Below are 138,174 nucleotides of genomic sequence, written 5' to 3'. Positions count from 1 at the left end.
TGCAATATGTGCCAGGCACAGTGGACACATTCTATTATGATGGCCAAGCAAGATAGGATGTCTGCTTCCAGGGAGGTCACAGTCCAGTGGGGAAAAGAGTAGTGAGAACTGTGATAAGAGAAATATATGGTACAGGAAGGTCTGCCTTGGGAACCTCTAGTCACGAGTCTGTCTGAGAGTGTCACGGTCAACCTGATACCGAAGGCTAGGCGGGAGAACAGACAGAGAAGCCTTAACCCATTGTGTCCCATCATTCCAGAGGCAGAGCACCTATAAAAATTAAATATAGTATAAATACATGTATGATTTTATATATTACATATTGTATGTTGTATTATATTGCATATTATATTATAATAATATTAGTTAATATGATGACTATATGATCTCTAGATTATGATTTCCAACCTATTTTCATGTACTATGTCAATTTCACTGAAATATTTACAGAATGGAAAACCGGGGACTTAATGGGTTAAAGGCAACAGAAGCATCATGGGGAAGGCTTGGCACATCAAGGAGCTGCAGAGATTTCAGGATGGCAGGAACCATGGGAATAAGGCTGGGCTGATGAGTCAGCAGGGCTGGATCACAGAGCACCTTAGACTCTGTAGTAGAGGCACATGCTGCAGGATGCTGAGGAAGTAGGAAAGGATTAGGTCTGCATTTTGCTGAGACCTTTCTGACCGCAGCTTGGTAAGTAGTAAGACCAAAGGGAAGAAGAACAGTTAGGAGGATGTTGCATTACTGACTTCTTGTTTCATTTTTTCCTCTCCCCCCAGATATTTGGGTTAACTCGTGCCTTCCAGAAATTATCACCACTAATGATCCCTTTTTTGACACTCAAACTTCACCCAACACACCAGAGTTTAGTGTCAGCGATGGCATCCACTCAGAGTCGTCCCCTTACTCCACGACACCTGCTCTTACTACTGCTCCTGCTCCAGCTACCACTTCTATTCCACGGAGGAAAAAGGTGATTTGCATCACAGAACTGTTTACAGAAACTAGCCCCCTGACCACGGAGACAGAACCAACTGTTGACAGAGAAACAGCATTCAAGAGCGAAGCTGCTGGGTTTGGAGGTAACCACTTCTTGTGTCTGTGTCATGTGTGTGTGTGTGTGTTTATGTGTAACAGGCAATACATAGAATCCAGCCACCTCCAGATTGGGCACTTAGCATCTGCCATATACAAATAAAAAATTAATGCAAACCAAACTTTCATAAAGTCATAGAACTTGAGAGCTACAAAGAACCTTAATGAGTAAGCTATAAATTAGGAGTTTAAAGGAGCCTCACTGTTGAAAACTCAAGATTTTTAAAAATAAATTATTCCCGGTCATGGTGGCGCATGCTTGTAAATCCCCACACTTGGGAGGCGGAGACAGGAGGATCGCACAGGTTCGAAGCCAGCCACACTGGCTTAAGAGACCCTGTTTCCAAATAAGAAAGTATAAAAATAGGTCTGGGAGTGTAGCCCGGAGGTAGAAGGGTTTCCAGGAATCCCAGTACCACCAAAAATAAAAAAATTTAAAAAATAAATAAATAATCTAGATGGGCATGGTGGCACATGCTTGTAATCCCAGTACTTAGGAGGCTGAGACAGGAAGATCACTGGTTTATGGCCAGCCTCAGCTGCTTAGTAAGGCCCTCCACAACTTAGTGAGACCCTGTCTCAAAATAAAGAATAAAAAATAGGGCGGATACTGGGTGTGATGGCTCACGCTTGTAATCCCAGCATTTGGGAGACTGAGATAGGAGGATTGTCATAGTGAGGCACAATGCAACTTGGTGAGACACTGTTTCAAAAATAAAGAATAAGCCAGGTGTGGTGGTGCACACTTGTAATCCCAGCATTTGGGAGGCTGAGACAGGAGGATTGCAATTTGAGGACAGCCTCAGCTACTACTTAGTGAGGCCCTTTGCAATCCAGTGAGACCCTGTTTCCAAATAAAGAATAAAAAATAGGACTGGGGGTGTAGTTCAGAGGTAGAATATCCCTGGGTTCCATCTACAGTACCACAAAAAAAATTTAAAAATAAAGAATAAAAAATAGGTCTGGGGATGTAGCTTGAAGGTAAAATGTCCTTGGATTCAATACCCAGTATCATGTAATAATAATAATAATAATAATAATAATAATAATAATGTTATTATTATTATAAATTATCTTACTACATATACAAAAATATATACCTTAACTGCTGATGACTCTTCCTGACATCTCCTTCTCAGGTAGACTTTTTTAGTAGATCGAGTCACAAGACCACAGAAAATAAACTATTTTTCATATTGTAACTACATAGAATAGAATGTGAAAGGCAAGGCTGAAGATTCCATAGGCAAGAAGCTAAGAAGCCGACAAGGGCCCGATGTCATAAATAGAGTCACCAGGCATGGAGGCACACACTTGTCATCCCAGTCCTTGGGAGACTATTGCAGGTTCTAGGACAACCTCAGCAATTTAGTGAGGCTCTCAGCAACCTAGTGAGACCCTGCATTCCAAAGAAGAAATAAAATCAGTCTGAGAGTATAGCTTGGAGGTAGAATGCCTCTGGGTTCAATTCTCAGTACCACAAAAAATAAACACACAGACAAAGACAGTGACCGCCTATTGTCTCTATCGTGTGGAAAGTTGGATGCTAACTGCAGTCTGTGCCCTGTGAGTGGAGGACCCACAAGCCCTGTCCTTTCCTCCAGGCGTCCCCACGGCCCTGCTGGTGCTGGCTCTCCTCTTCTTTGGCGCTGCGGCTGGCCTGGCAGTCTGCTACATCAAAAGGTGAGGTTGTGGGCACATTGCTGGTCTCGTCATCTTTGTCATATCCCTATCTGTGTTGTTCTAGGGTTGCTAGTGGCATTTTGTGAAGATGGCACTCCTCTTAGGCTATCAATTTTCTCCCTCATCTCACCTCGTCTCCTTATCACCTAATCTTTCCTACTGTCTCAGCACAGGCACGCCAGCCAGACCGTCGATATCAGTTGGCAGGTGCCCCTTTGAAAATCAACACATCAAAAGGAAAGATAAAAATCTAGGGGAAATTTATATGCTATATTTGATTTCTGTTTCCTTGTTTTTGATGGAAAATTGGGAGACCAGCTGAAAGTTGGGCCTGCGAGCATACTGTCTAATTTAAATGAATCCATGAAGGTGGGATTGTGTTCATGTATTTGAACACGGACATTTTAACATCACCCTGAAATAAAGGCTCTCAGTGGACTGTGCCAACGTACACCACAGCTGAGAGAGCATTTCTATTGTGATGCGTGTTACATAGAAGCCTCTCACTTCCATTTTATGTTACACTTACAGGTATGTGAAGGCCTTCCCTTTTACAAACAAGAATCAGCAGAAGGAAATGATTGAAACCAAAGTAGTAAAGGAGGAGAAGGCTGATGATGGCAACACTAATGAAGAACCCAAGAAAACCGATAAAAGCTCCGAGGAGCCCAAGAGTCCACCCAAAACCACAGTGCGATGCCTAGAGGCTGAAGTTTAGATGAGAAAGACGTGAGAAGCCAGACCTCGGGCTAGTTTCTCTCCTGGTGGGGAAACTAAAAGGGCTGAAGAACCAAAGAAGAAAGTCCCCCTTTGGTTCCAGGGAATCTGCTCAAGGCTGCCTTTGGGCTGTGGAATTCTCCAAAGGGAGCCCTCTTCTCACTGTACTCCTTTCTGGATCCTATCCTCCTACCTCCAAAAGCTTCCCACAGCCTTTCTAGCCTGGCTATGTCCTAATAATATCCTAGCAGGAGAAAGGAGCTTTGCAAAGCATAAGGACCTAGATGTGCGCATCAGTATGCATTTGTAAACAGGCTTTCAGGCTGGTGGAGACTTAGGTGAGTCACAGAGACCAGGCAGGCTCCACAGTCCAGACTGCCCTCTGTGGCTCTGAAAGGATGACACTTACACCACCTGGCAGCATGTCCTTCTGAGCCAGGCACAAATCAAAGAAGGAAAGGTTCAGCAATGAAGGCCATGGAGATACCCGTGACTCGAGACCTAATTCCTGGGAAGCCAAAATAAATAAAGCAATAGATGGAAGCCAGAACACTGACCACCATTGTTAGCAGAGACTCTAAACACAGACAAGGCCAGGTGTTCTTCTCTGGGTAAACTAATTGGAATCACTTTTTAGAACATGCACACACTTTCTTTTTTTTTTTTTTCTCTCTCTCTCTCTACTGCTACTAATATTTGCTCTAGAATAGACTTTTATAAGAAAAAAAGTCTACCTTTATAGATTTCTATTTTTATCTGAGTTACAGAAATTATTCTTGAGGGAAATTACTATGTTAAAAAGTAATAAAATTCAACACTAGTTGAATTCAAAAAATCAAGAATAGTTGCCAAATATCTACTGCAGGTTGAATATCTCCTATCTGAAATGCTTGGGAGCAGAAAGGTTTTGGATTGGGAATATTTGCATATAGGTAATAGGATAAGATAACGAGTAGTGGGCTTTGAATCTAAATAGAAATTCACTTATGTGTCTGACATCTCTTATATACATGGGCTGAAGGCAGTTTTACACTATATTGTTCATAAGTTTGTGCATAAAAATGTTTCATGGTATAGCATTTTCACTTTGGAATGTCATGTTGGTGTTCAAAAAGTTTTAGATTTTGGAACATTTCAGATTTTGGATTTTTGGATTAGGGATACTCAACCTGTCTATGTTGGGTGCTGTTACATATTACATCCTGTTATTAAATATTATTCATCAAAATTACATATAATCAAGTGCTGTGTAAAGCTTGTTTTTTTTTGTTTTGATAGCCCTACCTAGCTTATCTACTCATTTTCTCAAATATGGCAACCATTATAACCTTAATTTATTATTAACATGCCTAAAAAGTACATTATTACCTCTACGAACCAAAGCATATTTTTAAATGCTATTAACAAATGTATCACCAGCTCTTTTTTTTATTTTTAGCAAGAAGAACCTGGGAGGTACAGAAATATTTGTGCAAAAAATAAAATTAAAGCATTTAGAAAACTTCATTGCTCTCTTATTTACATAGTTGTAGTGTGTGTTTCATGCAAAATTAAGGGGCAAAAATCATAATAGGTTGTTAAAATTCAAACATATGTAAACCCAACAAGAGATAGTTATCAGGTGAGGCTATCTTAAGTCAAGGTCTTTTTTTGTGTGTGTGTGTGTGTGGTACTGGGGATTGAACTCAGGGTCATTCTGCCTCCAAGCTACACCCCCAGCCCTATATTTTATTCTTTATTTTTAAATAGGGTCTTACTGAGTTGCGGAGGACCTGAATAAGTAGCTAAGGCCAGCCTCTAACCTCGATCCTCCTGTTTCAGCCTCCCAAGTACTGGGATTACAAGCATGCACAACCACGCCCAGGAAAGGTCTTATTTTGAGTTGATCAAGCACACACACATTAGTCCCTTACTTGAGACTCAGGTCCTACATCCCAATCAGTTTCAGAGTTCTCGGGGGAGCTGGAGAGTAAGGATAGCTCATTTTTCTAAGTTCCATGACCTGCTCTCTTGTCTCCCCCCTTAGTCTGCTAATTATCTTCCTTCTCTCACGAGAGACCCAGCAACCCCACAGTCCTTTTAACCCAGAGGACTTAAACTGTGCAGAGTCTCTTTGGTTGGTCTACAACCAAACTTAGTTTGATCATCAAGAATGAAAAATCAAAAGATTTCATATGTCTACATTTCTAGATTCCCTTGGAAAAAAGTGGGAAGATCTGGAGGTAGAAAACCCATATTTCCTCAGAGCAAATATTACCTGTGCAGAGTAATGGCTGTCCCCTGAAAGCAATGAGCTCTCTCGTTTCACCCACAGTCTCCATCACCCTATTGCACCCTCATGCCAAAGCAAAGGTGCCATTTCAAACTATGGATCTTGTAACACTGTTACCTTTTTCCATGTCCAGTCCGACATTCATTTATATATAACCTATATACCTGTAGATTTATGAGTTTGAAACTCTGATTTACTCGTCCTTTAGCAGATCTGTGTCAAGTTCTCAGAGAGGAAAGAAGAAAAAGGAGGAGAGCCTAAGTAGTGGTCTCTGTGTTGCTGAAAACTTATCAGTTTCCACACATGCCCCATCTTATGGGCATCTACTCTCTATCAGGATGCTATTGTCTGTCTGTTATGTTCGACAGGAATATGCCTTACCCAGGAGTAAGAAATGAGAGAGGAGAAACCTCCACCACCACGTACACAAATAGCTGCCCCCCCCCCGAGCCGCAATTACACAACCACAACTTCAACCAAGAGTGGATCTAAAATATCTGGGAAATAATTGTGTCTGTACCAAATACATGTAGATTCTTTTTCTTGTCTTTATTTTCCTTAAAATATAGCATAACAACTATTGACATAGGCTTTGCATTGCATTAAGTAGTAAAAGTAATCTAGAGATGATTTAAAGTATAGGGAACAATGTGCATTTGTTATATGCAAATATTATGCCATTTTATGTAAGACTCAGGCATCTGGGGATGTTGTTATCTGAGATATGAGAGGGATCCTGGACTCAATCCCCTGAAGGTATTAATAACTTTCACCACTCAGAAGCCCAAATGTAATGTGTAGGCACATTGATAAAAATGTAACTTCCCTCATTCTGCAAAGGGAAGAGAAGGGGAAGGGAAGAAAGCGGAAAGGAGAGAGAGGATTTGTTTATTGAGCAGTTACTAAGTGACAGTGATTTCATAAATTGTAGGGTTCAGTCTCCACACCTTTTCTGAGAGGTAAGGATTACTACTGCCATTTTATTTAATTAGAAAATTGGAGTTTTATTTTTATTTTGTGAAATTGGGGATTGAACCCAGGGACATTCTACCTCCGAGCTATACCCAGCCCTACTTTATTTTTTATTTTGAAACAGGGTTTCACTAAGTTGCAGAAGTCCTCATTGAGTTACTGAGGCTGGCCTCCTGTCTTAGCCTACCAAGTACTGGGATTACAAATATGCACCACTACACCTGGCTGAAAATTGAAATTTTAGAGGAGTCAAATCACTTTCTGAAGTCTTAAGTCTAATTTTTTTTTTTTTTCGGCACTGGGGATGGAATCCAGGGGCATTCTGCCTCTGAGCTATATACCCCAGCCCTATTTTTAAAATTATTTTTTTTTGAAATGGGGTCTCACTGAGTTTCAATGGCCTCACTTAGTAGTTGAGGCTGGTCACAAACCTGGATTCTCCTGTCTCAACCTCCCAAATGCTGGGATTACAAGCATGCACCACCACATCTGTCTGAAATCACAAGTCTAATTAAATGGTAAATACAGTACTTAGGAAGCTCAGATAGGAGGATCACAGGTTTGTGGCCAGCCTCAGCTACTTAGTGAGGCCCTCTACAACTTAGTGAGACCCTGTTTCAAAATAAAGAATAAAAACTAGGTCTGGGGATATAGCTCAGAGGTAGAATCCCCCTGGGTTCCATCCCCAGTACTGAAAAAAAAAGAAAAAAAGGACAGGATTGGATCCCAGGTCAAGATTACTACAACGCCCTTGCTCCTTCCTTTCCTTAATCCACAATACTATGCTTGCAAAATGACTCTATAATGATGGATGGAAATTATTCCTACAGGCAAGCTTGGAATCAGCTACTTGCCAAAAACAACAGGGTACCAACTTTAGGGACTCTTTCTTCAATCCATTGGTAATGGCAAGGACAAAAATAAATAAATAATTTTAAAACCCCACTGAGAATAGCCCCCTTCATTGATGCAGATGCCAACCTCAACAAAGACCTTCCTGACCCAGCTCATATGGTCAGAAAATGTAAGACTCCGAAGGATCCAAGATAAGCTTCTCTGAACTCTTTTATCACACACACACACACACACACACACACACACACACACACACACTATATATATATATATACACATATATATATATATATATGAATATATATGAAACCTAATGTCACCAATGGCTAGAGGTGGAGCCTGGTCTACAAGTCTCCTTCTTCCTAGCCAAAATTATCTTTATTTTCCACTAGAATAAAAAGAGGCAACTGGAAGAATACAAGAAACCACCCCAGTTCAGACCTACAATCCAACCTGTCAAAGCTAGTCTTCAAAAGAGACAGGTCTCAGAGAGCCATATGATGATATTTCTAGAGGGTACAAAGGATCTGTGACCAGAAATGCCCCTTCTTCAAGCCTGCCTCCTTGACTAAATTTAATTATATCCATTCCATTGACCAAAGATACTTGGTCCCTGTAAAACTGCATGTTTTGGAGCTGGGCATGGTAGCACACACCTGTAATCTCAGTACTTTGGGAGGCTGAGACAGGAGGATTGTGGATTCATGGACAGCTCAGCAAGACAGCTAGACTCTCAGAAACTTAGCAAGACCTTGTTAAAAAAAAAAAACAGAACCAGCGGGGGGGGGGGGGCAGGGGGGTATAGCTGGAAAGTAGGATGCCCCTGGGTTCAATCCCCAGTACCACAAATACAAATAAATAAATAAATAAATAAATAAATAAATACTAGATAGATGATAGATTAGATAGATAGATAGATAGAAATTGAATGGTATGAAGGCCAGGCCACTATCAAATATTAACATACTAATATGGATCCAATAAAAACAACCTAATGTCTAAAGATAGAAAACTGTGTATGTTGCATTGCAGATTCAGATCCCATTCTTGAAGGCCCTGGCACCGGCCTAGTCACCAAGCAGACTCTGATCCTGGCCTCGCTGGCTCCAGCACCGGCTTTCCCTCATGGCAGGCTCAGATCCCAGCCTCGCTGGCCCCAGTACTGGCCTCACCCCTCGGCAGGCTCCAATCCTGGCCTCAGAGGCCCCAGCACCAGCCTTGGCTCACGGCGGCATACACAGAGAAATATCACAGAAAATAAAAAATCAAATACTTTCCCCAATATGCAAAAACTAGGAAGAAGTGGGTAATAGGAGGAAATCTAGTTGAAGAAAGGGCCCTGTGGAGGAGCAATTAAGGTGACCAATCAGAGGGGATGGGATGGGGGAAGATGGAATCTCTTTAAAGCATATGATGTACTTAAACAAATAAAACAAAGTTAATTACTAAATCAAGCATGGGATCAAGGGAGGGGGAGGGAATGGGATGGGGATTGAATAAAGGTTAATTGGATGATGTGTGCTTGTATATCCTCACAAGTCTTGTATTTCATTGAGATGTTTGGCTACAATGCACCAATAAAAATATATTAAATAATAAAAAAATTTTAAAATAAAATATGTGATTAAACCTGCCAGATTAAAAAAAAAATAGAAAACTGTAGTAAAGCGGGTGACTTGAGGCCCGGCACAATGCTTGTATGTAGTTGGAATTTATAAATGCCCATTAGATTGAACAGAATTGACTGATACTGATTTCCAGACTGAAGAATCTTACATTTGTTTTCCTCTTGACACTCACCAAGTCCCCAAAGCAAAACCAATTGCACTAGGGAAGAATAGGTTTGTAAGGATAATAATAATAATAATAATAATAATAATAATAATAATATGCAAGGAAATAAATTCTTAGTAAAAAAAAAAGTCACTCCACTAAAAATAAAATGTTTTAAGCTGCCCAACATGAGAACAATTATTTGTCAGTTCAATCTTCTAGCTAAAAGTAAATAAAATTTAGTTGTTTGTCACCATAATAGTTTATATATGGGCACAGGTAGAACCAAAGAGCATCTTTACTAAAGTTAGATGGTAATACTCTTCTCTCTCTGTGTTCCCCAGAAAAGGCTTAAATTTCCAAACAGTACTAATGTATTGAAGATGTCCCCCTTTAGTATCTAGAAGACCAGTTACTTTTTTTAAATTAACCTTTTATTTTAGAATAGTTTTAAGTTTACAAGATAAAAATCATCAAAGAACTACAAAGAGTTTCCATAAATCTACAACCAGTTTCCCCAATAATCAGCATCTTATATTAGTATATTACCTTGTCAAATTAATGAACAAATATTGACACATTATTATTAACTGCAATTTGTACTTTATTCTGATTTCCTTAGTATTTTACCTAATATCCTTTTACTATTCTAGAAAACTAACCAGGACAGCACATTACATTTAATGTGTCTTTAGGTAATTCTCGCTGTGACAATTTCTCAGACTTTTCTTGTTCTTGATAACTTTACCAGTTTTGGGACTACTGGTCAGGTACTGTGCACAATGTCCCTCACTGATATCACTCTGATATTTTCTATTTATTCAATCATTTATTTATATCTGCATTGACTCAAGAATATTTATTCCCTACTTAGATTATTATCCAGTACTGTTGTGTTTATTTTGTTGCTTGACTCATTCCACTGTCAACCACTGGGAGCCCTTTCATTTTGCTGCTATGTTGCTTTGATGTGCTCCTACCCTTGAGATTTTATTGGGCACTGCCTTAATTTGTGGCACAGATGCTCTAGTCTCATCTTTTCTATTTCATGGCCAAGTTCTGAGATCTGGGTGTGTGTGTGTGTGTGTGTGTGTGTGTGTGTGTGTGTTTTACTAGGGATTAAACCCTGGGGACAGTCTACTCCTAGATACATCCCCAGCCTTTTTTTTTTTTTTTTTTTTTTTTGAGACAAGATCTTGCTAAGTTGCTGAGGGCCTAAGTTTCTGAGACTGGCCTCAGACCTGCGATCCTCCTGTTTCAGTCTCCAAATTCTGTTGATTAGAGGTGTGTGCCATCATGCCTGGCCCTTTTTTTAAAAAATATGTTTATTTGGAAACAGGGTCTCTTAAGCCAGTGTGTCTGACTTCGAACCTGTGTTATCCTCCTGTCTCTGCCTCCCAAGTGCGGGGATTACAAGTGTGCGCAGCCACGCCTGGCTGTGCCTGGCCCTTTTTTTAAGAGATCAGTACTAGAAGCACAGATCTTCGCACTAGACACGTTCTTGCTACTGACATGTCATTGCTTCTAGGCATTTACTCAGCAAACCAGGCAACAGCAAAATTTTCAATTTTACAAATCAATGATTCTCCTTGAAATCTGGGGAGCAATACAATACAAGGTTTCTTTTCAACTTTTAAATTTTATTTAGGTAAAGACTCTGAAGCCAGGCGTGGTGGCACACACTTGTAATCCCAGCATTTGAGAAGCTGAGACAGGAAGATTACGGTTTGCAGATAGCCTCAGCTACTACTTAGTGAGGACCTTTGCAACTCGGTGAGACCCTGTTTCAAAATAAAGAATAAAAAAATAGGGCTGGGAATGTAGCTTAGAGGTAGAATGCCCCTGGGTTCCATCCCCAGTACTGCAAAGGAAAAAAAACTTCTGAAAATTATGTTTCTATCTAACATCACTATCATTTTTGAAAATTAACAAAGAGGAAGGATATGACATTAGAAAAAAATTCATTAAATAAGTCCAGTTTTATGGAAAACTCACTACACAAACTCATTGATTTTGCTCATTGTCGGGGCCCACTCGGCTGGACCGAGATGGCACCCAGGCTTGTTGCCAGCGTGGATTCAAGATGGCGCCTAGGCTTGCAGCCAAGTCTTGAGACTCACAAGATGGACGTCTCCTTGAGCATGCGCAGTGTGCCATGCTACGTGCCTGCAGAATGATCAGTGACGCAGCACCTCGTGCTACCACCAGCCTGCCTATTAGAAAGTCAGAAGTGTGCTTGCCCTAGCTGTGGGAAGCTTGGGGTTGGTAGGGAATAGAGGGAGGGATTTTGATGCTGATATATATTGTGCTTGCTGTACGCATAAAGAAGGAAGAAGAAGGAAGAAGAAGAGACATATTATTGAGACATATTAAGGATCCATTAAAGAAGAATTCATATTTCAGCTGAAGAGGTATCTGTGTCGTTCTCTAAGCCCCTGTGGGTCGGAGTCTTAGGGGACGATAAGTGGCGCCGAAACCCGGGAAAAACAACGTAGCAAAAAGTTCACAGGTAAGCGACAAAATAAGATAAGGCTCGCGGATAAGCGAGGGACAGCTGTGAAAGTTCTAAGGTAATTGCGACGATAGGCTCGCAGGTGATTGCGACGATAGGGGTGTAGGAGTTTGTGACAAAGTAAAACTTATCATGGGGTCTAAGGTTGCTACCATGAAGGTCAAAGAGGCTCTTTGTAACATTCTGTCTAAGGGAGGAGTGAAAGTGAAAGCAGCCACTTTAGAAAATTTTCTTAGCACAGTTAAAGCGATAGCTCCATGGTTTTTGGAAGAAGGATATGTTAATATTTCTCAGTGGAAACATCTTGGTCAGGATCTTCTTAAGGCCGATGCCGAAGGGGCTCTCCCACCTGGGACATTGGCTATCTGGAGTTTAATTAAAGCATGCCTGGCAGATAAAACAGGAAGGTATAGTCAAGTTCTGGCTGAAGGCTCTAATGCTTTAGAGGAAGCAAAAGAAGAGATTTCAGAGCAAGGTCAACAGACAGATTCTCACAGGGACGAGGAGTCCTCTGAAAGCAACTCCTCCGATTCTTCCGAGGAACAAGAGACATGGCCTGTTCCACCAGAAAGAGATAAGGAGGAAGAAGCCTTGTTAGAATCTTGGCGCAGGTTCCAAATGTCTTATAACAGTAAAAAGAAACATCCTGAACCTTCCGCTCCTCCCCCTCCCTCTCATAGCCCGCCGCCATATCTTACTGAGAAAGGAAAGTCTGATAGGCAGAAGACATCTGAGGCTAGTCCGTGGGCAGAGATTTTGCCTACACCAGGAGCATTTCCTGTGTTTCTTGACCAGAATCAGCAAAGGTATCATGAGCCATTAGATTGGAAGGTTGTTCAAAGATTAAAAGAAGCTGTGTCCACATATAGAGTGCAGGCTTCATTTACCTTGTCACTGGTAGAATCCTTTGAAAGATACTCCATGACTCCAAGTGATTGGACAAATTTGTGCAGGGCTGTACTGTCTGGTGGAGCCTATTTTAAGATTATCAGAAAAAACTGCTCTTATGTATTCTTACCACAGATCTCACACCAACTGGAGTGTTGTGGCAAGAGGGTCCCATAATGTGGGTACACCTCCCTCATTCTCCCAAAAAAGTGTTGCCATGGTATCCAGCCTGTGTTGCACAAATAATTATTAAGGCATTAAAGGCAACTCTGACTGCATTTGGGATGCAGCCTGATCTTATCATCACTCCATATACTAAAGAACAGCTTGCCACTCTAGCTGCCACCAATTCTGACTGGGCCATTGTCCATGTAATGGCCACAGGACAATTCGATAATCATTATCCACAACATCCATGGCTCAGGTTTGTTTTGGCTCATCCTATTATTTTTCCTAAAATCACTCGATCTGCACCGATTGCTGGAGCGCCAAATATTTTTACAGATGGATCCAAAGGAGGTATGGGAGTGATATTCAAAGAAGGCTCAGATCCACAAACTTTTCTTTTTCCCCATTCATCAGCACAGGCAGTAGAGATTTTGACAGTGATTCAAGTATTTATGTTCTATGATTCCACTCCATTCAATTTAATTTCAGATAGCTTATATGTGGTACAGGCACTTAATAGCCTTGAATGTGTAGGACATATTAAGGGACAATCTACTATTCTTTTATTATTGGCTAAGTTACAACAATATATTTGGAACCGAAAATGTTCCTTCTATGCAACCCACATACGAGCTCATTCAGGACTTCCTGGACCGCTTGCTGAAGGCAATGCTATTGCAGATTTTCATACTCGAACTGTACTTATTTTTTCAAATGAAGACAAAGTGTTACAGGCTCAAGAATTTCACAATAAATTTCATGTAAATTCCCAAACGCTGAGACTAAAATTTAAAATCACTAAAGAACAAGCTCGACGCATTGTATTGCAATGCAAAAACTGTTTGACATTACTGCCACAGCCTACTACGGGAGTAAATCCTCGAGGTTTGCGACCTCTTCACCTATGGCAAATGGATGTCACGCATGTTCTTGAATTTGGCTCTCTTAAATATGTACATGTTTCCGTGGATACATGTTCCAGAGTTATCTTTGCCTCTGCTCATACTGGAGAAAAGGCCCAACATGTAATTTCCCATTGTTTGCAAGCTTTTGCTGCCTGGGGCATCCCTCACCAAATTAAAACTGATAATGGACCTGCTTATGTTTCTCAAAGATTTTCTCATTTTTGTGCCCAAATGGCTATACAATTAAATCATGGATTACCATATAATCCACAGGGCCAAGGCATAGTAGAACGAGCCCATGCCACTATTAAGTCTGCTTTAATAAAACAAAAAGGGGGAATAAGGGCTCAATGGACCACACCAAAAGATAAACTAAATCTTATATTATTTATTCTAAATTTTTTAACGTTGGATGCCAATGGACGAACAGCAGCAGAAAGACATTACAGGCCTCATGAGCACTATGCAGGGCAAGCATTGTGGAAAGATATTTTTACAGGAGCATGGAATGGTCCGGATACAGTGCTAACGTGGGCTCGAGGGTCGGTGTGTGTTTTCCCAAAGGACAAAGACTCACCAATTTGGGTTCCTGAAAGATTGGTGCGCCATGTACAGGAACCAATGGAAGATGCCAAGCAACAAATGGATATGGCTAACTCTGTTGGTAATGTTCAACATTGGAATGGATGAAAAAGATCTTTGGGGAATTATTTCTGCTTTCCCTCTTCCTTTACCTGTATCTACCACTGCCACCATTTTTCCTCGGTTCTTTATGACCAATAGTTCCTTAAATTTGCCATGGATTCCCTTTGATGAAGAAATTAGGCCTTATGCATTTTTTAATATAACTTTAAGTGGCAGTTTATGTTTTTATGCTAATAAAATTTTGAATGATACTTATGATAGTCCTAATCCATGTGTGCAGTTATATAATCAGACTATGGGAAAATTTCAGCCATTTAATGATTCCAGTCCCGTAGGAAATGTTACTGTTTTAGAAGGATATGCTCCTTTAGCATTTTCTAGATATGAACATCCCGAAAATAAAACAGCTCCTTTGCAACCACGGTGGGCTCCAAAATGTTATAGCCCATGTAGCTGGCCATTTAAATGGACTGATTGCCAAGACTCCAAGGTAGTCTGGGCCTCTTCAGGCTGTGATTTAAGTTTTTCTCCAGGCATATCTACTATGCGCAATCATACTTGGGCAGGATATAATTATTCATATCAAAATCCTATACAGTATAAGCCGCCCAATCCTTTTAATATTTGGCTTCTCTGTGGGATAGCAGGAGGCTGTACTGATATAACAGCTATGTCTATGATTTTAGGGGGAACTGTAAAAAATTGCAGCTATTCTCAGAATTTTTCCGATACTTTTGAGGATAGCGTCAAAGTAAATTGTTCAATGGGACCACAACTCCTGTTTGGACCCACTCCTGTTTGTGTAACTACTCCATTTTTTTGGCTTGTTTCTAATAGTTCCTTAGTTAATGATAGTCTAGGTTGTTTTATTGATACCTGTTTTCTAACTTTCTGCTGGAATGCTTCTATGCACCCTTGGGCAGTAGTAATGCGACTGCCTATAGCAGTTCCTTGGCCAGTAAAGGTGGATGTAAATTCCCTTCCAGTTTTGCTGAACCGAGAAAAGAGAGATTTTGGAATTTCTGCTCTTATTGCTGTAATTGTGGCCTCTGTGACTGCGGCAGTTACAGCTGCTGCCGCTTTGGCGACGTCTATAAATACTGCAGCCACTATGAATGCCCTATCCTCACATGCGGCTACTGCCATGGCTCAGCAAGCTCAAATAAATGGACAACTTAAAGCTGGCATATTAATGGTAAATCAAAGAGTAGACCTGTTACAAGAACAGGTTGACATTCTAGGGCAAATGGCGATGGTACCATGTATTCATAAATTATCTGGATTATGTATAACGTATGTGCAGTATCAGAATTTCTCCCATGCAGATAATTTGTCTCGGCAATTAAGCAAGATGCTTCTAGGGACTTGGAGCCGTGAATTTGAACACACCATGATTGAGTTTCGAGCGTCCATCGTTGCAATTAATTCTACCTGTGTAGAAGTCGCCACAGTACAACAATGGATGGACTTGATACATGGAACATTGGGTTTCTTAAAAGATTGGGGTGGCATGGCATTCTGGGCATTCTTGCTGGTGGTAGCATGCTGTTTCCTGGTTGGATATATCAGGCAAACTCGACAACGCACACTGCAACAACAGCGCATATTGGTGCAAGCTATGGCAGCCCTTGAAGCTGGCTCATCTCCCCATGTATGGCTCAGTATGCTGGATCGGTAGTCAGTGACGGGTAAGATCGTCCCCGGGACCATATCAACCTAAGACAGGGAAACAATCATGCTATTGTTCTCCCAATGACGGGTAAGAATGGTCCTTGAGGGTCGACAACCTAAGACAGGCACGATCCTGAGCCTTATTTTAATAAAACAAAAAGGGGGAGATGTTGGGGCCCACTCGGCTGGACCGAGATGGCACCCAGGCTTGTTGCCAGTGTGGATTCAAGATGGCACCTAGGCTTGCAGCCAAGTCTTGAGACTCACAAGATGGACGTCTCCTTGAGCATGCGCAGTGTGCCATGCTACGTGCCGGCAGAATGATCAGTGACGCAGCACCTCGTGCTACCACCAGCCTGCCTATTAGAAAGTCAGAAGTGTGCATGCCCTAGCTGTGGGAAGCTTGGGGTTGGTAGGGAATAGAGGGAGGGATTTTGATGCTGATATATATTGTGCTTGCTGTACGCATAAAGAAGGAAGAAGGAAGAAGAGACATATTATTGAGACATATTAAGGATCCATTAAAGAAGAATTCATATTTCAGCTGAAGAGGTGTCTGTGTCATTCTCTAAGTCCCTGTGGGTCAGAGTCTTAGGGGACGATAGCTCATTTCTTTTCTGGCCCAATAAAGACGTATTTTTTAATAGTTTTATTGGTACATTGTAATTATATATCATAGTGAGGTTTAAAGTCATTAAACAAACATGCACACATGTCTTGGTATGATTCCTTTCAGGTCCCACCCTCCTCATACATAGCAGTGAAGTTGGTAGTGACAACTTCATACCTACATTTGAACTGATTGTTTCATCATTTCTTCCTTTTCCCCTCCCCATTTCCCTCTCCCATCCCCTTCCACTAGTCTACTGACCTCTCTCTCCAATTATCTAAAGTTCCTTTTGTTTCCTATTTTCTCTCTAGCAGGAAAGCCAGAGAAAGAGTGTGAAGCTGGGCGTGGTGGCGTACTCTTGTAATCCCAGTGCTTGGGAGGCTGAGACAGGAGGATCGCACAGGCTCAAAGCCAGCCTCAGCTACTTAGTGAGGCTCTCAGCAACTTAGTGAGACCCTGTTTCCAAATAAATTATAAAATAGGTCTGGAGGAGGGGTATCCTGGAGGTAGAAAACCCCTGGATTCCACCTCCCAGTACCACCCCCCCAAAAAAAAAAAGTAAAAAAATGTAAAAATAAAAAGTGTGAAGGCGGGCATGGTGGCGCACGCTAGTAATCCCAGCATTCAGGAGGCTGAGACTGGAGGATCGTGGTTGGCGGACAGCCTCAGCTACTTAGTGAGGCCCTCTGCAACTCAGTGAGACTCGGTTTCAAAATAAAGAATAAAAAATCGGGCAGAGGGTGCAGCTTGGAGGTTGAATGCCTCTGGGTTCCATCCCCAGACTCGCAAAAAAAAAAAAAAAAAAAAAAAAAGTGTGAAAGATGAAAGCCATAGTATTTTAGACCTCATCTCAAAGTAACACCCCATTACTCTTGCTATATTCTATTCATTAGAAACAAGCCGTTATATGCCCAGCTCACTCTTAAGGAGAGGAAATTATACAAAGACACGAGTACCAGGGACACAAGGAGCTTCAGGAACCATTTTAAAGGTCGCCTGCTACCACATTAATAAATGCTTCTCATTCTTTCCTTTGCAGTTTATTCATATAGCCATGTTAGCATATGCCACAGTTTATAATTAATTGTGTATATTTTTTTCTTTTTTATTCTTAGCACTTGTGAAGTATACGCAAAAGTAGGACCTACTAAGAAAGTTCTCAATGTCATTGAATGAGTGAATGTGTAGTTTTTGAGATTTAGTAAGCTGCAAGTCATACCTTTTACCAACTATCTACCTCTATATTAAGTACCCAGATCATTCAATAAAAGGCCAACTGTTCCTGCTTGCCTAAATTTTGTTCTTCTTGACAGCTTTCTCTTGGTGCAGAATGCGACTGTAAACAAGCCGGCGGAATGCACAAAGGCTATTGTGCTTGCCCTCTGCTAAGTGAGCCATTGTCTCACCTCTATGAGTCATACATTTATTTTAAAAGGGGAACTATAGTGTGTTTTGGATTATGATCAACTCGTAGAAAGCTGAGCTCTCTCAACAATTATGAGCCTAATAAATAGTGGGAAAAATTGGTTCTATGTTCTCTAGATGTTTATGTTAGTCTTTGAAGTATGTGCTTTCTTGGTCATTTGAAATTCTGCATTAAGCACTATCAGTTTTTGGAAACTAGAGCCCTTTTCAGGCACTTCTGGATTTTTTTTTTAACTACTCCACTTCTCATGTTTGGGTTTTGCTTCAACTAAGTTGACATTCTTCTGCAAACAAAAGACCTAGCTGAGTGTTCCACTGTGCTATGTCAATATTGTAAATAAAAAATAGTAATAACAAAGACTCAGATGTTATAAAACCACAGTATCATAAAATCTTCATTAGCAGGTTTTTTAAAAGAACCTATTAAAGCATAGTATCAAGTTAAAGAATATAACAGAAATTTCTTCATAACAGAGGATCAGTGAAGAGATATTTGTCTTTGAAGATCCAACATGAAAATATGTGTGGGTGGTAAGTCTATAAAAAGAAGGGTAAGATGAGGCCAGTTGGAGGCCTCAGAGACAATGTCAATTCATCATGGGTACTGACTGGTTTTTGGTTTTTTGTGGTACTGGGGATTGAACCCAGAGACATTTTCCTGGAACAACACCCCCAGCCTGTCTTAATTTCTTATTTGGAAACAGGGTCTGGCTAGATTGATGAGAGTTTCACTACTTCCTGAGGCTATCCTCCAACCTGTCTCGGCCTCCCAGGTAATGAAATTCCAGGCATGCGCCATCACGCCCGGCTTACTGATTGGTCTTGAGCAGAGGCAAGAGGCAAATATAATTCCAGCCTGGATTAAAACAACACTTTGTCTTCAAAGGATTGTGCCCCACATCTGAGATGCATGTGCTAGTGAATCAAAGCACTAGATGCTCAGTCAAAACGACACAGTAATGATTCAGTGGGTAAGCCGGGTGGTCTACACCCACACTGAAAAAGTCATGTGGTGTTAGAGCTGGGGAAAACTTCAGGTGAAGATTCCTATCCTTGCTCCCACTTCAGAATGCCCCCATTCTAATTCTCCCTTATGGGAAAAAGACTCGCAAACCTGATGGATAAAGAGCAGGCGTACACATCACACTGGTAGGTAGAATTACTCTGCCCTAAAGCTCAGCACCTAATCATGGCTCCGAGTTCTCTGATTCCTGTCTCAACTACTTCCATTTTATATATCTGGTTAGGGAAGGAGACCTGTAGTCCCTGTTGATTGCCCTACTTAGGCTTCCAGGTTTAAGCCACATGCTCAAAATAGGCTCTATGGAGAATTCTTCACTGGGGGATACTGGCTGATAATAATAAGGGATGGGTGAAGGCAGAGGTAACTGTCCCCGTTATAATATCCAAACTTAACTTATTGTCCTTTCCCAGACTGATGGCTTGGGAACATTAATGTAATCTTCATTTCTCTGAATCTATTAAAGCATAAGCCTTCTTCCTGGGTAGGGGAAACAACCTTCCAGGTTTATCTAGAAGCATGTGACACTGATGTGCTCCCAAGCAAGTGTGGTTACTTTTCATACAGTACTAAGTTTTCCCCACTGCTCTTGGTCTAATTCTACTCCAGTGGGTACTATCATGTCTTCCACCAGACACAGCAACCACTTCTGCTTGTTTTTGTTTGTTTGTTTGTTTGTTTGTTTGTTCCATTTCCTACCAACCGCCATGACTGTTCACTCTAGATATCACCACATCTACCAGGTCCACTGTTTCTACAAAGCACTGCCTCTGTATCCTCTGGGCCACTGACTATGCCAGACTCTACTGCTGCTTTTCTAGCAATATCCAAGATGGTGTCTACCAAGTAACAGCGCTACTTCTCCAAATGATGCCTGTCTTCTGGAGACTGCTGCCTTTCCCTCCAGTGGCCACAGAATTCTCCAGGCACTGGCATCTCTGCAGGTGAGGCTGCTGACACCGGCACTGATGCACTAGGATCCCCAAACCACTTTGATATGGAAATCGTTGACTTCTGGTGCCATTACTATGGTACATTCATTCCTATGGGGGATATTCTACATAGGTATGAAAATATGGGGATAGAATATCAAAGAGAGACAATTGGCAATGGAGATTTGCATCATCCAAATATACATGATAATTAAAGTTATGAATGATGAGCTTCCCCAGTGTTTAAAAATAAACGCAGAGGGCTGAGGACAAAGCTTGAGTAGAAGCTGCCAGAAAGAAGGAATCGGTAAGATATAGACACCTCAAAGTGCAGCATTCTGGAAAATCATGAAGCTTTAGCTCTGGGTGGCCAGTTGCTCCTCTGTATTCTATGCTGATACAATTAAAAGCTGTAGTATATTGTGAGGAAAAGTACTCTAGGGAATCTGGACTCGAACCCAATTTAGTTATCCTGCTTTGTAGTCCTTGGGTGAATCACTTCCCCTCTTTGGTTCTCAGTTTCCTCATCTATAAAGGAAAAATGTCAGACCAGATGACTATTAGACATTTTTTTCAACTTTATGAGTTTCTGACTTACATACAGGAAGTTAAAAAATGTTTATAGTCCATAGCCACTCATGGTCTTCCTCCGATATTCCCACGGTTCTTTCACAGATGTTTAGTGACCTTACAAGAGGCAGAAGGCATTGGACATGGACATACCTTCCTAGCAAAAAATAAGCCATTTCCAAAGACAAATTTCTCTGGGTTTAATTACAAGACTGGGTTTACTATTTTTTATTAAACCCTTCACATTTTCAATAGCTGGAAAATACTTATGTAACTATGAAAAATCTGAATACCATTACAAGATTCATTATGAAAGGATCCTTCCTATAAAAAGATTTAAAGGTTTCTTCTTCCATAATTCTTACTATTTATATTTATGGGTTTCTACAAATATTTTTACTACACTTTTTATTTTTTACTACACTTTTTTATATGTAGAAAGTAAATATTTCCTTATTCCTCGTGCAAAGTAACTTTTTTTTTCTTTTCGGTACTGGGGCATTCTACTTCCAAGCTGCATCCCCAGCCCTATGTTTTATTCTTTATTTGGAAACAGGGCCTCACTGAGTCTCAGCCTCCCAAATGCTGGGATTAAAAGCATGCACCACCACACCCAGCTTCAAAGTAATTTTATAATTCCTATTTCATTGAGGATTTCCAATTACTTGCTTTTAATAGTTTTTATTACTGTTTTACTTGGTTTTACATTCTAGTTATTATTCTTGTGCAAAGCTAAGATAAAACCTGGTATACTAAGAAGAAGTTGTCATTAAAAATGCTAATTTATTTATTTATTTATTTTATTACTTTTTTTTTGGTGGTACTGGGGTTCCTGGAAGCCCTCCTTCCTCCGGGCTACACTCCCAGACCTATTTTATATTTTTGAAACAGGGTCTCTTACGCCAGCACGGCTGGCTTCAAACCTGCGCGATCCTCCTGTCTCCGCCTCCCAAGCGCGGGGATTATAAGCCACCACGCCTGGCTTAAAAATGCTAATTTAGTGGTAATTTAAAATATCTTAGGGGGACTTCCGGGAAGATGGCGACAGAGAAAAGCGGGGCTTAAGAGCCCCGGTAACAACAAATCTCCATTACCACAAAATCAGCGCCTTTCATAGCCAGAAAACACCATCACCAGTGAAACAAAAAATCACCAGGCTCCAGAGAAAAAGCGGACGGAGAACAGAGCCACAGAGGAGATAATCGGCCTCACGCCCGAGGACGCGGCAGACGCGGCAGCAGCGCCACACTGCCGGCAGCACCGGCGAATTCACCGGACGACTACAGCAAGCCGAGGTGAGCCGCTGCGGAACAGCCAGGCAGGATTTCTCCACGCAGAGAGCATCTAAAGCTCCCAGTGGCCGAGCTCAGCACACGCTGCAGGGATTCAGAGTGGAAATCAAAACCAAGAAGAAAAACACCAGCCCCACAGCCAAGGGCGTAGCAGCGGCGCCATATTGCCACCGGCGGCAGTAGCACTGAATTCAGCGAGGCCAGTACAGCTACATCTGCGTACTCAAGAACAGTGAGTCAAATTGTGGGCCACAGAGGAGAAATCCCAGTACTGTACTCCCTGGGACTTGACCCAGTGGGGGAGGGGCGGTGGCAGAGATATCACACCATAGGAGAACGTGCAACCTGGCACTCCCCACAGTCTAAAGCAGCCTCTATCGACTCTCTGGGTCGGAGACTCTGTGATAAAACCCAGTAAAGGAGTAGTGGGGTCTGAGATACTACTGACTCGAGATCCAGAACACCTTAAGTGAAGTCATAGTGACCCAAGGGAAGAACCCAGAGAAGGCACAAACTTCTGAAATCATGGGAAAGAGGAATAATACTGGAGCAATAAATGCCCACAACCCCACAACATCAGAACCCGATAAAACTGAAAATCAGAGATTTCTAGAAGATCAAATCAGGAAAATAACTGTAGAAATAATAGAGGTGCTTCAAAAAGAACTCAGAGAGAGCCAAAAAGAGATAAAGGATGCAATTAATGAAGTAAAGGCCTCAATTCAAAGCACAAACAACCGATTAGAACACATGGAGAACAGAATCTCACTCTTAGAAGATGAGCAAACCAAAAATAAACGCATAGTTTCTAATCTAGAAAAAAATATCTGACAGCAGGAATCTGATATTGAAGAAATATGGGCCCATTTTAAGAGAGCTAACCTAAGAATAATTGGAATAGAGGAGGGAAAAGAAAGTGAAACCAAAGGGATCAACAATCTCTTCAAGGAAGTAATAGCAGAAAATTTTCCAGACATAGAGCAAGAGGTCGATACACAGGTCCAGGAAACTTATAGAACTCCCTTCAGACAGGATCAGAGAAGAGGATCCCCACGCCACATAATTGTCAAAATGACCAATGTGGAAGCCAAGCAGAGAATCTTAAAGGCAACAAAAGCAAAGGGCCAAGTGACATTCAGAGGCAAACCAATTAGAATCACTCCAGACTTCCCAATCCAAGTCATGAGAGCCATAAGGGCTTGGAGTAACATATTCCAAACTCTGAAAGAAAACAACTTCCAGCCAAAAATTTCCTACCCAGCAAAACTTTCTATCAAATTAGATGGAGAAATAAGAAGCTTCCATGACAAACAGAAACTGAAGGAATTTATGTCTTCAAAACCAGCGCTAGAGAAAATACTCAAAGAGATTAACTACAAAGAAGAAATAGGTAACACATTCCAGAACTAGAGAAACAAGATTTTCCATCCAACAGACAACTAAGATTGGTTATCTGTGGAGATTCATTATTTATGTTAGTCTTTTACTTATCTCTAAAGGGTATTGTTTGCCTTTATTGTTGTTAATTTCTAGGATTTCTAGTTGGAATATTAATATACCTTCAGATATAGTATTTGGAAATATTTTATCCCATTCTATTAGTAACTGTTAACTCTGTTTACATTGTCTTTGGATATACAATATTTTTTTTTTATTTTTTAGGGAGTTTGTATACTCCTCTGTTGCCTGTGCCATTGAAATCATAACAAAGAAATCACTGCCAATTTCAATGTTGTGAGGTTTAATGACCCAGATTTTCTCCTAAAAGTTTATAGTCTTAAGATTTATATTTAGGTCTATTATCTATTTTGAGTTAATATTTGTATATGGGACTAGGTAAGGGTCCAATTTTATTCTTTTCCATGTAATTATTATTTTTTAACAATATTTAGTTAAAAGATTAATATTTCCACCACCAAATGTTCGTGGAAACCTTGTCAAAAATAACTTGACAATATAGGGAAGAATTTAGGTCTAGGCTTTTATTTAACTCCAATGGTTTCTATATCTGCCTTTAGAATAGTACTACACTGTTTCAATTATTGTAGCTTTATATGGTTTCAAATCAGAAAATATATATCTTCTAGCTTTGTTCTTTTTTAAGATCGTTTTGGGTACCTAGAGTCCATATTCCATATTAGGATAGATTTTTTTTCTGAAAAATAAATATATAAATATATGATAGTTTCACCTAAAAAATAGAAAAAAAATATTCTCTGGTAAGAAAGAAAGCAAAAAGAAATATTGAAATGTTATCTTTAAGTCACCAAAAGCTTGGTATCAGACAAATGAAACTGTTATGTGAGATTATCATTTTTAATTTTGGATAAATTGCCATAATACTAGATGTCAACTACTAAGCCAAGCATGGGAGGGAGGGATAGGGAGAGAATGGGGTGGGGATTGGGTGGGGGCTGACTGGGAAAAGTGTGCATGTATGTCTACAAAAGTATGTATCCTACTATAATGTATGAATACAGTGCACCAATAAAAAAAAATCTAAAAAAAAAGATTTTTTCCCTTTGTTTACTAAGTCAATACTTGTTCTATTTTGTATGTCACTTCTCAGTTTTTTCAACATAAAAATACTAAAAAAAACTTTCAAATGAAAAAATAAATAAATAAAATAAAATATCTTAGTCTTGTAGTATCTTCCTTAGGCCAATCTTCATCATGCTCACTATAAGAAGGTGTAGTACTGGCCTCATTTTATGAAATTGTATGCAGTTTGCACAGAATGAGTTTCCTGACTATCAGACTCAGATTAGACTGAAATATAAAACCTTTTAAAATATAACTAGGAAGCTGGATGTGGTGGCACACACCTGTAATCCTAGTACTTGGGAGACTGAGACAGAAGGGTCACAGGTTCGAGGCCAGCCTCGGCAGTTTAGAAAAACTCATAGCAATATAGTAAAATTCTGTTTTAAAAATAAAAATGAGCTGGGCATGGTGGCGCACGCTTGTAATCCCCGCACTTGGGAGACAGAGACAGTAGAATTGCGTAGGTTTGAAGCCCCTTGCTGGTTTAAAAGACCCTGTTTCCAAATAAAAAATATAAAAAATAGGTCTGGGACTGTAGCCCAGAGAAGGGTTTCTAGGAACCCCAGTACTGTGGGGAGCCATTAAGGCTTTTCCCTAGACTGGTGTCTCTGACTCAGCTGACTGTCCTTCGCCCAGAGTCAACAAGGTTTGGGGTTATGGAAAGTTAAAAAAGGTCTGAGAGAAGATCAGGTGGTGATGACATGAGGGTACTGATTGACCTATCTGTAATGATGTGTTTTGTATTGGTCTTTATTGTATTCTGGTGGTGGTAGCACAAGGATGTTGATTGACTTGTAGCTGTGTATAAATACCTCTGGTTAAAAAAGGTCGGTGCAATAAAGACGAGATTGACCCAGAAGCTGTGTTGGCCAGGAGTGTCCGTGCAATAGAGAATACTGACCCAGGCATAGTCGTCGACCGGTAGGAAATATTGACCCACGAACAGGGGTCGACCAGTAGAGATAGTAGGCTGGTGGCTCCCCCGCATTAGAATTTAAAATTCTCCATCCTCACGCCTCACTTCAGAACCAGTACTCTTGCCGGCTTGCTCTGGCACAGTAACACACACACACACACACACACACACACACACACACACACACACAGCTGGGCGTGGTGGCGCATGCTTGTAATCCCAGCATTTGGGAAGCTGAGACAGGAGGATCACGGTGTGCGAACAGCCTTAGCTACTTAGTGAGGCCCTTTGCAACTCAGTGAGACCCTGTTTCAAAATAAAGAATAAAAAATAGTGCTGGAGGTGTAGCTCAGAGGTAGAATGCCCCTGGGTTCCATCCCTAGTACTGGGAAGAAAAAAAAAGGGTGGGGGAGCTGAGTGTGGTATGTAGCTCAGAGATAGAAGACCTCTGGGTTCAATCCCCAGTGCCAAAACAAAAAACGGGATACATCCTTTTTAAACTTTATTGATAATTGATATATAATAAACCACACATAATTAAAGTATACAGTTTGATAGGTTTTGATATTGCATACACACCTATAAAAACATGGCTGACAGTCATGAAAACAAACATATCAATCACCCCCTAAAATATCCTCCTGCTTCTCTGTAACACCATCCTAACACCGTCTCCAAAGCACTAATTTCCTTACTGTTCTGACCCCACTCCAGTTTCTAGGCAGCCACTCATCTGCTTTTGTCACTAAAGATTAGCTTGGATTTTCTAGAATCCTAGACAAATAGATTTACACAGTATCATTTGGGGTTTCTTGTTATTGCTTTGTTTTTTGGTGTTTGTGTTTCTGGACTTTGGTGGTGTTGATCTAGCTTCTTTCACTCCAAATAATTGTTTTAGATTCACCCATATGGTTGAGTGCATCAGTAATTTCTTTCTTTCTTATTGCTGAGTAGTATTCCAACAATAAGATATACTATAATTGTTTTCCACTCACCTGTTGATGCATTTCTGGTTTGTTTCCAGTTTGGGAATATTAAAAATAATTATATGAATATTTATGTACAGGTCCCTGTGTAGACATATAGTTTTGTTTATCTTAGGTAAATCCTTGAAATAGAAGGCTCATTATATGGTATGTGTATGTTTAGCCTTTTAAGAAATGACCAAACTATCTTCCAAAATGATGATATCATTTTACATTCCCTACATATGAAAATTCCAGTTGTTCAACATCCTTGTCAACATTTAGTATAATCAGCCCTTTTAATTTTAGCCTTTCGAGTGGCTGCACATATTTTCATGTGTTTATTTGGCCATCCATAAATCTTTTGCCTATTATTAAAAGTTGGATGGTCTTCTTATTGAGTTTAAGAATTTTTTTATATATTCTAGTTAGACATTCTTTTGCAAATACTTTTCCCAAGTCTGTGGCTTGCCTTTTCATTTTCTTAAGTCGTTTGAAAGCAGAAGTGTTGAATATTAATGAATTATAATTTGTAATTTTTTTCTTTTATCACTTGTATTTTTTGTGCCATGCTTAAGAAATCTTTGCCATATCCATGGTTACTAAGATTTTCAAGCCTTGTTTTCTTCTAGAAGTTTTGTGATTTCAGTTCCTATCTTTAGTTCTATGACTCATTTAGCCAATTTCTATATAACATGAGGAAAGAATCTAGATTCCTTTATTTGGCACATGTAATCCAATTTTTCTGGCTTCATTTGTTGAAAAGATTATCCTTTCCCTATTGAATTGTTTTGGCACATTTGTGGAAAGTCAACTGACCACATATGTGTCATAGGTCTATCTCTGGGTTCTCCATTAAAGTCCTTTACTCCTTGTTTATCTTTATATTCAGGCCACACTGCATTGATCACTGTAGCTCTTACAAAAAGTCTCCAAAACAGGCAATATAAGTTCCCACATTTTGTTTGTTTTGATCAAAGTCCTGACTACGTTATAGTCTTTGCATTTCCATATAAATTTTAGAGTTCACATGGTAATTCCCACAAAATAGTCTGTGAAGATTTTTATTGAAATCATCTTGAATCTACAGATCAATTTAGACAGAGATGACATCTTAAAAATGTGACTTTTCTGATCCATGAACATGATATAGCTGTATTCACTTAGGTCTTCCTTAATTTCTCAGCAACGTTTTTGTTTGTTTGTTTGTTTGTTTGTTTGTTTGTTTTTGTGGTACTAAGGATTGAACCCAGGGGCATTCTACCTCCAAGCTACACCCCAAGAACTACTTTTTATTCTTTATTTTTGAAACAGGGTCTCACTAAGTTGCAGAGAGCCTCACTAATTAGCTGAGGCTGGCTGAGAACCTATGATCCTCCTGTCTCATCCTCCCAAGTACTAAGATTACAAGTGTGTGCCACCACTCAGGGTTCAGAAAAGTTTTGTAGTTTTCAGAATGTATTTCACATCTTGGCCAATTTATCCCTAAGTATGTCATATTTTTGTTTAATTTCAATTTCCAATTGTTTACTTCTAGTATATAGAAACACAGCAGTTTTATGTATTGACTTTATTTCCTGCAATTTCTACACAATCACTTATTAGGCCGGGCGTGGTGGTGCACACTTGTAATCCCCGCGCTTGGGAGGCGGAGACAGGAAGATCACACAGGTTCAAAGCCAGCCTCACTGGCTTAAGAGACCCTGTTTCCAAATAAAAAATATTAAAAAATAGGTCTGGGAGTATAGCCCGGAGGTAGAAGGGCTTCCAGGAACCCCAGTACCACCAAAAAAAAAAGAAAGAAAGAAAGAAAGAAAGAAAGAAAGAAAGAAAGAAAGAAAGAAAGAAAGAAAGAAAGATCACTTATTAGTTCCAGTAGCTTATTTTGTAGAAGTCAATACTATTTGTGTGTGTGTGTGTGTGTGCGTGCATGTGTGCATGTGTGTAAGCGTGTGTGTGTGTGGTACTGGGGTTCCTGGAAGCCCTTCTACCTCCGGGCTATGCTCCCAGACCTATTTTACACTTTTTTATTTGGAAACAGGGTCTCTTAAGCCAGTACGGCTGGCTTCGAACCTGCGCGATACTCCTGTCTCTGCCTCCCAAGCACCAGGATTACAAGCATGTGCCACCACGCCCAGCGGAATCCATAGTATTTTTATGCAATAAACACAGTGTTGCATCCTCTTTTCTAACCTGACTGCCTTTTATCTCGTAGTCTTGTTTTATTGAACTGACTAGAACACCAACAATGTTTAATTAATGACAATTTTTACAGAGTAATATTTCTGACTCCCATACCCAGTTCGGCTGAACTATAGGACCCTGTTGAATTTAATTAGATATTTTTGAAATTTACTAGGTTGTTATTTTAAGCACTTCTCTGGTGTTCACATATTTATCAAATGTTCAAAGTTTGAACTACTGCATGTTAGGCACCATGCTGGTTGTCAGGGAGACAGTGGTACACATGGAGATATGGCCATGGCATGATGTCTTAGCATCTTACTGAGGCAGTTTAAAACAAAGAGTTAAAAGCACAAGGTCAGAGTTCAGTGGGCTAGGGTTTAAGTCTGGCTCCGCTCCTTGTGTGACCTTGGAAAATTTAACTTACTTGTCCAAGCCTATTTCTTCACCTGTAAAATGAAGGCATTCACACCTACCTAACAGGATTGTTACAAGGATTAAATGAATAACTTTCAAGTCCTTAGAACAGGGTTTGTCATAGAGTAATGTCAATAAAGATTATTTAGTATCAGAGGACAGGTTAGTTCTTCAACTAGTAAATCTATAAGTGACTGGTGAAAGGCAGGTCCCAGGGTCGAAATATGAAGTTAATTTAGCAATTTAATTTAGCTAAGCATACAGACAGTAGTGTCAGCCATACCTAAAGAAGACTGACAGTAATGTCAGTCTTGCTCAGTTGTACTGGTTATGTAACTGAGCAAACTATCGTTTTGTACAAACAAAACCTCTGTGTTCTCAACAACCAAACATAACAGAAAAGGATCATTGGCACATATCCTTTTTTCGTGTATATGTTTTTCAAAATTGGAATCATAACATACATTCTCTTTTATAATTTGACTTTAACAGTTTCTCATGCCATTTAATATATTCTCTAACATCATTTCCTAATTTGTCCATCATATACAGTATTAGCCAATTTCCCATTTGATCTGCTTCCAAGTTTTCACTATTACAATGAAGATCCCTCTTCATCGGTCTTTTCTCCTGATCAGGATTATTTCCTAAGAATACGTTCTCAGAAGTGAAAATATCGAGTCAAAGTGCTAGTAAATTTTAGGTTTTCATGTACCTTCACAAATTGCCTTCTAAGAGAAACTATTTGAATCTGTACTACCACCAATATTGTTTGAAACCATCATTTCTCAGCATTTTAAGCAAACTCTTTTAAAAAGACCAATGGCTGTAAAATGCCTTCCTACAGTATTTGGAACACAACAGACACTTAATGGAAAGCAATTATTGGCTAAAACGTCTTGAAAAGTCCTAATGTCGCCAACACGTGTGTACAACAATAATTTTAACTACCATTTATCAAAGTTTATCATTTGGATCCCGTACTAGATACGTCCCACACATTCTTTTTTTATGTGTAACATCCCATAGTCGGCCTCATTTCACAATAAAGAAACCAGAGGATCTTCGTGTAGCTATGATCAGAGGAGAGGTTGGAGGCTAAGTTCAGTGATGGATGAAACCCAACCCTCCACCAAATCCGGGCTCGCGGTGCGGCCTCTGCCACCAGCTGGACGCTCGGCAGATGGTGGAGACCGCAGGCTCTGGAGGTGACGCCAGGAGAGGCGGGAGCCGGCCAGGCCAGGCGGTCCGAGGCACCCAATGGAGTCCCTCCCTGGAGAGGCCGCGACACCCGCGCTTTCAGAAGGTCTCCGGCGCTCTGGCCTCTTTGGTCCCCTGGTAGGGCGGGGCGGGGCGTGAATGGGGCGGAGCGGTGAGGAGGAAGCGTGGAACGCCGTCTCCAGGCAACGGGGGCGGGGCCCTGCGTCACTGACGTGCGACGCGGTCGCCCACGGCGCCGCCGGGTCGGAGCGGTGGGCTGAGGCGGCGGCCCCGCGGTGGAGAGCGCGATGCCTTGAACCTGGGGTGAGCCCCGCAGCGCGGTCCGCTCCTGTGCCCTCCCGAGCTGCTCCACGACCCTCGAGCTGGGAGTGTAAGCCCCGGCCAGGCCTTGACTGCCGACCCGGACTTCGTGGGGGCGAGGCTGGGCCAGCCGCCCTGCCCAGGCCTCGGTGTAGGGCGCGGGAGGCCCTTGTCAGGACTTAACGCGGCGATTTCCAGTGGCCTGGGTGGAGGTGGCTTGGCCCGCTTTGGGACTAATTCTGGGCAAGCAGGAGAGAGATTTTCCCTCCTCGAAGTCAAAACCGTTTTTTGAATATTGCCGCCGGCGCAGGCTGCGGGACACCGGATTTAGCTGTTGGTTCCAAGTGCAGGTGCGGCCGGAGGAGCTGAGGCTGCGGCGGGAGCCTGCGGAGGGCGGCCCGCGGGCGCCGGGCAGAGCCCTCGCCTGGGGCCTCGGAGTGGCCGAGCGGGTCTGCTCTGCGTAGCCCCCTCCTCCAGGCTCCGCAAGCTGGCTACTTACCTTGAGACCCGACTGGGTGGGTGGGGGGGGTGCTTGCTAATAATAATGGTATTTACACAGAAGGACCAGGCGCCTTCAGTGTTCGTTTTTAAAACGATTTCTTCAGCTATTTGTCTCATATTATAGAATGTGGATTTAATTGTTGACATTTAGGCCCAGCTTCCTCCTTAAATGGCAAGCACTTGCATCTTCTGACCCTGTCCTATTTCATTGCGCCCAGCATTCATTTCTTTCGTCTGGCATATTTATAAAGCTGCAGTAACACGTCCAGTTGTTTATAATTCTTACATCTTCAGCACAAAGTTTATTGTTTCCACTCCCCTCCGCCCATTCTTTTCCTATAAAAGGAGCTTCATTCATTTAGAATTTGGCCTGGAGCATGAGCTGCCAATGATCCTGAATTAGTCGCCACTATTTCGAAATCATTCCTCTAAGAAGTGATGCCTTCTGAATTCACAACTCAAAAATACTATTTTTTTCTCTTTTCATGTTGCCTGACTTAGGATATTTTCCTCTAGAATATGGTCATAGGCTTCAAAAGTATGTAAAGAACCGAGCATGGTGGCGCACGCTTCTAATCCCAGTATTTGAGAGGCTGAGACGGGAGGATCTGGATTCGTGACCAGCCTCAGCTACTTAGTGATGCCCTTTGCAACTTACTGAGACCTGTTTCAAAATAAAGAATAAAAAATAGGACAGGGGGTGTAACTCTAAGGTAGAAGGCCCCTGGGTCCCATCCCCAATACTGCAAAACAAAACAAAAAAAAAGTTAATTCTTTGTCATTTGATATAAGTGAACATTATATTCATTCTCTCGGATTTTATCTAATACACACTCCCCATTCTCTTTCTAAAATGGGCAGGAAAGGTCAAAAGAGAATTCTTACAAGTCTATTTTTTCTGGATGAGGAAATATTTAGTAAAAACATTGGTGCTTTAGAAAGCCACTAATTCCAGTGCTCTATTATTATGTAGGCTATATATTTATGTATATATCTATATCTATCTATATATAGATAGATATAGATATAGATATTTTTCCCTCCCCTGATAAGATTTTTAATTCCATAACAGGCCTTCCAGATTCTAGTGACTGTGACTGGCCTGTTTTACTATGAGTCTATAACTGTGTTAATTCCTATCTGGAAAAAAAAACAGCTGATGGCTGCTTATAGATGTAGATTTTTTTTTCCCCCCCAGAACTGGGAGTTGAACTCAGGGGTATTCACTCCCAGCCATATATATATATATTTTTTTTTTTTACTATTTTTTATTTTGAAATAGGGTCTCACTAAGTTGCAGAGGGCCTCACTAAGTAGCTGAGGCTTGCGGGGAACCAGTGATCCTTCTGTCTCAGCCTCCCAAGTACTGGGATTGCAAGTGTGCACCACCATGCCTGGCTTAGATGTAGAATTTGAGTAATCAGTGAGTAATAAAGTAAATGGTATTCTTAGATAACCAGTTGTATTTAGGATTTATTGCTGAGGTGAAAGTTGAAAATAGTTGATGATAATTTCAATTGTAAATGTCTTTTGTAAATGTTCATACAAAATTTGATGGAGAACAGGTTTCAGAGAGGTTTTCTAAATGCTACAGTGCTTATGTACTAGGCAGCTTGTTGCATTTTCAGGCTTTTCAACTTTGTAATCTTTTTATGAATAAATTGTGGTTTAAATTTTCAGGGAGTTTTTGTGGGTTTTTTGGTTTGGTTTGGAAAGAGATTTTTGGTGTCAACTCACCATAATGTTTCTGTTGTATTTTTGTCAGGAATATTTGAACTGCAACAATTCATTTGTTAGAAAAAGAAGTGACCAACTGTATGTACCACCCACTAGAGAATGGGGCATTTTTGGAATCCTTGATGTTTTCGTGAGTTTCAAAATAACAGTTCTTTATTTAAAAAATCCTTCAAATCCTTCAAATGTGTTTTTTTGAAAGCACATTTCTATCTGGCTAGAAAGGACTTTGTTAAAGGTGGCACAGTAGTTTGAGAGCTGCTAGTTATTTGAGAAATTTTGATAACAGTTTTGTCTTTTGCTGAATTTAGTGTCAGTGGTTTGCAAATTATTTTCTTGTGCAATAATACTGTTCTATGATTAGAGGGATATATTTTGTTAATTATAGATAGTGAATGTTTCCCAGTTCATATAAACATTAGTGATAAAAGTTTTATCACTAATTTAAAAAAATGTAAAAAAGTTTTTACATTTTTTCATATATATTCTTTACTTCTACATCTCTCCAAGTTAGATGACTCAACAAATTAGCAGAGTCAAAAATACTAAGTTAAGCTGGGCATGGTGGCGCATGCTTGTAATCCCTGTGCTTGGGAGGCTGAGACAGGAGGATCGTGCAGGTTCGAAGCCAGCCTCACCTACTTAATAAGGCTCTCAGCAACTAGCGAGACCCTGTTTCCAAATAAAATATAAAATAGGTCTGGGAGTATAGCCCGGAGGTAGAAAGCCTTTGGGTTCCACCCCCAGTACCACCAAAAAAAGAAAAAAAATACTAAGTTAATAATAAAATCTTTCAATATTTACTGCATTCATTCAGAAAACATAGTGCCTATGTATCTTCCAGAAGAGAGAGCACAGCTACTATACTGAAGAAGCTCATGGAGGGAGGATGGGCAGGTGACTTAACTGATGGTATCTGCTATGAGAAAAATATGTATAATACTGAAAAAGGACACTGTGAAGGCTGTGGTGGTGACTGAAGGATGGCCTCAACATATTGTTTTTGTGAACATGTACTTTGAGTTGTTTTATATTCCATACAAATAGCCGAGTTGAAGCCAGGTGCAGTGGCACATGCTTGTAATTCCAGTACTTGGGAGGCCGAGACAGGAGGATCGCAGGTTTGAAGACAGCCTCAGCAAGCTGTGAGACTCTCATCAACCTAGTAAGACTGTTACCAAATAAAAAATTAAAATAGGGCTGGGGTAGCCCAGAGGTAGAATGCCTCTGGGTTCCACTCCCAGTACCACAAATAGCCGAGTTGTATTTTTATGCTAGTGATAGGTGTTAATATTTATCATTATCTTATTGTTTTCAAATAAACTGTAAAGTTAGGGTTCTTTCTCCTAAACCAGGTTGAGAACCACTGTTGCAGACTTTCTTGGGTAGTCTCTAAGCAGTGTTGCATTTTTATCCAAGGACTCAGTGATGAAGTTTCCCTGATACCAAATGTAATTATAGGAAAACAAGTTAATATTGCTGCCTCACATTGTAAACCTTATTATTCAGTGTTAGGGCACCAGATGGAAACAAAGAGGAATTTTTTTTTTACACAAATAAGCAAATTAGGTTTCCTTGTAAATATGGTTTGGGTAAGCAGTACCAGGTAGCAAAATATGCCACTTTGGCATATAGTTGCAGGCACTATAAAATGTAGAAATAAAAGAAATGCACTCTGACTCCTCCCCCACCCCGAAAGCAGGAGATAAACCCCCAGTGTGAAAGGTACCCTCCCTGTACCAGGGGAAAGAAGATCTCCTTAGGCATCAGAGATGGGCAATTACGCCTGAGAGAAATCTGTGCGACTAAACCTTCTTAAAGGAACTCTAATTTTCCCACTTTTCCACATTTTACTGCACTAGCTCAGACCCCTTTGTATTTTCTTATTTTCACAATTTTCTACTCTTTGTTCAACTTAGCATCTAAACTTTGGCCTTAACTAATTTGGGTCTTCATTTTTCTTGTGAGGACTCATGTGTACATGTGAAAATTACTAAGCAAAAATTTCCATTAGTCTATCCTAAGAGAATTTAATTCTTAGGCTTAGCTGAAGACCATAAGAAGATTGAGGGGTAGAAATCTGACCTCCCCACACACACTGATTATCATTATGTTTATATTAAGTATTGAGGCTATATTTCAAGACTTTAGTTATTTCTTTGTTAAATAATGTAAATATAACTCAGAGTTTCAGTCTGGTTGGTTAGAATCTTGCTGCATTTTGAGTAAGTTGGTACAAAAAAGTTAAATTTTACTTGGAGAGTAAAATACTGGTCGCCTATTCACCTCAGCAAAAATCTTCTCTAATTGCACATTAGATGAACTTGTAATCTTTAAACACTTCCATACTTCATTGAAAGATGTTCATACACATTACAATAGCTCTTTCTATTTCTGGACATTTTGGTAATTGAATCTGAATCTGCTTCTAATTTATATATTTGGCCATTCTGTTTTCTTTAACTGTATATTATAAATTTTAAATCCTCTTCCATGTGACAGTTTCTCAAATATTTGAACAAACCAGTCTTGTTGCTCCATGTTACCAAGCTGTGCTTATATGGAATAAATATCTTTATTTCTTTTTTTAGGCTCATAACATCTTGAATATGTTCTAATTTATTAATAACTTTTAAAAGTATGACTATTGCTTGGTGTGATGGTGCACACTTGTAATCCCAGTACACACAGGAGGATGTGGGTTTGCATCTAGCCTCAGCTGCTTAGTGAGGACCTCCACAACTTACTGAGACCCTGTTTCCAGATAAAGAATAAAAAATCAGGCTGGGAGTATAGCTCAGAGTTAGAATACCCTAAAGGTTCAATCCCCAGTACCACAGGAAAAAAAAATTTAAACAAAAGTATGACTACTTAGAGCTTAATACAGACATTTAGTGTTGGCAAACCATTACAGAGCACATTGGGGCTAGCAAGAGTTTAGGATTATCATGTTTGGTGTCTGTATTATAGTGTTCACTTATTTATTTTATTTTATTTTTTGGTTGTACTGGAGATTGAATCCAGGGGCATTCTACTTCTGAGCTACACTCGCCCCCTCTTTTATTTTAACTTTGACTTTATTTTGAAACAAGTCCTCACTAGATTGTTTAGAATCTCATTATATTTCTGAGGCTATCCTTGAACCTGTGATCTTCCTGTCTCAGCCTCCCAAGTACTAGGCATGTGCCACCTTGCTTGGCTCTGTTGACTTATTTAAAAACCTTACCCTTTTGTATTTTAACTACCTTTAAGCACATTATAGCTAGATGCTTTTGTGCAGTTGAATTTTCAAAACATTCAGGAGTTAACATTTTCCCATATTAAATATAATTTAGTTTCAACAAGTCAATATCTGCTTTAAGCTTTATTCAGTGTATATTTTTCACACATTCCAATTGGGTTATTCACACATTGGGCAGGCATGCAGTCTTGTCTTCAGGTAATCAATTAAAAATGTCAAACAGCCCATCTTTTGGTGTTATTCTTTCTTTCCCTCTGCCTCTGCTTTAGTCACTCCAGCCTTTCTTCGTTACTTCCAAGGCACCATGATCCAGGTACTTTCTGTCACCTGGTCCTGGAATGTCCTCTCACCATGGGCCTGCCCCTCTTCTCTCACTAATTCTGACTGGTCTTCTGAACTCCAGTGTTTGCTTAGCAACTTCCCCCAACACAAGGTCGGCCTCCTTCTTCAGGCTTTTATAGCACCCTGTGCTTATGTGACTTTGTACTTCTCGTTTTGTAAATTATATGCTTACTTGTGTGATTGCTGTATCTTACCCACCGTATTGTATGCTGTGTGGTCACAAGAACCATATTTCTTTTGCTCGCTGTTAAATCCCTAGAGCATAAGCACCAGACACATAGTACTTGTTTAGTTTTTATGTGTGTGTGGTACTGGAGATAGAACTCAGGGGCATTTTATTTCAGAGCTACACCTTCAGCCCATCTAATCTTATCTAAATATTTATTTTTAAAATGGTCTCTAGCCGGGCGTGGTGGCCCAAGCTTGTGATCCCCGAGCTTGGGAGGTGGAGACAGGAGGATCACGCAGGTTCAAAGCCAGCCTCGCTGGCATAAGAGACCCCCAAATAAAAATATAAAAAATAGGTGTCTGGGAGTGTAGCCTGGAGGTAGAAGGGTTTCCAGGAACCCCAGTACCACTAAAACAAACAATAAATTCAACATAAAAAATAAATAAAATGGTCTCTAAGTTGGTGAGGTTCTTAATCATTGCTGAGGCTAGCCTTGAACCTGTTATTCCTGTCTTAGCCTCCCAAATACTGGTATTACAGTGTGCACCACCGTGCCTGATTATTAAATTCAACTTTTAGAAAGACCGTATGAGATGGTGGATCTCTAGATCTAGTCTGCAGTTATTTGCTCTTGATAATGTTTGGATTTGAACAGAAAAATAAATATGTAGTTTTAACAGATATATATAGTGAATGTCAGGGTGAAGTTACTGTCTTTCCAGGAAAGAACTTTGATTCTAATATCCTACTTTTCAGGTTATAAGTATTTTTGTAAGTTTTTAATTTCTGTTAAGTTTTATAGATATTCTCATTGTTATCTATTTTTGGATACAGATCTTGCTTAAAGAGAAGTGTGCAACACCATGCTGCATATTTCTAGTCTGTAACAATCAGAAATTGCTGATGGTGAATGAATGCCCTAGATAACTCCTTTAAGCTAACATCTTTAAATGTTTCTCTTTGTATACAGTTGCTATAAACCTTGGCTATATCTTAAATATGTAATTTTACCTTTAGAGTTTTGTGGGGGGACCCAGTAGCCTACATCTTCTTCAACAACTTTTTTTTTTCATTTATTATTGCCAGATAGACCCAGATTAAAATTAGTGATCCTAGAGTTTTTCTTTTTCATTTTTAGTATAATTGTGCATTTCTTAGGTAACTAAAATAATAAACTTCAAATGTAGTGCATTAAATTTTAATACCAAAAGCAAAATTTGCATATTTATGCTTACTTATTTTATATCTTAGTTATGCTTTATATTTAAAGCTATAACTATTTTTAGACTATATGATAAAGCAAGTTTCCTAACAAAACTTTTTCTGTGAAGTTGTTACTATTCCACCTGCTTTATATGATAAGGGTATTAATTTGAGTAAAATAAAATGATAGCTTTTCATGGTTAAATAAAATAAAATTTTTGAGGGGGATCAAATTTTTAAAAATTATAATGCCTTTTTCATTTTTTATTATTTATTTAAACAGAAAAATCACTACTAGCTTTGTGACTTTGGGCAAGTTATTTTAACCTTTCTATGCCTGTTTCCTCACCTCTTCTGTTTCTATAAAATGGTTATTCATTCAAATAACCATCTATAAAATGATTATTCTAGGGATTTAAATAGCTAAATCTATGAGTGCATTTAAAGTGCTTAGAAGGATGTGTTACACAGTAGAAATGATCAACAGATATGAGCTACTTTTACTATGGCTAATAGTAGTATTCGTATTGAATAGGGATTATCACATGTAACTACATGTGATATTAATTATATCACCATAGGCAAATGCTAGAATTCAGCCTAATTTTTACCAGATTCTCAATGCTGGTATTCTGGTAAAGCATTATTTACCAAAGGAAAAGAACTATCTAGAATAAACACACCCATCTCTTTTCTAGCCACAGTATATAGAATTATATCATTCAAGAGTTTAGAGAAAAACCAGGCATGGCGGCGCTCGCTTGTAATCCTAGCATTCAGGAGACTGAGACAGGAGGGTCACGGTTTGGAGACAGCCTCAGCTACTTAGTGAGGCTCTTTGCAACTCAGTGAGACCCTTTTTCAAAATAAAGAATAAAAAATAGGGCTAGGGGTGTAACTCAGAGGTAGAATGCCCCTGGGTTCCATCCCCAATACCATAAAAATAAAAATAAATCATTGCTCTAATTGATAGATTATTAGTGATCCATCCTATTAAATAAAATTCATATTCAGAAAACAAATTATATAAATTCTAAATTTAAAAAATTTAAAGCTTCACTGGGTGTGATGGTGCACACTTGTAATCCCCGCACTTGGGAGGCAGAGACAGGGTGGTGCACGCTTGTAATCCCCGCACTTGGGAGGCAGAGACAGGAGGATCGTGCTGGTTCGAAGCCAGCCTCGCTGGCTTAAGAGACCCTGTTTCCAAATAAAAATATAAAAATAGGTCTGGGAGTGTAGCCCGGAGAAGGGTTTCCAGGAACCCCAGTACCACACACACACACACACAAAAAAAAAAAAAAAACCTTAAAGCTTCTTTTAGAAATTTTCCTAAAAAGAAAATGTGAGGTGGTTACATTACCATAAAAATTTAATTTTATTTACATTTTTCAAACTAAAAATCTATTTATGTATTTGAAATTAAAATAAGTTGTACATTTTTATGTAAAATAATTTAATAGCAAAATATTTTAGCTGATATATAATTATATCATGAGCTAGTCTATCATAGTGGTTAAGAATGTGAACACTAGAATAAGAAAAAGCAAAAATTCAAAATTCACTTCCATTAAGACACTTAGTTTCGAGCCAGGCATGGTGGCACATACTTGTAATCTCAGCATTCAGGAGGCTGAAACTAGAGGATCATGGTTCACGGACAGCCTCAGCTACTTAGTGAGGCCCTTTGCAACTCAGAAAGACCCAGTTTCAAAAATAAAGAAAATAAAAAATAGGGCAGGGGATGTAGCTCAGAGGTCAAATGCCCCAGACCTGCAAAAAAAAAAAAAAAAAGACAGTTTCATTTTTTTTATTCATAAAACAGGAATATAATAACATCTACCTCTTAGAACGTTGTAAGAAATAAATGGTATAGTCTGTGGAAAATACTTAGATTCTAACATGATAACTAGTCAGGAAATATCTTTAGGGAAATTAAGGTAAACTATTAAATATAATCATTTGACTGCCCCTGTGTATAAGAATTAGAAGTTTATAACCCACCTAATAACATACGTGAATTCTGTTTTCTGTTTTAACTATGTGATTTCGAAAAAAATAGAAATATAAACCTTTACTTTAAAAATATAATCATTTAAGCCAAACATAGTAGCACACATCTGTAATCCCAGTACTTTGGAGGTTGAGATAAGCAGACCATAGGGTTGGGGGGGTGTGTAGCTCAGGGTATATATAGCCCCTGAATTCAATCACCAGTTCAAAAAAAATGTAGATGGATATAGTTAGATGATATATCTACTGAACTCTCAAGGTATCTCTAGTTTTTATTTTTATTTATTTTTTGAAGGGTGGGTATATTGCTAATTTTATATTATATGTAAGAGTAACTTCTATATGTATATATGTATTTGACAGAAACAATGTGAAGGAACACTTTCTGGATTCTAAAAGACATCATTTCATCATGGGACAGCAGATTTCGGATCAGACGCAGTTGGTTATTAGCAAGTTACCAGAAAAAGTAGCAAAACATGCCACATTGGTTCGAGAAAGTAGCTCCTTAACTTATGAAGAATTTCTTGGAAGAGTAGCTGAACTTAATGATGTGTAAGGCTTGTTCTTTTTTCATTCTCTTTTTTTCTCCTTGTATGTATGCCCCATATGTCATGGCTCTGTAAAAGGTAACCAAAAGTATTAATATTTTCATCAGAGTTAACAAAAACTTATTGAGTGCCTTTTATAGGTAAACTATATGCTTTAAAATATGTAATGAGACTGGCCAGGTGTGATGGTACACACTGTAATCCCAGTATTTGGGAGGCTGAGACAGGAGGATTGCGGGTTCATAGCCAGCCTTGGCAACATAGTAAGACCCTCATCAACCTATCAATGCCTTGTTTGAAAACAAAAATAAAAGTGGGGCTGGGGTGTATCTGAGAGGTAGAATGCCTCTGAGTTTACTCTCCGGTACCACATATTTATATACATGTGTATACACACACACACACACACACACACACACACACACACACACACACAGAAGTGTAATAAGAATACAAGAAATGGAAAGAACTTAAAATGAAATTTGGAACACAGTCCACAAGTATATTGAAGCAATTCTAGAATATAATAAAAATTCAACATCTCAGCATTTATATCATGTTTAAAAGTACATAAGTACTAAAGGGGTGCACAACTGAAAAGAATTTGCATGCATTTAAGCTCTCTAAAGAAATACTACAGCCAGGCGTGGTGGTGCATACTTGTAATCCCAGCATTTAGGAGGCTGAGACTGGAGGATTGTTTCACGGACAGCCTCAGCTACTTAGTGAGGCCCTTTGCAATTCAGTGAGACTCTATTTCAAAATAAAAAATAGTGCTGGGGGTGTAGCTCGGAGATAGAATGCCCCTGGTTCCATCCCCAGTACTATAAGAAAGAAAGAAAGAAAGAAAGAAAGAAAGAAAGAAAGAAAGAAAGAAAGAAGAAAGGAGGGAGGGAGGGAGGAAAGAATTACTAGGATAGTCAAAAGTAACCCTGTGAAGGTTTCTGTACATTAAGCAGTTCTACTGGGTGTTTGTTTTTTTAACCATATTTTTTTTTACAAGAGGCATAGATATAGAGTAATAGATAATTTCATCACTCAATAAGATTTCACTTAAGTTTTTTTTTTTTTTTTTTTTTTTTTTTTTTGGTGGTACTGGGGTTCTTGGAAGCCCATCTATTTCTGGGCTACACTCCCAGACCTATTTAATTTTGGAAACAGGGTCTCCTAAGCCAGCGCGGCTGGCTTCGAACCTGTGCGATCCTCCTGTCTCTGCCTCCCAAGCGCGGGGATTACAAGCGTGCGCCACCACGCCCGGCCCACTTAAGTATTTTCTAATTAGCAATATCTTTAAATCACTGCTTGATTCTTTTTGTCTAAAATGAATTATAAATTTCTTGCCTTAACAAACTTACCTTCTTGAACTTAACCTTTTACTATAAATTTGTTCTTTTCTATCAATGTTTAAATTTATTCATTTAGAAGCTCTTAAATTACACAGAGCTCTTTGTCCTTGAGTGGCCCCAGACTGGATTTGCTTCTTTTTTTTTTTTTTTTTTTTTTTTTTGCAGGTCTGGAGCCCAGGGGCACTTGATCGCCAAGCTACACCCCCTGCCCTATTTTTTATTCTATATTTTTTGAAACAGGGTCTTATTAAGTTGCAGAGGGCCTCACTAAGTAGCTGAGGCTGTCCATGAACCACGATCCTCCTTTCTTAGCCTCCTGACTGCTGGGATTACAAATGTGCACCCCCCCACCCCAGCTTTTGCTATGCTTTTTAAGTACTGCTTATTTTATCCTCTAGTAACGGTTGGGCAGATGTCACTTCTTCTGATTAAATCTTTTTAGCATCACCTACTTTTGTCTTTCTTCATGTTGTAGGTATCTTCTATTCCATGGGGTATGATTAACAGTTATATAAGATCTTAGGATCATGATCTCTTCAGGGTTCTTTAGTTTCTTCACTTAACCAACATTTAATGAGTACTTGCTGTCTACAAAGCATTGTGCTGAGGGCTGGACCTTATAATTGAGGCCGAAATTTATTAAGAAGTATTAATGATAGATCCAGCTGTCTCTGAGTCTGAAGTATCTTCCACTGTCTCATATTAACTCCTTTCTCCCAAGATAGGCAAGTAAAATCACCTACAATTTCAGAAATACTCAGTATATGCTTTATAATAGTATAGTAGAGTCACTATAGCTTAGGTAAGACAAATGAACCTTCTTTCTAGGCTGTATGACAGATGTAGTAGGTATACTTGACAATGTGGAGCACATTAAGCAAGAACAAAATCTGTCTTTATGGGTGTGGCTGGACTTCACTGTTATTAGCCAGTCATGAAGAATAAAGAATAATTTTAATGTTATCTGAGATGATTTCTTTCAAGACCACTGAATTTCATTTTTTTTAAAGAAAAACTATATGGAAACATACATATATACATAAAATATAAATACATACAACCTGCTTGTTGTACATACCTATAATCTCAGTACTTGGTAGACTGAGACAGAAGGATTGCAGGCTTGAGGACAGCTTCAAATAACTTACTCAGGAGACCCTCAGCAACTTAGTGAGACCCTGTTTCAAAACAAAAAATAAAAAAGGGGCCAGGGGTGTAGCTTGAAGGTAGAATGCCCCTGAGTTCAATACCTAGTACCAAATCAGTGAATAGAAACAAACATAAATACATAGAGAATGAAGTAGAAGAATACGAAACTATTCTCAGTTTTTGTCTCTGGGTTAGATGGTGGGAAAGGGGTGCAGTGAAGGTAGAGTTTACAATTTATTATATTGTATTACATTTATTACATTTATTGTATTTTATATTTTATTGTATTGTATTACTTTTTTATTATTTTGTGTATTGTCTGATTTTTTTACAATCAAAATGTAGTCATGGATTTTAAAAGCTCTAGCATTTTATTTTTTTTAATCATCCAAATGGTGGTGCTTGAAGCATTACTTCTGTGATCATATTCTTAAAGAATTTTTTTAAAAGATTAAGAATTTAGTAGTATTATGATAGTGGGGTGCTTTTTGTTTCTTGGTTTCAACTCCTGTGAAATGTAGTAACATTTGTCATCCTTTTAGTCTTAGAATTTATATATTAAAGATTCAATCTATTCTAAATAAATTTGCCTATAGGTCTAAAGATAGTGGATATGTCCTATGAAGTCACCCGCAAGATTACTTTTATTGTTACCCCTTTTATTTATATAACATAGGACACCTCAAACTGCATTTAGTTGTTTTTGTTTGTTTTGTTTGCTGTGCTAGGGATGGGACTCTGGCAAGCATTTTATCACTGACCTACACTCCCAGCCCCTAGGTTTGGCTCTTTTGTGTGTGATATTAGGGATTGAACCCAGGGGCATTCTCATTCTACCTCTGAGCTATACCACCAACCCTATTTTATTTTTTTATTTTGAAACTGTGTCTCACTAAGTTGCTGAGGGCCTCACTAAATTGCTGAGGCTAACTGTGAACCTGTGATTCACACATCTCAGCCTCCCAAGGAATGAGATTACAGGACAATAGGCCTACAATTAGTGTCTTGAATAATTTGTTTTACTTTATCAATCCTCAAATTATCTATAAAACAAAAACTTTCAGAGATATGTATTCATGTTATTGCTTAAACACATCTCAACCAAGAGCAAGGTATTTTCACAATTTACATATATAGATATATATTTGAGATAGAGTGAAGATTTGGATAAGTGAAAGTGGCTAGACCTTTTAAGTTCCAGATTACTTTGATTTATTTTTGTGTATGTGTGGTGCTGGGGATTGAATCCAGGGGCATTCTATCTCTGAGCTACACCCCCAGCCCAATTTTTTGTTCTTTATTTTGAAACAAGGTTTCACTAAGTTGTGGAATACCTCACTAAGTAGCTGGGGCTGGCCACAAACCTGGATCCTCCTTTCCCAGCCTCCCAAGTACTGGGATTACAAGTGTGCGCCACCATGCCCAGCTCTTTGACTTATTTTTTTCTAAATATCTTTGTTAGAAACTTCAAAATAATTGAGATATAGACATAGCAGAAAATATTTATAAATATTATTCTACAAATCTCTTGACTTTAAAATCTTAGAAATTAAGTTAGATGTTTATATTTAAAACATTCTCTGTGTCTTAAGAATCTAGTTATTACAGTCATCGTTGTTATTTGTCTTTATGTATTGTCTTTCTGTTTGCTAATGTTTATTTTATATGACTTTCATAAAATTCACAAATACACTTCTCTCTCTTCAGAACTGCTAAAGTGGCTTCAGGCCAGGAAAAGCATCTTCTCTTTGAGGTTCAACCGGGTACTGATTCCTCTGCCTTTTGGAAAGTAGTTGTACGGGTGGTCTGTACCAAGGTGAGAATAAGAAACTTTCATTTGAGAGCATAAACTATTTCAGTGGTTAAAACCATATTTAATAGTGTAATATAATATAGTAGAAGTAGGTGATCTTTATGAGGCATAGTTTTGATACTCTTACTGCTTCCCATCTAACTGCTTGAATCTCCTCAGGTATATAATTGCTTTATAGCAGAGATTTTCATAGTAAAGGAAAGTAGTAAACTCTTATCTTCCATCTCTTTTTTTTGAAGAGGGATTTAGCTGGCTGTGGAGTGTTTTTTTTTGGGGGGGGGAGGTACTGGGGATGGAACCCTTCTACCTCCAGGCTACACTCCCAGACCTATTTTATATTTTATTTGGAAACAGGGTCTCTTAAGCCAGCGAGGCTGGCTTCGAACCTGCGCGATCCTCCTGTCTCCACCTCCCAAGCGCGGGGATTACAAGCGTGCACCACCACACCCAGCGCTGTGGAGTCTTAAGCTGACATCCTGTTTAGTTTTAACATGACACCTTAAAAATTACTATCTTTTTTTTTTTTTTTTGCAGTGCTATGGGTGGAACCCAACGGCATTCTACCTATGAGCTATACCCCCAGCCCTAGTTTTTATTCTTTATTTTGAAACAGGGTCTCACTGAGCTACAAGGGGCCTCACTAAGTAGCTGAGGTTGTCCATGAACCTTGATCCGCCTGTCTCTGCCTCCCAAATGCTGGGATTACAAGTGTGAACCACCATGTTCAGCAAAAATTAAAATTTATCTCAGGAGATGATTTTTATTAAGAACACTTGAGTTTCATTCATCAAAAAAAAATTCATTAGAAAGGTTTGTTTGGGCAGCAGGGAACAGCTTAGTGCTATAGCATTTGCCTAGCATACATGAGGCCCTGAGTTTAATCCTTAGTACCTCCAAAGGAAAAAAAAAAAAAGCAACACATGGTGCCACATGCCTATAGTCCCACTATTTGGGAGGCTGAGTGAGACAGAAGATAGCTTATTCAAGGCTAACCTTAGCAACTTAAAGAGGACTGAAGATATAGTTTGGAGGTAGAATGCCTCTGGATTTAGTGCCACCTCTCAAAAGAAAAAAGATTTAATTTGACTTGGTAATTTTTAGCTATAGAATGGATGGAATAGGTTTTTCACCATCAAGTGTATTGTCTCATGTGTTCAGTCTTTATGTTTAATATATTAATGCTGCTAAAGCCGGGCGTGGTGGCGCTCGCTTGTAATCTCTGTGCTCGGGAGGCTGAGACAGGAGGATCGCACAGGTTCGAAGCCAGCCTCAGCTGGCTTAAGAGACGCTGTTTCCAAATAAAGTATAAAATAGGTCTGAGAGTGTAGCCCGGAGGTAGAAGGCCCCTGGGTTCCATCCCCAGTACCACCAAAAAGAAAAAAAGAAAAATCTATCTATATATCTATATAATATATAGTTTATATATATTATATATTTATATAGAGAGACAATATATATATATATGTATGTATATATATATATATAGAGAGAGAGAGAGAGAGAGACTGCTAAAAATACAGTGGTAGTTATTAGAGAGTATTAGAAAGCTTCATCTGCCAGTGAGAGTAGAATAGGCAGCTCTTAACCTTTTTGAAGCTGCAGAAGTTTGAGTGAAAATGAAGACTTGAATTTTATCAGATTTCCTTCTATCCAACCCTTGTTCTAAAACAAAAATATGGTAAAACTCTTCATATGCATATAAACCACAAGTTTTGTATTCATGAGTGTCCTCAGGCCCATTTCTTACCATAAAGACACTCTTGGTACAGAGATTTTTCCTTTGAGTCAAGGACCCCAGGAGATTACCCACATATCATGCCAGTGAGTTACCAGTTTTACCTCTACTGCATTTCACTGCCTGTTTACTCAAACATGAGCACAAGCATGCCAAGCACTAGGAATATAGTATATAAATAAGATACAGCAAGTCACACTTATAGTTCAAGCTGCTCTCTCCTCTGGACCATATTACTACAGATTCTGTAATAATCTCCACAACTCCAAGGTCTTCTCATTTATACTGAGGTCATGTGACCTTTCTAAAACATGACTCTCATCAGCTCACTGCCCTGCTTAGAATTGCTCAACAGCTCCTCGTTGCCTACAAAATATTCCCAAAGGCCCTTCATTATATGGCTCCAAACATTTTTTTCTGTTTTATTCACAACTATTCCCTTTAGCATTCTGCATTCTCACAAGGCTTAACTATTTTAAGCTGTTACTTTTCCGCCTCAGTTCTTCTGCTCATTGAGTTTTCTCAGCTATAGAATATCAGATCCTTCTGTCGTTTAAATTGCTCTCACCTACAAGTCACAGAAAATTTCTACTAAGCCAGTTTAAACAAAAGCATTATTATTTGCTCACTTACCAGGAAATCCTGAAATAAACTAGCTCCAGGATTTGTTACTTTTAAAGACGCAGCAGATCTTTCTTCTCAACTCATATGGTCAATATTAGGTCATATCCCCTCCTTACACACACACACACACACACACACACACACACACACACACACAAAGGATTGTGCTTACCATGATTGGTTTAGATTACACTAACCAGTATTGGTTCCTGAGTTATTTCTGGGGGTGATGAATGCCAAAATAAAATCAAGCTCTGCCAGAAATGAAAGTAGAAATGGATAATCAGCCGATTGTTTTGCCATGTCTTTGTTTCTGTGTGCCTAAAATTCATCGTTTCTCATCTCATCTATATAATCTTCTGTAACAGGAATTCTCTTAAACTCTTAACATTTTATTTTCTATAATTAAATTCACATTAAGAGTAAAATAATTTAGGTTCTTAGTTTCCTAGAACATAGTAAACTCCTAAAGGCAGGAACTCTCCTCATATCCCCTACAGCTGTAATCCAGTGCTTTGCAGCTGGTAGAAACATAGTAAAGATTGAGCAATCAAGAATCTGTTGAAAAGCCAGGTGCAGTGACACACGTTTTATCTGTAGTCCTAGCTACTTGCAAGGCTATCAAGAAACTTCATGAATTACATATTTTATCCTTCTTAGACCAAAACTTAGAATTGTCCTTGACTTTTCCTTTTCCTTTCACATTCAACAGTTAATCATAAGTGAGCCCTATCAGTTTTTGCTTCAAAGTAATCTTATCTAGTTCTAACCATCTGCACTATATTCCCACCCTATTCCTAGTGACCATCACCTCTTATCAGGATTATTCCCCTTACCTCCTAACTAGTCTGCCTGCTTCTGTTCTTGCCCCTAATTTGTCTGTTCTCAGCACAACAACCAGTCTAGTCCACATCACAATTTAAATTAAGACAGATCATATTACTTCTTGGCTCAAAGCCCTCCAGTGACTTCCCATGTACTTGAAGTAAATGTCAAAAGTCATCGTGATGAGCAAACTCCTCTATATTTTGCCCCTATCCTGCCCTCTAATTATCTCTTCTTCCTCCTCCTCTCATTCTGTTTCAACTACTCTGGTCTCCTTGCTTGACTTAGTGTATTCCTTGCCAGGTTCACTTCTGCCTGACTCTCTTTATACTTCCTTCTCTCTCAGCATGAAGTGATCTTTCCCCCAGATGCCCACATATGATTCATTCTTGCACCTTTGCTAGTTCTTAAATGCCACCTTCACTGAGACCTACTACTTGAAAGGCCAAGACAGGAAGATCACAGGGTCAAGACTATCTTCTGCAAGACTTTGATCTCAGCAACCTAGTGAGACTCCCATTTCAAAACAAAAAATTAGAAAAGGGCTGGGGTATAGCCTCGAGGTAGAATACCTTTGGGTTCAATCCCCAATAAAACACACACACACACACAAACACACACGAAGGCACTCTGTCATTTCAGTAATAATTGAATGGCATATGATTGTTGGATTCAAGTAAGTCCCTTAATTAAGAAATTGTTTAATTGACTTACCAATACTGATCTCTAAAATTCATTTCTTAACTCTGGGAAAGTCATTCAACCTCCTCAACTCTGAACAGAATAAAGGCCCTAATTTATCTCACAGTTTTTTGAGTATCAAATGAGGTAAATTTGTGTAAGTTCTTTGAATCCTGCAAACAAAAGGGACCTGGCATTATTCACTTAATCTGACTCTTGCTTTCTTAGGTAATTTACAGACCTTGAAAAATCTGTTTCCTAGGATATCTGACTAATATTTGTGTTCTCTCCCTTTCATTTTCTTCATGTTTTTAGATTAATAAAAGCAGTGGCATTGTGGAAGCATCACGGATCATGAATTTGTACCAGTTTATTCAGCTGTATAAAGACATCACAAGTCAGGCAGCAGGAGTATTGGCTCAGAGCTCCACTTCTGAAGAACCAGATGAAAATTCATCCTCTGTAACATCTTGTCAGGCTAGTCTTTGGATGGGCAGGTGTGCAGTGCATAATAGCTGCATTTCACTTATTTTCCAATATGCAAACTATTGAAATCTCATTAACATTTTTGGTGGTACACATTGTAACACCTTAGATCTTGCCTCAGTTGGTATTATATCCCAGATCCCTTTCTTGATTATTCTGCCCTTCTACTCACATTACATCAGGAAATGTTTTCATCAACCTACTCTCCAGGAATCCACTCTATATGCTTGTATTTAATGACAAAGGACATATTAGGTTCTTAGTCAAAACCTTCTAAGGAATTAGGCCCAAGAAATTGGCAAAATCATTCCAGAAAGTGTCTGATTAATTGAAGGATTAAGTTTCAGTTCACTTAGAAATGAAAAAGTAGTGGTATGCATGTTGCACATATTGAGCTACTACCAGAAGGAAATGGAGTCAGCCAGAGTTTGCTGTAATGGTATTTGTTTACTCAGGTTTAACGTATTGTTCTGTCTAAGCTTTCTTTTCCTTCTTTATTATGCTTTTGGCATGGAAAGCTCCCACCTGTTGCCATTTGACCATTGTAACCATAATTTAAATCTGTAGATGCTTCATTGGAAGGTTACATGGGTCCAGACATGTTGACATCCTGTTTTATTGTCATACTGGCAGAAATCTGTATTGATGGTGTTCTTTTCCTAAAGAATATGTTAAAAGAGAATTTCTCCCTTATTTTATTTACAGTTAAATTTTCTAGTTCATTCTTAACCAACTGTTTTCCAAATACTGTAATATATATATATATATATAATATATGTTATATATATAATATAATATATGTAATATATTATATATATATATTGTGTGTGTGTGTGTGTGTGTGTGTGTGTGTGTGTGTGTGTGTGTGTGTGTGTTACTGGGGACTGAACCCACAGGCATTCTACCTCTGAGCTATATCCCCAGCCCTTTTTTATTCTTTATTTTGAAATAGAATCTCACAAGATTTCTGAGAATCTTATTACTGAAGCTGTCCTCAAATCTGAGAACCTTCTATTTCAGCCTCAAGTACTGGGATTATAGGTGTGTGCCACCATACCCAACCTATTTAATAGCTTTCAAGGTGCTCAGGTGTTACTGACATGCCAAATGATGTTTAGAATATTGTAGGCAGTGTTTATTTTATAAAGTTAATCTTTCAAAGACAGGGGTCTGATTTTCTGCTTTTTTTCTTCTCCTTACTCAGGAATTTAAGTGTTTTGAAAGCTCAGAATGATATCTACCCAAATACTTCCCCCATGCAATAGCAAATGAAAAGAAAGTAATATTTCTTTTTTATTGCTATAGCCATCTTAATGAAGGAGGTTAAAGTGTTGTCTCTTTTCATGTGCCCTTAGGAAACTCAGTGTCTAATTGGTTAGTTAAGGCTGCTCTTGCCTCTGTGTTTTTTCATTCATAGTAATAGCCTACTAAACTAATTCATTAAATAAAATTCCAAACTGAAGGGGATCTTACATAGTCCAGTTTTACCTTGATGCATAACTGACTCTATTAGTAATTTATATTTATTGAGTATTATAGGTTATGAGAATTCATTAAATAGTCACAATAATCCCACAAATGTATAATTATTGGCCCATGTTAAATGTAGATACAGACTTAGATAAGTAAATGTCATGATTAGAAATTGACCTAACCAAAACCCATGTTCAGGCCTATTAATACAGCCATGCTGCAACTGCTATCATAATATAATATGATGTATAAAGATCTTATAGTTCTCTACTTCTCAAACTTTAATTTTCAGTGGTTTTCAAAAAAGAGCCTGAGATTCTGTCTGGTTTCAAGATGGTGCCAATGCTGCTAATCCTTGAATAACATTTTGGGTAGCAAGAATCCACTTAACCAGACTTTGCCAAGTGGAGTCCTGCTTGTATTGCAAGCTGAGTCACCACTAGCCCTTGCAGTTAGGTGAGTTTCACTGTCTCTGAGAAGAAAGCCTTTCATGCTCAGCTGGCTCTAATACTATGACATTTTCCCTCAGAGTACTCAACTGCTGGTTCTCTGATGCAGCACAGACTCTAAACCAAGTTGCCAGTGTTCAAATCCCAACTTTCCTCTTCCCTCAGTGTTCCAGAACACTGTTAAGCAAGTAAATAGATTCAGAGCATTAGAGCAGCACCTGGAACATAATAATATATCTGTAAAAGTTAACTATCATTATTATTAAGTTGTTACAGTGTTCTCCTTCTTGCCTTCACTGGCTACACTCCCTGGACTTCTACCAGACAAGTCTGTTCTCTTTCAGCCTTCAAATATTTGAAAACTAATCAAACTCTCACTAGCCTCTATTCTCCAGAATAAGCAACCCCAGTTCCTTTTGCTTTTATTTATATGAGTCTTTTCTACATACTATACACTTTCCTGGTGACCCTTTATCAGTCAGTACATCTTGCTGAGTATGGGGCAGAGAACTGAATTCTCCAGTCCACAAGGGGTCTAAAGGAACAAGTGAACTTTGTACTGGCAGTCTACTGGCAATTTCTATGTCTCCTGTTACCACTTTTAAACCTAACCTTCAGAACAATCTGTCACTCTATAGATTAGTTATATTCTCTGATAGTTATAGATTCAGTTATATTCTCTGCTGCAAGTTTAAATCTTCAGGTGAAGTTTTTTGTTTTGTTGTTGCTGGTGGTAGTGGTATTTTTTTTTTTTTATTTTTTGATACTGGGGATTGAATCCAGGAGCATTCTACCTCTGAGCCACACACCTCCATCCACTTTTTTATTTATTTTTTCTTTTGAAACGGTCCTGCTAAATTGCTGAGTGTCTCACTAAGTTGCTGAGGCTGTCCTCAAACTTGTGATCCCCATCTCAGCCTCCCAAGCACTAGGATTATAGGTGTGTACCGCTGTGCCCAGCTAGATAAAGTTGGGTTTTTTTGGGGTTTTGTTTTGTTTTGTTTTGTTTTGTTTTTTGCGAGTCTGGGGATAGAACCCAGAGGCATTTGACCTCCGAGCTACACCCCCTGCCCAATTTTTTATTCTTTATTTTGAAACCAGTCTCACTGAGTTGCAGAGGGCTTCACTAAGTAGCCGAGGCTAACCGTGAACCACAGTCCTCTGGTCTCAGCCTCCCAAATGAAGATTTTAAATCCTTCAAAAGCAGAGACCCTAATTCATGTGGGCCTTACATAGATCTAAAAAGTACTTAGATGTTGAACTTTATATGTATATAGGTGTGTGTGTGTGTGTGTGTGTGTGTGTGTAACAATGCATGTATGTGTTTTCCTCAAATACACTAATACATATAGAGACCCTAATTCATGTGGATTTAGCATAGATCTAAAAGGTACTTGAATGTTGATCTGAATAGAGATACATTCACATTCACCAGATAATCAGATCCCTTTCTATCTAGGTTTTTATTATGTTTCTTCATTTCAATTCAATGACTACCATCATTTTCACATTACTGAAGCACAACATTTAATCTATTAGCACATACAAATGATTTGTCTTTTTAAAATTTTCTTTAAACCAGGCCATAGTTATCTCCCAAGTGAATTGCTAAAATAAGATCCTAACTGGATTTTCTCTCTCTGGACTGTCCTTCATTCTCTATTCCCATTAATCTTCCTAAAGTACCATTTCAGTGGGAATTCACTTTTCCTTTAATTAAACATTGATTTTAGTTTGCTTGTAGAACAAATTCAGACTTATTGTTTTGGCATTCAAGGATCAGATTATCTCTGCTGAATTTAGTCATTGTTTTCTCTCAGTTACGCCTCAGTCCCACCCAGCATCAGGCTAACTTCCTGGTTACATATATACATGCATACATATGTTTATTTCCTATCTCCATTGCATTGTTTATGTACCTAAAATGTCCTCTATCAAAGTTCTATTTTCTCTCCCATTTTTCCCAGTTTGAAATATACTCTTTCTTCTTAACATTTACTATATATAATATACATATAATATTTATTTACATTTTTATGCTCAAATTAATTTTTGGGGGGTGGGTGGGTATTGGGGATGGAACCCAGGGGCATTCTGTCTCTGAGCTACATCCCTGGTCCTATTTTTTATTCTTCATATTTTTTTGAAACAGAGTCTCACTGAGTTGCAAAGGACCTGGGAAAGTAGCTGAGGCTGTCTGCAAACTGCAATCATCCAGTCTCTGCCTCCCCAATGCTGGGATTACAAACATGTGCCACCATGCTCAAATTAATTTTTAAAGTGCTGTCACGGTGTCTTATACGCAGTTTTTTTTTTTTTTATGCGGATCATACTGACAATGGCATACATTCACACAGTGCTTGGGTGCCCCCCCTTCCTCTTCTCCTAACAATGAGAGTCCAGATTGACGATGCTACATTCATACTTATATACATATTTGAATGTAGCTCCTCCATTAATCAACCTCAGCCTTCTTCCTCTCCTACCCTTCCTTTCTAGCTTTGCTGAGGTTTCCCCTCCATTATCTAGAGTCCCTCTGGTATCCCTAATACTCCCTAGTTTGGGCATATTAGAGAAAACTTATGTCCCTTCTCTTTATGTGCTTGGCTAATCTCATTTAACATAATATTCTCCAGGTCTTTCCATCTTTTTGTGAATGACATGATTTTGTTTTTCTTTATTGCTGAGTAGAATTCGATTGTGTGGATTTCCCATAATTTTGCAATCTATTCATCTGTTGATAGAGACCTAGGTTGGTTCCATATTTTGGCTATTAAGAACTGTGCTGCTATGAACATGGCATATGTTACTGTAGTTCTCTGATTTCAACCCCTTTGGAAAGATGCCCAGTAGTGGTGTAGCTGGATCATATGGTGGGTCCATTCCCAGTTTTCTAAGGAATCTCCACACTGATCTCCATAGTGGCTGAACTAGTTTGCACTTTTATACTTACAGTATAAAAGAGTTCCTCTTTCCCAACATCCTCCCCACTGTTTGTTGTTATTTGACTCCTTTATTCTTGCCATTCTGATTGGGGTTGGATGGAATCTCAGCGTAGTTTTGATTTGCATCTCCATGGTGGCTAATGACGTTGAATATTTTTCCTTGTATCGGCCATTTGTATCTCTTCTTTTGTGAAGTGTCTATTAATTAAGTTGCCCATTTCTTGATTAGGTTATTTGAGCTCTTTGTATATTCCGGATATTAGTCCTCTATTAGAGTGGTGGCTGGTATTATATGCAGTTTTATAAATACAGTAGGGAATGAAAAAATATATCAGACATAGTTTCTACCATTAAAAAACTTATAGTCGCCGAGCGTGGTGGCGCACGCTTGTAATCCCTGCGCTTGGGAGGCAGAGACAGGAGGATCGCACTGGTTCGAAGCCAGCTGAGTGTCCTGGCTTAGGAGACCCTGTTTCCAAAATAAAATAAAAAATAAAAAAAATGTAAAAATAGGTCTGGTAGTGTAGCCCGAAGGTAGAAGGGCTTCCAGGAACCCCAGTACCACCAAAAAAAAAAAACAAAAACTTATAGTCTGTGGCTATACTTTTAAACATTCAGTTTTGGTGAAGTTACAAAGATGATAAAGAAAACCTTATTTTCATAAAAAGAAACCTTAAAAATAACAGAAAAACACAAAAGCTAAAAACTGAAAATCATGTAAGGAAGCATTTATTGAGAATCTAAGATACATTTTGTTCAAAGTGTGTCTCATATAGAGAGTAACCATTCAATAGACACGTGAGTTTTAAATCATTTAATTAAAGCAAATATTGATTTTGAGAGAAAAGAAAAACAATAGTTATTTTGAGCTGAGTTACTAGAGGTTGGAGTTTATAAAGTCTAGAAGGGCATCCCAGGAAAGGAAAGCACCATGTGTAAAAGGCTTATCGCGCACTTGGGAGCACTCTCAGCTGAGTGAGTAGAAGGTTCAGCACCTCTCTTCTTCCCAAGAAGTTTCATGAAAGAGCTCCATGAGGACAGAGACTTGGCTCTCTATCCCTCAGAGGTTTCCCACAGCACCTGAAGACTAAGCTGTTCTCTCACTTGCACGCCACTGTAACATCTGTTGCAGAGCCCATGCAGAAACAGCTATGTGTCCTATCTGGTGAATAAATTATATATGGTTAAATTTACTTATATAAATCTAGTGTGATTAAAATGGGCTGAGTTATTTTCAGAAAGATCTGGATACTTCCAGTTTGGATCTCTCTTTTGTTTTCTTTAACCACCACAGAATCTCTTATGCAGTCTTTATGAAATTTATCCCTCTTGGTATTTCTTCTCTTTTATATTTGCTATCCTTAAAAGATGCTAATTTTAGTCTGATGTTAACTTTTTGTATAAGTCATATTATGCTTTAGACTGGATGTTTGGTAATGCTTTTTAAGGCAATGAAAACAAAGTGGGAAGTGTATGGGCAAAGAATATCATTGTTCCAAGTTCAGTGCTCACATTGCAGGGTGAAGCAGCTGACTGACGAGGAGGAGTGCTGCATCTGTATGGATGGGCGAGCTGACCTCATCCTGCCGTGTACTCACAGCTTTTGTCAGAAGTGTATTGATAGATGGTAAGTTATCTACTGCTCCAGGGATAGGCAAATGGGTGGCATATGGAAGTTAAGTATGAGAGATTTTTATTCATTAGTTCTTTGAAATTTATGGCATACCACTTTCTGCTTAAAAATAGTTTTATTTTTATTCCTAAAGTTTATCAAATGGGGTATAACTCGGTTTTGAGCCTTTTTTTCTAAGGACATTTGTGCCTGATTTGAATCTAAAATCAAATACTTTTCCCTTCTTTTTTCTACATTTATCTTTTATATGAGTTTAGAAGGAATAAATTGTTGAATATTGAACCTGAAGGGAATTTGAAAGATCAGCTAGTCAAGCTCATTATTTTACAAAATAATAGTTGAGCATTGAGGAAAATCTATAGTTGACATACAATAAACTACTGTATAATTGTATATTTTTGACATATGTACACACGCATAAAAATCATGGTCACTGTCAAGATAATGAGCAAATCCATTCCCCCTAGCTACCAAGCCAAGACTGGCCTAGAACTTGCAGTTCTCCTGCCTCACCCTCTCAAGTCACGGCTTTTTTTTTTTTTTTTTTTTTTTTTTTGGTGGTACTAGGGTTCCTGGAAGCCCTTCTACCTCCAGGCTACACTCCCAGACCTATTTTATACTTTTTTATTTTTGGAAACAGGGTCTCTTAAGCCAGCACGGCTGGCTTCGAACCTGTGCAATCCTCCTGTCTCCGCCTCCCAAGCGTGGGGATTACAAGCGTGCGCCACCACGCCTGGCATCAAGTCACTGCTTTTTGATAAGCATTGTTTTGGGCATATATTTTGGGGGTTTTCTTGGGTAAATACCTACAAATAGAATGTGAATGGCTAGATCATATGGTAGATATATTTTAACTTCTTAAGAAACTGCCAACAAATTTCCAAAAATTAGTGATATCTTTTTATTCTACCACCAGCACTATAAGCGGTCCAGTTCTAGTTCTTCCAAATCTTTGCCAACATTTGGTATGACCAGTCTTTTTTTATTGCAGTACTGGAATATTATATTCTTTCCTGATTTTCTGGCTTTTTAAAATACCAATTTCAACAAGTCCTTTAGGTATATAGATGCAAATTCTTGTTGAAATGAAACAAACAGACAAAAAAATTCTGTATCTGCTCATTTCCCTTGGTTTGTGGTTAGAGCTTTCAATTTTAGGGTGATCAACATTGTCAATCTTTGTCTGATTTTGCTTTTCAAAACTTACTTAAGACATTCTTTACTAACCCACAATCATAAAGATATTCTCTTTTAAAAGTGTGGGGGGGTTTTGTTTTGTTTTTTGTTTTTGCAGTACAGTACTGGGGCTGGAACCCAGGGCCATTCTACCTCCAAGCTTCACCCCAGCCCTATTTTTTATTCTTTATTTTGAAACAGGGTCTCACTGAGTTGCAAAGGGCCTCACTAAGTGGTAGCTGAGACTGTCTGCAAACTGCCATCCTCCTGTCTCAGCCTTGCTAATGCTGGGATTACAAGTGTGCACCACTATGCCCAGCTTGGCTAGTCTTTGATTTTAGCCATTCTAATCATGTGTGCAGTATTATCTCATTGTTCTAATTTGTATTTCCCTACTGATGGAAGATAGTGAACAATTTTTCACATGCTAATTTATCATTTGTAGGTCTTGTGTGGCATGTCCATTCTAACATATGTGTGTGTGTATGTGTATGTGTGTGTATATATATATATGTATTTTAGATACATGTGCTTTATCAGACACAGTATATGACATACATAATTTTTTTCCACTCTGTGGCTTGACTTTTGATTCTCTTAAAAATGTCTTTTAGCTGGACATGGTGACACACACCTGTAACCTCAGAATTGATAGACTGAGACAGGAGAATGGCAAATTCAAAGCCAGCCTTGTCAATTTAGCAAGGTTCTCAGCAACTCAGCAAGACCCTGTTTCCAAATAAAAAATAAAATGAAATAGGGCTGAGGATGTAACTTGGAGGTAGAATCCCCTGGGTTCGATCCCTAGTACCACAAAAAATTTTAAAAAGAATGTTTAAAATTTTTATAGATCCAATTTATAATTTATGAATAATAATTTTAGGGTTCTTTATAAGAATTTTTTTCTCAAGGATCCAAAAGATACTATCTTTTCTTCAAAAAAAAATTTTTTTCCTTTATATTAGGTCCATGATTCATTTTGAGTTACCCTGTTGAAAGACTTTCCTTTCTTCACTAAATTGCCTCTTCACCTTTGTTGGAAATCAGTTGTTCAAGTATAGGTCTGTTTCTGAACTTTTCTGTTCTACTGATCTGTTTGTTTCTGTCACTCGAATAGCATACTACCCTGATTAGTATGCTTTATAATAAGACTTTTCAATATTGTTTTAATGTTCTAGGTCTTTTGAATTTTAATATGAATTTCAGAATCAACTCATCAAGTTCTACAAAAAGAAAAAAAACAGCATAGATTTTGATAGGGATTGTGTTGACTAGATAAGTTTGGGGAAAGTTGACTTAATATTAGTCCTGAGCTAGTCATGGTGGTACACGCTTGTAATCCCAGTACTTGGGAAGCTGAGACAGGAGGATTGCAGGATTATAGTCAGCCTCAGCTACTTGGTGAGGCTCTCTGCTTTTAGTGAGCAAAACCCCAGCCCTATTTTTTATTCTTTATTTTGAAACAGGGTCTTGCTGAATTGCTGTGGATGGCCTTGAATTTGCAATTCTCCTGTCTCAGCCTCACAAGTTCTGGGATTACAGGTGTGCAGTCACCACATCCAGCTCCTCCATAGTATTTTCTTAAATTTCTGAACATTGTTTTTTAAAGATATTTTTCTCATGCAAAATTCTAAACTGAGAGCATTTTTTCTTGCAGTACCTTAATATTGTTCTACTCCTACCTTGCTTGCAATGTTTTCCAAGAGAAATCTGTCTCTATCTTTTTTCCTCTGGAGCTACTATCCTCTTTTTTCTCCACTGGCTGCTTTAAAGTTGTCATCTTTTCACTGGTTTTAGGTAGTTTGAGTATGATGTGACTTATAGTAGTCCCAATTCTCTTCTTGTGCTTGGAGTTTATCAAGCTTTTTAGACTTATAAGTTTGTAGTGTCATCAATGTTGGGAAATTTTTCAGCTATTATTTTCTTAAGACTTTTATCATCTTCTCTTTCTCTGGCATTCCAGTTACCATGTATTTTACTACTTGGATTTTTGTTTCATTTTACTATTTCTGTGTCTTTTCAGACAGATTCACTAATTCACTAATCTTTTCTTTCCTGCAGTGTCCAGCTTGCCATCAATCTCATCCAGTATAATTTTGCTTACATTAGTTATTTTAGTTCTCATTGCTAGAAGTTTGAGTTCTTTCCTACATTCTGTGTACTATTTAGTATAGCTGATCTTCTAGTATTTTGAGTATATAGAATGTAATTATAATTTTTAGTTTTCTTATTGATGAATTCTAATATCTATGTCAGTTCTAGGTTATTATGATTGTTTTTCTCTTCATTGTAGATTATATTTTCTGCTGTTTCTTTGTATGTTTTATGCGTTTTTCTCTTGGATGTCAGATATTGTGAGTTTTACCTTTTAAGGCACTGGATATTTTTGTACTGCTATAAATATTCTTGGGCTTTGTTCTGGAATACAATTAGTTTACTTAGAAATGGTTTGATCCTTTGGGTCTTGTTTTACAATTTTTAGGCAGAACCAGAACCAAAGTTCAGTTTGGTGCTAATTATGCCCCACTAATAAGGCAAGACCATTTAGAATACTCAGTGCTCCAAGAATTAAGAGATTTCCCATCTCTTACTGGCTGCTGGGAACAGTCAGTATCCCATACCCTTTGTGAACTTTGGTACCATTCCCTCAAATGCTCAGCTTCATGAAATCTCATACGCACTCTGCTGAATATAATGAAGGGAGGACCTTCTGTAGACCTTCAGAACTCTCCTGTGTACCTCCCTGCAGTGTTCTGTACATAATCTCTAGCTGCCTTTGCCTCCAGAGAGTCTCAGCTGTCATTCTTCAACCTAGAGTCGGCTAGGTTACCCCTTCTTGATCTGGGGCGTGAAAACCCACAGGCAACGAGCTAGGGCAGTTATGGGGCTCACTTTCTTTGCTTTCTTCTTCTCAATCACTGTCCTGTTGCCTGATGTCCAGTGCTTTATATGAAACATTATATTACATCATTACTTTATATATTTTGCTCCATATGTCATTGTTTTAAGGGGAAAGATAAATCTGGTTTGTATTGGCTAGAAGCAGAAGTTGCTTTTTTTTTTTTTTTTTTTTTGTAGTAGTAGTAGTGGGGGTGGAACCCAGGGGCATTCCTACCTCCGAGCTATGTCCCCAACCCTATTTTTTATTCTTTAATTTGAAACAGCGTCTCACTGAGTTGCAAAGGGCCTCAATAAGTAGCTGAAGCTGTCCATGAACCACAATCCTCCTGTCTCGGCCTTCCAAATGCTGGGATTACAAGCGTGCACCACCATGCCCAGCTCTAGAAGTTGACTATTTTTTAATTGTGGTGTTTTGTGTATAGAGGAACACACAATATCTCTGAAAACTAGACATCAACTGGAATAAATATATACCAGCTCTAGCTTTCACATTTTGGAGCAAGTACCTAAATTTTTGTGTAGAAGCCAAAGAGAGTCAATATAATTACTTTGATTCTAGATTCACTGAGAGATGAAGAGAAAAACATTTTTTCTTGTATAAAATATTTTTTACTCTAATTAGGTATTTTTTAAGTTTCTCACAGTTTTATTTGAGTGATGTATATGTATTCTTTGCCTAGGAAAAAACTTATCCTGAATATAAATGTACTTTCTTGGTTTTTTGTTGTTGGGTATTTTTTTTGTTGTTGTTGTTGTTTTGTTTTTTTTGGTTTTTTTTTTTTTTTTTTTTGGTGGTACTGGGGTTCCTGAAGACCCTTCTACCTCCGGGCTACACTCCCAGATCTATTTTTATACTTTTCTTATTTGGAAACAGGGTCTCTTAAGCCAGCGCGGCTGGCTTCAAACCTGCGCGATCCTCCTGTCTCCGCCTCCCAAGCGTGGGGATTACAAGCGTGTGCCACCACTTTCTTGTTTTAAATCTTGAATGCTCGTTTTATATGATTTTATATGTTTTATATGATTTCTTTAAGAAATCTTATTGCTTATGAACCAAACTTTTATCAGATCTTTAAGCACAGTTACATTATTGAGAGTCATGTGGATATTATTTGGAAGTACAACTGATAATTCCTTTCCTGCTGCCTTATTCCCCTACCACTGCCAATGGTTTCCATTTATTTATTTATTTTTATTTTTTACGGTACTGGAGCTTGAACCTAGGGGCTATGCCCAGGCTTTTTTATATTTTGTATTGAAACTGGGTCTTGCTGGGTTGCCAAGTCTCACTAAGTTGCTGAGGCTGGCCTTGAACCTGCGAGACTCCTCCTAAATACTGAGATGACAGGTGTGTACCACTGCACCCAGCCCATTCATTCTTTTATTTATTTAGTTTTTCTTTCTTTCTTTCTTTTGGCAACACTGGGGATTGAACTCAGGGACTCTGAATGCTTGGTATGTGCTCTGCCACAGAATTATATCTCCAACACCCATTGGGAGGTAATGGGAGTTGAACCCAGGAGCATTCTACCTCTAAACTACACCTCCATTCATTTTTTTTTTTTTTAAATTTTGAAACAGAGAGGATCTCACTAAGTTATGGAGGGTCTCACTAAGTTGCTGGCCACCAGCTTGGGATCCTTATATCTTTCAGTCTCCCAAGTACTGGGATTATAAGCATCTACCACCATGCCTAGCATGGTTTCCATTTAAATACAAATAAACACAGTTATGCTTTATACTTCACCAACTCTTCCATTGGTGAGAGTTTTCTGCTAGGACTTACAAGAAAGGGTTTTTTTTTTTTTCTGTTTTTTTTTTTTTTTCTGTACTGGGGATGAAACCTAGGGGCATTCTACCTCCGAACTATACCCCAACCCTACTTTTTATTCTTTATTTTGAAACAGGGTCTCACTGAGTTGCAAAGGGCCTCACTAAGTAGCTGAGGCTATCCACACCTGGCAGAAAGTTTTATTTTAAAAGAAACTTTTAGCCTGGCATGGTGGCTCACACTTATAATCCCAGCCTTTTGGAGGCTGAGACAGGAAGATCACACAGGTTCAAAGCTAGCCTCAGCTACTTAGTGAGGCTCTCAGCAACTAAGTAAGGCCCTGTTTCCAAATAAATATAAAATAGGTCTGGGAGTATAGCCTGGAGATAGAAAAGCCTCTAGGTTCCATCCCCAATACCACAAAAAAAAGAAAATTTTACCTGTTTGGATGCATGGACCTGAATCAATTGAATTGCTTATAGCTGCAAAAGATGGGGGAGGACTAAATATCCTTTTAAGGGAGACTAATTAAATAAACTATAGCAAATCCCTACATGATACCTAGTGGTCTATAAGATATATGAACAATATAAAAATCAGCAAAACACACACACACACACACACACACACGTGCACGCTAGATCATGTTTAGTCTATCTCTAGAGGAATATGTAAGAAATGGTAACAAATTGTGGTTGCCCCAGGGTAAGAAAATTAAATACAGGGATGGGAGAGAAAGATGTATTCTTTTTTAAAAGATGTATTCTTTACTGTATATTTTTATGCAGTTTACTTCTTTAAAGATGATGTACATGTATTACTTTTCAAACAAACCCATTTTTAAAAAAGGAAAGAAAACAAACTTCTTATTTTGACTTCCCAATAGGAGTGATCGACACAAGAATTGCCCTATTTGTCGCCTACAGATGACTGGAGCAAATGAATCTTGGGTGGTATCAGATGCACCCACTGAAGATGACATGGCGAACTATATTCTTAACATGGCTGATGAGGCAGGCCAGCCCCATAGGCCATGACTTGAGGGGTGGGGTCATGGAGAGAAAAATGCAGGGATATTATGGCACAGATACAGAAAAAACAATTTTCCCCACCCTCTTATTTTTGCTATTTTGACAATGTCCCATTTTTTAAAAATAAACTTCCCATGTCTTCCATTTTTGGTAAACTAAAATTTGCTACTCTTTTAGACCATATTTTCCTAGTACTTACCTGTTCTAATGTCTATTAGAACTAATCGCTCTTGAATGCTTTGCTAGCAGATAATTGCAATATTTCCTGAGGCTTTTGACATACTACTGTTTTCCAGGAAACATTTATTCTGGAATCTTTTTAGTTAGGTGTAAAATAAACCTTAAATGTTAAAAATTTGTAGCCATCTGATAGAAAGCTTTTAACGACTAAAAAAAATTACACTACATCAAAGTGCATGTTACTACTTAAAACTAGTCTTTCTGCTGGAATCTAAAGAGGAGTATGTATTATGCCCCCTTGTGGTTAATTATTGCTCCTTTAATAACTTACTTGAAATGATCCATAGTAATTTCATAACTTTACATAGTGTCAGCAGTGTGTTTTCAAGGGTTTTTTTTTTTTTGTCATGCTGTGTAGTTGGTTGAGGACTATAAAGTTGGGACTTTGCCTTGTAATAAGTGTATTTTTGCTGGAGAATTTCCTTGGCTATTCTAGAAATGCATTTCCAAAGCTGGATAACTGTTTTAATTGGCCTTTGATGATATTCATGCATCTTGGGGTTGCAGAAGGAATTCATTTTCATCATAAACACAATTTTATATTTCCAGATTATGATAAGTCATTCAGTATTAGTTTAATGGTGCTTTTATTTTAACTTTAAGGCATCTGTCAGAGGTTTCATAGTCCTCAAATTTCTGAGATTAAGAGAGAAGAAAATATGGTGAGAAGTTTTCACCATGTATTCATAAAAACACCTCTGAAAACTAGGAGATAATTTGGCTTTCTTACCATTTCACTGTGCTTCCTTTGAAAGTCAAAGAATATAATGGTATAATTATGATCTTCATTAGCACTTAAACCATTTTTATAGATTTTTTCTTATGAAGAAAAATTTTAACATTAACATTTCAGCATATACTAAGGCCTGAGGTCTCCTTTAAAAAGTAACATTCCATGTAAATTGCCTGACCTGTTATAGACAAGTTGCAAATTACTGTTTTCCTGAGTACCAAGGTACACAATTGAAGTTGCTGCCTATTAATGACAGAATTTTTGAATATTAAGATTTTAATAGGCATGCAAGTAAAATCTATTTCAAGAAAAAATATCTGACTAAATGGAAATTTGATTTTGCTTCCAAAGTCTGTTGACATGATGGGGATAGCTAAATACTCACTATTGGATAGTTATGGGCAAGCAAAACACTGAAGGCGCTATCATATCCACCTGTCAATGAACTTGATGGTTGTATGACCTTAAGAAAGTCTCTTACTCTTATTTGTGGGTTCCTACTTTAAAAACTGAGATTGTATCTGTGATCCTCACACTATTTCAACGGTGAAACTTTTTTTCCAAGTAAAAATCTTAGGGTACACACCCCTACTCCAGTATATAAAAGTCGTATTAATACAAATTTCTTCATATACATTTCATATGCTGTAATTAATATTACCAATTACAAAAACACATAATAATGCATTGGTAATATACAGTATATTATAAATTAGTAACAATTTGTATCGTAGGAGTTGGGTGGCTTGGTTTGGTTTTGGTTTTTTGTTCTTAAGTCAAATTTACAGGTTCCTGAATCTCCTCCATTGAGTCTTAGTATTCCATAGACATACATATTTTGAAAACCTTGGGATAGATGACCCTCTGAGATATTTCCAGCTCTAAGTATTTAAATTGTCTTTTTTGGATTAGACTTACTAAATTTAGTTCAGATTGCCTAATTTTAAAATGTTTCTGAAAATGAACAATGTTGCTTTATCGGTTTTGGGGTCTTTCCAGGTATAGCCCATGATATTTCCCCCCCAGAATCCTTCTCCTCTAAAGGAACTTATTAAACAGTGAGACCAATGACTATATTGTCCACACCTTTTTATCTTACAATATAACTAACTCCAAGATACCAACTGATCTATACTGTGAAATACAAAATGTTATTATTAGCCTTATATGAACATAGTTCTTAGTTCACTTCACTAAACTGAGTGATAATTCTTTAGATTGTGAATATTGAGTAGAATCTATTATATCTAATCATAAAAGTTGTAAATTTGTTTAGTGGATGAAATGTACGCTTTTTCTATTCTGTACAGTTTTGTCTTTTTTAAATATGGATTACTTAAATCCACTTACTATGATAGAAAATATGTGTGCCTTCTAGGATTTGTCTGATGTATTCTAAGGACTTAGTTTTATAAGTTAAATAGTTTTCCCTATCCTAATTAATAACAAAGGGTTTACTCATAATGCTGTAGAACTTTACTTTGAAAAAATGAGTTTGGGTACTGAATTTAGACATTTGGAATAGTATGTTTTATTCTTAGGAAAAAATTGATAAGTCGTGCAATAAATAATCTTTAGCAAGTTAATTTTAGCTAATTGAAAAGATTTCTTCTTATCATGTAATTTCACACTCACGTGTATTAAATATTTATGTTCCTTAGAGACTGTTGTGCTCTAAGAGTTGCAGTGTTTTTATGCTATGATTTGAGATTAATTTCAAATTGAACTTAATTTCCATATGTCTATGTCTGGAGAATAAGGCTGCTTGGAAATTTCTTTTGGTCCAGTGATTTTTAACATCAGGAATGTTTGTTCATTAAAAGGCCGATTGAAGAATTTGCATTCTTAATTGTGTTTTTGTTTTTTCTCAACTGAAGCTTACTTTGTGTATACAGGTATAAGAAAACTTGGAGATTAGGGAAATCAACTGTTCACCCACATTGACAATATAATATGTGATTGGCAGTGGACTTTCTTTTTTTTTCTGTGTCTTTTTATCCTATTGGACAGTAAACACACAAAATACTCCATTCTGTGGTAGTTTGGTATTTCCCTTGTAAAAATCATTTCTAAGATATAAGAATTAAAGAAGCATCTTAAATTTTTAATGCTGAGAAAAGATTTAAGAGAAAATGGCAACTTATAAGTTTATAATGTATATCATTCATCATACTGTGGAGAAATACACATTTTGGTACCAAAGGACATAAGAGCCTCAGAGATATATTTTGATAATCTTATACCTTTTTATATATCTGTCATCCTCATTAATATTTATTCCTTAGAGACTGAGGGTACAAAAAATTCCAAGGACCTGTATTTATCTGATTTGTGTTCCTTTTGATGGAGTTAGCAGTCATGATTCAGGGATAGAACATTTAGGTGTATCACCAACCTACTGCCTTCATGTGTTTCTCCAACGCCACCAATACAAATATTGTGTCACCAGCACAGTGCTCAGAAACAAGTAAAAAGAAAGCCTGGGGACATGCTTTCGATTCTGCTTTAATCCAAGAGAAAGCAAAGGCCTATTCACAGGCCTTCATAAAAACCAGCCCAGTAGCTGAGATTCGTGTTCTTGAAGCAAAGGGCAATGACGCTGACCATTTCAACAATACAATTTGTAGTAACATAAAGTGAACTGAAGCCCTTTAGGTAAGGGATACATTGCCTCAAAAAACATTCCTTTAGAAATCTGGGCCAGTATACAACTGCCTTTGATTCCGACTGCAAACACAAAGGAAAGTAGGGATTTACCACCACCACCACCACCCCCAGGGGCCAGTTAAACACAGCAGTATAATTAATTGCAAAGTGTTGTGGGAAAAAGGTATCTAAAAAGATTGCAGGAAGCTGGGCATGGTGGCACATGCTTCTAATCCCAGTACTTGGGTGGGGAGGCTGAGACAGGAGGATCATGGTTCACAGCCAGCCTCAGATACTTAGTGAGGTCCTCTGCAACTTAGTGAGATCCTGTTTCAAAATAAAGAATAAAAAATTGGGCTGGGGGTATAGTTTGGAGGTAGAATGCCCCTGAGTTCCATCCCTAATACTGCAAAATAAATAAATAAAAGATTGTAGGACAGATAAAATTTAACATATGTTGGCTGAACAGACAATATCCAGGAAAAAGGAAATGAAGATGTGGCTTTGCTAATGAACCATTAACATGACAGAAGTTAGAGAAAGGATAGCAAAAGGTTACCTTCTGGGTCTAGTGAGCTTCAGTTTGAAAATTCTCAATTAGTAAATATCATTCATGTCTCAGATCTTAGTAAAGATAAATTGGCAGTCATTGATAGCTTTGTATTACACCCAATCTTGAAGTAAAATCCCCTAATGTACATGATGTTCATTCACAAACATCAAAGTCAATTACTAAGCCAAACATGGGGAAGGGGGGGAATAGGGTGGGAATTGGGGAAGGGCTAATTGAGTGATGTGTGCATGCATGCCTCTACCATCTTGTACTCCATTAAGATGTATGACTACAGTGCACCAATAAAAAGAAAAGAAATAAATATCAACTTGAAATAACTTAAAGTTACTGAGTCACAGCCTTAACAGAGTTTATTTAATAATTCTTAAAAAAAATACTTATTACAGATAAAATTACGATGAAAAACTGTACAGTACTTGCTATGTTAGGGCAAATGTATACAAATAGAGGCTTGTCAAAAATAATAAATCCCTTAAGATATGACAAGTTTTCATTCTATTTATCTGTAAGATAACACATATATTTATCTAGTAAAAAGATTACACTTATAGTTCCATATGTTAAGTTGACCACTGGGGGGGGGGCAGGCATTATAAAGTCACAGAACAAGACAGTCTAAATTCAATTAAGCATGTTCCCAGGCAAAAAGTAGGGTTCATCTAACTTTATAATGATTCAGAAGGACTTCCTGTAGTCTGGATTTGCCCACAAATGGATAAGAAAGTCCTTGAGCAGCTTGTCAAGTACTCAGAGCACATATTCTTAAAAAGTTGCCAGGAGAGAAATTCAATTATCCTATATGTGTTTATTGAGCACCTACTATGTACTAGGCACTAGTAACACAGATGAAGAATACATTGATAAAGCTTAACTTCAGGTTGGCCTTAAAAATTGTTTTCTACCTGGAACCACTATATCTTCTGAAGAAGTCTTCATTATTAGGTAAAGGATAAATTTTGCCTTTTAAAAAATGCACCGGGTTACAGTTTGTGAGGCCCAATAGGACTAGTGGAATTAGAATAATGGAGAAGGGGCTGGATTAGGACTAAGGAAACCCAGTCCCGTTACTTAGTAGCTGTGGGTTCTAAGCAAACAAATTTCACATCTCTGGCTTAACTCCTCATGGGTGAAATAATAAAATAGGTTCCATTAATAGGATATTAAAACCAAAAGGAACAGGGATACTCTCTGGTCCTATGCTTTTCAAAACACTACTGTAGTAACCCCCATAAAACTAACGGAAGCAGAGATGCTTCGGCAGCCCCAGAACCTCATTCACACTTCTCCAACCTGGAGGGGCTTGTGAGGGGGACTCCAGAACAAATTTGAAAACGCTCATCCAGGTCATACCCTCACTTTCTAGATGCAGAAATCAACGCGAACAGGAGCGACTCCGAGTACTTTATGCTTTCTAACTAGAAAGGAGGGCTAAATAAAACATTAAGAAATTGATATAAAAAAAAACACAAATTGTCAAGAAGGGAGTCTTCTATTTTCTTTCAAAGTAGCCCCTTTATGAAAGGGAGCTTTGAAGTGATTTCATTTAAGGCAGCCAGCCAGCCAGAGGCTGAAATGAACAACTACCCAAGAGCCCGCAGGGCCTACAGAAAAGCATGGCAGTATACCACACAGGCCTCATGTCTCAGCATTTGACCACGGAAAACCCTGGCCCCGGCAATTCAAGCACTGGCGGTTAACAAAAGAAATACGTGAAAAATCGAAACAAGAAGTTCCCCCGTGGAGAAGTCACCATCTCTCACTAAGAAATACTAACAGAAGTGGGCACATTCCATCCCACAGTGAACAGTGCAACCAAAATCATAAGTCTGAAATTTCTTCAGAGGCACCCTCTTTACAGAGGAAAGTCCTAGTTTCATGTACCGACCACGGTTAGCCACAGCAAACCTGAAATTAAACCCAGAGCCTAAGGTGGACGTCAAGTACTGGACCTATTTGGTCAGGGCTGTAATCTCTTCTGATTTCATGGCATCAGACAGGAAGCTGAGCTCATTGCATAAGGTCTCGTATCGGAACGCCATCCGGATCTGAGCAACGTTTGTCTTTCGAATATCATTTCCCTCGGGTCCTTCTTTATAATAATTCTGTCCCAGAAACTTTTGTTTTTCCTGTGGACCAAAAGAAATAGAAATGAAACAATACACCTTAGATCCACTTTCTGTATCCACATGGCAGTTTGACTAGCCACAGCATACAGACTAGCCCCCCAAAGCAGGTCTGCAGTCAGGACGCCTCCCAACAGGACTCAGATGATTCCTCCTGGCTTCCACATTCTCCAGGGTCTCACCCTGGCAACCTCAGTCATTCCCTTCAGCCTTCTAATCTTGATCAAAATGGAAAGAAGAACTGCAGGAGTTGCTGGGGGGGTGGAGAAGGTAAGGTGGGAGTGTTAGGAAGTCCCTCCTGAGCGCTGACAGGGCAGACACCTGGGGAGGACCAATCCCAGGAACACCACACAAAGAGGTCTTTAACTTTTCCCCGCATCATCATTCAACAAGGCATCACTGAATGCAGTTTCTTCCTAGGCCGACAATATCCCCCTGGGGAGGCCCCAGGAACCTGAGATACTGGCTCCACATCGAATTCACATAGGCAGCCACACAAAAATTGCTGATGCTGCCGGGCATGGTGGCGCATGCTTGTAATCTCAGCATTCGGGAGGCTCAGACAGGAGGATTGTGGTTCGCAGTCAGCCTCAGCTACTTAGGCCCTTTGCAACTCAGTGAGATCCTGTTTCAAAATAAAGAATCAAAAATAGGGCTGGGGGTGTAGCTTGGAGGTAGAATGCTCCTGGGTTCCATCTCCAGTACCACACACACACACACACACACACACACACACACACACACACAAACAATTGGTGATGCCTGGATCCCATCCTTGGAATTGTGTATATCCTCTAGATGCTACTCCATAAGTACTGGGTACCTGCCAAGGACTAGAACCTCAGCCTGGGGATGTGATGTAGAACAAGTCTCTGCCCTCGCTGACCTTACATTCTAAAGGGAGAAAAACACTTAAGTACATGTTACAGCATCAGTAGTGAGGAATTATGAAGAAAACCCAATTAAGGGGAGAGGGAATGATTGCAAGCATGTAGCTGTTTTTAAATGGGCAACCAAGGGAGGCCTCTTCAAGAGAGTGAAATTGAGTGGAGGTCTGGAAAAGGTGAGGGAACAGCCATGAAAGTGCAGACTCCCAAGGCCTGAGCGTGCCCGGGGCCTGGAAGGTGCCGGCGCTCAGCGGCGTTCTGTGCCCGTACCTGATGCGAGAGGCCGCTCTGCAGCACACTGTTCCTGGCGATCTCACACAGGTCGCACGTGCTCAGCTTCCACACCTGAGCTGCGATGGCGTACTCCTCCATCAGTGCTTCCTAGATCCCAGAGTACATGGATTAGGTAGGAGAATACGTATTTCCAAAACTGAAAACAACATGTACTGCAGAGTTCATTTGTCTTTATTAACTGGCACCTGAGTCATCAAGCAGCATCATGCCTTAAATTTCAAACTCCCAGGATCTTTTGTGTGAAACTGCAAGTTACTAAACTGAGATAAATAAAAGAACACCTCTACATTTGTTTATTGGTGAGTACTGAGAGTCCATGTTCAAAACTCTAGGATGCCAGGCTCTGTGCTCCTGCATAATACCTGTTAAAAAGAACTCCTTAGACCAGTTAAACAGTAGAATTTATTCAAGCAAATAAAAATGACACATGAATGGGCAAACTCCCTGAATCGGGAGGCTCTGAGAACTCCAGCTAACAATGTGACTTGACAGCATGTAAAGAAAAACAAGGGAAGCAACCCAGACAGACGTGGCGCACACCTGAATTCCCAGTACTAGGAAAACTGAGAGGTTAGAGTCCTCAGCAACTTAGGCAGAGCCTGTTTCAAAATAAGGGCTGGGGGAGCCAGGCATGGTGGCGCACACTTCTAATCCCAGCATTGAGGAGGCTGAGACCCTAGGATCGCGGTTCGTGGACAGCCTCAGCTACTATTTAGTGAGGCCCTGTTTCAAAATAAAGAATACAAAATAAGGCAGGTGTGTAGCTCGTAGGTAGAATGTCCCTGGATTCCATGCCCAGACCCGAAAAAAAAAAAAAAAAAAAAAAAGGCTGGGGCATACCTCGGAAGTAGAATGCCTCTAATTTCAATCCCCAGTACAAAAAAAAAAAAAAAAAAATGAGGCATAGAAATGCCTCAGTGCAGGCGCCCAGTGCAAATCCATGGCTTCCTACAGAATTTCACGTAATGCACCTCTAGCCATGCACATTTTCAGTACCTGCCCTTCAGCTTTCCTCTTATCAACACACTTTTTCTAAGATTGTCCAAAAGCAAAAGTCAGAGTAAAGTTCTAAGAACAGAGATGAAACAAGAATAAGAAATGATCCTACCACAAGGAGCGAGATGGTGTGATCTCAGGATCAGGTTTGAGCTGTGACCCTGCTCTGTCCCCTGGGATTGGAAATGTGGGCCATTAATCCCCAGCCCTCCTCCGCCTCCTCGCCCCACGCTGCCTCCGTACCACACTTCTCAAAGTGTGGTCCAAGTCCCTCTGGGACCGAAAAGCCTTTTGAAAGGTCTTCTCTTGCCAACTATGTATCTTTGTGAGGCAATATTATTTTCACATACTTTGATAAAAACAACAAATTGAATGCAGAAGCAGATATGGGAATCCAGCTGTCTTCTATTAAGTGAGACATTAGGGAGATTTTAAAAATTGCAAAACAAAGCCACTCTCCTCGATATTTTTGTTTTGAGAAATCGCTATTTTTCATTCAGATTGCTATTTATAAACAATAAGTTCACTACTATTATTTTTAAATAATACATAATTTTTAAATTTCTCATAGTTTATAATAGTAAATGTCAATAGATATAACCCATGTCCAATTCTTCAGGGTATAAAGGGGTCTAGAGACCCAAAAGGCTGGAGAAGTTCTACCTAGAAGACTCCAGTTTTTCTATTTCTGTTCATCAGTGACTGATCTTGTCAATACCATCAAAATGTGCCAGGTACACTGTGGCTTGTCCCCATACGTGACATCACCTGTCCCTCTTCCCAGAAATCCAAAGAGTATTAAAGTATTAATAAAAAAGGCACCTAACACTTTAAATACATGCCATATGCAGACAAAGCCTATTATTTTAGACTCTTAATTCATTATCTTAATAAACCTATATAGGAAAATAGAGAAAAATGTTATGCCCATTTTACAGACATAGAGGTCTAGTAACTTTACCGAAGTCACAGAGCTAGCAAATATCAAAGGAACAAAGCAAAGTAATGAAGTTGTGCCTCAAGGATTCAAGGACCCCACAAAGGGCTTCTGAAAGACTCTCACTAGATCCTCAGCCCTTCACTGGGCTACCAACCCTAGCCCAAAAGCAACTGAGCTGGGAGGCAGGTCCCCACAGCCGGAGGACACCATTGCCCTTCCCCAGGCCCCTCACCTTCGTGTAGTGGAACTGCATGGGGTCATCGGTGGACAGAGACACGTGCAGTCCCTTGTGCAGGAATTCCCGCAGAGGGTTCTTGGAATATTCCAGGAACAGGCTGTTGTTGCTAAGAGGAGACATGGCAATGGGGATCTGAGCAAGGTAGTAGAGATACTGCAATACCGGACTCTGCAAAAGAACCACCAGACTCATGTGACAGGTATCAGAGGGGAGGCGGCTGGAAGCAGTCATCAGTGGGAGCCAGAGGCTGGGCAGCATCCACACAGGTCCCCAGCCACGCTTGGGTTCCCCAAACCCAGGACTCCCTTTCCCCGCCTGCGTTCCTCTCATGACTACATCACACCCAGCCCTCTGGAAGCCCCTCTCTCCACTGTTTAATGTGGAGGCTCAGCCTAGGGAAGGAGGAGCAGCTGCTCCAACCTGCGTGTTCAGCCCCCCTCCCTCAGGCACCAGGCTAGACAGACCCCTCTTGTGTCGTTTTGTTGCTTTGATTTCAAAAACTTATGTGGAGACTATGAACACTGCAGCCCCTCACAGATGCACTCTGTAGGATGGGCAGGGTGGGCCTGGCTGGGCTACGGTGATCGGATACGGCCCGCACCCCGCACAGAAATGTGACACGAGGCTGGACCTGCCAGGACTCGGGCAGGGGAGCATTCTGAGCAAACTGCATTCCCTTGGAAGAGACCCAAAATATGGGAAGACTGAGCACCAGAGTTCGTGGTGACATTATTTACATAAGGGAAAAGTTGGATGGCCGCTGAGTGTCCTCCACCGGGGACGATTGAGTCAGCGAGAGAGCAAGTAGCTGGTCGTTCATCAGAGGCCTTTGGAGTGAGGAGCCTGGGTATTATGTTACAAAATGGAAAACTGCTGGCTGCGAAACGTTAAGGGACAGTAGGAACCACACTTCTGGGTTTGTTATTATAGTGAATATATTAAAAAGTATTCTGTGGATGGGCCAGGCACTGTGGTACACACCTGTAATCTCAGCTACTCCAGAGGGTGAGGCCAGAAGATGCAAGTTTGAGGGTAGATTGTGCAACTTTGAAAGTCCCTGCCTCAAAATAAAAAATAAAAAGGGCTGGGGATGTAACTCAGTGGCGGAGTGCTTGCCTTGTATAAGAGGCACTGAGATCAATCTTCAGTACTTAAAGAAAATGAAAACACATGCGCGTGCACACGCACACACACACACACACACACACGTTATGGATGAAGGATGGAAATTAGAAATGCAAAAAAGCTAACGAAACTATTTCTATAAAGTAATAGCAATAAGGGCTTTTTCATTTCTCCATGTTTGGGGAAAATCTAAATTGCGATATGCTTGGTTTTATATTACTTTCATAACTAAAAATGAAACCAAGATGATTACAGACATTCCAGCCCAGACAAAGGCCCAAGACCTCTAGTACTACTGTCTAGGGCTTCCAGGGAGTGCACAGGAGCCCTGGGGAGCCCAGGCTGACAGGGCCTGCTCCTATGAGTGGCCTGCTTACCTTCTTGAGGAGCAGCCCATGGGAAATGTTGTCAGCAGTCAGGAAGGCAGACACCAGGTGGGTGATGGAGCCGGCCTCCCCACAGTGAGGCCGGAAGAGGAAGGTGCTCAGACCTCGTTCCCTGCAGGAGAAGGGAGGCCCTGGGTCAGGGAGCACCCCTGGTTCACTCTGTCTGGAGCCCACACCCCAGTCCAGGGCCTACTCCAGGGAGATTGTCCCCCACAGCACAGTCAACACAGATGCCCAGTGCACCCTGGAAATAGCCCCACCTAAATGTAGAGGCCCAGAGCCCCTCAGAGCCAAGAGGTATGATCTCCAGGGGCAGAAAGGGGAGCTCATGCTGGAAAGAGATCCCGGTCTGTCCTTGGCCTCCTCCGGCCCTCCCCCTCCTCGCCAGGCCTTGTGTCTCCCAGTCATAGACTTGAAAACCTAAGTCCAACCTCTTTGTTATAAAAACGTGCAAACCAAGTCCCAGAGAGGGAAGTCTATGTTCAAAGCCACTGAGCAGATCAGAGGTAAACCCAGAACCAGGACCCCCATGTCCAAAAGCTCATCCGGAACTGCCTTCACCCCACACCAGCCCCTTTCAACTATGGCCCTGTTCACCACCTCCAGCCGCAAGCTGGCACTGGCTTAGGCTGGGAGATGCGCCCCCAAGGCCGAACAGGCGTGGAGAATGTGAGACATGTAGAAAAAGGAAGGCCTGTGTCCTGCTGCCCTGGGGCATCTGCCTCCTGCCCATCTGTGCTCCGCCTGCGTGTGTGCTGGAAGAAGCCTGTGCATGTAAGACCATCCGTGACACACACATGGATGAAGTCTGGTTCCCACTAGGTGTTCAGCCCAGGCTGCGTCTATCGCATTACAGCTGCAGTTATTTGTTCAAAGCACAAGTGCACCTGTGGACAGTATGGTGGTAAGTGAACACACACATGTGTGTCGGCATGTCCCATGTCAAGTCTCAGAGGTGTACAGGTACAATGGATGTGTGTGTTGAATGTATACATGTACATGTGTGTACACGTGTGGTGTGCAGTTTCATCGTATATATGATATCTATCTGTACTAGCATGTGCTCTGTAGACATGTCTGCGTGTGTGTACAATCATGTGATACATGCCTTGTGTAGTCTACTCGGCAGTATCCCTATGAGCATATGGACTCGCGTCAGTTGAAGTGTGCATCGACGCATGGATTGCGCACGTGTGCGCTGGTGTGTTAACACAGACTCAATGCTTCACCCACCTGCGGAGGTTGTTGAGAACCATGATGTTGGCATACATGTAGTACAGGTAGTAGCTGTAGGGTGGGTTCTGCTCGCTGGTCCAGATGTCTGGGCTGGGGCTCTTATCCGAGAACATGTGGTCACTGTGCTTGGACTCATCGTCCACACTGTCAAACCCTGTCACCTGGATAGGAAGGGGGTGGTCCTGAGCATCAAGCCAGGGCGGGACAGTCCAGGACTCAGGCGGGGCCTGGCTCCCCGTGGCTCAGAGCTGAGCTGCGTGGGCCTGCGTGGGCACCTCAGCTGGGGACCCTGGGCCTGGCCAAGCCATTTCCTCTCAGGGGCGAGGACTGGGTGCAACACCACAGTCTGTCCCTTTGGGATTCCCGAGGTACTTGCAAGCCAGGCTGGAGCCTACGTGGCTGTGGTGACCACCAAGGGAAACAGGATGGGCAGCCAGAGTGAGCAGCCAGACGCCCACGCACCCCTCCGCTGTGCGGAGGGCACTGCAGGGACAAGCTGTTGGGGTGGAGTCCTACGATGTCACACACCTCCTACACCTCAGGCGCTGTGGGAGCATGTCACACACACCTGCTAGTCCTTGCAGTGACACAGTGAGGGAGGGGTCGCTATGAGCCCCATTTTAAAGTTGGGCATATCAGGGCAAGAGTGGTTAGGAAGGAGCCCAGTGAGACCACCGGTTCTGGGCCATGTAGGCCCCGGGTCTGGACTCTGGGGCTGTGGTGGAGGACACACTGGGATGTTTCCAGGTGTGGCCATGAGATACCAGCTGGATGTCTCACAAACGGACCCAGGGGCCTGGCCAGGCTTCACCCTTGAGCCCAGAAGCAGCACTGCCTTGCGGATGGGAACCGTCCTCTGAGCCAGGCCAGAGGGACCTCAGGAAATCTTCTCCTCTGCTGCAGTCAAACTCCACTGGGACCCATCTGTGGCCCTGGCGGCCCCGCCAAGTCACCAGCCTGGGCTCTCAGAGCCTTCTGGCTAACCCGTGGCCAGCGCCTGGGGGAGGGCTGCTAACAGACCCCTCCTTTTACAGCCCAAGCAGCTTCGGGAAGGGCCTTGGACACCACACGGGAGAAACACTGTGCACCTCATTCCATAGTGTCCACACAGGCTCCCACCCAGGCCCTGGGTCTCAGCTAGTCTTCCAGCTTCTCTGGTTCCTACATGGGCAAAAGGGGCCCTAAAGAGGAGTGTTCCAGGAAACAACAGGGTCCCTGCTGTGGCTCTAAGCCCCCCTCTAAGGGACGGAGGACCCAAGCTCTGCTCTGCTTGCTGTTCCCTCAACTCTCTGGGGCCTGGGTGGGGGAAAAGCCAGCCGCTCTCCTGAGCCCTCCCCAGCCAGTGCAGGGCTCACTGCATCTCCTTCGGACCTCAACCTCAAAATATGTCCCAGCCCAACTTCTCCCCCAAGACTGCCCCTCGCCCAACCCTGGCAGCAACCTCCAGATAGTGCACCATCCGCCCTCCTACCCTGCCAGCCAGGCGTCTGGGAGGCACCCTGGACCCTCCCTCCCTCTGCACCCTCCAGTCTTCAGTATCCTGTGGCATCTATGGCCCCCTTCTCACCAGGCCTGCCTCCGCCAAACCCCACCCACCCACCCCGCCTGCACCACTGGATGGGGGCAAGGGACTCGGTATGTGCACCCTGGAGCCAGCCTCTCCTGCATCTGACTCCAGTCGTGCCTCTTTTGAGCCTTGCGATTCCTGGTTTCATGACCAGGAGTATAAACAGGAGGTAGTAGCTTCATAGGGCTGTTGTGAGATGAAATGGGAGAATCCACGGAGGGGCCTGTGCATGGCGCCGAGCACGCACATGGAGCACACACACAATAGCTGCTCGTTGCTAACAGCGAATGGAGAGAAAGATGGGGAAACTGAGGCTGGAGCGACACCACGTGGTGGTGTGCAGCGGGGCCAGGCAAGCACTCCACAAATGTGAGCTGTCACCATTGGTTCCAGTGCCCGTCACGTCTCCAGGGCTGGAACAGACCTGCGACTCTCAGCTTCCTCTTCCCCCACTAGCAGTGACCGCCTTCTGTCCCAGGCTGTCCTCCTCCACAAGGCAGCCAGAGGGAGGCTGTCCAAGCCCTAAGCTCAGGGGAGCCCCTCGGCTTGCCCGGCACTTCCCAGTCACCTCCACACCCTGAACTCACTGCTCTGTCCGACACCCCCTTTACTCTAGGCATCCAGAGGGAGGGGCCAGCGCCAACGCCCCTCCCTCGCTCCTGAATTCTCTCCCCCCGCCCTCCTCCACATGTCCTATAAGTATCTAAATATGGAAGAGAAATAATATTTCAAGGGCTTGTTCTGGTAAACCAAGCATGGTGTGGGGACCTTTGTTTCAGGCAAAGGCTGGGGAGTTGGTGTATGCATTTCTAAGAGACCCTCGGGACAGCCTGGTGCTGCCCGGCTCTCTCCTCTCCAGTGCCCGGCCAGGACTGACCCCCAGTCCTTGCCCACCGCTTCCCTTGCCCACTGGAGGCACAGCTGCCCAGCACCCGCACCTGCCCCAGGACTGCCCCTGAGAAGGCACACCCCAGGGAGGTCCCCTAAAGTAAAAGCCAGCTTCTTGGAGCAGGGAGCCCCATGCCTGGGGCACAGGGTTGACGGGAGCCACAGTGAGCAGTGACCCTCGTTGCCAGGCTGAGCTTGCCCTGGCACCCCACTTACATATTTGAGGAAGAGATGAAGCTCCTGGTGATCTTGGGGGTTGATTGTGGCCTCAAAAAGGGGCAGGAAGATATTCTCTAGCATCTTCCCAAAACTTGGCAGCAGCTTCTTTGACCTAAATATGTCACTGGGAGGAAGCAAAGACTCACTTATTAGTGCACCGCAAGTCCCCATGGCCTGCCAGATGAGCCCCATTAAGCACTGTGTCCCCATTAAGCACTCAGAGTAGAGTGGGCATGGCCTCTCCCCTCCACTCCAGCAAGTTGTGCAGTCCTGGGTGGTGGTGTGCAAACAATGCCCTCCCATGTCCATGAGGGCACTGTCTCCAGCCAGAGGCCATGTGGGAGGGGATGATGGGATTCAGGCTGGCCAAGAATCTGAGCAAGGACTCCTTGAGTGTCCCAGTGATCCAGGCTCTGCCACTCAGCTTAGTTCCCCAAACCCTAAGCCTAGCCCACCTGGAGAGGAGAATGGTGGTGTGAGTGCTATCCAAGGAGAGGTCAGCAATGTAGGCATTACCTTGCCAACTCATACCCTGAGGCCACCCAAACCTTCAATGAGAAGACGGTGGGCAGTAGCGCCCCCAAGGCTGTGGTACATATATATTCTTCAAGAATAAGAGTGTACGCATCATGAGGGAAGAGAGGGCCACGCTGGCCCCACGGTAGCAGGCCATGCCCTCTAGTGCAGACTCAGGAGCCCATGCTGGGCAGGCCGCCACCCCCGGAAGGCACGAGACATACAGCGGGCACCTCACTCACTAGATCCGGGGCACCTGGATGATCCAGCGCATGTTGGGAGAGTACACCTTATGCTGGATGAACCAGCGGGCCAGGTTGGGCCACTCCTCGGGGCTGCGGCCGTAGATGGAGAGCCGCGGCTCTGAATACTGGTACTTGCTCTCCTCCAGCTCTCGGGCCACCTCCTGGCACCAAAAAGAAGCAGGTCAGCCCGAGTGCCTCCAGCTACCCAGGATAGCCCCGCTCCCGCTCTGTGCCACCAGCTGGGTCCCAGGCTTCCTCCTAGCTGGGAAGGCTGATCTACAGCCTGCTGCCTGCTGCCACGTAAGCAATGCTCCACAGTAGAGGAGGCTCCTTCCAGGAGGGAAAGCCTGGGTGTGCATTGTCACACTGCAGAGTCAGGCCGGGCAGCAACAGATCCACCCAGAGCCAGCCTGCACTCAGCCAAGTTCAGGCTGCAGAGACAGGGCATGGCGCCAGGGTGTTGTGAGCTCTGCCAAGAGCACACTCTTCCCTCGTGTCCCCTGCAGTCAGCACACACAGCACTGGTCTGCTTGTGCTCAGGAGCAGGCAGGGCCAGAACATGGTTGCCTGGGCACCTTGATACTGACCTGAGCTAGATAAGGGATAGAGAGGGACTCAGGGAGGGAAAGGAGGCAGAAGGCCACGCAGGGTCCCCACCCTCTGAAACAGGCACCATCAGGTAGCAGAGGAGGCCTAGGGAAGCTGAGGGCTGGCTCACCTTGACCATCCGGGCAAAGTACTCTCCACCCAGGTAGTTTTCAGTTTTTAAATACAGGTCACGCAGCTCACTGGCCCCCACAGGGTTGTATTTGGAGTTGAACTTGTCAAAGCGATGGAATGTCTGCCGGCCCTGGGGGAGGAGACCACCAGACAGGTCACCACCTTGTTCTGCAGCCACCAAACATGGTCCCCTCTCCAGGCCTTTACAAGGTGGCCTGATGTGTGGCCACACAGAAAGGTGTTTGCCGTGTCATTTTTTGCAGGAAGTCTTGGAAATTCCCAAAGGCCAGGACCATGCATCTTCCCACGGTTGGCCACCGGGCCCTTTGGTGATGCCAGTGTTGAGGACTTCAAGCTCCAAGGAAACATGGCAAGGAATGTAGCTGCTTAGTGAGCAGAGGATGCTAGACCATTGAACAATCTAATTAACAAAGTGTTTTCTATGCCTTTTTAAGGCTGAATAATATTCTATTATATGGATATACCACATTTTGGCTAACCATTTATCTACTGATGAACACATAGGTTATTTCCATTAGGCTATTGTGAGTGATGGTGCCGCGAACGTTGGTGTGCATGAGTCTATTCAAGCCTCTGGTTTTTTATTCCTTTGAGTAAATAACCAGGAGTGGAATTGCTGGATGCTATGTAATTCTATACTTAACTCCTTGAGGAATCACGTGCTGTTTTCCACAGCAGATGCACCATTATTTAGTGCTTTAATAACTTTGTCAAGTTAAAGGTACATGGCAGTCACCATTTTATAGGCAAGGAAATAAAAGCTTAAGTGAGTTGCTTAAGTGAATATAACTGCTACATGGTAGAAACGAGAACAGAGCTTGGGATCATCTGATCCCAAGTCACACACGGTTCCTCTGTCCCATAGCTACTCCCAGCCCTGTTATTCTCTGAGACCAAACTACCTCCAAAGCCTCCCCAGAATCAGAAAGGAGCTCTACCCAGCCAGCTGCCCTCCAACATAATCATGATATCTTCCAGGGCTAAGTCCCCAACCAAGACTCAAAGCACTGGAGCAAAAGCTCACTCACTGCATGGACATCCAGCGAGTCCACGGTGAGGTCATAGGGGTCCATGTGCAGGCTGTCAAACACCTGCCTCAGGGTGATCTTCCGGCCCCGCTTCTCAGCCACAGTCCTGTCGGGCTCCGTCTGGTACGTGTGCTTGATGAAGCGCAGCAAGTGCTTCTGGTTCATGCAGGCGGCTGCGTGGATGTGCGTGTCCACCTGGAACACAGTGCCACCAGCCAGTGAGCCGAGCCACCTCCCCCGGCGACAGAAGAGCTCCGGCCCTCAGTGTGGAGCACCCAGCTGCAGCACCGTAGGGGCCACAGATGCAGTACCCACCAGTGCCTGGATGCCCATCCCCATTCCTCCTGTAGACTTCAGAACTGCTCTCCCCCAGTGCCTTGCTGCCCAATCTACCGCCCTCCTTTACAAGGGATCATCTCAAAATGTAGACTGCATCCCACTGCTGCCCTGTTTACAAATCACGGAGGCTCCCAGCATCCTTGAGGTGAAGCCCAGCCCCTTAGCCTGGGATTCGAGGCTACCTCAGCCTTAACACTCACCTTGCCGCTGCCCCCTTCTGTGCTCCAGCTACAGCACAACACTTACGGTGCTCAGGGCACCAAGCTACTGCACGCCACGTCCCTTTGCCCATGCATTCCCTCAGCCTGGAAAATTCCTCCCAATCAGCCACTTCTACCGCCTTCACTTAGAAGCCAATCCTGATCCCCCAACACAGCTGACCCACTGTCTCCTGGCCCAGCCCCGGCCCCCAGCACAGACAGTCCCACCCCCGAGTGTGTTCTCCTGAACCACTCTGATAGGTTTCTGCCTACTCCTCCACTGGCCGGGGGCTCCCTGAGCACAGGGACTGTGTCTGAACCAGGTCTCCAGTGCCCACCCGAGACTGGTATAAAATCAGGCAAATCAATGGATTCAAACAAATGAACAGGTGGGATAGGTTCCAAGAGTTTTGATAATATCCATATCCTCATATAACCCTGAGGGCCACCACATGCCCCACAAAACCCCACTCTTCTCACTGACCTCTCTCGGAACTCCCTAAGTTCTGAAGTGCAGAAGGTACGAGGAGGGAGCCAGCCGGGTCTCAGACGCCTCAAGTGGGATTTCTTGTGTCTTCTGTATCATGCCAAGTTCCTGTGGCACCAAACTGTCCTTTTGCCTCGATGGCCTCCCCCTTCCAGCTTCTCTAGTCAACTCATCCTCACTCCCAGACTTCCTGATATTGGTACTTCTTCAGGCCTGGTTCTGGGCCCTCCTGTCCCCCCACTATACACTCTCTCCAGGGGTGATCTCCATCCATGCCTTTAATTTTCTTCTTTATGTCAACAACTCCCAAATGTGTGTCATCAGCCCAGACCTCCAGAATTGTACCTACAACTGCCTATTGGACCACTCTCCATTTGGGTAACACAAGACAGTTCAAATTTAATATACCGCAAATGGACTCTCCATCTCTGGCCCCAGCTCAAACCTGATAACTTCCCAGGGTTCTGCATCCCAAGAAATGGTATATCCTGCATCTAGCCATTCACACTGGAAAACCAGAAGCCATCCTCAAACCCTCACCCCCCCCACACACAACCACCAGTCAGACCCATCAATTCTACCTTCCAAAAAACTCTCAAACCCACACAGTGCTTCCAACCCCACTGTCACCGCCCAAGTTCCCTGGGTGTCCTCACTCCTGAATCCACAACAAACTCCCACTGGCCTCGCCACTTTTTCCTTTGCCCTGCTTCAATCCATTCTTCACATATAAGTTAGAATGGATTTTTTTTAATACAATTTGATTCTGTTACTTAATATCCTCCTTCTTCTCCCAATGAGGGTCCGCTAATGACACCTAGTCCCTGCCTGTCTCCCAGCCTTCTCCCCACACCCTTTTTCACTATACTATATCTGGCTAAGCTGAGAGATGGCTAAGTCACTGTGGGCACCCCAAGTCCCCTTCCATGAGCCCATAGGGCCACAGGGAGGCCCCCAGGGAGGAGACCACAGCAGCCCCACAGGCCAGGTGCTGCCCACCGCCAGCCTGCACCATGGAGCTTCTGCTGTGGCTGACGAGGGGGAGCAGGCCTCAGGTCAGGGAATGGTGTCCATAGCTCTCTGGGCACCTCCAAGTCACGCCAGACCAGACATTTGATCTTTAGGATCCCTGTGTGTGTGTTGTCCCCACCAGCTATGTCACAGGCCACATCACCCACTCTCGGGCTCCTTCCTGCCTCTCCCTCCAGAGAGACACAACTCCAAGTACCCAAAGCTGAAACATCACCCCAGCACAGCGTCAAGGCCCGGGTGCACAGAGCAGGTCAGCCTGGCTCAGTGCGGGGGAATGCAGCCCAGCCCTGCACCTCGGTGTGACTCAGCACATCCTAGGCTTGTGTGGTGTCCTGCAGCTCAGCAGTGACACACCACAGGGGGTTGGCCTGCCCTTACCCTCCTGAGTCACAAGATGAAGGCTAAAAACAACTGGATAATCCAGAAAGCAGCCAATCCACACTTCAGAATCTCAAAGGAACAAGGAACAAGTCAATGAGGCTGCTGTCGCTAGACATCAGTGTTCTCAGTTCGTCAGAAGATCCGAGCGCATTCCCCGCTTGCACTAAGATCCAGGTCTAAAAATGTCGAGCTTCCAAACAGGGCTGCCCATACCCATGGCAGACATCAGTAATCCATCACAGCACTCTTCTCACTAAGCATCTGGAATACTCTTCACTGGCCTAACTCAGCACAGAAGATGAAACCTGTTTGCTATCCCTGATAATGTTAAGCCAAAGTGGATGATGTCTGGTCCTACCCAACTCCCAAGCAGCAAACATGCTCGGCCCTTCCTTCTTAGATCTAAACAGACTACAGGGCTCTCAGTTACACAGTCCTGCTGGTTGGACCTCCTGGTGTCAGCAACCATGACCCACCCACACAGAGCCAGGGTGGGCCACAGGTCCTGCCCCAGAGCTAGACAGCCCCATGAACCAACAGCTACCTCAGAAACAGAGGCCACCTCCCAGCCCACTCTGGATTTTAGAGAAGCCAATTCTCTTCCCTGCAGTGTAGACTTTGAGGGTGAGATAAAGCTACCAGCACCAGCAGGCAGACTCCCCTAGCCGGGGGCAGAGAGCGCAGGCCCATTGCAGCAGCCCTGGGCCCATGTTTATGGACCAACTGTGGTGCCAGAGAACAGGCCTCCATGTCAGGGCACAGGTGTGGGGGCTGTCTCTATCTAGAGAGCACATTAACACCCAGATTGACAAGGAACGCCCCAGGATGAGCTCCAGTAGACAACCACAACCCCTCGCTAGGACTCTTCATGGCAGGGAGCACCTACCGTGCCCTACCTCGGGAGCAAACGGCATGGGAGCCAGGCAGTCAGCAAGGATGCCTGGGCCCAGGCAGCAGGGTCAGGCAGACCAAGGCACTCGGCAGAGCACTGGGCTCCACTGGGCCAGGCAGGAGTTCCCTTGTACACCCATGTGGCCTCTGCCTCAGGCAGGGCTGTGAAGAGTTCCCAGTGACTGGGGCACCCACCTGTCTAACACCTAAGGCTCAAGTGGTGCTGGAGGTGAAAATACCAGGCTAGCTGGGTAGGTGGTGTCTAACACATGACCTTTCACTTTCACCCCTACCTTGAAGTCCCCAAGACACTCCATCAGCATCTCAGATCACATGAGCAGAGGCTAAAACTACCATTTCTTCTTCTTCTCCTCCTTTTTTTTTTTTTTTTTTTTTTTTGTGTGTGTGTGTGTGTGGTACTAAGGATGAAACCCAGGGGCATTTTTTTTTAAACAGGGTCTCACTGAGTTGCAAAGGGCCTCACTAACTAGCTGAGGCTGGCCACGAACCCAGATCCTCCTGTCTCAGCCTCCCAAATGCTGGGATTACAAGCTTAAATGCTGGAATTACAAGCTAACCTACCACTTCTAAAAGGTCTTGGTCCCAACCAAGTGGGAGTCCATGCTGGACCCCCTGGTGTGTTACGTGAGGTCTTGGGCTTTCCTGCAGGGGCCTTCCATGGGATCCCCACGGACTCTCAGCCAGGAAGCCAGGGAGACCTGAGCCAGGCTTACCCAGGGCAGCCACCTCCTCTACCTTCCCATAGCAAAGCCGACTCCAGGGAGCTGGACAGAGGCTACGCTGGAGATGACAACCCCATGAGGACCCTGCCCAAGTTAAACCATCCTCCTCCAAGCAGAACCTGAGCTCCCTAACCCTACTGGCTTCCCTCTAGCCCACCATCACACCTGGCCCACCTTCTGGCCTTCACTGAGAAGTCTGTGGGCCCTGCAGGACCCAGAACCTCCGAGCCCTCTGCAGCCTCACTCCCCCACAGCCTGCGGCATCCCCTTCTCTGCCCCTAAGCTCCATCCATCCCAACCGAGGCACGACAGGGATGGAGCGTGGCGCCCCTGCTCTCTGAGATGCAGTCTGACACTAAGAACGCAGCCCACCGGTCTTCCTTCCACTCACACACATCACACTTCTCTGGCTGAGCAGGGCCTCCTTGAGCCAGGGGCCTCGATGCTCTCCCAGGCACTGGCCCCAGACTGGCTGAGGTCATCCCCTGGGCAGGGAGGGGGACTGGATAGGCCTGAACACTGGCCAGTAACACACCTTTCTCACGTTATAGAAGTCTCGGTGGGGGTTACTCTTCAACTCTTTGAACTCCGACATCTCGTTTAACATCTCGTGAAGGCTGAACTTGGATTCCAGAAAGTTCAGTCGCCGGTGACAATAGGTTTTCCTGCAGGTTGGGGAGGGGCAGAGACCGCAGTTGAGGACAACTTGCATCAAACGCTCAGCTTGCAAACCTCCAGCAGGGGTGGAGAGGGGAGGGCTCTGAGAAGATGGCGCAGGGAGGGCTAAGAAGCTCCACGTCTTCTACAGAACCCTCTGAACTGCCTGACACAACTGTGTGTGCCACAGGCCAAGTGGAGAGTCATGGTATGGGGCAGTGGAGCCTGACGTTGGGACCCCGCATACTTCTTTGACTTCTGGCTCTGCGTTTAAGAAATTAACCATGAGGCTCCTTCCCGTGCATAAGTGTTGAGATAGCAACACCCCAAGTGGAAGTGGAGGTCCAACTAGCTAATGCCTGTGGGAGGGCCTCTGAGCCGAGTGGGGCTCAGACAGTCTCTCCAACCCCTTTCTTCTTTCTTCCCACCCATCCTCAGCCATCTTTAATTCCTTAAAGAAGAAATTGTCCAGAATATCAGTAATACAGTCATGTAGGGATATAGGGGTGTTGGTAACTAGGACAGAAATCTCTGTGCGGATGATGCCCCAGGCTCCTAGCAACTCAGAAGGTGCCCACAGGTAGGGAGGCTTTCAGACAGCACAGGAGAACACGTGCCTGAGTCCACAGCCATGTGGAAACTTAGACCCTGCTTCCTCATGCCCCCAAACAAACAGCAGCCGGCCTGGCCTCCATCAACCGGGCTCCCACAAAGAAGAGCTGCCAGTCCGCGATAGTACCGTCTGTCTGCAGAGACAAGCCCAGGATGAGCACCAGGGAGTCTCACAGTGGCAAAGAATTTTTTTTTTGGTGGTACTGGGGTTCCTGGAAACCCTTCTACCTCTGGGCCACACTCCCAGACATATTTTATATATTTGTTGTTGTTGTTGTTGTTGTTTGTTTAGAAACAGGATCTCTTAAACCAGCACAGCTGGCTTCGAACCTGCGCGATCCTCCTGTCTCCGCCTCCTAAGCACGGGGATTACAAGCATGAGCCACCACGCCCAGCAAGTGGCAAAGAAATTTTAAGGTCCCCTCCAGGAAGGGCTTTCCTTGGCAACCTCCCAGAGATGACAGCCACCACTCACACCTGGCTGAGGTGGAGGGGCTCCCAGAAACCGCCCCTTCCCCTTCCGGGCCTTAGTTCTGCCTTCAGATCCACGAAGAGCAAGAGCCAAGCTGCACATCCATCCACCCAGTCCTTCTCCTCCCTTGGGGACCAGCATCATAGCGTTCCCACCCAGCTAAACCCAAAAGACAGGAGCAACAGGCAAAGGAGGACCATGTGCGTGCCAGCAGCCCATGGACCTCTCTTGCTCCTGTCTCCCGCTCCTGGCCCAACCACACTGGGGCACTCAGTTACTATTGCTAAACCTCCATCACTAGGAGCTTAAGTGCCCAGCCACACACGAGGGGCCAAATACAGAAAGACAGCCATGTGCCAAGTCAGCTCAAGCCAAGCCCATGAGCAGCAGGGCAGCTGTATGTAGCACAAACTTCCCAGGCTTCCAGCACACGCCCCTCCAGAAACACAGAAACCCCAGGACCTGAAGCAGCAGTCTTCATCACTCCTCCACCGTGTGCAGCCAGGCCCTGGGCTGGCAGCTCTCTGCAAGGCTGCTGTCTTGCCTGGGCAGAGGGGTGGCAGCCACTTTAAGGTGCACAGGTTGCCACCAGCAAACAGAAGCTCCACACCTACGCATGCAGAAGGGACACGTGGTAACAACTCTAAGAATATGCCAGCCCAGCAAGGAGGGTTGGCAGAAACCCACAAAGCAAAGGGGAGCGGCACCCACTGCTCTGGGAAAATTAACATGCAAGAAAGCCCAGAACCAAGGGGCAGCCTAACTAGCTTTTCCCAGCTCCTTCTTGCAAAACAGCACTCACACCCTGAGAGGGGAGCTGCAGAAAGCTGACTTACGTGGGGCCGTCGGTGATGAGAGCCAGGATGTGGCTCATGTCCACCGTGTAGGTCTCCAGGTCAGGGTAGGGCAGGCTGTGGGGCTCCTGGTTTTCCAGCATCTTTTTGTTGTCATACACAAAGAGGATGCCCCCCTGCATGCGGACCAAGTAGCCCAGGTTGGGGGGTGCATCATCCAGGCAGTAAGGGTCCTCCCCAGGTAGTGGGGGAGGGTAGAATTCTGCAAAACAAGATCAAGTGATAACCAGGTGCCCCTGTGAGAGCTTCCGTGGACTAAGAGGTCATACTGTAATTGAGGCCTGCCCTGGTCATTCTGTCTAAAATCCGCCATTCCATCTGCCTCCGACATTACATCCCCTCCTTGCTTTAGTCTGTTTCCTTACCAACTTGCCATCTGTGGAAAGTGATTATTCAGTTCTTGTGTACTCAGAGTATAGACTCTATGCAGATAGACCCTCTGATCCGTGCTATCCCTGCTGTACCCACCACCGAGATCAGGTGCTGGCTCATGGCTGGAACATGGATGGCCAATCATTTTTATTCTAACCGAAAGGGGCTTCTGCTTCCTTGATCCTTCAGAACTCCCTGGAATATATATTTTTTAATGGCAACTGTAGCCCGGCATGGTAACACACACCTGTAATCACTTGAGAGGCTGAGACGGAAGGATCACAGGTTCCCGGCCAGCCTCAGCAATTTAGCAAAGCCCTCTGCAACTCAGTGAGAGCCTGTTTCAAAATAAAATTAAAAATAAGGCTGGGGAAGGGGGCTGTAGCTCAGAGGTAGAATGCCCCTGGATTCATTTCCCCAATACCACCCATCACATACAAAAAATAAAAATAAGATAGTTGTGTCCTTTCCTAGTAGGAAAATAACACTGGGACTTCGCAGTGGGAATTATTTATGTCCCCACATCTTCCTGAGCTCAGAGCAGCCAAGGAGCTGGTGAAGAAACCAGCCCATCCCCAAAGGAGCCCAGGAGAGTGAACCTGTCTCCCCCAGAGCAGGAATGCCAAGGGCAGAACCGTCTGCCCCACCCCACGGCTGTAGGTAGAGCCAGCCCACAGGAGGCAGAAAATGCTTCTTTGCTATTTTTCCACTATGAGACTTTGAACAAACCCCTTTACCTCTCTGTCCTGTCTCCTCGTCTGAGGATTGCACCCCCTGCCTTAAGAGGCTACTGTGTACAGGGAAATGCTCCATCAACAGGAATGTCCTGCACACACATTACAGGGCCTCACAGACAGCCCCGACCAGCAACAGTTCAACTTAATGATTTTTCAGTTTTATGATTGTCCAAGAGTATACCTATATAACCATTCTGCGTGCGTGCGTGCGTGTGTGTGTGTGTGTGTGTGTGTGTGTGTGTACTGGGAATTGAACCCAGAGATATCCTACCTCCAAGCTACATCCCAGACCTATTTTTTTTTCTTTTTTGGAAATAGGGTCTCATTAGGTTCCTGAGAACCTCACTAAGTAGCTGAGGCTGGCCTTGAACCTGCAACCCTCCAGTCTCAGCCTCCCTAGTAGTAGGATTACAAGTATGTGCCACCATGCCCAGTACCATTCTACTTTTCACTTTCAATATAGTATTAAATAAATTACCCAAGATACTTCAAACCTTATTTAAAAGTGGGCTTTATGTTAGGTGGTTTTTCCCAACTATAGGCTAATATAATGGTTCTGAGCACATTTAAGGTGGGTTATGTGTATCAAATGTATTTTTAACTTGGAGATATTTTCAACTTACAATGGGTTTATTGGGACATAACCCATCATAAGTTGAGGGGCATCTGTATTTTCATTATTCTCAAAATGAGTTTTCTGTCTCTTGATAAGCTTTGTCTCTGGCCAAGGAATGGGTTGATGCTACCCAGCAGAGTTGCGGGCTTCAACTCTCTGCAGATCAAGCAACACCACAGAGGAGCAGCAGCCCAGCTACCAACCCAGAAGGAAGAACGCCCGGCTCCTCATCAGAAGCAACCAAGGCGGGAAACCTGCCTGAGGGGCCTCTGTCAGTGCGCAGCACAGGCTGACGTGCAGCAGATGTGAGGAGTCACAGAGGAGCCAAGGCAGAGCTGAGCGGGAGGCTGATGGCCCCCATCAGGCACGGCCGCAGCCTAGACATTTGGAGGTGGCCGTGTATAAACTACACTTCTGAACGTCATTCCATCTGTCCTTGCTAACACTAGGGTAGTGGGATCAACTTCCCCTAGACAGGGAATAAAGAAAGCCAGAGATGAGGACAACTTGGCAGCCCTAAATCCAACCAGGTGTAGCCAGGGTTCTGGGCTTTGGTGCAGGTGCACACGCCCTCATCTGCTCCCCACCCCTGGCTTTCAAGAGTGAGGTCGCCTGCTGTCCCCACTGTGTGACTTAACTCACAGCCCTAACTGTCCCAGACACTTCCCAGGCTGAACAGACTCTACCAGGAAGCCACCGCGCCCCCTCTCACCTCCCCTTCCCTGAACTCCACAGCATCCGCGTAGCTTCCACAGCATATGTGCAACTGCCATTTATTGAACGCTCGCTAGATGCCAGAGCTACCCTCAATCCTCCACAGGCATGTGCCCAGTTAACCTTCACGACAGCCCTAGGAGGCGCATATTAATACTTTCATTTTACAGACTGAGAGTTAGAGACATCTCGCTCAAGGTCCAAGAAACTGTCAGAGAGCAGTTATGAATGCAGGCCTACGTCCCCTGCCCCAGGAACATGTCCCCTGTAGATACAACCCATCCTACCACCAGTTTGGCATTTACTGTTTGATCGTGCTGTTTTGAACATCTCACATGAGACTGCCTATCTCCCTGGCGCTCCCATGATCAGGAACTGTCTCTCACATCTCTATCTCTCTCTCTCTCTCTCTCTCTCTCTCTCTTTCTCTCTCTCTCTCTCTCTCTTACCTTCCACAGCTCATGTCCACACAGGGTTAGACACACACCACACATAAAACAACCCTGAGGAAACCAGTGAATATCAGTGTAGCAGAAGCCATCACCAGGGCCCCACCCCTAAAAAGATCATTAGTGGGAAACATATTCAGCCAATGAAAAGTCCCAACCAACTCTTGAGCCAGGCTCATACTTGGGACCCCATTCATACCCAGGGTTCTGTACCTGGAAGACCCTCCTCTGGAGATGTAGTGTCAGCCTGCCGATGACCCAGGTACTGGGCTGTGGTCCTCGGGAAGCGGTGGTAGGCAAGCCGTGCATACTTCTCCCGGATCATGAGGGCCTTGGCCAGGCTCTTGGCGGCCTGTTCATAGTCCTCCACAGTGATCTGCAGGAGGGAGGCATGCAGAAAAGGGTTCACACAGCAGGTCGGAGACTGCCATGCCATTAAATGCATTCCTACTACTCAATAACCAATGAGAGTGGTTCGCTGTATCCAAGCTCTATGAAACATGCGGTTTCTGCTAGACATCTGATTTCCTCTGGGAGTCTAAATGCAGATGTGTAAGCGACCCAATAAAAGCCTTGGGTGTTGAGTGTCTAGCCAGCTCCCATGCAAGACAGCACTTCACAGGCCACAACTGTCACAAGTGTATGCTGAGGTATTTGTACTTTCTGGTGACTCTGTGGAGAGGAGACTTGGAAGCTGGCCCCTGGTGTCCTCCAGACCTCGTCGCATGTGTCTTTCCCCTTTGCTAGTTTGCTCTGCAGCCTTTCACTGTAATAAATCATAGCTATGGGTACTGCTGGATGCTCAGTCCTGAAAGTCCTCCTAGCAAGTCACCAAACCTAGGCTGTTCTCAGGGACCCTGACAACAGACCCCAGAAGAGAGTCAGGGTGGCCCATGGAGGCTGATGAAACCTTCAGGCTGCTGCTGCACCCGGCACGTGAAGAGACAGAGCCTGCATCTTAGTCCCGATGAGGATGAGTACAATAACCGTCAGCGGAGAAAATCCATGGGTCCTTCAGGCATTAAAATCAAGCACACACACAAAATGCCTGCTGCTTGTCTAGTATCAGGCTGCTGATTAAATCTGGCGATCACCCAACTCATCCAGTCAACAGCTCTTATGGTCGGTCATGTGTCATACACTAGACCTTTCCAAAGATTTCATTCTGCACCTCACTGCAATCCCTTTTACAAATGGGGAAACTGAGGCCCAGAAAGAATCAGTCACTTACCAGGAAGTTAGAAAGTCAAACCAGACTCTGATTTGATTGACTCCCAAAGCCCAAGGATGTGCTGCTTTTCACCTGCCTCATATTCAGAGATGAATGAGATACGCTCCCGCCTCCCAAGGGCTCGTTAATCTTACTCCGTTTGAGGGTAGGAGGGGGTATCCCAGAAATCCGGATGCGCTTGGGGAGCTAGACAGGACAGGGAGTAAGTGCCAGAGTGAGAAGCTCAAGATCTGAGGGAGCACAGAGGAAGGGCCAGGGCCTGGAGCTTTCCTCCTCTGCTTCCATAAGATAATCCTGTTTGGCTTTGAAGTATTTTAAACATACGGAAAAGCACTGAAGGCAATAAACAGATATCCACGCACCTGTCTTCCAGAGCCAACAACATTCATATTTTTCATAGTTGTTTCAGATGGCTTATAAGCATAAATAGATAAGTCATCATGGATACAGCTCCTCCACACCCCGCCCACTCCATCCTAGAGAAAGTTGCTTTATATTTTTCTTCTGAATGTTTTCATACTTCAGTTCTTTCCCATGCAGCTTTTCATACATTAAATACTACTTGTTAGCCTGACGCGGTAGCGCATGCTTGTAATCCCAGCTCTTAGGAGGCTGAGACAGGAGGATCGCACAGGTTCAAAGCCAGCCTCAGCTACTGAGTGAGGCTCTCAACAACTCAGTGGTACCCTGTTTCCAAATAAAGTATAAAATAGGTCTGGGAGTATAGCCTGGAGGTAGAAAAGCCTGGGTTCCACCCCCAGTACCACCAAAAAAAAAAAAAAAGAAAAATACTACTTGTTGCTTTCTGTGAAGGTGGAAAGCCTCTAGATGTCCCCAGGAGGGTGTGTTGACCCCCTTCACTCCTGCCGGGGGATGGCCTTAGAGAAGCAGGAACAGGAAAGCAGACGGAAACACCTCAGACAAATCTGTGCCCCCACTCCCAGCAAGCACCATCTCTGCAGAACCACGGGACTCAGTGTGACACGGGGCTCGGGCCATGGCCACAGGATCAGAAGGTGCTCGGCAACCCAGGTGAGCCACCAGCCAGGCAGCAGCTAGGCACTGCAGGCCCATCGCTGTCGGCAAGCCTCAGGGACCAAGGACATCTGCACTGTTGGCCTGCTTCTCATGGCAAAGAGTTCTCTGAAGACTAACTGCCTGGGTCAGGGCTCCTTCCCTACTATGTGCCACACTGACAAAAAGCTGGTTAATGCTCTAGGCGATGCCCTCTTGCTCAGCTGACACTCAGCCCACCTCCACTCCCCCTCTCCATGGTCCTGCCTGAGGTGGACACCAAGGCCTGGTCAGGATGCTGACTTCCAGACAAGTCCTCCTGCAGAGTTGCCAACCTAAGTTTCCATCCCAAGGAACTTGACAGAAATTATGGGCCACCACATAATGGAATACTACGAACTTGTGAAAATTGGACAAAAAAGTTCTTTATATATCGATATGGCATTATCCTTAAATAGACTAGTAAGTGAAGAAAAAAAAAAAAGCTTGTTCACTTTTTAATCAAGATCCTCTCTTCCTGGTTGAAGGAGCTAGCCTGTTTTTAAGAATAGGGACCCTAAGCATATAAGAAGAACTAAGTCAGCAATGCTCAAACCATGACTGTAAATCCACTGGACGTATAAGAACACTGAAATGCCCAAGCTGCCAGCCTTCTCAATAGGCCACACGGACATAGGGGAAATGCCGGGCCTGGAGAACACAGGGAACTTACAGGCCACAGCCAGTGTACCAGCCTGCAGCCCTCTGCACAGGGATAGGGCCCCTTGGACACCCCAGGCCCCACAGCTCATACTCCCCTTCTCTTCAGACTCCTAAGCCTCCTCTCCTCCACCTCCCAGAGACCCTCACTGGACCAGGCTTTAGGATGGGCCTGACCCCAAAGGCCCAAGGGGCCCCAGCCTCTGCATGCATAGCCCCCCCACACTCCGTGGACACCTTACCCCAGCACAGTAATCTCCGCTGATGGTGACCCGCTGATACTCAGGCATGGTGTAGGGTGCTGGCGCGGACTGGGAGGTGGCTCCGGGGAGCACAGGGGTTGCAGGAGACATGGCCGGACTGGATGTCGGGGGGCCCTTCCAGTCCTGCTGTGTCGGCATTTGCAGAGAAAGGGACTGTGAGCGGATCATCTTGAAACTTTTCTTTCTAAGAGCCAAGGACAAGGAAAACAGGAGACATCAGCTGCTGATTGGGACGAGTGATAAACAGTCTTTATTAGGCACATGGCAGGAGACTTTTGCTATGATTAATCATGGTGCTGGCCCTGCCATTAACAAGTTTCTAATTAGTTATGCCTTCCTCTTACGCACATCTCTGCATGAGATACAGCACAGGCCTCCAGACACCACGACCTGCGGTCACTGTGAACTGCTGTGGGCTGTTTGCACACGAGTTACAGTAGACTAGGCATATGCCACAGGAGACAGACAGACAGGCACAGACCACAGTGTATGGAAGTGAGGGTAACATCAAATCAACCAGGCTTCCCCCAGATGTGGACAGCATGCTATCTCCAGGTAAGCCAAACTTGAAGGCTGACATAGGGACGTCTCAGGAAGATCTGTGAACAAGGTCACAGAGACAATCACTATATTTTACAGACTTAGGACTCTGGGGTACTGGAACTAGAAAAGATAGAGATGATCAGATGGTCCAACTTCCTGTTTTATGGCTTCTGTGCATTTGTGTGGTGTTTGTTGAGGGGTACTAGGGATTGAACCCAGGGGCATTCTATCTCCAATCTATACTCTGAGCCCTTTTTAAATTTTGTTTTTGTTTTAAAAGAGGGTCTCATTAGGTTGGTAAGAGTCTCACTAAGTTGCTGAGTCTGGTCTTAAACCTGTGATCCTTCTGTCCCGGCCTCCCAAGTACTGGGATTACAGATGTGTGCCACCATGTCTAGCCTCTTGTTTTTATACATAATAGTTGAGGGCCCAGAGATGGTAAGGGGCATGCACAAAGTCACACAGGAAGGTAGTTGCCGTCCCTCGTCAGCACCTCTACTCCTCCATCCTCAAGCCTGATGTTAACCATCCTAGCAGCAACTGTGGGCACAGGCACGAACCAATATCTCTGTGATTGGCCAGCATCATGTCAGGCCTGAACTTTGGGACCTGTCATCCTGACACCAAATGACGATTTTATTCACTTTGGAGGAAGGACAAGGCTGGTCTAAAAGCCTGCAAGCTCATGCTTATTTGCAATGCTGATTTGTGATGATTTGGCCTTCTGTTTCCCTCATCAACAGAACAGTAATGTTTCAGTTGAGGTCACTCCAAGTCCTGGAATCCCCAGGAAGGAAATTACTCAGCACTAGGGTGGAGCCCTCATCAAACCCCCTCCAAAGTCTCATTCTGCCTCCTTTGGAACCCAGCCTCCCTACATGGCTACCTCAGCATTCAAGACCAGAAACGAGCTGGATCCTTGCCCCCCTCATGCCACAGGAGCTCAGAAGCTTCCTGGGCACCCATTCCACCACAGCCAGGACCTATAACCATCAGTAAAGAACCCAGGGAAAACCATGGCTCACCAGGACCCATGGAACCCCTCCTCTTCTCCAGGCACTGGTGATACTTACAGGGTATAGAGAAATCAGTTGATCCCCAAGTGGGCCTCATGGCTCACCCAGAAGCAGCTGTCTTCCTGCTGGCACTTCCCTGGGTCTCCTCACTGCCCAATTTTCAGGAACTCCAGTTCCCCTCCTCTATTTATATCCCACCAGAGGCCATGATCCTCTGGTTTCACCGGCCTGTGGTGAGGACCTGTGTTACTGGCTCTTTGAGAGATGCAGGTGGCCCCTTCTCTGGAGTTTCCCTCTGTCCTCCCTCTGGCCTTGCATAACAGACACACTGAGCGGCTTCAGGAAACTCGACTGGAACTCCAGGGCCCCTGGCCTGCCATCCATCACACAGGGCTGAGCCAGCATCCTGCCCGCGGAGGATGCTACCTCATGCCAGCCAGGCATTCCTCAGAGGCAGACTCACCTGGGCAGTGAGGTTCTTTCTCCTCTGGTATCCTTTGCTGGTCACATCTAGAAGCGCCACTGCATTGCTGTGGGCTTCCTCTCCCACAGACAGGCCCAGCTGGGTCCCTGAGACTCCAGACCCTGTCATTCTCAGGCCTGTTGGGCACTACTCTAGTCTCTATGCCAACCTCACCTCCATAGGTCTCAGCCCATGCTGCCTGAGGCCTGATCCTACCAAGGACAAACAACAAGTGGCTTCTAAGCTGAGTAACAGGTAAGAAAGGTTTAAAAAGAATCACACGAGGCCAAGTGTGGTGGCTCACGCTTGTAATCCCAGCATTTGGAAGGCTGAGACCAGAGGATTGCAGTTCGCAGACAGCCTCAGCTACTTAGTGAGGCCTTTGTAACTTAGTGAGACCCTGTTTCAAAATAAAGAATAAAAAAACAGGGCAGGGGATATAGATCGGAGGTCAAATGCCCTGGGTTTCATCCCCAGACCCGCAAAAAAAAAAAAAAAAGAATCACACATAGGCAAAAAGCCTGAAGGTTACCTAAGCCAAGGCTTGTCCTGGGAAGGTCTGTGGCCTCCTGTCTCACTGAGGAAGCCAGCCCCTCACCCCCAACCACTCTCCACTACCACTGATGCTCAGAAATCCTTCTTCTTCCTCCTCCTCCTCCTCTTCTTCTCCTTCTCCTTCTCCTTCTCCTTCTCCTTCTTCTTCTTCTTCTTTTCAGTACTGAGGATGGAACCTAGGGGCATTCTACCTCTGAGTGACACCCCCAGCCCTATTTTTAGTCCTTGTTTTGAAACAGGGCCTCACTAAGTTGCTAAGAGTCTTGCTATATAGCTGAGGCTGTTCTTGAACCTGCAATCCACCTGTCTCAAGCCTCCCATGTACTGGGATTACAGGCATGTGGGACCACACCTGGTGAACCCCAGTTATAACTCACAGTTCTGTCTGTGAAAATCTGGCTGGGCTTGACTGGACTCCAGGCTCAGGGCAACAAAAGGCCAAGTCAACACGTTGGCCACACTGTGCCCTTGTGTGGGGGCTCTAGGAGAGAATTCACATCCAAACCCATTCAGCAGAACTCAGTTCCGTGTGGCCGTGAGGCTGAGACTCTGGGTTCCTTGCTGGCTGGGTGACCTCAGCTCCTACAGACAACACTCCGAATTTTGTTCACAGCCCTACATCTCCAAAGCTGTTGGTGCCTCCAGTCTCTATGATTTCTACCCCTACTCTCTGCCTGCAAAAGCTCTTTATTTTGAAGGGCTCACATGATTCTATCAGGCCTACCAATAACTTCCTTAAGATCAATGGGGCCATATTCAATAGCAATCAGAGGAGTTAGGGCTCATATTCACAGGGCCAGATGAGACAGGGACACCTTGGTGGGGTTGGGGGCCAATTAAAAAATTCTGCCTACCACAGGCCCATAGCTAGCATCCATCTACTACACAGGTGCAAAGGGACAGCCACGCAAGGGGGTGTGGGTGTGTGTGTGGGCCCACACATGTGCCCTCTCTCTCCCACAAGCTGTCTCAAGCACCGTATGTGTCACAATAATAAGGAAGGGCACATAAAAAGCCACCATAGCCTTTATATAGATTATAGAGCCATGGGGTCTCCCGGCTCTGCACCCCAACCTCTCACCAGACAGGCTTTGCTTGGATATACCTCCAGTAACGTAGCTTCCCACATTCCTGAGGAAGACCTCAACATTCAATCGCTTATTCAATAAACATTTACCAAGCGTCTACTCTGGGCCAGGCCTGATCCAGACACACAAACACAAAGTTCAACAAAACACAATCTGTTGCCACTGTTAGAGGCACTTCCTCGTGATGGGCCAGACCTGTCTGTCTGCAGTCTCGCCTGCTGCACTTGGTGCCAGCCCCTGGGGCACCAGGGTAAGCCAGAGTCCACTGCAGCTGGCTGCCCCTTCCTTCCTCTAACCACACGTGCACCTGGCAGGGCACACTGCTGCCGAGGAGCTGGCAGGGTGTGGGGCTCTGGGGACACCGGCTCAGCCAAGCCTTCTCACTGCCTGCATGACTGGTCCTCCTGGGCCAGGCCCTTAAGACGAGGACGTGATCTGGTTGTGTGGGCGGTTATTATAGCATCTCATCTCCCAACACCTGTCCAGCACCTGCACCTGCTCTATGGCCCTTGGCTCTTCCTGCCATTCATGATGTCCCCATTCCTACCCTGTCCACTCCCAATCCCTCCTTGAGCCTGAGACCTTCCCATAACATCTGACTCATGTGCTTAACTCAAGCCCTGGGTAGGGGCCACCCTCTCCTCACTCTTCTTTCTAGAGAGCAGTTCACGTCTTCCCAGGGACCTTCTAGAGCCTACTGCCCTGTGAAATCTGTGCATAGACTCCACTTCATTCCATAAACCACCCTGGTCCAGGCCCAGGGGGAAAACAGAGGGGTGTGTCTGCAGACACCACTCACTGTGCAGGCACAACCAAGTGTGTGTGGGTACACCCCTCTTAAGCATGCCCAGCATGCAGAATGCACCAATCAATGCAGTGACCATGCAAGCAATAGGAGCAGTGGCTAGAACTTTGATTTGCACACCTTGAAGCCTAGCAGACCCACACCTCTCTCTTTTTCTCCTACAGCTGCCCTGGTAACCCACCAGCTCCTGTCTGCCCTCCCACACTCTCCCCTCTGGACTCCCCTATAACTGGTCTCACTAAATTGCTGAGGACCTCGCTAAGTTGCTGATCTGGCTTTGAATCTGCAATCCTCCTGTCTCAGACTCCCAAGTACTGGGATTACAGGCATGTGTGACCACGCCTGGCTTAATGAAATACTTAAGTCCTGAGTTCTTAACACAACATGCTGAACATAATTTAAAGTTCGCTCGATGACTCAAGGTGATAGCTGTATTATCCAGTCACGATCTTAGAGGTGTTTTGTTCTTAAAATGCTGTGGTTTGAGTTCTTGGGTCTGCTTTTCATAATTATCCTGTTTCCTCCCTCACCGCTGGCAGCCAAATAATAACAAATAACAAAAGCAGGAACATGAACGGTGCTCCAGGAACGGGGAGAAGCATGTTATGTGGATTATCTGGTTTAAGTCTCACGAGGTAGATCCCAATTAACCCTCATTTTGCAGATCAGGAAACAGGCTGAGGCAGCTAAGAGCCTCAACCATGCCACATCCAGTCCATAGTAAGTGACGGGCTGTCACTGAGCCTGGAGGCCCGATGCCAAACACCACCCTTAGAAGCATCACATTTCACTTTTAGGAGCCTGCCTATAAAAGTTCCCCTCTCTACTTCTAAGTTGCTCTTTAAATATGTAACAGAATAAAAAACAATAAAGTCAAGTTATCAAAACTCTGTATAATGGAAGGATAAATAGGAAATGGAATGGGAGAGCAGAAGGTTGACAGTTAAAGGGTCTCTTTGGGGGGTGATGAAAATGTTCTCAGCAATGGTATAATTCTGTAAATATGCTAAAAACACTGAATTGTGCACTTTATAGGGATGGAGTGTATGATACATGAATTATGTCTCAATAAAGCTGTAGAAGAAGAAGAAGAAAGAAATTTGAGAGCTGGAAGAGCCCTAATGTGCATTTTGGTTGCACAGAAAATGTTCATGTTGTCCTCTATGTTGGCCAAGTTTCAATATGTGCGTCTGTAGGGTAGGGAAACTGACTAGGAATGCAGAGGAGACGCTAAAGATCCCTTGAGGAGCCACTAGGGGTTTCTGATTTTCAGTTTGCCTCCTAAATCTGCTTCCACAGAGAGTCTATCCCCCTCCCTCTGACCCTCACCCACCCCAGGGTCCCAGCAGAGACCTGGCCAGTGTCATCTTCTTAAGGAGGCAGATGGTCCTGCAGCAAGCTGTCCTGCGGGCCCCTGATCTAGGCCTGGCCTGCAAAATGAGTGCCTCTCGGGCGGCCTGGAGTCAGTTCCCGGTCCTGCGAGGGCACAGCAGGGCCCGGCGAGGTGCCTGCGGCGGTGATCCCCGGCAGCACGCTCCATGCCCAGGCACTCCTTCATTTGCCTTGCTCACAACTCAAGTTCTTTTTGTAAAAAGCTGTTTGTTTTTGCTTTGTTTGTTTTACAACCACAGTTCTCACTTATACCTTTATATTATCCTTAAAATAGTTATGAGGTTGTTTTTTTTTTTTTTTTTTTTTTTTTTTTTTTCTCTCAAGAGTCGGGGAGAGGGGATGTTGTAAAGAAAAGGCTTCTCCAGAACTGAGCAGGAAGGGGAGGGAACTCAAGGGGACTGAGCAGGAAGGAGATGGACTCATGCCTATCTTAGGTCCTTAATTACTGGTCCTGGTCTTGTATGAACAGGACAGGAAGGTTTCGGGTGCTCCTTGGCTACTGCCTTCATGCCTCTTAAGGGACATGTAAGATCCGAGGTGATCTGAGAGGGAGAGCCTAGAACTGGGCTTCAAGAACTATCATATCCAAGAACTGTGTCTAAATTTTCTCTTTGAGTTATTTGATTTCACTTTCAGTCATGTTTTTAGTGTAGAGGGAGAATTGAGGGAAAGATTTATGCCCATTTTGGGGGGTTCATACAAAGGGGGTAGAGACCCTCAGGTGGTGCTGACAGGGAGAGCCTCCTGGGAATATAAACCTCAGGGATCAGAGCCAGAGCCTCCAAGGCCACTTGTCCTTTCACATACAGGGCTGTTTTAAATAGTCCTTCACTTCGAGGGACTTGGAGAGATGGGAAGCAGGACAGCCTGGCATGGACAGAGTGCTAGAAAGAAGCAACTCAAGAATGATAACAGTGCTTTCTTGCAGGGGAGAAGGGGAGCTAGAAAATTACTTCTTAACTCTTTTTCTTCTCTTTTGCTTAGACAAAACAATAGTCACTTACTGTCTCTTGAGAGAGAGCTGGTAAATGTGGCTTAGAACAGTGAAACAAGATGTTTATTAAATGAATGGATTAATGAATCAATGAAAAAAAGAGAAAAAGAAAAGCCTTCTCCCAGGCACCAGAAATATTCAGAGGATCCAGGGCAAAGAAGGGCTTTTTTCCAAACTAGAAGCCCCATCTCATGTCACAGTCTGAAACCCAAACCCATAGGCTCTGGGTTTCAGCTGCTGGCTCCAGGCCTGTGAGCTCCTTGCAAGAAAGGCTCCCTGTCACCATTCCTATCCAGAATGCCAGGGAGTGGGGGCTGGGGAGAAGGTGCTCCCCATGAAAATGACGACCCTGGAATGTTTGCATCAAGGCCTCTCCAGTGAGCAGAGACATTAAAAGACAAACCTGAGCATCCTCAGCCCAAGATGACACAAGAATAGCTGACAGGAGGTCAGGGAACCAGGCTGCCTCTCAGAAGAAAAAAAAACAAAGCCAGGGTGCACAGGCACCAAGAGGCCAGCAGTTGCACCCCGAGGAGCAGCTCTTGGGGTCACTCCAGTGTCTATGCCCCAAGGACACAAAGACTTGGCTCTGCCTGAGGCTAAAGTTTGGGGTCTAGATCCAGAAGAGAAGGATTCTGGTCCCTGCCTCAGGTACTGTGTGTCCTTGTGCAAGGTAACTCAACTTCTAAGCCTTACTTTCCTAATGCGAAATCAGGATACTAAGAATATCCCCTTGATAAGCTTAATGAAGGGATAAAGAACAAATGTGAACTGTGCAGCCTGGTACTTAGCCCACAGTAAGCACTCCACGGCAGCAGTCGCTACTGCTGCCCACCTCAGGGATGGCAGCTGGATGGTTAACATTTACATGGGGTACTATGACCTGCCCTAAGTCTTAGTCCATGAAGACAACTATTATTCTCACCTTCACTTTATACAAGAGGATGAAGCTGGGGCCCAGGCAGGTTTCCTAATTTGCCCAAGGTCACAAAGTATGCAAATGAGACTCAGAACACCGTCCCTGATGTGGCAGCAATGGGAAAGCAGGATCTTTTCTCTGCCAGACATCCACAGCCCACCAACCAGCTGAGGCCTGGGCTGGGTCCTGGGGAGACAGGGTGAGCCAGCTATAGTCCTAAGGAGCTTACTGTCAAATGGGGCAGACAGATGCAAACCAAGACGCTACAGCCTACCAGGAAGGAAAAGAACAAATTTCTGGAGAAGAACTTGCAGAAAGATTTCTGGAAACCACAAAGCACCATTAGGACTAAGAATAAGGAAGCCTCCAGTTGCTCTCAGCCTAAGCACGGATAAGAACAGTCTCTTTTTGCAGATGTCAGGCCCAGTGTCACTCTGTAATAGAAACTAGTCTCAGATACTTATTGTTCCTGGTAACAAAAAATGCCAGGACTCCTTCTCCTCTCATTCTGAAAGGTGAAAACACTCCATTCATAACACACAGAGGGGCCTTCAGAACATTCAGCTCCTGTAGTGGACCCTTGGTGGGGCAGTGTGGACCAGGGTCTCCACAGCCCTGTTCCTCTTCACCTTCCAGGGAGGACACAGCGCTGGGCTGGGCTGCCCACCTCCCCAGCACAAGCCTGGCCTGCGAATTGGCCAGGCCCCAGTGAGCCCTTCCTTCAGGGCTCACAGCCCCTCTGCAGATAGCAGGGGCTGATTAGAGATGGCCAGGCTCTGCTCCTACTGCTACACCAGCAGGAAACTCTTTCTTCTTCCGAAAAACAGTAAGGAAACACTGAAATTCTATATTGCTGAGGAAAGAAAGAACTTTCCTTTAAAGAAGAGACAGTCCCTTGGGAAGGGTCCAGTCTCTGACTGGGTCTCCAAAAGGGCTGAGAGCCCCAGGACACTAGCTGTTGAGGTGTGCCGTGTGCTGCGCAGGTGGGGATCCCACTGAGACCCCACTAGACACATCCTCAAGGCTTCTTACCTCTCTAATTCTGCTCTCCCAGCTGATGTGCAGCAAAGGGAGGAGGACTTGCCATTGCATTTACTGTGAGACCCAAGCTTCTTGTTGGGAGCATGAGGCCAACCTCACAGACCAGTCAGCCTCCCCTCCAGCCCAGAGCACAGCATGTCTCCCTCCAATGGACCTCTGACACAGGGGTGTCTGTCTAACTTGCCTAACGATGAGACATCATCTAACTTGTCTACCCCTGACTCTACACATAGCTATCTACTTTAACCAGATGAAAGTCATCTCCTCAGAGCTATCAGCCCCACTATGCAGTCTAAAAGACCATATTCTCTCTCTCCCTCTCTCGCTCTCGCTCTCTCTTTCTCTCTCTCCTCTAGCTTTCTATTTCTCTCATTCATAGCACTGTGCTGGTCCTCAGCCTGTTTGTCCTCAAATACACTCTTCTCCTGCTTCTTGGTTTCTGGGTAAAGCCAGGGCAGGATCCCCAGCCTCCAGCTCTGCTTGGGAGGCAGCTCTACAATGCTGCCTCCTCTCCTGGGCTCCAGTTTCTATCTGAAAGGCCACCACAGTTCCAGCTTTCCCTGGTGACCCCACCCCAGGCTCTTCCAGTGTCTCTCCAGTTATGGTGAATGCCCCCTGCCACTTTTGGTTTTGATTTTGGTTTCTGTTGTTTGATTTTGATTCTTGTTTTGTTTTGTTGGTACTGAGGATTAAATCCAGGAGCATTCTACTTCCAAGCTACATATCCAGCCCACCCCACCCCCCTTTATTTTGAAACAGTCTTGCTAAGTTGCTGAAGGTCTCACTAAGTTGACAAAGCTGGCCTTGAACGTGCAATTCCCCTGTCTCAGTCTTCCAAATGCTGGGATCACAGGCATGTGCCGCCACACTTGGATTCTCTACTGCTCTCCATTTCTGGCTGCTTCTGTCTCCCCTGCTTGGTTTCTCAGCTCTCTGCTATCCATGTAACCAATTCTTTGCATTCAAGGCCTATTTACAAAGGAAAACAGGTTTCTGTTTTTCTGGTTAGACCTGACTGACCCAGCACTTATCATAACTTGTAATTCTCTTATTAACTTGCCCAGTTGCTTACTTATTGTCCAGATCCACTGTACACTCCACAGAGCAGGGAACATCTCTGTACTGTACATTGTTACACCAGCAGTTCCAGGACAGCACTTGGAGAATAGTGAGTTACTAATATTAAAAGCATGTATCAAGAGATGAAAAGAAATAACATTGCTAGTTCCCAAGAAATCCTCAAATTTCCAAAAAGAAACAAGAAATGCCGCCGGGTGTGGTGGCGCACGCTTGTAATCCCAGCATTCGGGAGGCTGAGACCGGAGGATCGCGGTTTGCGGACAGCCTCAGCTACTTAGTGAGGCCCTCTGCATCTCAGTGAGACCCAGTTTCAAAATAAAGAATAAAAAATAGGGCAGGGGGTGTAGCTCGGAGGTCGAATGTCCCTGGGTTCCATTCCCAAACCCGCAAAAAAAAAAAAAAGAAATGCCATTTTGAAATGGTTTGGCTGTTTGGACATTCAGACATGGTGTGTTATTAACAATAGCAGAGAGAGGGTGGGTTTTATTTTATCTTTTCAACCAAATAGAGGCACTAAGACATTTTTCTATAAGTATGTGGTGAAATAAGTGGCCTTGGTTAAAATCAACCCAGCCCCAGGGGCATGCCAGCAATCTTGAGGTCCCACATCTCAGGAAACACAGCTCTAGGCACACGAGATCTCGGGGACAAACCTTTTCGCAGTCTCCACAGACTTCTGCTCCGCCAGCTCCTTCTGCAGCTCCCTCTCCTTGGCTTCCTTCTGCCCGATGGGGCAGTCCTCAGGGACGGTGAAGAGGGACAAGGCATCTTTGCTGTCCTCTTCCCGGAGCACTTTAGCAAACACCTTCTCGGCCAGAATCCGGACTTGCTCGTCCACTTCCGAGATGTTCAGCTTGGGGAATTGGCGCGGCATCTCGGCTAGCAAAGAAAGAACAAGCATGAGTCTTAATGTGTTACTAGACGTCCTGAGTCCCCGCAGGCACTGAAGTGCAGCCCAGTCCCACCTGGTCCTAGGGTCAACTGTCAACTCAGGAATTCCCAGACCAGAGCCAACAGGCCAGATTTCAAAATTAGCTTCCTAAGTCATTGGAGTTCACGTAGGGCCATTCACATTGCATGAGAGAGCAAATTTCAGAAGACAAAGAATGGACTGTTCAACTAGGTGTTTCCAATTTCCCAACCGTAGGAATCTCAGCACATGGTAGCCCTGCCCCTCTCCTGACTTTGCTTCCAAGAGTGAGAAGGGACAGGAGCCGGGTTGGATTGACTGTGAGGAGGCTGTCAGGGCTGCAGCAGTAACGAAACTTCACTCCCCATCTTCCAGGAGGGGAGACGAAGGCTCATGGGGTTTCATAGTGAGCGTAGAGCCCCACAAGATTATAGCAGAGCCCTGGGAAGTCCAACGCCCATTCTTCATTTTATAAAACCAGGCCTTTTGCTGAAAGAAAAGAATTCACCATCACAGTACTACAATCCCCCAAACTCTCTAGGGCCCACTAATAAGACATAGCAAATAAAATAAATAAAGGTTTGGACGGGAACACGTTACCCAGCTGAAATCTTGCTTCCTCAAGGAAGCATTCCCTAGCCACCTCCCTGCATCCGGGAACCTTTCTGAATTGCCTGGTTTCTTTCTTTCTCTTCTTTTCCTTCTCTTTCTGCAAATACTTATATAGCACCTAAATTTTTTTTTTTTTTTTTTTTTTGCAGTACTGAGGATGGAACCCAGGGCATTTTACCTCCGAACTACACCCCGGCCCTATTTTTTAGTCCTTTTATTTTTGAAACAGGGTCTCATTGAGTTGCGAAGGGCTTCACTAAGTAGCTGAGGCTGTCCACGAACCACGATCCTCTAGTCTCTGCCTCTTGAATGCTGGGATTACAAGCCTGCGCCACCACGCCGGGTTTATAGCACCTAATATTTACGGGCAAGCATCAAACTGATGATTCCCATTTTGCAGGTGAGGGAATGGGGTCGTGGAGAGTGAATCCTCCCAGGATCACCTTGCAGTGAGTCAGCAGGCCACAGCGCAGGTCTGTGCTGCTCGCCCCCCAGGCCAACCTCAGGAACCTGGACCCAGTCCCCCGGTTCCTGCATCTGTGCCCTTAGCCACCATGCTGTGCTGCAGCTCTGAGCCCTCTGGGTACAGGACAGGGTCTCCTCCCACTCCCCAGCTTAACACAGAGCTTATGCATGAACGCTGCCATCTTTTAAACAGCCAGCCTTCTCCAGCTCTGGAAGGGGTGTTTCCTGCCCACCCACTATCACAGTCTCTTTGAGGCTGGTTTATGAAAGAAGTGGTTTTGTTAACCAGAGAGACCAGATGAAGGTGAGGCAATGCCTTGTCTGGCCGGGAGAGAGGAAGCAGTTATGGGGGTGGGGAGACTCGCTGGGTCATCTTGAGAGAGTCCCGCTCTGTGTCACAATTATTCTCATCTGTGAGATTAGGGGATAGGACTGCGTGGTCTCTGAGGCCTCTCTGTTCTAAGGTCTCCAGTGCCTGGGGAGGCCTGCTGCTCTGGTTTCCCTGGGGTGTGGGGGGCTAATTCATGACACAGACAAGAAGGACAGCAGGCTGTAAGTGGGCAGTTAGAGATACTCTGTGGGCCCCTTGACTCTGAAACCACATCCTCCACGCCCAGGGATGCTGCTCACCCTAAGGGAGCTGGGAGGGAAGGAGCCTATGAGGAAGAGCCGCCTCAACGGGCAGCAATGCTGGTCTCAGGAGCAGACCCAAGCTGGCAGAGGCCTGGCCTTTGCAAGGAGAAAAAAGAAAGAGTTAACTGTGGAGACTTCTGTGCCCGTGAGAAGGAGGCCATCAGGGCAGAGGCTCAGAGAAGAACAGGGGAGAGAAAAGCTGGATCAGCACCAAGAACCATGCTCAGGAGGCACGGTCAGGCCAGAGCAAAGCTGTGCCCCCGTCCTAGTGCCAAAGCCATGGGTCAAGCTGAGCATTACGAAACCTCACATCACATCTCAGAGAGGAGTCGCCAAACAGACCTCGGCAAAGGGCGGCAGGGGCCATAAAGCACCCACTCCGCCGGATCAAGTGATCCCGATTCTAGAAATTTCTCTAAGAAAAGAACCTGAAGAAAAAGCACAAAGATGTTTTTACCTGTGATGTTTATAGAAGAGCTTGAAAATGTCCGAATCAAAGCACAGCCCTCGGAAAAACTGTTCAACAACCAGCATTATAAAGATGGTACAACCTGCCGGGCGTGGTGGCGCACGCTTGTAATCCCCGCGCTTGGGAGGCAGAGACAGGAGGATCGCGCAGGTTCGAAGCCAGCCGCGTGCACTGGCTTAGGAGACCCTGTTTCCAAATAAAATATAAAAATGGGTCTGGGAGTGTAGCCCAGAGGTAGGAGGGCTTCCAGGAACCCCAGTACCACCAAAAAAAAAAAAAAAAAAAAAAGATGGTACAACCACATTTTAAAAAATCTTGTGAAATAATAGCAGAGGAAAAAATAATGCATGAAACTCTACCCCTGCTTTGATTATAATAATATAAAAATGCACCCTGGATGGATGGGGACTGCAAGAGAGACACACAACTGAAATGACCAAATGACAGGGTTATGTACAGGCATCTTGCTTTAATAAGTAATGCTGTTGTAATGTCATCTTTTAAACAAATTCAAAGAGAATGGGAAGAAAATGCCTAGATTTAAAACCTTACAAAAAAAAGATAAAAATAGCACAAACAAGTCAAATTCCTTATTCCAGCAGGATTTGGCAATGGGGCCCTCTCCTGCCTACTCCACACAGAAAGAGGCGCGCCCACAGGGAGATGCACCACTGGGCCCCATCTCCATCTAAGCACCTAACTTGCATGGGGACTGCCTACCACCACCTTCCTGCCCCTACACCCTCCACACACACGCACAGCCTGACCACAGCACCCCCCCGAGGCTGGTCAGGAATGGGCATTCGGAAGGGCCCTTCCTTTTGTTTATTGGTGCATTGTAATCATACATCATGATGAAGTTGAGGGTGATAGAGGCATACGCGCACACAGTACTCCTTGAGCCCTCGCGCAGGGCCCACTCCACTCTCTCTCCCTTCCCATCTTCAACACATTGACTGGCTTTGATAAGCTCGTGTGTGTACATTATATCCACTGAGGTGCTTCCCTCTCCAAGTCTTCCTCCTTCTTCCCATCTCCCTCAGTTAGGTCCCCTCCTTCAGTCCACTAGGATTCCTCTTCCTTGGTCTGGAATCCCTGGAAGGCCCTTTTCTAGTTGAGAGTTCTTACACCAGAGCACACCATCTTTATCCCTGAAGCACTTTTATCTTGCTCAAATCAACTGAACATGCTTTTCAGGATGAATCTTTCTACAGAAGATCTTCCCCCTTTTTCTTTAACTCAAATGGGCCCAAATTGGGCCCCATGAGAAGTTGATACCTGCGGCTGGTACAGCAGGGCCTGTGGCCAATTATGGGGAGATGCTGCATGCCACAGCCCCTCCATCCAGGTTCACAAGGCATATTAGAGACTGCAGGATGGTGGAGTAGCATCTTCCCATAGAAGTCTCTCCTTTACAGATCTCAAAGGAATCACGGTAGGACTACTACCCCTGGTGAAGACTTTAGTCCAGCCCCAGTAGCCCAGGTGGGGAGCTGGGCTCCACCAGCGGGCCTTGCAGCCTGGTTGGTGCGCCTGAGCTGTCCTCTGGACCTCCTGGGCAGATAGCTCCCACCTGTCAGTCTTCCCTCCAGAGCTGGTCTCCCCTCTGGGCCCTCCAGACACGTGTAGGCCAGGCCTGCCAAGGAAAAGCCCACCCTACAGATGCCACGCAGCGCTCAGTTCAGCTGCCCGGTCATGTCTGGCTTTCACCCATTTGTCAGCCAAAGCCAGCAGGCTCAGGAGGCTTAACCGTGAATGCACCGACATCAGTCAGCCAGAGATACAGCTTATCTCATCGCTACATAAGACACCCCGAGGAGCGTGAAGAAATGTCCCAAAGTTAGAGAGCTGGAAAGCCCCACCATTTTTTTTTTCTTTTTTGTACTGGGATTAAACCCAGGGGCATTCTACCTCTGAGCTCCATACCCAGGCCTATTTCATTTTTTTGTTGTTTATTTTTGAAACAAGGTTTCACTAAATTACCACTTGCTGGGCTTGAACCATCAATCCTCCTGTCTCAGCCTCCCAAGTACTGGTGGGCTAAACTCCACCAATTTCAACAAACAGTAACTTTGCCTTGATGCCACAGCCCCTCCAGAAAGGAAGCACAGTGCCTCTGAAATCCCCTCCATTGGCAGAACCCACGACACAGACCTGAGTCTAGCACTGGCGTCTCCATGACTGATCCTGAGGATGTCACAAGGCGACACACTGGCCAGGGGCTGCGGCTGTGCTCCTCCGGCAGCAGAGGAGCGAGCAGCTAGCTGGGTCCTGCCTGTCGCTGCCGGGGTGGGAGGTCTCTGCTTTGCATATCCATGAGCAGGAAAAGTCTGGGCTGGAAATTCTCCCGTGAATACAAATGCAAGTGGAAAATTTCCAAGAGCCCTAAAGGCCCCCAGGTGATGCCGGTTATCCGAGGCAAGATGGCTGTAGTGTGACTGTAGTGTATCCTGGCCCTGCTCCCAGCCGTCACCAGAAGAAACTAAAGCAGCTGCTGTCCAAAGCAGCAGTATTCACTGCCCTGAGCAACCACAGAAGATAAGCCTCCGCCTCCTGAATGCCCAGGCTCCTCTCGCAGAGGAGCGACCAGATACAATCACCTTCACTGCTTCCGGGTTGAGCCCCACTCCAGGCCCAACCCAGCGACCAGACTCATCTCAGCACAGCTGCCCTGCCTTCCCTCAGAAGACCCCCCAGGACTGGGCTGGGAGCTCAGAGCCCAGGCACCATACCAGCTCCTCCATCCCCTCCCCCTCCAAAGGAGGGAAGGACCATGAATTGCTTCCTCTTTGCCCAGGAAAGGACGGAGTCTAGGGAGAGGGGATGGGCCACTTCAGCAAAGAGGCGGAGAGCAAAGGGACAGCCGGCTGGAATGAAAAACTGCAGCCCCACCCCATGCCTTCCATTCTTCCCTGAAAGAAGCCACACATCACAGGTGACTGGGCAGTCCAAGGAGCTCAACCAGTCACACACACACACACACACACACACACACACACACACACACACCCCTGGCCCATCTGATCCCACCCACCCTGCACCTCCCCTTACACTACCGTTCATGTTGGGCCTCCAGCTCTGGGCAGCTCCGGAGTGCTGGCTGGATTCTGCCACCCTCCCCAGGAAGGCAGAGAAGCCTCAAGTGACCCTCAGAAAGCCCAGCAGGACAGATTAGAACAGCATCACAGGCGCAAAGCTCTGCGCCCTTTCGCCTGCCCTTGAGGAGAATGGGGAGGCTCAGAGGAGACACATGGCCCTCCAGTGACTTCAACAAATCAGATTGGGTCTGGGAAACAACCGTGAACAAAATGGCTATTTCTGTGGTGCTGTTGAAATCCTGGGGAGAAGAGCCCAGAAAGGATGGGTCAGCTGTTTACCAGGAGGCTAGCTAGCCCTGACCTGGGCCTGAGTCACCTCCTCAAGTCCAGTAGAGAGGTTGTGCCCTGCTGAGCCCACATCATAACTCCAGCGAGCACAGAGCAGGATTACAGGGTCGACACATGATCCCCAGACTGCTGCTGGGCTTTGGCTATCCAGAGATTACGATCCACCTGTCCTCACAGCTGTTTCATAAACAGTGCTATCAGCAGGCTACAAGCAACCTCGAAGGAGAGTGATGTTTATCCATTAAATAATTAAACGGGCTTACAGCATAAGAAAGAAAAAAATATCCAAGCCCTTAGTATTGTTCTCCCAGAGGGAAGAGGAGCAATTTCTTCTGCTGGTGTTTTAGGGAAGGGGGAGGCCTGGTGTGGAGTGGACAGGAGCATTCCTAGCCCCTGGATCTGATTCCCATGCATAGTGGTAGCTTTACTCTGCACCTTTAACGAGATCTGGATATCCCCAGTCTAAATAGAGGACAGTCTGTAAAACGTATAATGCCTGCAAAAGATTGGATCCCATGGTCCCTTGTAGGGATTTGTGCACAATTTCTACTAGCAGATTTAACACCCAAGAAGTCCTACAGTAAAGAAAGCTGCTTAACTTTGTTCACCCCAGCACACCAACTTGACTGTCCTACCCACCACTGCCACTACAAGGAAAAACACCTACTAATTAACATCACGGGCATTGGAAAACGCCTTCCACTTTGAGTCTTGGTGTTTCAAACAAGAGAAAGCTGCTTTCCTGGGGCCCAGCTATGGATTTGAGACCTCCTTCCACCAGCTCCAGAGAGAGACAGGCAGCAGCCCCACACAAATGACACTTGTTAGAAGAATGGCCAAGGGGCTCACTAGAGCCAACAGGATAAAACACCCTCCAGAACAGGGCCGGTGTAGGAGCAAACTACAGCTCTGTCTCTGCAGGGCAAGCTCTACTCAGGACCTTGTGATTCCACCTAGAGCCAAACGCACTGCTGCTCCTGTGGCCTAGATGTCTCCCTGGATTAAACAGCACTGGTCCCAAGCTCAAAGCCTTACTTCCTGTTGGACAGACATCAGAACAATCTGTGATAGTCAGTCCCAAGCCTGCCCAGGAGACCAGACTGTTCTTACTGTTATCACTTATGTGGCCCTCGAGGACAGGGAAGGCTAGAATCAAATTATGTCTTATCCAGAAAGATATCCACTCTCCTCTCCAAAAGCAAGGCACAGGCTTGCCTGTAGGAGTCCATTTTCCTTCTTATTTCTGTGATATGCATGACTTACACATAAGTAAAGAGGTGCACTTGCTCCATAACATCAGGTCCACAATAGATCTTGCCTGTCTTATTCACAATTACGTCGCCATGCCTGAAATATGGCAGGCGCTCAATACATGCTGTTGAGTAAATGCTTGTATGAAACAAGTAATGAGTGAATGGGCTGCGGAATCCAGCTATGGCGGTCTCGAGTCAGTGCAGGACAGTGTACGGCCTTGTTACTGTTGTTGCAATACTGGAGATGGAAGCCAAGGCCTTGTGCATGCTGGTCAAGTGCTCTGCCCCTGAGCTGCATCCCCAGCCAGTGTACGGTTAAGAACATGGACTCGAGCCAGACTAGCTGGGTTTGAATCTTGTTCTACCACTTAGTTGCATGACCCTGGGCAAGCAATTAAACTTTTCTGTGTCTCAGTTTTATTCTCCATAAAAGGAGGATAATAAAAATACCAGTCTCATGAGTTGCCATGACAAATTAATTTGCATATGTAAAATGCTTAGACTAGTAGATTGTTCAGAGGATGTGCTTTATAGGTGTTATCTGTCAACATCATTATCTTCATCATCATTACAATATCACATCCAAGAGATTCTAACTGGGAAAATGAACATAAGATTCCATCTAGGCCCTGAATCTTTACATTATTTCTCAAGCACCACTATGGGCCTGCTTCTATCCCAAGTTCCTATCTGGGTGCAAGAAGAAAGAAATCATGGTTTGTTTGTTTATTGTGTTTGTCTTTTTTTTTTTTTTTTTTTTTTTTTTTTGGCAGTACTGGGGATTGAGCCCAGAGCCTTACACACTGAGCTATTTCTCTAGTCCTTTTATATTGTATCATTTTGAGACAAGTTGCCCAGGCTGGCCTTGAACTTTTAACTCTTGCCTCAGACTCCCAAGTAGCTGAGATTACAGGCCTGTCCACCAGGCCTGGTAGAAATCATTCTTAAATGTGAAACTAGATTAGGAGGAACGCCTTCTCCTCTATGAACGCTACTTCTTGGTAACTATGCACAACCACGACTCCAGCCATGAGCCTACCCTCCTATGTCCCAGTTAGTTCCTCATTCTGTATATCAAAAGGCAAAGCCATTGTCTCTTGTCCTAGATACGTGGCCAACACATGAAGGGACTGAGAGATTAGTGTGCTTGATGGAAGAACCAGAAAGGCCAATGAGCAGCTAAGGGGCAGGAAAGACATCTCCCTGCTTCACCCTAAGACTGTAGTTTTGCTCTGCCTGTTATCACGACATTATCAAGATCTGAGATTGATTTTGAGGCCATTTGATGGGTGGCCCAGCAAATGGAAGGGCAAGAAAAACAACCCTCGTATCTCAAAAAGACCTCTCAACTTAGGCAAGAGCTGCCCAACCCTTACCCAGGAACTCAGAAGCACTGAGGCTGGCCAAAAGATGGGGCTCAGAAGTCAAAAAGTCTCCCAGCAATTCACTCACACAAGAGCCATTACTCCTAGGGAGGGCACTGCCCTGCCACTCCGAGGAGTTGTGGCCAGGTCAGACCAACTACCCCAAACCTAGCCGGAGGGGAAGCTGACAGAGGCACCCTCTGCCTGGCTCAGCGGCTCTGCCACCATTCCGCTTTGATGCCTCCCAGCCAGGGGAGGAATCTCTCAGAACTCTGAGGGTTCCAGCTGCAGTCAGTGTTTCCCTGAAGATGGCCAGTTGTGGGTCACTCCCTCCAGGGGGACAGCCAACAAGGACTCAGGGCCATGCTAAAAGCCCTCCTAGTGCTGACAGCTTTCACCCAGCTCCTTTGCTTATTTGCTGTCAAAAAGCTTCCAGCAGCTTAACCGTTGGGGACATGACACTCTAGTTAGCAAGCCTCTCCTACTCCAGGGCCTCTCAAAACTCCAGCAGCAGCCTCTGCCAGGGGAGACCAGCCATTAACAGCTCTGCTGGCAAAGCTGCTATCAGGAAGTTCAAGGGCAGAAAACAGATACCAGAGAACCCGGCTATACAACGACCCCCCTCACCCAGAGAAAGCCAAGAGGCAAAGATGCAGGCCTCAGAGGATCCCTCGTCCTGCCCACTCCCCTCCTCCAGGCAGAAGTCCGCCTCAGCGGTCACACCCGGCAGGTCTCAAGCACCTAGACATGTGTCCAAGCACTTACGGAGCAACATGTCCCAGGGCCTTCAATTTACCTAAATCCCGCAAATCCAATGTAGGCCGCCGGGAAGCCGGGATGCTGCCGGCTCACCTGAGGCTGCTGGAGTCCGGGGGCCCTGCGGGGCGGGAGCTCAGGCCGGCTGGGCAGGGCGGGGGCCGAGCGCGAGGTCTCCCCGCGAGCTGGGCAGCCCGGAGCGGGGTCGCGGCCCCGAGGCGCTCAGGACCCCCGGCCTGGGCTGCAGGTGCCCCGGAGCGCGGGCCCAAGGTCAGCGGCGCAGCATCGCGCACTCACCGGGCTCGGAGGGCAGGGCCATGCCGCGCCCGAGCAGGAGGGCGGCGCAGGCGGGAAGCAGCGCAGAGCCCGGCCTGCGCGGCTGGGCGCCCAGGGGGACAGGGGCCGGCCGCCCGCAGGCCTGCCCGCCGCTACCTGCAGCGCCCGCCGCGCGGCCAGCCGGAAACTTGAGAGCACAGCCGCGGCCGCCCGGCCCCGCGGAAGCCGCCCGCGCCGCCCCCAGCCCGCACCGGCCGCCGCCCCCTCCCCCGCGCCGCCCGGGCCCCCTCCCCCGCGCCGCCCCGCGGAGCCCAGCCTCGCCCGCGCAGGTGACTTACTCCCACAGTCTGGGCCCGCGAGCATCCGATCGCCCCCAGGTGTCTGTCCGAGCACTTGCTTCACCTTCCCACCCCTCCCGACACGCACCGACATTCGCCCCCCAGCCCTCTGCTGTCCGGCTGCCCCTCAAAGTCCGGAACGACCTGGGCGCCAGAGCCGAGTGTCTTCCACTCACCGGCTCACCTCTTCCCAGCACGTGAGTCTCTGACCACGCCTTCCTTCCTGCAATGCTTGGGCATTGGTTTCCAAAGTTAGAGGGCCTCTCTCTCTCTCTCTCTCTCTCTCTCTCTCTCTCTCTCTCTCTCTCTCTCTCTCTCTCTCTCTCACACACACACACACACACACACACACACACACACACACACCTGCACATACTTGGGGCCCCGTGGCTTCCAGGTCTCCATGGCCTGGCTTTTACTTATGGTGGTCCCCGGGGTCCCACTGTGGAGATCACTCCTGTGGTTCTAACAGACACCTGCCTGGTAAGGAGCCTCGAGCCTCATCTTCGGCCCAGAATGCTGCAGAGTTGCCATGGTGACTTGCTGGGGAACATCTCCGCTTATGGTTCCTAGGCTGGTGGAAAGGTGCCCAGACCCAAACTCCTCGTTGCCTCCCAGGAACCGAAACTGTGAGCATTTAGTAAAACATAGGCAGAGAGGGGGACATTTCATGGGAAAAATGTCCTCGGTGGTCATCCACAAACCATCCTTGAGTGAAAGTAAACACGTGCAGGAGGCAATCCAACTTGGAGTTCAAGGGGGAAAAAAGGTTTAAAAGGCAAATCCAGGAGTGCGGGAAGGGCCAGAATGACTTTGGCTTAGCTTATAGCTAAATCAAAACCCTTGCTTGCTAGTGTTGTTTCTTGCTAAGTAAAACCTTTCTGCGAGCTGCACTTGCCGTCTGGTGTCTCATGGAGATTTCAGGGAGACTCGGATCTCAGCACATGTCTGGGACACTTGGCCTGCAGCTGGGTTTCCAGCCTCAGTGACTAATACCACAGCAGCAAGCCCTCCCCAGCCCACAGTTGGCAGCCAGCCTTGATTTGGGGTAGCTTCTACCAAATTAATCACCATTGGAAACAAAGCAAACTATTCATTAGTGAGTATCAGTATGCATCCTCCCGATGCCAACTGCTTTCACATAATTATCTCATTTCGGCACCAAATTTTAGTCCTTCTCCCTCACAGCGTGGTATGTGTGTGTGTGTGTGTGTGTGTGTGTGTGTGTGTGTGTATGTTATTGGGGTTTGGACCCAGAGGCATTGTACCACTGAGCTCCACCCCCAGCCCTTTTTTATAGTTTGAAACAGGACCTAACTAAATTGCTGAGACTGGCCTTGAACCTGCAAGCCTTCTGTCTCAGCTTCCCAAGTACTAGAATTTTAGGCATATGCCATAATGCCAGGCTCACAGCCTGATATTTATAGTTTATTTATTTACAAATAATATGCACATGAGACTGTGCTAATTTATATTATGTAGATCACTAAAAATGTTAAAGGGTGTGATAAAGATGAAACATTAAATTATTATTATTTTATTTATATTTATTTATTTATTTATTTTGGTGGTACTGGGGATATAACTCAGGGGCCTTCTACCTCCAGGCTACACTCCCAGACCTATATTATATTTTATTTGGAAACAGAGTCTCTTAAGCCAGCTGAGGCTGGCTGCGAACCTGCGCGATCCTCCTGTCTCAGCCTCCCAAGCGCGAAGATTACAAGCGTGCGCCATCACACCCAGTAACATTAAATTATTTTAATGAGTGATACAATATGCCTTTTTCCTCAGCATGAAAAAAATGGTCTTAATAAATCTGTTTAATATCTTATGAGGCTAGAAAGTATGCTTTTAGGTTCAATTAATATCAACACTTGGTGCTATTAGGGGTTGTTTGTTGTTTGTCTGCTTTTCCATATCCCAGAAGGGGCAAGGTAGTATTCACCTGTAACCCCAATTGGGAAGCCAAGGCAAGAGGATTGCAAGTTTGAGGCAAGCCTGGGCTAATATTTTTTATTTATATAAAAATAAAAAGGACTAGGGATGTAGCTAAATGGTAGAGTGCCCCTGAGTTCAATTCCCAGTAATGCAAAAAATAAAAACAAAAAAACACACAAAGATAAACAGACCCAAATAGAAAAACTCTATCTTTGTACCTACTAAATCATAATTCTCACCATTTAAGTTCCACCTAATGATTTTGCAAATATGAAATGTTGCAGGAAATCTTTTTTTTTTGTCCATGAAGCTAAGATTAGTTTTTATCAGACCTCAGGATTGTGCATTTTTTAAATTATAAAATGGATTGGAAAGTATCTTCTAAACATTGCAGTGTGACATATAGATGACACTGACACCTTTCATTTTGGCAGTAAAGTCACATGATACTGGATACAATCCAAACACACTGTTCAAAGTGTTTTCCCCATAGCATTTTTTCTTTTAAAGCATGGTTATTTTCTTATTTTGTTATTAAAATATTACCTTTAACTGAAAGGACTTAGAGGTGTGTCGTGTGTGTGTGTGTGTGTGTGTGTGTGTGTGTGTGTGTGTGTGTGTGTGTTTTCTACTAAATAATACACTCGTAACAGTCACAGCCAGCAAAACAGAGGAGAGCAAATTTGGAGTACTTGTCCTTTTGTTAAAGAAATCTATCTTTAAATACAACTTTCAGGAGCCAGGTGTGGTGGCACACACTTGTAATCCCAGTACTTGGGAGGCTGAGACAGGAGGATCTCCCAGGTTCGAAGCCAGCCTCAGCTACTTAGTGAGGCTCTCAGCAACTTAGTGAGACCCTGTCTTCAAATAAATTATAAAATAGGTTTGGGAATATAACCTGGAGGTACAATGCCCCTGGACTCCATCCCCAGTACCACAAAAAGTAAATACATACATACATACATACATACATACATACATACATACAACTTTCAGGTTCTTTGCCTGAAAGTTTGCGTTACTCCGTTGTAACAATTCCACTGTATTTTGTTTTTTCAGATAATCCATATTATTGGAATCCTATAGTGCTCTGTGCTCTTCTAGCTTTAACTTTATGTTGTAACTTGCAAAAAGATGAAGTGGCTCATGAGTTGCACAAGTCAGCCTGCACAAGTCAGCCCTCACTTTTATATTCCAGACAGGGTAGCCAGTCCCCTGGTGTAACTCACACATAAAACACAGCATGTTTTACTAGGTAAGTCACTCACTGTTGTGAACATCTCTTTATTTTAGGAGCTCAGCTCCCAGAAAGTAGTAAAAATATTTCTCCATGAATGTTACTATAAAAAGTATAGCAAAGACTTAAGATGAAACACGTTATCCACATGTATCCAGCCCGATGACCCGCATTACAATCCCTTTTCTTCAAATCTTCCACCTGTGTTTTCTGTGTGGCTTTAAACAGAATTTTTTTGTTTTGTTTTGTTTTGTTTTGCCGTAGTGGGGATGGAACCCAGGGGCATTCTACCTCAGAGCTACACCCCCAGCCCTATTTTTGATTCTTTATTTTGAAACAGGACCTCACTGAGTTGCAAAGGGCCTCACTAAGTAGTAGCTGAGGCTATCTGCGAACCAAGATCCTCCTGCTTCAGCCTCCCAAATGCTGGGATTACAAGCGTGCGCTACCACGCCCTACTCCCAGAATGTATTTTTTATGTGTTGTCATCTTTCTCTGTTTAATTCAGTCCCCTTTAATCATGGCAAATAGAACAGCTGTTATTAACTGAGAGTTAAAAAAGAAGCCCCAAGCCAGGCATGGTGGCACAGGCCTGTAATCCCAGTACTTGGAAGTCTGAGACAGGTTTGAGGCTAGCCTTAGCAATTTAGAAAGGCTCCCAACAACTTATTGAGACCCTATTTCAAAATTAAAAATAAAATAAAACTGGGGGTGTAAATCAGAGATAGAATGCCCCTGCGTTCAATCCCCAGCGACACACACACAAGTAAAAGTCTCCAAAGAGAATTCTAAACATTTTTATTACACTTAGTAATATTTCATAAAAGTATAAAACCAAGTATTTCATAGCCTGAAATATCTCTAGAAAATACTGATTAGGTTCATTTCTATATTCTGGGTTTATAGAATTTACATGTCTTGCTGATCATGCAGCATATTTATATTATCACTTATTAATACCTCAAGGTCTAATATACAGTTATGTAAATCTCTAATTCAAGTAGTTTTTTTTTTTTGGTACTGAGGATTGAACCCTGGGACATTCTACCTCTGAGCTACACCCCCAATCCTATTGTTTATTTTTATTTTGAAACAGGGTCTCACTAGGTTGCCAAGAGTCTCACTACTTGCTGAGCCTATCCTCGAAACTTTGATCCTCCTGTCCCAGCCTCCCAACTACTGGGATTACAGGCATGTTCTACCTTACCTGGCTTTAAGTAGTCCTTTTTATTAATTGAAACTTCTTGGTTGACTCCACTGTCAGAGCTGACTATATCACCGTAATTTATATCAGTAGTAGGGATTTCTTAGCTCTCCCATTCTTTATTTTTTTTAGTTTGCTTTTGCTTGCAATATTCATATTCTTTTCAATATCTGGGTTTCTTTGCAAGAATCTTTTTAAACCACTTGTCCCTCTTAGGAGAATAGTTTAGGTAAAAATAGTTTAGGATAATATAATCTGTTTATCCACTGCCTAGGATAAAAATAATTTTCAGTTTTTCATACTGCACTTAAAAGCACCTGGACCAGGGAGGATGCCACAGTCCCCTCCCCTGTGTTGCAGAACGTCCCTCTTGCCTACCTATACACGACGTGGACACCTGACACATGGGCTGGGAAGGGTGCCTGTATCACTGCATGTAGTGGATATTGGTGAAGGAGACAGACGACAAATAAATAGAAACAGCCATTTTCACTTTTCTTTTACATTCCAAAGGGTCATTCTGCACAGCCACTTTGAAGACCAGTGATTTCACCCATCCCTTCCATTGCCTGAGTTCAGTGTGCACCCCAGCTAACTAGGTTCTGCCAACATGGCCACTCTCCACCCTCCCTGCCACCTGTTCCCAGCAGCAGCACCACCTGCAGTCTTCTCGTTGTGTTCCTCCAGGAGGGACACTCCTCCTGCACCATCACACTCCACCTCCCATCTGCCTGCTGTCCCACATCATGGAGTAACTGAAGCCAGAGCTACTGACACCTCCAACAGTACCCAGACCCCTGATGTACTAGCTACTGACACCTCCAACAGTACCCAGACCCCTGATGTACTAGGAGACTGGGTTTATTTGAGCATTTTTGGAACCCAAGAGCCTTTTACTCCTCACACACTAATGCTCCCCCCAGAAAATTGTTCAGCAATGAACATACATGTTCAAGATGGTCATGATGCACTCCCAAATACCCAGGTTCTCTGCCTCCTTTATAGCATCCCCCTGTGCCCCAGAGGCCTCAATGTGCCCCAGGGAGCAACAAGGGAAGGGCTCTGTTTTGAGAGAGCCTAGGCAACACCTCTTCAGATTCAGCCAGTTTCCAACCCAGAGTGCCCTAGGCGCTGCTCCTAATTGAGTGGTCCAAGATCATGGCATATGGTCTAACAGCAGAGCAGAAGCAGGACATCAGGAGCACACGATGGCTGAAAGAAGAGTGCCCAGGGCACTCGTCCTGGCTCCAGGCATGGAGGACACTGCAGCCCACCCGGATGCCATGGTGTACTGGGAGTGCAAGCCTTCCCTGACACACTCCTGTTCAAAGCGAATCCCCACCCCCATCCCAACCCCAGGACTGTAACACCACATGGTCAGTTAGACCTAAGCAAACTGGAGTCTGATTGGCGGTGAGCACAGCAATCTCCTTACTATTAAGAGGTGGTCCCTTCTTCCTGAAATATGATTCTAGAAAAGAGAATGCCAAGAGCCAAAACTCTCTTCCTTCTAAAAGAGTGTGGGAGAGAGCTAGATCCTAATCACAGAGCACTGTTCTTAGGATTGTGACAGGAAGTTTTAGGGGAGGATCCTGGATGTCAGGTGATGTCCAGAAGGGAAGGAAGAACGCTCAGGAGTAAGACAAGGCCCATGTATGGTTTGGATGCAGGATGTCCCCAAGAGAGCTCAAGAATTAGCATTCAGAGGTGACATGAATTAATTAGGAGGGCCCTAATCTCACCAGTGATTAATCCATTTTAATGGACTTATTGGGACACAGGTAGGGTATGGCTTTGGGATGACAGATATGGCCATGAACCCCCTTCACATACTCTCTCTTCCTTGCTTGCTTCAGGCCTCCGTGATGTGAGAGCAGAGCCCATGCATACGCATGCTCTCTCTCTCTCTCTCTCTCTCTCTCTCTCTCTCTCTCGCTCTCGCTCTCGCTCTCGCTCTGGCTCTCTCTCTCTCGCTCTCTCTCTCGCTCTGGCTCTCGCTCTCGCTCTCTCGCTCTCTCTGGCTCTCTCGCTCGCTCTCTCTCTCTCTCGCTCTCGCTCTCGCTCTGGCTCTCTCTCGCTCTCTCTCTCTCGCTCTCTCTCTCTCTCACTCTGGCTCTCTCTCTCTCTCTCTCTCTCTCTCTCTCACTTTCTCTCTCGCTCTGGCTCTCTCTCTCTCTCGCTCTCTCTCTCTCGCTCTCTCTCTCTCTCTCTCGCTCTCTCTCTCTCGCTCTGGCTCTCTCTCTCTCTCTCTCTCTCTCTCTCTCTCTCTCTCCCTCTCTCTCTCTCTCTCTCTCCTCTCATACCTTGCTCTGAGCCCCACAGATTTCACCTGGCCTAACATGGACTGAACCTCTAAACTCTCCAGAATGGTGAGCAAATTATCCTCTTCCTCTAAGTGGTGGTTGTCAGGTTTCTTGGGTCACAGCACTGAGGATGCTGAGTGCAACCGTGCTTGGCTTAGGCCCCTCACTCCTCTCGGGACTAAAGTGAAGGAGGGTCCATGGGTGGGGGCAGTAGACGACCCCCAAAGGCTCCCTCCCTGGCATGAGAGTATGGCAGGGGTTGGTGCTCCCCAGGGCTCACATGTCTGCTGACAGGTTTGTTTTCTGTAATGAGATTGACATCTGGGAATTAGCAGCACCTTCACCGTCTAAGAACGGCCAGTCTCTGCGCAGCATCATCCTGAGTGGACAGCACTCTGTTCTGGTGAGGCTGCATTTGAATTTTCACAGATCAAGAATCACAGCCTCAAGCAGCCTTGCTTGTTTAACCCACTGTTGAAACTCCTCAAGTATCAGCCCTCCACACCCTTCATCATCGCTTGCCTTTTCATTTGAAATGCAGATTGCTAAATCTAGCAGGGAGAAAAGCAAGGTGGGCAGAGTAGAACTCAGACCAGGTGATGACTTCTGTCCAGTAGACATGCAGACACCGCTTGCCTTTCTCTCTCTCCCTCTCTCCGTATTTCTCCTCTCTCTCTCTCTCTCTCTCTCTCTCTCTCTCTCTCTCTCTCTCTCTCTCTCTCTCTCTCTCTCCTTAGACCATACTTGTTATCTAGATTTCTCTGGCTATAGCTTCTAGCATTGGCAGTCCAAAGCCATCTTCTTCCTCATTCCTGGCTCAGAACTGCTCATCCAGCCATTCAGTGAGACCGAGAGTCAAAGGCTGGTACGAAGAAAGAGTTTGGAGCCACTCTGTCCCACAGTATTTGCATCTAGGTTGAACAGCAGGCCTCAGAAGCCTGGTCACCATGAGTTCTTCACAGTGCCATCAACACTCAGTGCAGACACATCTCTGGCATTTTGCCAGGGACATCTGGCAAGAGAGGAGCTTTAACTGTAGAGAGGGAAGCATGGAGATTTATCAAATTTCCGAATCTTTGTTCTTTAAGAATGAAACTATGATCTCACTAAGTATATAACACCTGTGGGAGGGGAAAAAGATACTGCTTAAGCATTTGACTTGGGACTCAGCTGGGCACCTGTAATCTCAGTACTTGGGAGGCTGAGACAGGAGGATTACAAGTTCGAGGCCAGTGAACATGGAAATTTAGCCAGACCCTGTTTCAAAATTAAAAAAAAAAAAAACTAAAAAGAGCTGTAGCTATGGCTCAGTGGTAGAAGACCTCTCAGCTTAATCCTCAGGACCACAAAATTTCTTTTAAAAAATTGTGATGGTTATCTAGGCTCAGTAGCATACACCTATAGGCACCTATATGCCTAAGGCAGAAGGATCGGATGTTGAAGGCCAGCTGATACAGCTTAGTGAGATCCTGTCTCAGTATAAAGTAAGAAGTGCTGGAGCCAGCGTGGTGGCGCACGCTTGTAATCCCAGCATTGGGGAGGCTGAGACAGGAGGATCGCAGTTCATGGATAGCCTCAGCTACTTAGTGAGGCCCTCCGCAACTTAGTGAGACCCTGTTTCAAAATAAAGAATAAAAAACAAGGCAGGGGGTGTAGCTCAGAGGTTGAATGCCCCTGGGTTCCATCCCCAGACCAGAAATAAATAAATACATAAATAAAATAAGAAGTGCTGGAAGCTGAATGTGGCTGCACACACCTGTAATCCCAGTACTTGGGAGGCTGAGATAGGAGGATCAGAGGGTCAAGACCAGCCTCAACAACATGGTAAGACTCTATTTAAAAAAAAAAAAGTGTGAGAATGTGGCTGAGAGAATGCCCTTGAACTCAGAATGCCTCTGAGTTCAATCCCCAGTGCCAGGGGGGAAAAAAAGGTGGGGGGGATGTAGCTCATTGCTAGAATGCCCCTGGGTTCAATCTTCAGTACTACAAAATAAATAAAATAAAATAGATTGCACAATATTGTGAATGCAGTCACTTGCATTGAATTGTATATACAAAATGGTTAAGATAGAAAATTTGATATTAAATAAGTTTTTCTTGAATAACTAAAGTATCAAAAGAACAAAAAAATTAAAAACTTGAAAATCAAATTGCTTAAATGTTATTTCAGAATTCCACTGCTTCTTTGCATCATTAAGAATGAACAAAGCAGGGCAGATGGCTCTTTATCAACCATCCAACTAGCCTGGACCATGCTGGTATCACGTACTCAGCTGCTCTGAGGGATGGAGCAGAAAGAATCCTGGTCCACACTGTTTGGGCCCAGGAGAGCGGAGAGCTGCAGCCAGGGAGCAAGCACTCACACTTAACCAGGAACGAGGACACAGAGCCACCCAGGTCCTCAGAAACTGGAGAAGAAAGCTGGTCCAGCCCCAAACAGCTCAGGTGGGAGACTTTCCATAGCTCATAATGCACGCAAAAGATGAAGAATCTTTGGGAAAGAGAAAGACATGGGATAGAAGTCACTGGTGTCCATCCTCATCTGGCAAAGACCAGCCATTGGCTCATTGGCATGGTCCATGTCTCCCTCACATTCCAGATCATTCCTGCTTGACCCAGAGCACCTCCCAGACACCCATGGCAAAGGGCAGGCCCTTTCTAACTAAAGTAAAGACTGTGATGTCCCAATAATTTAGTTGTCCAATAATCTAAAATGGATTTGTTGGAATTAGGTTCAGCTGAGGGTAACAGGGACCCAAAATAATAATAACCTAAACAACAAAAAGCCTTCTTCCACTAAAAGTTGCAAGTTGGAAATCACAAGCTACTCCACAAAATCCCAGTTCATCCATCCACCGCTCTGCCATCCCTCACGTGTGGCCTCATCCTTGTGGGAATTAAAAGTCCTCTTCCTTTGCTAAAGAGGAGAGGACAGCTAAAGTGGCAGCCATTCCATGTAGTGTAGATTTTTTTTATTACAATCATTCCCTGATTTTGCTGTGGGTAGCCATTAAGGTTTTCCCCTTTAAGAATACTTCTGACTGTCCTTTGCCTTTAGTCAATAAGGTTTGGGGTCATGGAAAGTTCAAGGTCTGAGAGAAGCTCAGGTGGAATTGATTGGTTTGACCTTTAAGCGCACAGGTGGTGACGTCACGAGGGTTGGTTGACCTGACCGGGAGCGGTATAAATAGGACAAGAGTGATAAACCCAGGATCGGTCAGTAGAGATATCGACCCGGGAGTGTACTGGCGATCCTTCCATGACAGAATTATGTATTCTTTGAATAACATTCATTGAATTAAATTCTCTTCATCCTCACGCCTCACTTCAGAACCTGTACTTTTGCCGGCAGGCTCCGGCATTTTGCCATATTTTTCTTCTTTTTAAAAAAAGGAGCAAGACATCGATTCTCATGTTCTTATACCTATTATTATTTTAGTACTAAAGATCAAACCTAGGGGCATTCTACCTCCAAGCTATATCCCAGCCCCATTTATTTTATTTATTTGTTTATTTATTTATTTATTTATTTACTTATTTATTTTGGTGATACTAGGGATGGAACCCTTCTACCTCTGGGCTACACTCCCAGACCTATTTTATATTTTATTTGGAAACAGGGTCTCTTAAACCAGAGAGGCTGGCTTCGAACCTGCGTGATCTCCTGTCTCCGCCTCCCAAACTCAGGGATTACAAGCGTGCGCCACCACGCCTGGCTTATTTTTTATTTTAAAACAGGGTCTCAAGGCCAGGAGCAGTGGCTCACACTTGTAATCCCCGTGCTTGGGAGGCAGAGACAGGAGGATCGTGCAGGTTCAGAGCCAGCCTCTCTGGCTTAAGAGACCCTGTTTCCAAATAAAAATATGAAAAATAGGTCTGAGAGTATAGCCCAGAGGTAGAAGGGCTTCCAGGAACCCCAGTACCACCAAAACAAAAAACAAACAACAACAACAAAAAAAAAACACAGGGTCTTGCTAAGTTACTAAAGGTCTCCCTAAGTTGCGGAGGCTGACCTGGAACCTGTGGTCTTCCTGTCTCAGCCTCCCAAGTTCTGGGATTGCAGGAATGTGCCACAATGCTTAGCTTCCAGTTGTCTTTATTTTTTTATTTTTTTTTATTTACGTATTTATTTATTTTGCGGTACTGGGGATGGAACCCAGAGGCATTCTACCTCTGAGCTACACTCCCAACCCTATTTTTTTTTGTCTTTTTTTTTTGGGGGGGGGTTACTGGGGATGGAACCCAGGGGCTTTCTACTTCTGGGCTATACTCTCAGACCTATTTTATATTTTATTTGGAAACAGGGTCTCACTAAGTTGCTGAGAGCCTCACTAAGTAGCTGAGGCTGGCTTCGAACCTATGCGATCCTCCTGTCTCAGCCTCCCAAGTACTGGCATTACAAGCATGTGCCATCACGCCCAGCTAGTCATTTATTTTTTGAAACAGAGTCTCACTGAGTTGCAAAGGGCCTCACTAAGTAGCTGAGGCTATCCTTAAAACCAGATCCTCTGGTCTCCACCTCCCAAATGCTGGGATTACAAGCGTGCGCCATGCCTGGCTTCCAAATGTCATTAAATGAAGCCATCATATCACCCTTCCATTTGGTCAATATCACAGACCGGTGACGTTAGTATTTCTTTTCTCACATGTAACTCCACCAAGGAATAGCTTTCCTTTCCAAATATAACAGCCATTGATTTCCATGGATAACTTGATTATCCTAGGCCTAGAATCTTGCATAAAGAAAGAGAAAAATAGCAACACAGTACAGTTTACATATCCTCACCACCTCCGGACAGCTCCAAGTGGCCTCGGCACAGGGTCATATTTTCATAGTCATAGCACCCGCTGCAAGATCTAAAGACCTCTGAGTTAAGGAAAAACCTTTTGGCAACTTCAGGGAAATCAAAGAAGCTGGGTGTCTCTCTCCTGCTGTGAGGGCAAGATGTGATCTGATTGAAGTCATCACTATCCTCCTAAAGTCCTGATGTCTGCAGGGCCCATGCTGGTATCACGTACTCCCTCCTGCTAGTGCGGTGTCAGGAAGAAGTCTTTACACAGAGAAATGCAGGCACCATAGGCCCAAAGACACCAGGATTGGATATCATACTTCTCTTTCTGTTACTTGGGAAGCCAGTCTCATCATACTTTAAAAGTACCTCAGAGCTGGGCACGGTGGCACACGCCTGTAATCTCAGTACTTGAGAGGCTGAGACAGGAGAATTATAGGTTGGTGGCCAGCCTCAGCAATGCTGTGAGACCCTGAGAAACCTAGCAAGGTCCTGCTTCAAAATTTGTTAAGAGCTGACATGGTGGTACACATTTATACTTGGGAGACTGAGACAGAAGGATTGCAGGTTGGCAGCCAGCCTCCGCAACTTAGTGTGACCCTGTTTCAAAATAAAAAGTAAAATAGGGCTGGGGGTGTAGTTAGAGATATAAAACCCCTGGGTTCAATCTCCAGTACCACACACAAAAAAAATAATAATTTTTTTAAAAAAGGTCTGGGGGTATAGCTTGGAGGCAGAATGTCCCTAAGTTTAATTCTCAGTACAAAAAAAAAGTCCCTTGGGCAGCTGATCAGGAAATATCTGTTGATCATCACAAGCGGCAGGCAGAGATCCTAGAGCAACAAAATAAGCAACAAATTAGAGCAAAACACAATTTTTCCTTCATGAAGGCTGTCAGCTAGTTGACAGGACATTAACCACATGACCACACGAAACACAACTTCAAACTGCAAGCGTGCTACAGAGGGAAAGAAGGAGAGCCAATCAGAGCAGAGCAGGGATACCACCCAGCCTCCTGCAGAGCATGGGTTGGGGGTGGGGGAGGAGAAGAAGCTTCCAGACGCTTCCAGACATTGGGAACGGCATGTGCAAAGGGCCTGGGAGGATGTACCGAAATAATACCTGAGTCATTTTTCCCCCACTTTATTTCTCTCACATTTGTGACTGGAAATTCTGTGAAGTTTACACAATAAAAGCTCAATTTTTCAATATGTATAAATTCCTTAGTTCACTGACAGGAAGAACCACATGGTCTGGATAAATCAAAGCAGATTTAGTGCTCCAGGGTGGTACTGGTTTTTAATCAATTTCTCCAGATCCTGTCACATTTCCAGCATTTATTAAATTCATAACAAACCTGCCTTAAAATTCCTCATGCCTACCCTCCCTCGGCCCCTAGATTTCTGAGTATTTCCAGCTCCATCTCTCTCGAGCATTCCTTCCATGTGAGCATATTCTGAAAGTTGGCGGGAGAAGAATGTCCTTATCCCTAGGGCTGTTTTGTAAGCAGCTTCAGTTTCCCATCATAGCTAGAGGTGCCCCGTGTACGGTGCCCCAGTGCCAGGGCTGCCCACCCCACCCTCCTCCGTCAGTGGGCTCTAACTTTAATGGTCCATCCTCCCACAGAAACTGGCCTGTTTGGCCCTTCTCCCGAGAGGAAATGGCACGGCTCTGGGTGCAGTTAATGGCCCTGGGCTGTGGTCATACTGTAGCCATCCCACCTCCCAGTACCGGCAGCCCATCCCTGCCTCAGATCTACTAAGCTCTACCATTCCTATGACCTAGACCTAAATGGGTAACCGAATTCCTACCAGGGACCTTGGAAGTATGGCACCAAAGTCACAATCAGTGTTCTTCCCATTCGTGTGGTGAAAGGCATCCACTCTTTAAATGGCTGTCCTCTTTCCCCAGGTCCAGAGCTGCTACTGAGAGCCAGAGTCCCAGCAACCCACCCAGAGCTGTCAACAGACTGCCCTTTGTATCTGTAAGGATTTCATAGATAATTTAATAGAGGGACTATTAGGGACATCGCTAATAGTAGGTAGCTATTTAATAGAAGGACAAATTAGTATAATTAGTTTAATAGCTAATTTGGTAGAGGTACTATTTACAAAGTACGGGGAGGATACAGGGCAAGTGCAGAGTCTGTGCAGTACTCAGAGCCTGGTAACCCAGGGCTTTAGCTCTCTGGGTCTTAAGAACAAGGCAAGACAGCAGCTATACTGATTGCACTACAGGCTTCCAACAGAGCCAGACTCTGGGTGATTTTGTCTTGCATTACCCGGCCAACTCCTAGGGTCCTGACGGCATTTCCCCTCACAGCCCCCTCCTATATCTCAAGATCTCTGGCATGATGTCACTAGGCTTGCTCCCGGAGTTGCTCCCCCACAAGGGGTGTTCCTGTCTCTCACCAGGCTTGCCTGTGAACCCAATGGCTGCACACACCTGACCGAGCCCATCGGCCCCTCAGGCCTCCTTTTCCTCCTCAGCTGAGGGCCTGGGAATAATGCTAAGGGTCATCACCTTTGCCCTCTGACCTCCCTTGCCTCTTTTGTTGCTGATATCTGGAATCCAGGACACCGAAGTCACAGCCAGTTCTGGTGGCGGCCTGGCATGAAGGTCTTCCAAGCCTCCTTCTTCAGGCCAGTGTCCTCTAGGCCCTGGGGCTCATGGTTCAGGCAGCCGTGTTCAATCTGCTTCGCAGAGTTTTCCACCCTGAGGAAGAAGGTTCCCTCCCAACACCACCTCCCTGTCTCCTGTGATCACTCTTACCGAGAACGCACAGTGGAGTGGCCCTGTGTTCTTACTGCAGCTTCCAAGAGCGGCCCTGTGTTGGTTCCCTTTCCATTACAGACACCCTCTGAGGCAGGGCAGGGTGAGCAGCATCCACGCCCTCTCCCAAGAGGCTCCTGAAGCCTCTGTGAACACACTGCGGCCAGCCTGCTCCCCACACAGCTCCAGCCACATCAGATGCAGCTGACCCGGGTAGTCCTTGTGTTGAGCACACTAGGCCATGCCAGCAGGACCGTGGCTCGGGGACAGCGTGACAGAGAAAGCTCCATCCGAGCAGTCACCCTGCAGAAAGACTCAGGAATATCCTTTCTCTCTAGCTGTTGGCAGCTGAATTCATGCAGCCCGACTTATAAAATGCTCTTTGCCCAGTGGGAGGGGCTTCAGGGAGTTGCTTGTCCTTCTTATACCCCTTAAGATTGACCATTGTGTTTTAAATATAAAGACATTCATCAAGATTATATAATAATATGGTAAATGCTTGTGATGGAACGTTAAGTTATAAAAATAGGCCACAAGAGCACAATTTCAATTATGTAAATAATAAAACAAATGAAATAAAGGCAATAATAACCTGAGCATATCAGCTAAGGATATAGCTCAGTACAGCCCTGGGTTCTACCCCTCGCCCCGGAAAAGATGAAGCAAAGCAAAACAAAACTAAAGAGAACAGTATACGTGGCAATAAAATAAGTAAGAATACTACTTTGTGTTCTGGGGAAGAAACCTGGCAGCTTAGGAGAGTGGCCCTGACTCTCCAACAGGGGCCCACTGCCCAGTCTCTGCCCTAGACTTCTGAGTATGTGTTGTTCAATAAAAAAAAGAGAACTTAATTCATGATCTTGTTCTTTCTCTAAGGAATACTATAATGTCAACTCTGGAGAGTTTGGGATGTGCTGAAATAGAAGGGATGTAAAGAAGCATGAATAGGGACTGTTAGAAAATAATGTAAATAGGAGAGACCAAAAAACCCGGAAAGGGGTCAGGGCCCAACCTGAAAGGCAGTGGAAAATTCCCTATGGAACGGAGGAGAAGGCATATTAAATATGAAGTTTGTTTTCCATTATGCACTGTGCTGTGATGCCCTTTCATTACCCCACCCCCACATCTTCAGTAAAAACCTCTTATAATAATAATCTCCTAATAATGATATTTGGTGGAATAAAAGAAAAGAGGTCTTGGCAAAGTGCAGTGTAGACTAATAAAAGAGCTGATGTAAAAAAAACCTTCACGTATTAGCAACCTCTTTAAAACTAGTGTTTTAAAACTCAGTAGTTCCGCATATCAAAGTTAGGTTTCTTGCTCATATCACAGGCCAGCACAGGCCAGACAGCTCCCCTGCAAGGCTCTCTTCTGGTTACTCAGAGACGCCAGCAGGTTCCGGCCCGCATTTCCATCTTCTGGGAGACTTTCACTACTAGATACGTGGGAAAAGGGGTAGGGCGGCCAACAACACTGCTGAAGAAACTCAGACCTTTATGGCCATATATTAAAATATAAGAAAGGCTGAAACCATGATCTAAGTTTCCAATGCAGAAAGCTAGAAGCTGGGCACGGTGGCACATGCCTGTAATCTTGAAAATTGACAGGCTGAGATAGGATGATCGGAGGTTCAAGGTCAGTTTTAGCAACTCAGTGAAACTCTCTCTCTGTTTCAAAATAAAAAATAAAATAGGGCTGGAGTATAGCTTGGAGTTAGAATGCCCCTGGGTTTAATCCTAGTACAAAAAAAATTTTTCTAGAAAAAGAATGTCAGAGCACGGCATGATGGTTCATGTCTATAATCCCTGTACTTGGAGGCTGAAACAAAAGGATCACAGGTTTGAAGCCAGCCTCGGCAATTTAGTGAGGTCCTCCACAACTTAGCAAGACCCTGTTTCAAATAAAAAATGAAATAGAGCTGGGTGTAGCTCAGAGGTAGAATGTTTCTGGGTTCAATCCCCAATACCAAAAAAGACAAATTAAACACCCCCGAAAAATAAAAGCAGAAAGAAGGAATAAAGACCAGAAATAGATTGACATAATTAATAAACTCCTAGAAAGACATATTGAGAGACAGAGAACATAAATATCAAAATTGGGTTTGAAAAAGGGGATAAGCTGGGTGTGGTGGCGCACACTTGTAATCCCCGCGCTTGGGAGGCTGAGACAGGAGGATCACACAGGTTCGAAGCCAGCCTCAGCTACTGAGTGAGGCTCTCAGCAACTTAGTGAGACCCTGTTTCCAAATAAAATATAAATAGGTCTGGGAGTATAGCCCGGAGGTAGAAAGCCTCTGGGTACCATCTCCAGTACCACAGGAAAAAAAAAAAAAAGGAAAGGGGGATATCACTACAGACCTACAGACATTAAAAAAGACAATGAGAAGATACTATAAATAACCTCAGATTGGCATTCCATGTGCCGATATTTATCCCAACAAATTGATGTTTAAAATATGCAAGTGTCTTAAAATTTACAAAGTTGCAATAAAAAATTAAAAATACCAATAGCTCTATATCTTTCAAAATTATTGATTTAAAGCAAATTAAAATTCTTCCCACAAAGAAAACTGTAGGCCCAAAATGACTTCACAGTGTTTAAAGAACAAACAATACTGACCTAAATAAGCATGTCCAGAAGACAGCAGAGGGGAGGGACATCCAAACCCATTTTATAATAAGGCCGCAAAACCTTAATAGCAAAAGCTCAGAAAGACATTAGAAGAAAGGAAAATGACTGATGATGAGTCTTAGAGTGGGAGATTTAAAGGGACACATGTTGAGTCTATTGGTGACCAGTCAGTCTCCACCACCGGACAGGCTTCTGGTCATTCAACGTCCCTTTCTTCCCTTCGCCCCACGAGTGGAATAGCCTCGAAGATTGCTCCTGGTTGGGGCGCATCCAAAGTGGCCCGCCGCTGCACCTCGTAGGCCTCCTGTGAGGAGCCGAGGGCTTCCTCAGACTGAAGACCTGTAAACTAAAAAGGCAGGTTCTGTACCTGATACTCACACCAACCTACAAACTGCCATGACAAAGAGCGATAGGTATAGAAACAAACGCCATTCCAAAGGGGAAGACTGAGGCAGCGGGGACTTCACTGTCTGTGACAGTCACTGACGGCCTCGCTGAGCAGGGACCCCCTCCACTGCTCCCGGCCATCCTTGGCCTCTGAGCAACTTCCCCCTAGACCCTTACTCACCTTGGCCACAGCAGAAGAGGGAACTGGGGAGAGTAACCCTATGGGAACATGGTACTTCCTCCCGGAGGTTGCTTTAAGGCTTGACTAACCGACTCTTGCTTTTTTTTTTTTTTTTTTTTTTTTACATAGGCTTCTGGTTTCTTTGACAATACTGCTTCCTCAAAATTTGGAGAGATCATCTCTTTGCCCTGAGATGGTTCCATTTTCTAATATCCACATTCACCTTTCCTTTTGTAAGACACAGCTTTCAAATTTGCTCTTTCTTTGGCCTTTCTGCCCCCAGGCTCTCCCTCTATTTCAAAGTGGCCCAGCTGGAGCAAGGAAGCACCTCTAATCAGATCTTTATCATGATTCACTTTAATCGCCTGAGACATTTTCCTGGGCCTTTGTCATGCCAAGCCTTTTAGACTCCCATCTCTTAGAAGTAGTCGGATTTTCCAACTCTGCAGGCCTTGATATTCTGGACTTTCTCTATTTCATTTAATATCTCTCTCTCTCTCTCTCTCTCTCTCTCTCTCTCTCTCTCTCTCTCTCTGCCATATTGGGGATGGAACCCAGGGGCATTCTACCTTCAAGCTACACCCCCAGCCCATTTTGAAAAAGCATCCCACTGAGTTGCAAAGGGCCTCACTAAGTAGCTGAGGCTGTCTGTGAACCTTGATCCTCCCAGCCTCCCAAATGCTGGGATTACAAGTGTGCACCACCACACCTGGCTAATTTTTTTATTTCTTGCAAAAATTGTTTAATGGGTTCTAATTTACTATTATTTTTCTGATAAGTCTTCTTTTGTGCCACTTTTCCTTGAAAAATACAATACACACAAATGCAAGACTAGAATAAAGTCTGTTTTCAGAGGAAACAAAAACACATGTTTAATATTCTTGAATAATAGCCAAATAAGCCACACACTATAAAATATCCATATTTAAATATATAGGATTGGGAAGGGGCTGTGTGTATGTGTATAAACTGCATTTTTGTTTACTTTTTGTTTTTTTTTTACTTACCTTTAGTAGATAAATATAACTTGCATATATGTATGGTGTACAGCATGATTTGTTTGGTTTGGTTTGGTACTGAAGATTGAACTCAGAGGCATTCTACCTCACAAACACATCCCTAGCCCTGTTTTTTGTTTGTTTGTTTGGTTGGTTGGTTGGTTGGGTTTTTTTGGTGGTACTGGGGTTCCTGGAAGCCCTTTTACCTCCAGACTACACTCCCAGACCTATTTTATACTTTTTATTTGGAAACAGGGTCTCCTAAGCCAGCGCACGTGGCTGGCTTTGAACCTGCGCGATCCTCCTGTCTCCGCCTCCCAAGCGCAGGGATTACAAGCGTGCGCCACCATGCCCAGCTCCTAGCCCCATTTTTTATTCTCATTTTGAAACAGGGTCTCACTAGGTTCATGAGAGTCTCACTGTTCGCTGAGGCTGTCCTCAAACCTGCAATCCTCTGTTTCTCAGCCTCCCAAGTACTAGGTTTATAATTGTGCACCACCATACCCAGCTCAGCATGATGTTTTGATTTACACATATAAATGGAATATACACATGTGGAATGGCTAAATGGAGTTAATTAACATGCATTGCCTCACATATTTACTATATTTTGTGAAAAAAATACTAAAAATCTACTGTATTAGCAATTTTCAGGAATATAAAACATTATTTTTACTATACTTTTATTGGTGCATTGTAGTCTCAAGTCGTATTGTAGCTCAGTGACTGACACGCAGGCACACGGCACTTGGCGGGCCTTCTCCTGGCCCCTCCTCTCTCCCGCCCCTTCTCCACACATGACATTGAGATTGGCTTTGGCATTCTCACATATGTACACGGCATCAGTGGGTGAGCTTCCTTTGTTAGTTCTCTCCCCACACACCATCCCCTGGACCCCCCCCCAGCTCCATTATCTAAGGTCCCTCTTGAATCCCAGTTACTCTCTCACATATGGAGAAAACATAACCGTTCACTTTCTGTGACTGGCTAATCTCACTTGACGTAATGTTCTCCAGGTCCAACCGTTTTCCTGAAAATGACATCATTTTGTTCTTCTTAGTTGCTGAATAGGATTCAGGAGTCTGAATAGGATTCCATTTCGGCTGCTGTGAGCATGGACGTGTAGCTAGCTCTTCAGTGTGATGATTTCCACTGGGGTTTTGGAGCACGTGGCAGTTCTACTTTTAATTTTGAAAAGAACCTCCATACTCTTTTCCATAACGGCTAATTTACGTTTCCACCAACAGCGTGCAAGGGTTCCCTTTTCTCTACATTCTCTCCAGAACTTGTTACTTTTCATCTCTTCAGTAAGGGTCATTCTAGCTGCAGTGAGGGGGTAGCTCACTGTTGTTTTAATTTGTATTTCCCTAATGATCAGTCACGTTGAGCAGTGAGTTCCTGTACTTGTTAGTCATTTGTAAACCTTTATTTCAAAAATTTGTTTGTATTTCAGAACATTTTCACCAGGCCAAAAAGAAGCCTTGTAACCATTAGCCATCATGTCCCAGTTCCCACTCCCCCTGTCCTTTGGAAATCCTTAATCTACTATATGTCTCTATGGATTTGCCTATTTTAGACTTTTCAGATAAATGAAATCATACACTATGTGGCCTTTTGTATCTGGTTTCTCACACTTAGCTTAACATTTTCAAGGTTTATCCATGTTTTATTATTATTATTACTATTATTATTATTATTATTATTATTATTATTATTATTTTGGTAGTACTGGGGGTGGAACCCAGAGGCTTTCTACCTCTGGGCTATACTCCCAGGCCTATTTTTTTATATTTTATTTGGAAACAGGGTCTCACTACGTTGCTGAGAGCCTCACTAAATAGCTGAGGCTGGCTTTGATCCTCCTGTCTCAGCCTCCCAAGCGTGGGGAATTACAAACATGCGCCACCATGCCTGGCTCATACATGTTTTAATATGAATCATTTATTCATTTTTATGGCTAAATAATATTCACCTGTTGATGGATAGCACTTCGAGCTAATATGAATAATTCCATCATGAGCAACTGTGTACAAGTTTTTATGTAGATATGTTTTTGTTTGTTTGTTTGTTTTTGTGTTTTTAGTGGTACTGGGGGTGGAACCCAGGGACTTTTCTACCTCCGGGCTATTCTCCCAGACCTATTTTATACTTTATTTGGAAACAGGGTCTCACTAAGTTGCTGAGAGCCTCACTCAGTAGCTGAGGCTGGCTTTGAACCTGTGCAATCCTCCTGTCTCAGCCTCCCAAGTGCTGGGATTACAAGCATGCGCCACCACGTCTGGCTTGTGGATATGTGTTTTATTGCTCTTGGATAGATACCTAAGAGTGGAATTGGTGGATCACATAAAAACTCTATGTTTGGCACTTTAAAGAATTTTCAAATTATCTTCCAATGTGGCTGCACCATATGACATTCCCACCAATAATGTATGAGGCTAGATGTGGAGGCGCATGCCTGTAATCCCAGTACTTGGGAGGCTAAACAGGAGGATTGCAGGTTTAAGACCAGCCTCGGCAACTTAGCAAGACTCTCAGAAACCTAGTGAGACCCTATTTTAAAATAAAAAATACAGCCGGGCGTGGTGGCGCACGCTTGTAATCCCCACGCTTGGGAGACGGAGACAGGAGGATCACGCTGGTTCGGAGCCAGCCTCGCTGGCTTAAGAGACCCTGTTTCCACATAAAGTTAAAAATTAGGTCTGAGAGTGTAGCCCATGGGAGTGTAGCCTGGAGGTAGAAGGGCTTCCAGGAACCCCAGTACCACCAAAAAAATAAAAAATAAATAAATAAATAAATAAATAATAAATAATATAAAGGGCTGAGGTGTAGCTCAGAGGTAGAATGCCCTTGGGTTCAATCTCTAGTAACACACACACACACACACACACACACACACACACACACACACACATTGTATGCAGGTTCCAATCTCCTAATATTCTCACCAGTACCTGTCATTGTCTTTCTATTGTGGCCGTGTTAGTTGGTAGAAAGTGGAACCTCCTTGTGGGTGTGATTTGCATCTCCTTAATGACTGAGGCGGAGCCTCTCTTCATGTGGTTGCTGTCTATTTGTATATCTTATTTCTAGACATGTCTATCAAATCCATTGCTCACTTAACGTTAGGTTATTTACTTTGTTATCATTGACTTATAATATTTATATATGCTGGATACCAAACCTTTATCAGATACCATATACATATCAGACTTGCAAATATTTTCTCTTATTCTAGAAGTTGTCTGTTTACTTCTTATATCGTGTCCTTTCAAATCCTTTATAGTGTCCTTTAATTTTCATAGTCTATTTTTTCTTTTGGTATTATAAGTACATATAATACATAATAACAAATAAATAATAAATCATTACTTAATCCAAAACCATGAAGATTTACATTTATGTTTCTTCTAAGAGTATTATTGTTTTAGCTGAGTGCCGTGGCTCATGCCTATAATCCCAGTACTTGGGAGGCTAAGACCGGAGGATCACAGGTTCAGGGTCGACATATGGTAACTTGACAAGACCCTGTTTCAATATTTAAAAAATAAAATATAAAGGCCTGGGTTTGTAGCTCAGTGGCAGAAACCCTTGGGTTCAATTTTTAAGGTATTATAGTTTTATCTCTTAAATTTGAATCTTGGATAAATTTTCATTTAATTTTTGTATATGGTATGAGGTAGTCTAACTTCATTCTTTGGCACAGATAGCCATTTTCCCACTCCACTTGTTAAGATATGATTTGTTATCCTCTGAATGGTCTTGGCATCCTTGTTGAAGATCAGTTAAGTAAAACAGATATGTGAATTTATTTCCAGACTCTCAGTTTTATTCCATTGATCTCTATATCTATCTTTATACTATACTCTTTTGATTACCATAGTTTTGGAAGTTTTAAAACCAGAAAGTATAAATCTTCCAAATTTGTTCTTGTTCTCAAAATTGCATTAGCTATTTTGGATCCTTCACATTTCCACATGAATTTTATTATAAGCTTGTTGATTTCTACAGAACTTCAGTGAGGATTTTGATAGGGGTTGTGTTGATATAGGCCAATTTGGGGATTGCTTCCACCCTAACAACAGTAAGTCTACAAATGTATGACTACAAGGTGTCCTTCTACGCAGTTAGGTATTCTCTTATTTTATCTTTTTGTGTGTGTATGTGTGTGGTACTGGGGATTGAACCCAGATGAATTCTACCTTCAAGCTACACCCCCAGCCCAATTTTATTTTTTATTTGGAAATGGGATCTCCCTAGGTTGATGAGAGTCTCACTACTTGCTGAGGTTGTCCTTGAACCTGTGACCCTCCTGTGTCAGCCTCCCAAATACTGGGATTACAGGCGTGTGTCACCTCCTCTTCCTCTCTCTCTCTCTCTCTCTCTCTCTCTCTCTCTCTCTCTCTCTCATTTCATTCAACAATGTATTATTACTTTAAAAGTACAAGTATGGCCGGGCATGGTGGTGCACGCTTGTAATCCCCGCACTTGGGAGGCAGAGACAGGAGGATCACACAGGTTCAAAGCCAGCCTTACTGGCTTAAGAGACCCTGTTTTCAAATTTTAAAAAATATATAAAATAGGTCTGGGAGTGTAGCCCGGAGGTAGAGGGTTTCCAGGAACCCCAGTACCACCAAAAATAAAAAATTTTTTTAAAGAACAAGTATTTTATTTCTTGTGTTAAATTTATCCCTAAATATTTTGTTCTTTGTAATTCTACTCTTAAATTTATTGAGACTTGCTTAATGACCCAACATATCCTTGAGAGTGTTCCAGGTGTACTTGAGAAGAATTTATATTGCTCTGTCGTTGGGTGGAGGTTCAGTTTCTATTAGGTCTAGTTTGTTTATATTGTTATTCGGATTCTATTTCCTTGTTGACCATCTATCAAGTTGTTCTATGTATTATTGAAATTGGAGTATTGAACTCTTCAACTATTATTGTAAAACTTTATCTTAAATTTTCTGTTTTCATCTCATATATTTTGGGGTTCTCTTCTTAGATGTGGAGATGTTTATAATTTCTATATTTTCTTGATGGTTTGATTCTTTTATAATTACAAAAATTTTCGTCTTTTTCTCTAATAACATTTTTTATCATAGTCTATTTTTTTGATATTAGTATAGCCATACCAGCTTTCTTTTGGTTATTAGTCCCATGGCATCTCTTATTTTGTTAAGACATTTTATTTATTTATTTGGTACTGAGGCTTGGAAACAGAGGCATTCCACCTCTGAGCTACACTTTCTAACCTTTTTCTTTTCTTTTTTTTTTTTTTTTTTTTTTTTGGTGGTACTGGGGTTCCTGGAAACCCTTCTACCTCCGGGTTACACTCCCAGACCTATTTTTAGGGTTTTTTTAAATTTGAAAACAGGGTCTGTTAAGCCAGCACGGCTGGCTTCAAACCTGTGTAATCCTCCTGTCTCCGCCTCCCAAGTGCGGGGATTACAAGCGTGCGCCACCACGCCCAGCTCCTTTTTCTTTTTATTTTAAAACAGGGTCTCACTAAGTTTTTGTGGACCTTAATAAATCACTGAGCCTGGCCTTAAACTTGAGTCCTCCTGTCTCAGCCCTCCAAGCATTGGGATTAGAGGCGGGAGTCACCATGCCTGGCTACTTTTCTCATTCTTCTACTTTTAGTCTATTTCTGTCTTTTAAGCCAATGTGTGACGTGTGTGTACAGCACATAGTGCTATCATTTTTTAAATCCATTCTACAAGTCTCTGTCCAATTCTATTCTGAGCTCATCTTTTTCATATAATATTTGACAAGGGTAGAATAATAGCCAACACACATTATGCTCTGTCTTTCAATTTCTCCTTCTAGAGCTGCCATATAAGTAAAACATGAAGGCTGCCCCCCAAGATAAATAGGCTAATAATTTGGGGACACAGCATAATATCCATTGATGTAGTTCCAGTCTCCAAAGTTAGTTTTCCTCTTGGCATGACACTAGCTCATTAAGTTGTTAGAGCAATGTACCAATATATGTTATAGTTCAATGTATCCTACTATTCGCAATATAAGGAGCTATACTGTGATGATGAATACACTCCAAAGTGAACATGGTCTAACCCAACACAGGTCTATCTCTCACTCCTGTCACCACTCAGTGAATGTCGGGTCCCTCTACTGCACAGCGCCCTCCAGGCAGCGAGTGTTGCTTTCAGCTGGCAGCTGGGCGTCTCAGACTTCTTCACTGCTAGAACCATGGAACATAGAGGAAGAGCGGCTGACAGTGCACGGGGTTTACACCCAAGCTTAAAAGTGATACACATCACTTCTGCCGTCATCTGATGGGCCAGAATTGTTCCCTGGATGACACTCAGCTGCAATAGAAATGGGAATTTTTAAGAACACGTTGCGTTTGGTGATCACTAAGAGTCTCCACTGTGTCTCTGTTCTATAAGTGAAATCAGAATTTCACTTTCAAAATGGGGGAAAGGCTGGCCAGAGTGTACTATGTTATGAACGCAGATCGTTCAGGGATGAAGAGGCATCGCGATTAAATGGTGTTGGCTCGCGGGACGTGGTGGCACATGTTTGTAATCCCCGCGCTTGGGAGGCGGAGACAGAAGGGTCGCGCAGGTTCGAAGCCAGCCTCGCTGGCTTAAGAGACCCTGTTTCCAAAAAAAATATAAAAAA

At 43.6% G+C, this 138,174-nt stretch overlaps 3 protein-coding genes across 5 annotated transcripts in view; 2 read left to right on the top strand and 1 right to left on the bottom strand.

Annotated features, from left to right (window-relative positions):
• The window catches only part of LYVE1 (lymphatic vessel endothelial hyaluronan receptor 1), a gene marked incomplete at its 3' end in the record, with an annotated part of 15,316 nt that extends 11,817 nt beyond the window's left edge, over positions 1-3,499 (top strand). The window contains exons 4-6 of the mRNA XM_080705962.1: positions 783-1,085; positions 2,703-2,781; positions 3,313-3,499. Coding sequence (XP_080562088.1) covers positions 783-1,085; positions 2,703-2,781; positions 3,313-3,499 — 569 coding nt within the window. The remainder of the gene's footprint in view (positions 1-782; positions 1,086-2,702; positions 2,782-3,312) is intronic.
• Positions 3,500-40,171: 36,672 nt separating this feature from the next.
• RNF141 (ring finger protein 141) lies at positions 40,172-62,351 on the top strand (the record flags this gene model as incomplete). Of its 2 annotated transcripts, none has more annotated exons than XM_080710411.1 (5): positions 40,172-40,314; positions 44,513-44,621; positions 48,799-48,980; positions 55,356-55,463; positions 62,204-62,351. In XM_080710411.1, 5 exons carry the CDS (start codon positions 40,172-40,174, stop codon positions 62,349-62,351), a joined length of 690 nt encoding a protein of 229 aa, XP_080566537.1. The 2 variants fall into 2 exon arrangements, with proteins under 2 accessions (XP_080566537.1, XP_080566536.1); XM_080710410.1 differs by having other exon boundaries at positions 62,201-62,351.
• Positions 62,352-68,487: 6,136 nt separating this feature from the next.
• On the bottom strand, positions 68,488-103,500 carry AMPD3 (adenosine monophosphate deaminase 3; the record flags this gene model as incomplete). Of its 2 annotated transcripts, XM_080719232.1 has the most annotated exons (14): positions 68,488-68,664; positions 69,819-69,929; positions 72,011-72,184; positions 73,519-73,639; positions 74,761-74,924; positions 77,435-77,561; positions 78,196-78,359; positions 78,917-79,048; positions 79,968-80,162; positions 84,576-84,705; positions 86,618-86,837; positions 89,737-89,899; positions 92,710-92,914; positions 103,280-103,500. In XM_080719232.1, 14 exons carry the CDS (start codon positions 103,498-103,500, stop codon positions 68,488-68,490), a joined length of 2,304 nt encoding a protein of 767 aa, XP_080575358.1. The 2 variants fall into 2 exon arrangements, with proteins under 2 accessions (XP_080575358.1, XP_080575359.1); XM_080719233.1 differs by lacking the exon at positions 72,011-72,184.
• Between the last annotated feature and the right edge of the window lie 34,674 nt (positions 103,501-138,174).

This window comes from Muscardinus avellanarius (genome assembly GCF_963383645.1).
Source record: "Muscardinus avellanarius genome assembly, chromosome: 1".
Taxonomy (NCBI): domain Eukaryota; kingdom Metazoa; phylum Chordata; class Mammalia; order Rodentia; family Gliridae; genus Muscardinus; species Muscardinus avellanarius.
The sequence above is the reverse complement of the archived record's forward strand: the minus strand, read 5'-3'. Positions and strand labels throughout refer to the sequence as shown.